The sequence below is a fragment of the Cyclopterus lumpus genome, chromosome 21 (genome assembly GCF_009769545.1).
Source record: "Cyclopterus lumpus isolate fCycLum1 chromosome 21, fCycLum1.pri, whole genome shotgun sequence".
NCBI lineage: Eukaryota > Metazoa > Chordata > Actinopteri > Perciformes > Cyclopteridae > Cyclopterus > Cyclopterus lumpus.
This window is the reverse complement of record NC_046986.1, coordinates 4,777,658-4,921,836: the sequence shown is the minus strand read 5'-3', so window position 1 is coordinate 4,921,836 and position 144,179 is coordinate 4,777,658. Positions and strand designations below refer to the sequence as shown.

The following is a 144,179-nucleotide window of genomic DNA, read 5'->3' as shown; positions in this document are numbered from 1 at the left end:
TCACTTTAATTCTTTTCACGGTATCGTTCCATGTTTGCGTCTTGTATTAACAGCTGGTGTGGGGTAAGGGAAGTGGCTGTTCCAGACCCTTTCCGGGAAAGTGGGGCCCTTGATGCTGCACAGATGAAACTAAGGACGAAGGGGAAAGTAAAAGGGGAAAAAAACGCTGCATTGTAAACACGAAGCGAAGACTTTGAGAGCTATGATTGATATCCATCACACTTTTTGTTCCCTAATTCGTCTTTGCAGAGGGTCTGAATGTGTGGTTCCCTCTATTACACTGCATGGAGCGCGACAGACAACAACTCAAACGCATCTAGGTCAACAGTCAAAAACAATACCAATGAGTCATCATTTCAGACTTTGTTTGGTAACTAGGCTACGGATTCATACTTTCTTTTTTTTTCCTTTCTCCATATTTCATGTTCAGCGACAACATCTATCCAGTCGGACTCAATGAAAGATAATCGCGCAGAAGATTTCAACTGCTTTCATCTTTGCGACCGACTACTTGAGACACTAATGTTTACCGTCCTTGTGATTCAACACATTCGCACGAGTCCAATTATTTCAGTCCCCGCTCGGATGGCGTGGGAGCAGGGACTGGGTGGAGAAGCGTGGATGTGCATCTCAAAGAGAAGCATCTCAGAGGATTTTCATTGATGCCGTTGTCGTTGCAGTTTTCGATGACGTGGATCGGGAACGTCACCCGACCCCACATTTACTCCCCGAAACCCTCCGATGACTACAGCCGAGAGTGAATGCAATCGCTTCCATCCGCTGCTGACGCGCACTGGACAACCTCGACTGCATTAGCAGCTCAAGCAAATGTTTAGTGGAATTTACTTACATCGAAAACCTTGCCCTCGATTCGAAAGCCTTTACGAAGCACGTAGGAAACCCATTTACATTCATGGGTACGCTGTATTTCATTTGAATGTTGTGATCTGCCAATAACATGCCATTAGCAGTTCTCCTTTTTCTTCTTTTAGTTTGCAATCTGCTTTTGTGCCTAGACTTCAAGAGCAAGGCCCCGTTCCATTCATCAATGTCAATACAGAATATGTAATGCAATAAAGGGTCAAATCAGTTGGACGCCCATAGCTATTGTGGACTTTTTTTAATATAGATGGGAGGAAGCTGGCTACTTTATACCCTACATGCCTGCTCCTGTTTACGGGTCAAAATAAAATGTCACCTGGGGAGCACTCCTTAGCCTGAACTCTTGACGCTACGCTGTACGTGTTCACAGTTTGTGTTCTCATTGTGAACGATGTATGAAGTCGTTAGTTGTTGGAAGGCAAAGTGCATTGACATTCATTTAAATGAAGGAACATGTCACACTGAAATCAATTTTCCTTCAAACTGTCCGACTGGAAACCTCAATAGGTCATGAACTGGCCTTTTTTGCTGAATCTACACCGGGAGGCTAATTAAAAGAGAACGAGCCTTGCGATATCACAAGGTACGGGGGTGGGAAGCAGAAAGGTTCTCCGGCTAATGTTCACCTTGTCACCGCGGAGCTGCACACTTTCTCTGCAGACAGCTCAAAAGGTCATGTTATGTCTGCTGTGGAATGAATATATTAACTTCTATTTTTTTGTGTTTCAATTGAACTGTTTCTGCAATTCACCTTTTATCTCCGTCCACCAGGAATCTGGAGAAAACTAATTACACTCCTCAGTGAAATCAGGCACAAAAAGGCTCAACAGTACTACATTTCTCAATTCTGATGTATTGGTATTCATTTTTTCTCCAAGCTCTATTCTATGTCATTAGCCATGGAGATGTGAAACCTGTTGCATATATCTGGTGAACAGTAGTTTCAGGAAGATGAATGTCCTTTTTTCTCTCCTTTCCTTCCTCTTTTTAACCATTGGTTGGAGTGACTCAACACTTTAAACAGTTAATGTTGCAATAAACTTTTTTTAGCTCAACAAAATGTAAACGGCAAACGGTTCTTGTACTCTAATTGGGACAATAATTTACTAAATGCAGATCATGCTGTATTGAAGTAGACGATCGGGACCATAAACTCATGAGTTTATGGTCCCGATTGGTGCGGAGGTAATGAATCATATGACATTCATATAGACTTCTATGCAATCCGACAGTCGCCCTTTGAAGGCCATTAAAAAGAACTCAAGACACTCCCACACTGGCTTCACCTGTCAGACATGGAGTTGAGGAGTGTTTGATAAACACTGTACACTGCCTGCTCAGCACCAACCAGCACAGAGAAAAAAGTTAGTGGTGCATTCAGCAGTTAAAGGGCCACATTACAGTCAGACTAAAACAGAGCTGTCAGCAGCTGTACGTTGTAACTCAACTGACTGGAAATTATGGGGCCGAAATAATTCAATTCAGTATATTTTGTATAGCCCAATATCACAAATGACAAATTTGCCTCAGAGGGCTTTACAATCTGTACACATACGATGAAATACTTATTAGCTCCATAGATATGAGATTTCCACCAAATATGTCTTTGCACTATTCCAAGGCGAGTGATTTAGTGAAGTAAAACAATACAAGCGGTCCAATCTTTTCTTACTGTAAAGTTAACCACAGCCCTGGAAAATACTTCAGCAGCGTCCAGGTTTCCTTTGGCATTCATTAGGAACATTTCCTACAAGGACAAAGGCAAACACAGAAAACCAATTTGGAAGGGTTTATTTTGAATTTCAATCCACCAAAGACAGTGAGGTCACTTGAGTTTATAAAACAATGTTCCTCAAACAATGTTTCTAAAACAAGATTGAGAGACAATTATGGATATAACGTTCCTAGCGTGAAGAAAACACTCCGAGAACATTGTGGATATAATGTTTCGAGAATGTCAGGACACTATGTTTTAACAATGTTCCTGAAAACGTCAGGATGAGAGTAGATATGAGAACAGAAGGTTTGAGAATGTTCAGAAAACTATGTTCCAAGAGCATTCGGGATACAATGCTGCGAGGAAGTGAGGAAAATCATTTTTCGGGGGAACATTCTAAAAATACAAAATTCCCGAGAACGTCCCCAAAGACCATGTTGCAAAATTGTTAGGAATATGAAGTTCTTTCTTTCTTTGATTTCTCCAGTGCATTCAACACCATCCAACCACTGCTGCTGAGTGGGTGGTGGGGGGGGAGAGACATGTCCACCGTCTCCTGGATCACTGGCTACCTGACACAGCGTGTCCGACCGGACAATATTCTGATACGGAGGTCAGTGGTTCTGGAGCCCCACAGGGAACTGTTCTGTCTCCCTTACTGTTCACTCTGTAACCCACTGACTTCCAGTACAACTCGGGGTCATGCCGTCTGCAGAAGTTCTCTGATGACTCTGCAGTAGGGTGTATTAAAGATGGACGGGAGGAGGAGTACAGGGGCAGTAGTGGATGACTTTGTGGAGCGGGCCGGTAGAAATCAGCTGCTTCTGAACATGGCCAAAACCAGAGAGATGGTGGACTTCAGGAGGAAGATGGCTAACAGTTCTGCGAGAGGATGTGGATATCTGGTACATCTGGTTACATCTGGTAATGTGCAGCCTAACCCTGGCCCTGAGCTGCAGTGTATTCAGACGCCAGCTGACTTCATATCCTTGCCCGGTCTACATATTATTCATTTAAATGTGCGAAGCTTGTTACCAAAAAAACCGGATATGATTAGAATATGTGTCAAATCAATAGATGCTGACATCATTGTCATATCAGAATCTCGGCTGACAAAATCAGTTATTGATGATGACATTAACATGGATGGTTACAATGTGTATCGTGCTGGCAAAGAAAGGTGGCGGAGTCAAGTCGGTTCCGTCTAAATCGATTTGAGAATTTCTGGCAGTGGATGTTTAAATTGCTAAGGGCCTATAACACCGTTGTTGGGTGTTATCGGCCTCCATCCGCTTCAAACGAGGCATTACAGTCACCGACACCTTCTATCCAGACTAAATGATGGTGACATTGTTTTAGTTGGAGATCTTAACTGGGACGGGCTTAAGCCTGTGTCTAAGGATTTTAAATCTGTTTGTGATTCTGTCAATCTTACCCGGTTAATAAATTCACCAACCGGATTTTAACCGGATAGAGCAAATCCCTGATGTGGAAACAGCCTGGTCTTTCTTTAATGATGGTTTTACACAAATCATAAAACCCCCCCCCCCCCCCCCCTTTCAGGAGATACAGAGTACAGACGTGATAATCCCTGGTTCTCCTCTGATCTAGCAGACAGTATTCATGAGCGAAACCTGGCTAACAGGTTCTGCCTTTGACTTGCTTGTGTTTAGGCAACTAAGAAACAAATCTGAATACTATTTGTCTGCTACTGCTGAAAATGTAAATGATCCGAGGAGATTTTGGAAAACTATAAAATCCCATCTCTCTGTGAGCAAGATCTGTCACTGTTCATGACAAAATGGAGATACTGAATTGTTTGAACAAACACTTGAACAAACACTGGCTCTCTGTTTGACTCTTGCTGTCCAAGGTCTGTGAAACCTTCTACTGGCGTTCCAATTTATACTGGCCAGCCTTTTAATTTTACCCCATTTCCTGTGCAGGAAGTTCATAAAGCCCTAAAAAGCCTAGATCATAGGAAACCTTCAGGGCCTGACTGTATAGACCCTTACTTTGGGAAAATGGCTGCTGATTTATTTCCAGAGCCACTTGCATATCTTTTTAATCTGACAGTGAAAAATAATGAAATACCAATTAAATGGAAATCCGCCACTGTTTAAAGGTGGTGACCCGGCTATTTTAAATAACTATAGGCCAATATCTAATTTATCTGTACTTTAAAATTCTTGTAGTTCTTCTGAGCAAACCACTTAAGGAGTTCTTATACACCAATGCCATTTTATCAACCTATCAGTCAGGCTTTAGGAAAAAACAGCACTACTACAGCTGCACTGAAAGCGGTAAATGACATTTCTGTTGCTCTTGGCAAGAAGCAACATTGTGCGTCACTGTTTATTGATCTGTCTGAAGTTTGACACAGTTGACCTTGATGTTTTAAGACTGAGGCTCCTCAGTTTAGGGCTCTCGGAACAAGCGTTCGCTTGGTTCACAAGCTACCTTGAGAATAGGTCTCAGTGCATCAGATATGAGGGTCTATCCTCTGATACTAATATATCACGGAAGGTGTGCCACAAGGCTCTGTATGAGGTCCACTTGTATTTACTGTTTATATAAATAATCTGGGCCAAAATGTGGTGTACGCTGTCAACTTTATGCTGATGACACTGTGATATATTGCTGTGCGATGATGTAAAAGTATGGAAAGCGCTGGCAGTGGAGTATAAGCGGTCCGTTATGTTTTTTCATGGAATCGCAAGACCTTTTTAATGTGATAACGTAGTTACAAATCCTGAAGGATAATCTGTAATATTCTAAAGGCCAGCTGGAACTGAAAGAGAACTGAAATTGACTATCTGTCCATATTACATTAATTTGGAGAGGTTATGATAAATAACGCCTGAGTTACAAATTCTGACCTTTTTGGTCGAGATGCCTCTTTTGAGCCCATTAGATATTTTTATTTTATTTTACATTAGATGGACGGAGAGCCAAAGTCAAGGTCCAAATGGTGTACGTGTACATTGACCAGACAGACACCCGGCTTACGCCCGGCATTAACATGCATGTCTTGAGTGATCGGATCACAAATGGCCAGCTCTATTTGCAAGAGTAAATTAGCACAAACCACTTGCCGAGATTGCCTGGGGGTGCATTCGACCACTTATCTTCTTTAGTGTAAATGCTAATGCGTACTGATGCGTCCCCGACAAGGACGTAACGGTAAAATACATCATCACAACCGAGGCTCTCCTTTTGTTCCTCCCTGTTCTCACCTCCTGTGATCAAATGAAATAAGCCTGCGTCGACCGTGGTGTCTGAAAATAGCAGAGAGACATATATTACGTTGTCTACGTCGTTTTGATTTGATTTGTTCTGTGTTTTGTGAGGTCACAGAGACCTTTGACCGCCAACATCTAATCAGTTCATCCTTGAGTCCCAGTGGAAGTCCGTGCCAAATTTGCCTAAATTTGCATTACGGTGTACCTGTGTTTTTTAAGAACGGGACACCCTTGACGTCACAGTGACCTTGACCTTCAACATCTAATCAGTTCATCCTTCAGTCCGGGTGGAGGTTTGTGCCAAGATTTAAAGAAGTTCCCTTCGGTTATTCCTCGGATTCGAAAACATAATGCCCTAAAAAGGGGTCAATGCGTTGGAAATTTCTGAAGGGAGGAAAGTGTCGAGCACAATTTGAGTGAAACCAAGTTGGCAGCGGTTCAGCTGGGAGTTCACACAAGTGAAGGACATTTGCTGTATTAAGAAACGCATCCCCCCCCCCCCCCCAAACTGTCAGCCCCCGACTGGCCATCGGGACCCGGCTAGCCTGATTGGACCAGAGTGCCGGGCCGGGTGTGTAGAATGACTCGCGGTAGCTGCAGTCACTCAGAACCGTGGACCCCCGCCGGCCCTCCCAGCTCACTTTACACCCGATTGGCCCGATCCCTGCATGTCATCGACTCGTGAAACCAAAGAGACACTCGGCTGTTTTGTATGTATTCAATTCAATTCAGTTTATTTTGTATAGCCCAATATCACAAATTACAAATTTGCCTCAGAGGGCTTTACAATCTGTACACATACGACATCCCTGACCTTTGACCTCACATCGGATCAGGAAAAACTCCCCAAAAATAACCTTTGACAGGGAAAAAAAAGTATGTAGATATTATGTGTGGAAGAAAAGAAAGAAGAAAAGTAGAAACTACGATGTGTTACTACCAGTAAACAGTAAACACGGTCTAACGTTGGGCGACATGTTTAAGAAAAGTCAAAACAAATTGCTTGTGTGGTTCTCCACAAGGGGGGCGGAACAGTAGGTTTAAAGACAATTCTGTGATAATATCACACTTTTGCATTAAAACGCTTGGCGCCCAGATGTTCCCCGGTAAATGATACCCAGGTCTGACATTTTAAACAGAGACTTTGGTGCATCCTCCAGATGGGAAAAGGATCAGAGGGGTGTAAAAATATCTTTTGAATGGCTGCGTATGAAATGTGTTCATTTCATACGCGCCGTCGCTCGGCTGCTCCGATGTGTTTACCCCTCTGGGATGTCTGCGTGAGAACTGGCGGTGGGCTCCCTGGTTCTCAAGAGATTCACGGCAGTTGGAGAGCAACGGGGCTGCGATCCTACCTCCTAGTCAAGGAAACATCCCAAGGATGTATTTTTACATCGGTGTATTCCTTTATACCCAGTAGTTTTCACACTGGGTTCGTCAGAATAACCTCAAATAAAAAAAAAAAATAGTTCCCGAGGTGCAGTCTGAAGTCGTGGCATATTTGAGCTCTTCTTGACAACTTCATGAAGAACGCAGTGATGGGCGGACAGATTATTTTTGGAATGAAAACACAGACTTGTGTATGTTAAGAGGGAAGTTCATTCGTCTCCCTTCCGAAATCCCAATCGGAGGCTAAAAGGGGTACATGGCTCTTCAAAGATGAAAAGACAATGCCCCCCCCCCCCCTAGAAGAATCCAGAGTATCTGCCACCAAAAAAAAAAACCAATTAAGATGAGCACCTAAATCGAGACGGGGAAAGAAATCTACATATATGAAGAGGGGGAAAAAAAGACGAAGAGGAAATCCCATTACAATGAGACCTGTCCACTTTCAGAGCATCCCCAGTCTAATAAGGCGGAGTCTTAGGATAACCATAAAACATCTTACAATCAGCAGTTACAATAATAATACTCATACAGTCCCTTTCCTAAAACATTCTTCATAATATCCCTTATTAATTATCATATATTTCTTATGTATTCATTATTTAGCCTGGTGGATATTTAAGCTTTCACACTGGGAACCATTTAGAAAGAAACATTCGAAATGTTCTCCTCTTCATCGAGCTCTGATGTGTGGTTCTGAATTCCTTTGGGGGGGGGGGGGGGTCAGCGTATATCTGGATGAGCATCACACGGACCTGTCAAGGGCCATCATCATCATCTCGTGAATGGAGACGCCAGCAGGTGTGAGTTTAGGAGAGGGGTTAACAAAAACAACCTTTGACCACCAACATCACAGCACTACTCCCCGTGAGGTTTTGAGCCATGAATCTTTGTACGATAGCTATTAATTAAAAGACTTGTTTCTTTTTTTTAATCTAGAAATGGCCCTTCTGAAACTCTCCGTGACTCTTGAGCTGAAAGGAAGTTTCAAGGTTGTCATGGAGGTCATTTCATCACCAAATAAAACCATGTAATAAAAGTAAAAAGATAAGATCCAATAGAGTGATACAGTGCATGACGGCAGGTACCCAACGCATTTGGGTTTGGACTCCTGGAAAAAAGCTCCTTTAGCTTGATGGGACTCTCTCGTGAATCTTAAAGAATGATTTCAATGAGCCATTTAAGAGCCAGATCTACCTCATAATTTACTTGTAATCTACTCTCCGGGTTCTGCACGAGGAGGCATGCTCAGGCTTCAACATCAAATCATGGCCATAGTCATTTATGCAAGACCGTATTTAAAAAAAAAAAAAGAAGGTCCGTTCAGGTCATGTTTACTCTCTCAGAAAGAGAGAGAGAGAGAGAGAGAGAGATGGAATCTACATAATAAATAAAGACCCCCTGCTACTTTTTTTTAACATCACACTTACTTCGACACTGACATTCTCAATGCACGAAAAAACAACATCAAAGCTCCAACTTTTTGCAGCCCCCCCCACCCCCCCTCCTCTCTATTTTTCTCTGCCACTTTATCACTCTCTGTCCTTTTTTATCACTCTCTGTCCTCAGAGTGCCCCGGTGGAATAATGCCTCACACTGAAGAAGCCACACAGCACTGTGGAGTTTTGGACCTTTCACCTGATGAAAAAACACTGAAACCACCGTATTATATTTAAAAAATAAAAAAAAACGAGACTGGTGCCAATAGCTGCCTGTTGTCATAGTAACGCGCGGCCCTTTCCGTCGTACAGCTTTTTTCCAGGTGCCCGGCATTCAGAACGAAAAAAAACGCGGAAAAACCCCCCCAAAAAATCCCAGAAACAATCAGCGCTGTGCTGAGAGTGATTTAGGGCCGTGTCATAATAATAATGATATATAATGACGGGCGTGTGTCTTACTGTCACTGCAGACTGTTGCTGTTGGGTCTCTGTTGTGCTTTACTCATCGACAGGCTGGTGGGAGCTCATCAGTGCTGCGTCTCCTGTGGGCGGGGAACAAAAAGACAAGCAAGAATCAAGACTTTGAATACGAGCAAAACGGTAGGATTTTACAACAACACATGTATTTTTTGTACAGCTTTTCACGACTATAACTCAAAAAGTTTGAGGCGGAATGAAAAATGTGTTTTTACTCAAGTTGTCCATTACTATAAACCATTCCTACTCATGTGGAGCTATTGGATTTTAGAGCACGGCGTCAGCGACGGAGATTTGCGAGCCGTCGGCGAATATTAATAGTTTAAAGAAAGCAAACAAACACGCTGATCAATCACTCTACAAAAAAAAAAAAAAGAAGAAAAGAAATCAATGAAATGCTTCTCTGGCGTATTTGAAATGAAAAACCGTACGACAGCTTGAGTGCTTGAGCTCCTTTTTCTTTATTTAGGCTGAAGTGTCACGTTTATTAACCCCACGGGACTCTTGGTTTAACTTTTTTTTTTAGAATTGAGAAAAAGTTCATTAAAGTTCTTTTTTTTAAACGGATGAAAGTGGTCGTTGTGTCATAAAGTTATGCGTCGCCTTGTAGAATTGAGAAGTTGATGAAGTTTATCGTGATCAATTTCCATTATTGGGATAATACGTGAATATTGTCAGGAGTGACTTCAAAGTGGCGTATGGGGGTTGCCGTTTGTAAAGTGGCGTATGGGGCGTTGCTGGTTGCCGTGGCGTATGGGGCGTTGCCGGTTGCCGTTTGTAAAGTGGCGTATGGGGCGTTGCCGGTTGCCGTTTGTAAAGTGGCGTATGGGGCGTTGCCGGTTGCCGTTTGTAAAGTGGCGTATGGGGCGTTGCCGGTTGCCGTTTGTAAAGTGGCGTATGGGGCGCTGCCGGTTGCCGTTTGTAAAGTGGCGTATGGGGCGTTGCCGGTTGCCGTTTGTAAAGTGGCGTATGGGGCGTTGCCGGTTGCCGTTTCTAAAGTGGCGTATGGGGCGTTGCAGGTTGCCGTTTGTAAAGTGGCGTATGGGGCGTTGCCGGTTGCCGTTTGTAAAGTGGCGTATGGGGCGTTGCCGGTTGCCGTTTGTAAAGTGGCGTATGGGGCGTTGCCGGTTGCCGTTTGTAAAGTGGCGTATGGGGCGCTGCCGGTTGCCGTTTGTAAAGTGGCGTATGGGGCGTTGCCGGTTGCCGTTTGTAAAGTGGCGTATGGGGCGTTGCCGGTTGCCGTTTCTAAAGTGGCGTATGGGGCGTTGCAGGTTGCCGTTTGTAAAGTGGCGTATGGGGCGTTGCCGGTTGCCGTTTGTAAAGTGGCGTATGGGACGTTGCCGGTTGCCGTTTGTAAAGTGGCGTATGGGGCGTTGCCGATTGCCGTTTGTAAACACAGCGTTTAAGAGAGTTTGAGTTACAGAGAGGAGGCGGGACCTGTTCGTGTGTTTTGATAAAGTCCTGCGCTCCTATTGGCTGGGGGGGGGGGGGGCAGCACCCACTGCCCAAGACTGACGCCCAGAAACCGACACGGCAACAGAAGGAAAGGGTGCAAACATCTAGCCTGAGACACACTTGTAGGGGGTCATAAGTCATGATTAAGAGGAAATATCTTAATAAGTGTTTTTAGGGAGAGAGTCCTCATGTAAGGAAGAACAGCATTGTTTCTTATTCTTTATAAAGAGTCTTGTAATCATCTTATTTAAGATTCGTTGTCTGTTTTCCACATAAACTGAAAAAGATGTGTAAATAAATAAAGAATATTTATGTCTGAACAAAATGTAACGTGAGGTAAAGTGATTGCTGTACGGTTTAGAAGCATTTTAAGAGCATATTTTAATGACTAATAGGACAGTATTGTTATTCAGAAACATATTCTTAATTCAGAAACGTAGCACAATGCCAACATTTCCTTTTTTTTCTGGCGACCGGGTTGTACTTTCTTTTTTTTTTTTAGTTAATCTGTTTCAAATTGAAACCTAAGAGACGGAGCCTGCTTTTTTAATTTTTATTTCTTGAGAATAATTTCCCTGCATAACTCAAATCCTTCGTGTCCCTATGATATAATTTCCGTGGCACGATGAGGGAACAACCCTCCGATGGGTGTCCTTCATCTTCACTCTCGGGGGGTTTCGACATCTCACGGTGCGTTACGGTGAATAATGTACAACAGATAAAGAAACCCTCTGTCACGTCTCGTCTGCCCTCCAGCCGAATGTGTGTTTAGGTTACGGATCCCGTGGAACAACGAGACTCATAAGGAAGGAAAAGCCTGGTCCGAGGCCCGTGGGCAGGCCACCCCGGCCTCCAATGAAGGGCCTCGGCTTAACGGCACGTTGGGGGAACATGTGAAAAGGAAAATGCCAGAAGATCACAGCCTCATTCAGCAGGAAATTAATTCACCCTGTTCCCCCTCGTTAGTGGAAGCCAATCACCCAAAAATCATGATTAAGCGACACGGGCAATGAGAAGCTTGAAGTCCCGAGGATGGGGGGGGTTACTCGTCAAGAAGGAGGGGGGTCTACTGGATTAATCTCCTTGAGCAAGTTTTTAACAGCTCGGTGTAAAGTCGACTGAAACAGACTCAAAAGGGGCGGAGTCACGAAGAACTCCTGAGCAAAGCGTGTAATGTCGATTTGAACCTAATATTAATAACTTAATTATGCAAGTTGTTTGATTGTTCACTGGATTTATCCTGCTGGGGGTTCTCACCCTTTTTGTGATTACAAATAAAAGAAATCCAAGGACCTTCTCAACTAGAGAGAGAAAAACTAAAACAGGGAAATAATTACAATAAAAAACAAATATTTCTGCCATCACGAATCTCCAAAATGTGACGTATTCAGCGACGTCCTTAAAGAGCTCAAGAGTTATGGAATTAGCCATGAAAAACCTTGTGAGATGTAATATAATACACCGTGGTCCACACATGCCTTTTTTTTCCTATTATCAATAAATGGTTTAAAATGTGTATATTATTGTTTTTTGTTGACTCGTGTTATTCGTCCGCGCCTCCAGATCCCGGCAATAAAATTGTTGCCCCGAGTAAAGTGTTCTCGGAAAAAAGATAAATAAACTTTCTAAAAATGAGAAAAAAAATCCATCGCCGGGGGTTTGAAGCTGTGAAGGCCGGCGTCCTTCAGAGGGAATGAATAAATGAAGCTCTATTGAAGGAACAAGGGGGAAAAAAACAGAAAATATGAGAGGGGAAAACTGTGTTTGTGCTCATGTCACACACACACACACACACACACACACACACACACACACACGCACGCTGCAGAGAGTTCTGATGCAGCAGAACTCCACTTGTGTGGAGTCCAGCAGTTTTTATTGTACAACCCGACCCAGCTCAAACAATAACTGATGCTCCATGTGAAGTTCGCCCATGGAGGACTTCCTGTCTCCGGGCGACCACTACCAGACTGTCACTCATTGATTAGGCACACGCCTCCTCAGCCCGACCACGAGGCAACCTAAATCCACTCAGAGCGCCCGGGATGCGATACTCCATGCGGGTGCTTAAACCACTGAAGGACTCGGGCTGTCCTTTGAGCTCCGGCTGGATTTAGAGCGTCTCCCCGAGGCAATCGAACCCCCGGGGAGAGTTTATCTTTCAGCCCGATTCCTACTCCCCTTTCCAGCGGATGGAAAACGTGAGCGTGCGATTTATCTCCAGTAGATTTAGATTGCTGCGATGTCGTCCCCAACCGGCCCCTGGATACTCTGGAGCATTTCCTTTGCAGCTCCCTCCTGGCCTAACAATTGGGACGTTATATATAGTGCCAATAAAGGTTGGTTGAATTACTAGTTGTCTCAGAGAAACCACGACAGGTGAGCTCCCTCAATAGCTGCATTGCAATATAATGCACAATTCACAAAAAGGTAGAAGATTCGATCGGGACCCCCAAACATCGTTAAAAAAAAAGGAAAACTTTCACCAAGCGAAGAGGCGGAAACTCAAGGACATTTCGTTGTCATTTTACCCAGCTCTTTATATGCATTTTCAGAAATTCCTAGGATTGTATCATGTATTATCACATATTTGGTGCTAGATTAATGATTTCAGAGCACTTGAAAAAGGATAGAAAACGGTCAGAAATCCGTCTAAAATACCACATTAGGACACCAAGAGGAACACCACTGAAAAAAGTCACGGTATCAAAAAAAAGCCTTTGACATTTGTGGATGCTCCTGTTAGATTGTGATTGCAGTGATGTCGTGTTTTCAAAGAATTGCTCTCATTACAACGAAATGCGTAGCCGGGGTACTATTTAGGAACCCCAGTGTGCACAAAGCCTTTTTAGAAATCGGCAGGAATAACACATTTTTACATTTGCTAAAAAAAAGCTGCGTGTGTTGTTGCCCCAAAAACTTTGGTGGGATTGGAATATCAAAGGGGTCCGTGAAGGGCATATAGAACATAACAAACATTTACTTCGCCCATTCAGGAGTCATAAAAAAAAAAAACTCCCGGGATTTGTGTGCTTAAAATGAAAGTAAAACAGGCACCGTTTCACATTCCATGCGAAGAAAAAAGAAAAATATATATATATATATATATATATTTCAGTTTATAGCTTCCATTATCTCACTCCCTCTGGAGGTGGTTTTAGGCCATGGACATATTCTATAATGACTGCAATTTGTGGGATGGAATTAATTGCTTCTATTTCTTTTGCACATTTTTGCAGAATCCTTTTTTTGTTTCCTGGAGTCAAAGAGCCGTTTTTTTTTTTTTTTGTTCGATTGTCCACCGAAAAGGACTCGTGAACCGCACGGCACCAGAGCTACCACGGACCCCACAGGGTACCCGGTCAAAGGGGAATGATTTACGGAGATGACATGGTTGTGCCCTCCGTATATATATATATATATATATATATATATATATATATATATTCCCACCCGGACCCTCTCCATTAAAAAGTCTCCTGCACTGAACTTTCCCTGGAGTGGCTTCCAGTCACACGAAAAAGAGAGGCGGCCCTCGCGCCAACTTGAAAGTTCAGCGCATGTGTGGGACGGCGGCCAAGACAATCTGCCAAGGGGGCGATCCTTCTTTGTCAGTGTACAGAGTGGCTGTGACGGGGGGGGGGGGGGGGGGGGGGGGTAGGCCTCGAGGGGAACTAAGCAAAGCAAACACAATCTTACAGCCTTCTTCCAGCTCATCTTGATAAAAAATAAGAAAAAAGAAGGGGGTCAGTCATAAATATTGCTCCAGTGTTGAACGAGTCATCAAGCTCTCACTTGGAAATAAATCCTCATCCCTTGCATATATATATATATATATATATATATATAAATATTGCACATATTGGATGCAAGCCTTTATCACGCTGCAGGTGGGCCGTAGCTACATAACTCACTTTGATATCCAGTATTCATCACGCTCCAGATAACCTTGCCCCGGTGTGTAAAGAACAGCTTGAAGAGTGTACAGTAGCTGAGAAATGGAACAGTACCGATGGTATTCCTGATCCCACCGTGAGCCCGGAGGTCTTATTGTTGTTTTTGTTTTGGCTAAAGCAAAAAGAAGGTTAAAAGCCTGAGAACTCGCCATCACTCAGGTTCCGTTAGTTTTTCCTTCTTCTCCAAGACTTAAGAACGTAAATCCATTTGCGTTGCCCGGAGTCTCTCGGTTTGTTCGTTTAGTTATTTTTCCACCAGATTATCTGTGAAATACTGTCCGTGACCAAAGTAAAAGTTATGTTTTTTGTTATGCAAGTTACCGTCACAATTCCTATTCGTCACTCGAGGGGAATCGGCCAATCGGGAACAGAGAGAGGACAAATGACGGGCGTGACACAAGGGTGGTGCTCCAGCGAGGTCGGTGTTGTTTTCAGGTCAATATGCGGGTCGCTGCCTTGCACGTGAACCTGGTCAAGACTCCACGAGCCACCCGAAGACAGACGAGATCCAACCACAGAAACCTACTTCGTTTCTACACTAAATATGATGTCACGCCCCAACCGTGGACTTCCCAGACCCTCGATATCCCATAATCCATTGTGGGCGGCACAGTTGTTTTAATGAATTCTGTGTTCCGTCACTTTCACCGAACAAAAAGGGAAAGAAAAGGAGAAAAATTGGGATTTTTCTGACGTTTCTGTACCTCTGGTTCTGACTCACGGAGGAAATCATCCTTCAGACGCTGACACGCGGGGGTGATTTCCATTAAACGGCAACATTTTTGCCGTAAATCTAGTGCCGCGTATTTTAATTTAGCCGCTCGGAAATATTTCAAAACCGTTATTGAGAGCAAACAAACCGCGAGAAATGAAGTCGACGAAGCCATCTGAGCAAAAATAAACAGGACGCGAGAACCTGTCGAGATCAAAGTGGTTTTTTTTTTTTTTTTTTTTAGGTAGCTTCGCCTGGAGACCTCACGCCCCCTCATTCCTGCACCTCATCTCTCAGCGAAGGAAATAAATAGTTTTGGAGCCACAAATGGAGATCATAGTGGATATTTCTGACTGTAAAGCGTTTCATTTCCTGCACTTTATGAACACAACATGAATAGCAGAGTAGATTAAAGCTCACTTTGTATTTCACATCAGAGGGAGAAGCAAAGGAAAAGGTTTGTTTTGTATTATTTAGAAGAATATACAAGAAACAAGATATTTCTTGTATATTTGACATGTTTCGACGTCCATAGGAATGCAGCCTGAGCCCAACGATAAGCGTTCATCGTTAACGTCGACACTTATTCGTCGGCTTGAAGGGCGGCGGTGGGGGAGGAGCCTGGGCCGAGCTTGAGTACCAGGCAAAGTGATTAGCATCCATCACTGTCAGGCTTCCTCCCAGACAGCGAGGGGGGCCGTGACGGATGAAGGAGGGGACAATCAGCGGAGGCTCGGCAGGAAAAGAAAGAGAGGAGGATGAGCTCAAAACAAATGACGACGTCGGGACATCGGCTTTGAAAGATAAAGAAAAGGGTCCAGATAAGGACAAAATAAAGAAGAAAATCAAAAAAGCGTGTGCTTTGTGAGGGTGACGGAGGTGTGTTGAGGGAACGTATGAGAACAATGTGAAATGCTAAATGTAACGTAAAGCGTCCTGAGTTATCTAAAAATAGGGCATTTGCACTATTTAGATGTCTCCTTTGGTCATTGGGAATTTTGTGACACATTTTCTTTGAGACAAGGGAAGTTTTTAAAGCAGGGTTTTGGTGTTTGACGACAGCATATTATTTATTTGTTTAAAAGACAACATTGCAGGAGCTGTGTTTGCTACCGTCGCCATTTTTTGTAAATCCAAAACCATCGATTCATGCGTTGGCTGCTATTCTTTTACATGCGCTTGTTGTCATTTTTTTGGTCCAGTGGAGTCCAGAAATTAAACCGTTGATGTAGTTTTTTAAATAGTGCCCTCTTGTATTCCTCTGTGGTGGATACGACATAATAAAAGGTACTTTAGAGAGTGCCTTCCACTGAAAACACGAGGGCAGAGCCCTTTAGAATGCATATGGGATGAAGAAAACATGATGCAGGGCCCTTCAAATGGGGAAAAAACATGATGCAGGGCCCTCCACAATGCCCTTCAAATGGGAAAAAAGCATGATGCAGGGCCTCTTTAAATTGTTGTCCTTCAATCAGAGGATCGGTGGTTCGATCCCCGGCTCCGCTAGACCATGCCGATGTGTCCTTGGGCAAGACGCTGAACTCCCGTAGCTGTGTGAATGTGTGTGAATGTTAGTTACTGCCGATGCACAGGTGTAACCGTAGCTCCTCACATCAGTGTGTGAATGGGTGAATGATGTCATTGGTGTCATTTTTTATTTAAAAAACCCTTTTTCCTTCCTTTTAGCATACTCAGAAATGCAAATGTAATCTCTAATGACCATCAGGGAGCAAAATAAAGTCCGATTGTGCAGACGTCTCACTTGACTCATTGCTACCTCAGTGATCGCTGGTTTCAAAGTGCTCACTTAGTACATTACAGATTGTACAGATCGTAAAGCCCCCAGCGAGGAGGCGAGTTTGCAACTTCTGATATACGACTTAAATGACATGGACTCGACTGTCCAGCCAGGCTTGCGTCAACAGTCCCCCAACCCCCCTCCCGGTCTTTTATCTCAGCTCGTGCACAAAGAGCTAACAACCAGTGCTGCTGAGAGTTCTGCAATTACACACTGGATTTCCTCTCTGGCCTCATTTTTTTTTTTTTTTTTGGCCACGCTTCCAGACGAGCCATCCAAGAAAACCACCAAGCGAGCTGGCGAGCTGGATAAAGCCAAGAAACAGCTGACGGAAAAACATTTCCCTGTTGGCCTGACGGGTACGAAGAATCCACAACAAGTGCAATGTTAAAGCGAAGACCACACGGAAGAGTGATCTGCGGCTTCCGGAGTGTCTTTAAGCTCTTTGTTTTTAGTTCATCGCCCTCCAAATGTACAGTTTTTGGCTCATTCACTGCAGCGGGCCGCCAGTACAATACTCAACACCGAGGGCCAGACGGACACAGTAAGCAACAGGGCTGGAGGGCGTTAGTGGAGACTTTTGCAGCTAGAAAAGCTCGATATTTCCTGAAAAGGAGTCGGTAGAGACAGACGGAGACGCTTGGAACCGTCAGGCGGAACCAAACGAGGCAACATGAGGCGCTCGTGTTGCTCCGTGTCTGTAAAACATGCAGAAAACTACAAAGAAGGGGAATACGTCCGTGTCCTGTGTACGCTTTTTTTATCGGGCCAAACAAATCTGTGACAATTCTGCGTCTGTCAAGTGAGGTCGTTTCTTCATATATTGCAAAATTCTAATCTTTTTTTTTGTTGTAGTTTACACGTTTATGCACGACAATCAAATAACACACGCTGTGTCGACGTTGTAAATCACATGTTAAGCGTTATCAATGTTCACATATTTTACATTCTCAATGTGCCACGGGATGACTAAACTATTGGTGTGGTTTACAGGTAGAGTACCATAACTTTCATGTTAAGTCTGTTTTGTTATCGCTTTTTAATGCTGAGGATTGATCTCATATTGTACACACAACTTATTGTTGGCTACCTCGTGGCTGCATGCTCACTCTTGAGACTTCTACTGACAAACAGGGTTTAAATAATTAAATCCTGCAGCTCTTCCAGACTTTCCAGATGTTGACCAAATTGATGAAAAGGCCAGAGACAGATGACACGGGTTTATTATTGGTGTCCGGCAAACAAAACCCCAATAATGTGGGAAAAAGTAACTTCTTTGAGACGGCTAAGTATATATATATATATATATATATATATATAGCCATCGTGATGAAGAAGCTTTCTGTTGTCGTCCACTCGGAGCAGCAACAACGACATCCCGACTGTGTTTCCACAGGGAGGCGGCGTCCTAACGAGCCTGAATAAATCTAATTAGTTTTAATGTGAATGATCTTTTACGGCGGACGCTTCCAGGCCGGTCGTGTAGAAAGAAAAATAAATAACGTACTTGAGAAGGATAAGTATTTACCCCACGGACTGCAGCCTTGGCAAAACAACGGCAAAAACATAAATAGACCAGCGAGGCCTGCGAGGATGAGATATGCAGTATACTGAGCAGAGGAATCAGCCTCCCGACTTAAGTGCTAAACAATAGCAATAAAACACGCATAACTCCTGCCAATTCATTAACAGAAAGAGGATAATGCAGTCACAAAAAAAAATGAATAAAAAAAATGCCAGCTGCGAAGCTCTGAAGCCTGCCCCCCCTGGACATTAATGGCACTCATCAAGAAAATAAAAGAGCCGTAAAAAATTTAAAAAGCGCCCACAAACGACTTCTCGAATTAACCAGGGGGCTTCTCTTTTTTTTTGTGATGAGTTGGATGAAGGAGACGTGAGTCGGCCAAATTGGAACGCTGACGGTGTTAAAAAGTCCGTCAGATTTGGTCGGCGGCGGATGAAATGCGGCCTTCCCACGGCGCCGCGCTCTGCCGGTAATGAGACCAAGAGACGCAGGGCAGCGCATGTTCTGACAAAATCTCTACATGGTTCGAGGGTAATGATCGCATAACTACAGTGTGATATGCAGAATATGTACACGCACTTTGATAGTGGACAAAAGGCGACCCGATGCATTAACGGGACGCGAGTCGGCCGACGCCATGTTGTGAGCCGCGCGCGGAGGCAACGAATTCAAAATGCAATTCAAATGTCTCTATTACAGCGATGTTAATTTTGCAGAAAAAACAGCCGGTGATGCGCAAGAGCAAATGCCAGTGAGAGTGACGACTGGTGTGTTCAACTGCATGCCAAATTAATCAGCGCACTACAAAGCCAAAAAGGTACCATGTGACTGGTTTGCAGCCAAGCAACGTGTTGGTTGCAAAAGAGTATTCCAATAGAGCATATAGTGGATAGTTTGGTAACATGACTAAAGGATGTATGTAAAGGGAAGGCACAAAGACTAACAGCTGTCTTTGTTTGACGTGGTTTCAATGGCTTCCATGGCGCCGCGTTGTATTCCAGCGAGCGTTTTCTTTTTCATTGAACGTTTGATCAAAGTGAAAGGGTGAAGTTTTGGCTTTCTTGTCTTGAGTGCATAGTTCATTCTGGACTACAGTGCGGGCGATCGGACAATAAGCTGCCACAGCACCGAGCTGCAGGAATACCAATGTACTCCCGAGCGAGCCAACAACACGCGGCTACCCCCCCATGTGGATTTGGACTTTTTGAAATCCTTTCTGAGCAGACAGAAGCGGCGTAGTGCAACAACTTGGACCTCCGCAACACGCTGAAAGGTCATCTCCTGTGAACGTCTGGCAGCCGAGAGAAGATAACCAGTGATTAAAAAAACATGGAAAAACCCGCAAACCGACTTAGCATTCGGCCCGTGTCTCGCAAAAAAGTTACCGCCGCTAAGAAATCTTGAAAGCTACGAGCTAATCGTGAGAAACCGCCGTGTTTTTCATCCCCCTTAGCGTACCCCTTACAAAGGGACAGAGGCCACATGCATCCGGAAATTAGATTGCAGAGAGACTTTCATTAATCAGAATGTATAATAACCATATCCATGCCTAGACAATGCCGAGCTATCCTCATTGACATGCTGCAGTGACCCAGCCTTCAATGACAACAAGGCCCATGCATTTGACAAAAGGTTCAATATTACAACGTGTTAACGCAAGCACCCGCTCCTCAAAAAATATGCAGTGGGATTGAAAACGGGACAAGAAAGCGCACGAATAGCTAAACGTCTTAAGAAAAGCGTGAATCCCGTCAATGTTTTCAGGGCATTACAGACACCGTATAATGAATTCACAGTGTGACAGAAACAGCTCCCAGCATGCAGTCAAAGGACGCCGGACGCATTAAATCAAATCAGCCGTTGTGATTTCTCCTCGATCACAGGAAGTCTGGCGTCACGGAGTGAAGGCAATAATGTAATGAGGCTGACGGGAGATTTCTCATCAGCACGCCGGCTCATTTGCCTCCGTTATCGGCTTCCCTCGTCTCAGTTGTGATTCACTTACAAGATTCGTATCTGACCCGGAGACGGTGAAAGGCCTTTTTTTTTTTCTGGGTGTCAAAGGTCTCAGCATTCCTGGCAACGTAACTGGAATATTGCCGCAACAAAAACTCTCAAGTGACATTCTTTCAATCGTCCGAATTGGCAGTTTAAAGGATACCCGAACTGGGGCCGGTTCCTCGTCGTATCCGTCACGATTGCAGGAATACGTCGATTTGCATACCGTGCGCCGGATGAATGGCTGAGTCCATTTCAAAGCAAGCGTTCCACCCCGAGAACAAGTACGGAGGTACGAAGATGCAACGACATGGCGCCAGGCGAGCTCTACAAACAGCAGAATTGCGATAATGGCAACCCTTCCGGAAAGATTAGTCTTTTCTCGATTATCTTAATTTATTCGCCTCGGCGTTAGAAAAAAAAATTAAATCAGGGTGCAGGGAAATAATGAAACGTGGGAAAGTAATTTATTTATTAATGTCTCCGGCTGAAAACGGCATCATCTACATAATCAGAGTGCGCTCGCCATTATATATGATTTCGTCACTTTGGTTTCGGGCAGATTGTACAAAAGAAAAAGAAAAAACGATGATTGCGACCGTCTTTTGACAGTTAATAAGTGAGTGATGACTCATTAATTAAAAAGCCAAAGGATTGGTAGATTAATCCTGAATAAAAACAAGTAATGTCCGCTGAACTGCAAATCAAGTCCCCTTGTTTCTAATTTACTAATCTACATCTCCTGGCCATCAGCGGACGGAGGTTAGCTCAGTAGTCATGGAGATTGTCCGGCTGATATTAATGTGGCTGAATGCTGCCAAGGTTATTAATGGACCTTCGAGTTCAACCGTATCTGAAATATCCTCAACAATTGACACGTAGTGAGGTATTCAGAGAAAAAGGCCGATCGCCACATTCTTTTTTTAGGCCAGTGTCGCGTTGGTTTCTTATTTACAGGTGAAAGAAGAAAACTACATGCCAGTACTAATAATTTATTTGCAATGAGTTCCTTGCAAAACGTTCCTCAGTTTGCTTTCTCAGCGTATTTCAACTTTGACCATTTACAGCCGGCCCCTGTGAATGAAGCGATTGCTCTCTTCCCGCTGTGTTTGTTGGCGACTCCGGTTTATGAGACGCATAACACTCGATAACGTATATCCCCCCCCCCCCCCCCCCCCCCCCCGACCTCGGGAGAAACGTTGCGTGACGAGTTGTCAAAACGGTACAGAAGTGCCATTTCCATTCTGAAATGTGGCGAAGAGCAAAGGGGGTAATATTACGGGCTGAACGTTTTTTATTAGGGCCTTGTTGGCTGATTCATTTCCTCTTGGCTCATTCAGCTTTTTAAAAGGGGAGCACTGCTATAAAAGAAAATAAATGTGTCCGGACATGAAAACGTCTTCAATAATTGGCTTGGGTTTCTTTTTGTCCCATTATGTTAGTGGACATGATTCTCTTGTATTACGTTATTCGCCGTCGGCGCCCTCTATGGGCTGCACTTTGTTTGTGCAACACGAGGTCAGCTCTTTACCGAACTAGACTGCGTTCTAAACTTACACTTTTCTTTATTTGGTCTGCAAAATGTCTCAGTTGCAATATTCCACGTCATCATATTGCTCGTTTTGTGCAACAAATGGTCGAGAAACCCAAAGAATATGTTTGCTGCGACATAAATAAAGAAACGCAAGAATGCTCGGCAATTACATTTCGGCAATTAATTTTCTATTGGTCAGCAGAATATTCAATTGGGATAAGGATGCACCCGTCTCATACGACGCACTGTAATGAGCCCCGATGCTGACGTACTCAAAAGGAAAATTATAACATTGTCGTGATGTAATCTTGTGAAACTTGAGGCGCATCGCATTTGCATAACCTAGTGGGAAATAGAAATGTACTACAAAATGGAATTAGGTAATGGGATTTGAGGAACTCCCGGAAATTGGTATTCATTGGTATTGACAACTTAATGTCTATATTAAAAGGTGTAGAATGGCTATCCTTTATGTTAATGTACCACTAATCAATAAACAGAAGAATTAATTCAGATTAATTTATACAGCTGTAATAACTGAACCTTGTACTGTGGGTTTTCTTGAAATAGAACTACTGTCCACACATCATTACGCTGCCTTCTGGGTTCGTTATGCGGGGCCTTTTAAAATTATTTATGAGGAATAAAGTGGCACAAAAGTGTTCTTTCCATCTCAAACATCGCAGCAGGGTGTAAAATACACCTTTTTAGCTCTTTAGCTGTGTCCACATACTTTCATCTTAATATTCTTCCCGGATGACACGTCACAAAAAGATCCATTAGTCACTCAGGAGTTGTTCGGTAGTTCGGAAGCTTCGTGGTTTCACCCCCCGACTGATTGAGTATGCCGAGCGGATTAATTAAAAAACAAAGGCCTTGACATCTGTTGTGAGTCAACTAAAATCCAACGCGAAGGAGTCGGTTTTGACGTGGACACGACGATGTTATTTTTGAGGTAACAGCCGCAGTCGTCCAGCCGGATCCGAGAGGCTTGTCTGGTGTTTCCGACCGAGGCGATCGGACAACAAACGGCTCGAGGTGGAAAGATGAACTTGTCGTTAATGGAGTTTTTTTTTCTTCCTTTCTTCTTCTCGCCGACACTGAGGGATGGCGAGGGCGGAGCGGACGGTAATGATGTTATCAGTCACTGTGTGATCTCGCTCGGGAGAGAGATGAAGTGCGCTGAAACACCCCTCCTGAGGTCAGGGCGGCGAGCGTACCGCGCGTGAGCGATGTCGACGTCGGAGAGGCGGCGCGTCCGTTTTCCCCCGAAACCAAAACCACCAAATATGTGCCGTGTGGGATTGTGGTGATGGTTCAATATGTCAATGTAATAATAATCACAATCTCTGTATTCTGCAAAGACTTTACGAGAGTTGTGGGATTTGATACAAACGAGCCAATGAGGTGTCGTTACCCTCACGGGCCTCGCCATATATATATATATATATACTGTATATGGCGAGGCCCGTCATGTGAACTTCGTTATTATCGTCTTAAATACATCGGGACGTCTCCAACACGTTTGCCGACATGATGCCAGAACCAACAGCAGGGTTTCCCCCTACGAGCATAAGGTACTAGTATAAGATACTAGTGTAAGACTCAGGAGCAGCTCATACACACACACACACACACACACACACACACAGACACACACACACACAGCCAAAGGGAACCAGGTAAAGATCGAATCTAATAGATGTTTGTTTTTCCCGGACAGCTTCCGAACAGCCTTAGGTGTGGTAATGATCTGGGCTAAGAGACCACTTTATTTATTATTTCGGTAGTGTGGTTGTATTTATATTTTTATGGATTTAAGTAGGTTTTTTTTCACATTTCAATTCCAATGTCTGAATATCCTTAAGAATTTTAAATGTATTAAAAAAGGGTGTTCTTACGTTATTATTCTACGACATAATAATGGTGTAAGCTGCATTCAAATGGAGTGATTACGTAAGCCCTACTAATATTAAAAAATCATGGTTTTAGTGAACAAATCGGTAACAATCTGTAACGATAAATTTACGATTGCAGCCGACCCCGATTTTTGCTCAATTCTCTACAAAAGGCAATAAAGACTTTTTCCGTGCCAATCCGCCGACGGATTAGTGGACGAGCCTCTCCCCCGGTAAACGTTAAGCCGTTGAGCTCCGCGAGCGGTCGCCGTTCAAGCCGTCGTCGGGTCACCTCCGTTGACACGCGACACGTGTCGAGATCTGCGGGACTCGGCTCAGCGTGGGGATCGATTGCGTTGAATCCTGCTCCAGGTAAACGTAACGCCGGTCTGTGTGTGTCCGGTGTTGAGCGTAATCTCCTCATCTATTCGACCCTCTGACCCTGTTGCATGCTAACCACCCCTCCTCCTTTTTGTTTTTTACGGGGTTGTGATTCTACGAAGTCGCAAACACACCACTGACAGGGCTCGTGATGATGTCCACTGAGGACGAACTCCTTCAGTCTGCTGAGAAATCACGTCAGAATCAATCAAGAGTGTAGATTCGCGGCGACGCGGTCGCAGTTCAAACTCTGCGTGGCGTTCCGTGCGTCGCTCTGTGACCAAGATGTAAAGAATTATAGGCTTGTAAGAGAAAGAAAAAAAGCTCCCTCCAAGGCAGCCCTCTACTTCCTGTTTACATCATCCAAAAAGCATATTTTCATTTCACGAGAAAAAGGCAAACATCCGAATGTTGTTTGTTTGTTTGTACTAAAGAGTACATAGTGGACGATCCCAAAGGCACAGGAAGTCTCAAAATGGCTCTCACGCTATATATATAACACTGACACTCACTCCATCCATTCAAATATATGTATACATATATATATAAAATTTATTTTAATTTTGGATCATCCTTTTTTTGTAGAAAAATATCTCCCGAGACCTAAAAAAAAATGTGACACACCGAAATGATGGCTGCAAACAACAATATATATATATATATATATATATATATATATATATATATATATAACACGTTCGTTCCAGATAAGGTGCGACAACGACAAAAAGCCAGAAGAAATATTGTATTTTTGTTGCAGCTTCTTAAGCATTCCCAACTTTTACAACATTAACACTATTGTCAGGAGGTCGCTTTTTAGTTTCCGTGCACCTGGACCGGTGGTATTCGGACATGAAAACGACAGCAGACTTATACAATCACACCGCTGGTATATCTCAAACTCACCCAACGCTGTAAAACACTTTTTTTTCCCATTACACTTAAACAACCTTTACTCAACTCACAAGATCACCTTTGCTCTCCTGCCAGGGCCGTGAAAAAGGGAGAAGAGAAAAACAAAAACACTATTTGCAGAAGCCTCAAGGCTAATCCACAACCGATATTCAGAGCATAAATCATGAGCCACTTGGAGAGAGCAGCAATTCAATTATTGCTGGGGGGGGGGGGGCTGCAAAACACCCGGAGATCGTCACGCCATCAAACCTGTTTAAATGGCAACCAGCAGGTTGGGGGAGGGGGGACTGGGAAACAATGGTCATATTGCTGACCCGAAAGACCTCTCTTTCACAACCAAAAAAAGGGGGAAAGAGGAAAAAATGATGAGAACCGTGGAACAGAAGAAAAAAAACAGAAGTACCACTCAGTCAGATGCTTATCCGTCATTAAAGCGAACGTCTGCATATATATATATATATATATATATCCATTACTTGAGTTATTAATAGCTCTCACAGCACACAATGGCACACAGTTATTGTGATAGTGTCGGTGCCTGTGAGGTTCCTACTGAAAAAACAATCTCCTGGGCGCGGATGTCTTGAGTGGAGATGAAAGGTGCATAATATTTAATGGATCCTTGTTCATTCTGGAGGCTGAGAGATTCACTCCGCCCCCCCCCCCCCCCCCCCCCCCCCCCCCCCCCCTACCACCACCACCCCTTGTATAATGACAGCAATGCTTTTAACATCCCCAAAGCCTCAGTCTCCATCACACACACACACACCCACAGCAAATATTAGCAAAACTCTTAAAAAAATTAGTGCCTTTCAGAAAAGATGTTTGACATTTGCTCACAACCCTAAGAATAGATGGTGGTCCGAGGTGCAGCAACTTAACTGGAGTCGCGTGCTCTCGTCGTCTACATTTGGATACTGACAGCGCACGTCTCATCGTGTGTGTGTGTGTGCGTGTGTGTGTGTGTGCGCGCGCCTCCATCATTAACAACAGTGCAACGACAGGCGCAACACATCAAAAGCTAAAAAAAAAAAAAAAACGCACACACACACACACGAAACCCCGTCAGTAGCCTCTGTCAACAGAAAGAGGCTCAAACCGTGGAAACGACACGCGGATGTCGGTCGTTGTGCGTTTTTCGCTTCAAAGTGGCAACAAAACAAACAACACACACACACACACACACACACACACACACAAAAACACCAAAGAAAGAAAGAAAAGAAGAGAAACTCGACGCTGGCTGAAAGAGTCCACCTTGCGCGGACCTGCGCAACAAAAGTTTCCCCCGTTGGGTCCGGAGTGTGTATTTAAATACGGACACACTCAGTGGGGGCACATTCCTGCACGAGACACACACCAACAAAAACACACGTTTATAAAGTAGTCCTTCCGCAGCAACGTCAACTTCGACTTTTGGTGGCCGGAAAAAAAAAGAAACCGTCTCGCGGAGGAGAACCGAAACAGCCAGTGAGGGAATCTCTGTTTCTGATAGCCAAGGGGAAGGGGGGGTTAAAGGGGGGCGACAACACACACGAGACCGCCTTTTACTTACACCGAAACGAGGAGAGGTCCCGAAAACAGTCCCGGAGTAGAAAAGAAAAAAGAAGAAAGAATTAAAAAAATAAAAATAAAAAATAGCCCCCAAGTGCTCGGCGCTGCACGGTCTCGAGCTCCACATCCAGCAGCCTCATTCCCTCATCTCCTCCCTCAGACCTCCGCTCCTCTACAGCTGCTGCCGGAGAAGTTTGCTGACGTCAACAAGCAACTCCCGTCTCTCAGTCCGCGGAGCAACTTGAATAATACATGCGGAGGGGGGGAGGGGGGAGGGGGGAGGGAGGCATGCGCCATACAAATAAATAGGGGGGGGGGGGGGGGGGGGCTGCCCTTTCACGACCATATCCATTAACGGAAACGAAGAAAAAGAAGAAGAAGACATGTTCCCCCTGCGTTGAAAAAAGATACAATGTATTAAACATTTGGAAATAGCTACTCATCAAGTAGAAGAAAAGGGTGAATAAAGTAGATATAATGTCTAAAACATTTGGAAATAGCTACTCATCAAGTAGAAGAAAAGGGTTAATAAAGTAAATATAATGTCTTAAACATTTGGAAATAGCTACTCATCAAGTAGAAGAAAAGGGTGAATAAAGTAGATATAATGTCTTAAACATTTGGAAATAGCTACTCATCAAGTAGAAGAAAAGGGTGAATAAAGTAGATATAATGTATTAAACATTTGGAAATAGCTACTCATCAAGTAGAAGAAAAGGGTGAATAAAGAAAAGGAAGTTCTAAAGGCAGCAGGTGCTCAGAGGGGTTTCTGCACTAGCATATTTTTGGGTACGAAAGGCAAAGACAGAGGAACAAACAGCCGGCAAAGAAAGTCATTTAAACACAGTGTTTAAGCCCAAAGTTGTATCAGCCTATTAGCTGACTTTGGTCTATTAAGTATAGTTTCCGCTGGTCGTTAACTTTTGCACAGTAATTGAGACCAATTGCTCATTAACGTTTGCTAGTTTACTGCTAGCTGGCTAACAAAAGTAAGCCAGTATTTCTTATCCCAAAACTTTAAGCTAATAGACTACTTATAGGGTTGGACTACTTTGCTTTTTCCCAAATTTTTTATAATAGAGGCAAGTAGTTATAGGTTATAGGATATTATCTTTTCTTTTATAGTGTTTTATGGGTTTTCCAAAATAAAGGGAAAGTTTCTAGGGACCCCAAAAGTAAAGTAGCCTATTTTTCACAACTTTTACACCGTTTGGTGGACTGCTTCCTAAATCCAAACTTCAACGTTTAGGAGCCGAGGAGTAATAAGGCCTCTATAGTCGCCATCTTTACAGCAGTGAAAGCTACTGCATGCGACACAAAGATTGGAGCCTAATCGTGCGGAAAGGGGTCGTGAATGTTGCGTTCAAATTAATGTGTTAAAAGCATTCTGCAGCATTTCCAATAATCAGGTCTAAAGTGATCGGAGGAGATGGCCCACATTGACTGGGGGGGGGATATGATCATGATTATGATGAAAGAACATTTCAAATTAGATATAGCCTTGAGTTAAGCCATTGCACACGGCAGAAGAGGGGCGGGCGCAGTGTGGAGCGTGTGTTCCCATTTTTGTTGTATTCTAGTGCCAAGTTCCTTTCTCCAAACAAAACTGGAGTTCCCCAATCAGTTAAAGTCATTGTGCGTTATGTAAATATCGTGTCTGTTACGGTTCAAACGGTTTATGGGGAAGATCACTGGGGGGGAAGTCAGCTGTATCTGTTAAAAAAAAACACACGGCTACTGTATCATTTTCAGTTTTTTTTTGTCTTTTTGTAGAATTTGAAAGACAATTCAGAGATATTAAAACATTTTTAAAAAATGACACTGTGGCAGACAGCAAGACTCTAAAATCCTCGTGGCCTTGTGTGGTTTACCCCATCGGTTCATTTTCCAGGAAGATACAGGAAGTACATGTTTTGAATGTCATACCGCCTTCAAGGGATCAGACACGTCGCCACTTTGGGGCTTAATGAAAACCATTATTTTGAAAGGGTCGTGACTATAAGTATCTGACTTTTCCTGGCAGCAAGTGGGGTGCTCTGGAATGATCTTGTTTTACTTCCTTCGCCCAGCTCATTAAACCCCCGTCTGTCCGTCCCCGCTCCCCGTGATCACCTCCTGTGTTTAAGTTACAGTCATTCGTACTTCCATATGTCCCCGTTTCTGTTGCAGTACTGTGAATTATTACTCAATCATTCCCAGGCTTACGGTGCTGATCAAATTCTTCTCCTGCGATGCCATCTTACATGACGTATATCCAGGTAAGTGACGAGAGCTGTGTCTTTTATCCCTTCACTGCCACGCGTTCAGCGGTTCCCTGAGGCAGCAACTCAACCCTGCAAAATCTGTTTTAATTGGCCGTGGAGCAAAATGGAGAGGACGAATATATATATATTTAATCAATTTATAATGTATACAAAAGTCCTAACTCATGACGTGACAAAAAAGTCGAGTCACTGCGGTTTCCCCTTCATCTCTGGTTACTTCTATAATATAATTTTACAGTAAAAAACTGTTTTATCAAATCACTTTGTGTTAACTGAAGCATTTGGCATCTCTAAATGTCACGCAAAGGTCACTCAGAGGAGGCTGTGCCTATATCTCTGCAGTGATTTAGCATGCCCAACTAAAACACCATTTATATATATATATATATATATATATATATATATATATATATATATAACTTATTACTTGATTTATGTCAGTATGATACAGCGGGGAGAATGCTTGATATCAATAATTCCAGGCTTCGAGGAAAGCAAAAAGACAACTTCACGCGAGGATAAGTGGCACGTCACGTCACTTTGAATTATATATCCACGTCTTTAAAGATTCAAAAGAAAATCAAAACAAATTCCAAATAGGTCAGTCTCTGTATCCGTCATAGCAGGGAGGTTGGCTTTTTTTTTCCACATGTTGGCTCTCGTTAAAAGCTTTTTGCAAGAAAATGACGTTTATTTTCATATCACCGCTGGTCTGGTTTACATTTTTTTTTTTCAGAGGATTATAAGAGCCTGACCTCAAAGGAGCCGGCAGACAGTCGCCTTCGGATGACTTTCACTCATCTACAGTTTGCTAAAAAAAAAAAAAAAAACGGTATCAATATCACAGGAGAATCACCTCAGGTGCTGTCACGGTATTTACAGTCTGTCCCTCTCTGGCCAACTTCAGAGACTCTTTTGATGACAGTGCAGATACAGCGTTGCCTCGGCTTTCAGGCCGGGGCCGACACCGTACTCCAAAATCATGATTAAAACCCTCCTTGATGATAACCTTCCCTCAGTAATGAGTATTCCTATCTTGTATTATTCCACCTGTTTAAATGTGGAAGCCCCCCTTCCTTCAGCTGCACAGTCTGAATTGTAATCCCCGGTGAAAACACAAATCAATCTGCTAGAAATTGCATGCTAATTTGTTTTGTCAAATGTGTCGTCTTGGAAACTTAATTACCGGGATTACGGTCTAAACCCAATCTAACTTTCCAGTTAGATTGGGTTTAGGCGACAAAATCACTCCAATGGAAACACCAAAAAATAACAACAAAGTAAATGACAAAGCCTATTTATTACCTTTTTGTTCTGTGCCAAAAACAATTAAAAAAACATTATTGAGCCACACTGCTGCTGAAAATAGTCCCTAACAAATGTGCTATTCATGACTTATCACAGCATTTTGTAAAATCTTTCAGTGTCCTTAAAAATCCTCCTAAAGAAGTGACCCTGCCCTCTGCCTGCATTTCCCTATTTGCTCAGTTTGGGACATTTCTGGGCGCCAACCTCTATAAATAAAGACCAGGGGTCAGATTGTTGGGACGGATTAACGAAAATGGTGGACACCACTATAGCAAAGCCAAACGCCGAGCTGACAAAGCTTGATCCAAAACGAGAGTGAATCTGGGGAGTAGGGGCAAACTTTGAATGTTGAATGTGCAACCGACAACTCCTACTTAAAAACGTGCATTATATCTACTGGCCAGCAGGGGGCAACTCCAATGTATACCTCAGTGAACGATGTAAATGCGAGTTTATGGTCTCAATCGCTAGTTTCAAGTCTTATTCAATACAGCATTATGTTGATTTAGTAAATGATGGTCCTATTTAGAGTAAAATAGACCTTAAAGCAGACTGTGGGGCTTTACTGTGATTGACAGGTCGCTGCTGCTACCAGACCATATACAGCATCTCTACGTCACTCCTCCGTATTCCAAATATGGTAACTTCAAGATGGCAACGGTCGTAATCCAAGATGGAGACGGACAAATCGACAAAGTTAAGGCTTCATAACGGCAGTCACCAAACCAATGGGTGACTCTACGTCCACTTCTTACATGCAGGACTTACAGACTTGCAGAAGGAACCAAAGGACTTGGGGTCCATTCGTTGCCTTTCACAGCGAAGGAAAGTCAGAATTTGATGAGACATGGCCAACGCCTAGTAAATTATGGTCTTTTTCTGGGATTTTTTTTAAATCCCATATTTGAAATAAACAAAACATATTCAGGCGACATTACTTGCATTCTGTGTTGCAAATTAGAATAATATAAATAACATTTCTGGGATAACAAACGTTAGTCCTTCTCAAGTGCCTTTGATCAAGATGCCTTTGATGAAAAAACAAATGAAACAAGATCATTGTTTTTATATACATATTACTGACTCTTTTCATATTACTGAAAAAAACCTCCTTTGTTGCCTGTAACAATATATAACAATATATTCCTGAAACAAAGGCAGGCAAAATACACAAGTACGTTACATATGTAAATGTAAGATCCGGTTCATTTGGCAGGTTGCACTGGTGGCAATGTTATACACTGATGTAGATATACTGATGTTGGAAAAAATAAATACAAAATTGCTCATGATTTACAGGGCAAAGCCTCATCCAGTTCCATCCAATTTGCTGTTCTTTCCGTCAGCTAGCTTCTCTGACTCAGTGCACGGAAAACAGAAAAATATGCTGCATTAAAGATGCTGTCTCCTCAGAGCCGGCTGATTCTAACCCTGCTGGTTGATTGTTTTTGACATGTTTTAATGTATAGTCAGCACCAAAAGCTATTTCCAAATAGTAAAGCCTCTCACCACCTCCGCCATGCAGATTACCTCCACTTCATTCTGTCATTTGGGATCCCATTCTCGGGGGGGTTCTCTTTTCAGAAAATACCCATCATCAACAAATCTATATCATCTAGGAGACGAGGCTGCGCAGCTAAAGGCGGATCTCCATATCCAACGTCGCTGCACTTTCCACGCTATCGGCAACCGAAACTTCAGTAATGATTCGACAGCTTTAACTCCACACAGACTCTATTTCTGTCTGGTTGACTTGAACCGAACTGACAACCGACTCGTGTGAACAATAGAATCACTAACGAGTCGAGTGCCCAATGGACTTGACGTGACTAATGTGTCACATGATGACAAAAGACAATGTGTCACATGACATCTATTGCTTCTGTCCATATGGGGGAGAGGGATCCTCCTCTGTTGCTCTCCTGAAGATTTCTTCCATTTTATTCCCCATGAAAGGTTATTTTTGGGAGTTTTTCCTGATCCGATGTGAGGTTCTGGGACAGGGTATGTGTACAGATTGTAAAGCCCTCTGAGGCAAATTTGTCATTTGTGATATTGGGCTATACAAAATAAACTGAATTGAATTTCACACAAGCCTCCTGTGTCGGTTCTACCAAAGGTACTTTATAACAAAGATGCTGCAGAACCAGTAACACCAACGGTTTGAAATGGTAATCCTCCCCCCCCCAACACCTCATTTGGAAGTATTGTTCATTTAGTGTGTACGGATGAAAGGAGATATATACGTACGTTTTTTTTCTTCTTTTATAACATAAAATATTTACACGGCTTAGCGTTCCAAAGAAAAATGCGTTCGCTAAGGTATTTCGCAAACATAATTGGGAATTGTCTGTCCGAAGAAAAATGCCACTTTAGTGTCAAAATGAAGATTTTTGGCTTGTTTAAGAAGTAGATCCAATGAGTTCACCCAGCGAAAACAATCGGCCTGCAATCTGTGTTCAGGTTCCCTTCTCCCATTGGAGTCAAGAGGCTCCCATTATAATACAGTCGAAGGCCATACAGTATAAGCAGTCACGCTCGACACACACATATGTGGTATTAACCCTTTAAAACGTGAAACAAAGAGTTGAATTATTGTGACGCCGTAGAGGTGCACCATGGCCACTCATTCTCTATTTTAATGCACGGGGTGTATTTCAAACCCAGCTGTCCTGTGATCCGCCGCGGGCATAATTGGATTTGAAATCCATACAGTGGCGTTGCGAGCTGGGGGTCGTTTCTAAAGCAATCCCTTTGCGAAGATGACAGTATCGATGTCACATGAGGCGGGCCATTAAAAAGCTGTGATGAGTCTTTATATCCCGCTTTGTGCGATGTTATTGTTATTGGCGCATGTGTGGTCATACTTTTCCAATTACTCGCCGCTCGCCGTTCTCTCACTGGGTGTCCAGGATCCCAGGCCAGAAAGGGGCGAGTTTGAGGGCGAATCCCAAATTGGTATATTAACCCATCTCAAAATGTGGTAATTAGTCAAAATGTGACTCTCAATATGAATGGATGTGTCCTTCGACGATACCTTTGCTGTGTGGAGCAGGCTGCAGGCGAGGTTTCACCTCCGCGTTGTACATTCGCTGATTGGAGTTGCTGTTTAAATTACAGCCGGTAATATTATTCTCTTTATGGAGCCAGACAAGAGCAGAGCTCCATGCCCAGCCGGGTGGCGAGATTGTAGGCGAAGGAACCGGCCTCTCATGAATCATTGAAGAATAGTGGAGGTTCAACACAGCGACAGCGGCTAAACCAGAACACGGAGGAGATTTTTGGTGGAAGCGAGACAGTAAATCAGGATATGCATCATATCATAAAGCCATCTGTTCAGCCGGCAGGCCTCTTGAATGTGTGTCACAATCAGCATTGTTTCGCGAACGCGTCGCTTTCGATGATGCAACGCCGTCATTGTGGTTAACCGGTCGTTGTTATCAGCTATTTTCACTTCTGTTTTTTCTCTGCCAACTGAAACGGGGCACGTGTTTCAGGGGACCGTTAAGACTGGCAACAACAACAAAAAGACGGCGTGTTTTTAGCCGTCTCAGGTGAGCGAAGTGAGGGTGTAAATTACGATTTATACAGAACTCATTTTTAACAGCACGTACGTCTTGAAGCGAATGTGTCACTTAAATGTTTACTAACAAAGTATTTCATATGCGACCCCTCCCCCCCTCCCATCCAAATGTTTTATGTTGCACATCGATATTGTGCAACTGCTGCAATATTAGACTTCTTCATGGGTGTGTTAGCAGAGTCACAGCACTCTGCTGAGGTGAAGGAAACACCACGGTCTGGTTTAGTACCTATCATGAATTTGTTCACTTTGTTTTCTCTACGAACTAATTTAAAACTGCCTCTGAACACACATACCTTTCAACTAATTGTTTTTCATTTTTAAAACAATATGCATTTAATCTAAAGTTTTTAACAGACAATCTAGAGTCAGAACTATTCATTTGCTAATGCATCACTAATTAGAATATGTGTGCCAGTCCCAGCTCATTACATGAAATGTAATGATCAGCTATGCCCACCACGAGTGCCATGGATTTGAGCACGTGGCAAACGTTCAGTTGTGAAATCTGTGTGCTTCAGTGGCCATGCTTCTCTCTTACCACAGCTCCAGCTCTTTCCCCGTGAGACACCTCGAGGCAAACGTACCTCATTATGTAAAGACATGGGAGCGTGGCAGTATGCTGATTTGGAATAGTGGGCACGCACCTGTCAATGTAGAATGATTCTGATTGACTTACCTGAGCGTGGGAGAAGAACAGAATTGGCCAAAGTGCATGTGTCAAGAATCTAACGGTAGTTTTGCGTGCAATAATAACATTTCTACGTGCATATTTGGCTGAATCCAATGCGCTTATTACCATTTAACCTAACTTTATTCTATCTTTATCCAAAGTACTGATGTCAAACTGTCAAAACTACGACCAGTGTTTGGGGAGAGGGATGGACTTTTATTGATTTTCTTCATTGTCAAAATGTGTTGGTCTGTTAGTCTATCTTGATTTCCTTTGGCGGAGTGACGCGTGTTGCACTGGTTGTGGTTTTTGCATCTTATCGAGGCGTTTCAGACAAGTTTGCAAGTTTCCCTGAATTAAATTAATCAAAGAGTACAGTGTAGCATTCAGGTACATGCCATTTGAACTGTATATTCCATGATTGATCTCAATTTGTATTTGTAAAAGATGAAGCCTCGTTGACCACCGACGTTAGTCACGGAGTTCCACAAGGTTCTGTGCTTGGGCCAATTATATTTAACTTATATATGCTTCTTTTAGGCAATATTATCAGGAAACACTCCATAAACTTTAATTGTTATGCAGATGACACTTAATTATATTGATTGATCAAGCCAGAAGAGACCAACCAGCTTGCTAAAATTCAAGCATGTCTTAGAGACAAAAAACTAGATGATCCGATGTGAGGTCCTGGGACAGGGATGTCGTATGTGTACAGATTGTAAAGCCCTCTGAGGCAAATTTGTAATTTGTGATATTGGGCTATACAAAATAAACTGAATTGAACTGAATTGAAATTGAATTGATGACCTGCAACTTCCTGATGTTAAACTCATACTAAACTGAAGTTATTTTACTCGGTCCAGAACACTATTTGGGAGACCACCAACTGGTGACAGTGATATGATGGTAAGTTGTGGCGTTGACTTGGCCAATGTTGGCTTGCTTTTCACAGATGAGGTAACATTCCCTACAAGTTAGCCTAGCTAACGTTAGCTAGAAAAATGTCCAAAATTGATCTAGTCAAATAAGCTTTGTATGCTGATCTGGACCTGAAGAACCTCAGCCAGGTAACATCTTACGGCGATAGTTTCCCAGAGGCAGCACTCCCAAGAGTTGAGCAAGTGGTTGCTGCCATTTGATGACAGAGCAACAGTGGCCGAGTTACAAAGCAAGCTCAAAAGTCTGGCACGACGGTGGGATATATTAGATTAGATTTTACTTTATTCATCCCCAGGGGTAAGTTTCTTGAAGCAGCAGCAGACATGTTTACAAATATACAATACATTAAAATAGCAGGGCATATTACATTTAAGAATTTAAATAATAAAGGAAATGAAAATGAAAGTGTATACAGTGTATCTAAAGTATAAAGTGAGAGCGGTGCAAGGTTTATTGATGTTCAATTTGAGGAGGATCTGGCCAGAGGTGATTCATTGTACAGTCTTATTGCAGTGGGCAGGAATGTTCTCCTGTATCTGTCATTGTGACAGCGGATCTGAAGCAGTCTGTTGGAGAACGTGCTCCGTAGGTGGTGGAGAGGGTGGTCCCGGTTATCCAATATGGACAATCATTTCTGTCCTCCTCTCCACCATCTGTTCCGGAAAGTCTTGTTTGCAGTCAATGATGGGCTGAAGGCGTCAGTATTTTGAGGAGTACACAACCAAGACAACAGAAAACACGGGCCGGAGGATGCTGAAGATGAGGCAGAGATGGTTTTACAAAAAGGGCTCATCTTGCAAGGACTGTCCAATCTGTTGCTACCGGGTTCTGAAGCAGTACGACCTCCTGACAGACGCATATCACCACATAGGCTTTGCATACAGGTTCCTGCTCACCCTCTGTCACACAGCGAGCATGCGAGCGAGCGAAGGCTCAGGAGCTCGCTCTCTCAACAGCACCTGGAGGCGTTTATGTTGATGGCTACTCAAGAGATGCTAAAAGATGCTGGACGGTGAGACAATCCTAGATGGTGTTGCGGAAAAGAGTGAGCTGCTACTGATATATTTTTTTTACTACCGTGTGACTATAATGCTCCTGGGCCGGCAGAGTTAGTTTAGTTCTGTTACTTAACTTATTGTTTTGTTATGCACCTTCAACACCTCTACATACACACACACCCATCATGCAACACCCCATCGTATGTTCTGTTCTGTTAATTTCTACAATATAGTTCATACTAATTCTACCCTCCAGTTTCTTTATTGTGTGGTCTTTTTCTGCTGATATTCATTCTTTAACGCTCTGTAATTATACGTATAAACCATCTGATATGAGCCAAGCATATTTATCTAGCAAACCTATACCTACCTTGGAGTGTTACAATAGCCAGTATCATTTTATTGCATGTGTCCATCCAGGCAAATTGGTGGATCCAAATGTTATTCAAAATAATGTGATTTCTTTGTAATATTAAGTGTAAGGGTATTTTTCCAAGTAGGCCACTGACTGGTCGACACGTGCGATCACGGGCTCATCTCATCAGATTTGCAACATGCAAGCTGATAAAAAGAAGAATGACCTAGTTTCCCCCCATACATCTCATACTGCAAATAAAAAAAAACTATGGTCCCCTGTGAATTCTGTGTATTAGATACATGATATATATTATTGATTTGAAACTGTGAGACAACCAAAAATATACAAACACACACACACACACACACACAAAACCCAAAAGAGATATGAGAGAAGCCATTTGGAATGAAGTGTGAAAGCTTAGCGTGATTGCAGCCTCGGGCAACGCGGACCCAGAGGGCGCATACAAGTAAATCAAATCCCCATTAGCATGTTGAAGAGTTCCCGTGTTGCAGATGTTATTACCCTCATTATCGGTCTCGCCGGTGGGACACATAAGAGAAGAAGCCAGGTGCTCGTGAGCCTTTACGTCCTGTCCGAGGCGACGGCTGAAGACAACGTATCGGATGCTTAAATAGCAATAACATAGCAAATAGCAAATAACAATGAAAATGTGACCGTCCAGCTTCCAAAACGGACAACGGCTAACAACTCCGTAACTCCAATTTAATTAAAACCAATTTTGACACACCTTTTAGCTTTTGTTTTCAACCATATCTGACAGGTTTGTGCCCGTCCTATGCTACTCCCATCACATTTGTCCACTGTCTTTAGTGGAGGTATGTGTACACCAGTGATTCTCAAATGGGGGTACGTGAAGGCACTCCAGGGGTTAGGTATAATAAAATAAAATAAAGTGTAAGTTCATAAACTGACGGCACAGCGCTTAGTATTACATCATTTTATCAACCAAAAATGCTGGTTAGAATGTACTTGGCTGAAAAAAAAAGGTTCCGCAGGGGGGTACCTCCCTGAAAAAAGGTTGAGAACCACCGTTCTACAGAAATGAATCATCATTACACATTCAGCAAAAGGCATCAGTCAAGCCATTTCTCACAGAGACCCTTTTTTTAGAACACCCATCCGTTTAATTTTAAATCGACTCTCTATAAAGACGGTGCCAATTTGTGTTCTTGTTATCAGAGGCCCGCAGGCCCGCGGTTCGCCGTCACTCAGCGAGATAATCCCTGGAAATAAAAGCCTGCACGTAATAAAACAAATCTAAGATCATCCCAAACATGCAATACATTTAGAGCGGGGAGGGGATTATGTCGCTGACTGAAAAACAGACCTGTAACGAGGACGTAATGCTGGAATGTCTAGTGGGAGCGAGGAGGAGACAACTGTTCAATCAAAACCCTGGCTTTGAGACTTATATGTTTTAATAGCTTATTATAACACAGGCTTATAAAAACACAAGATTTATTGTCTAACCTTTATAGTATTGTGTTAAGCCTTCATGCATTGTAGTGAAGATTGTGAATATATATTGTTAGCTTCCGTTAGCTCAATTGAGGTTTTTTTTCCTTCTTTTTTTAAGTTTGTTTTCCTCATTATATTGAAGGGAGGTCCATTATATAAGTATGTGGCTTCTTGACCAATCCTGTCAAACATCGTATTTTCTTCCTTATCCGGACACCCCATGTGTGTGTGCAAATAAAAAGTTATGACAAATAAAATACATGCACCACGGAGAAAACACCAGCGCTAGTATAAACAGCTTAATGCCACTAAGAAAAAAGGCTCACAAAGCTGTCACTGAATACATTGCTGTCTGCACATCCCTCTTTTATCATCACATTATGATAATAGGATGTTCTTTAAATCCTATTCAGTAGATTTCAGCCGTTGGGCCACTGTGCCTGCTGAATCAGGTGTTCTGGCGAGCGACTTATCGGCTAAAAGTGGGAGAGTTGCCTTTAGTAGAGGTGGATTAGAGCGGCGGATAAGAGGTGCTCGCTGTCATTTTGCTCCAGTGCATGTGCCAGCTCCTGTTCTTGATCCCGACGGCAACAGTGTGTGTGTGTGTGTGTGTATGTGTGTGTGTGTGTGTGTGTGTGTGTGCGATTCCACCCTCTGCCACCGCATATTTAAAGAGTTTGTTTTGAGAAACCTTTTTAGCTAGCAAGCTATTCTCCGGAGCACTGTGGTGATAGAATGAGCTAATTTCTGGAGTCTGCGATAATAGAAAAATAATGTGCGAGCCAAAAAAAACGTGCATTGTCAAGTGAAATCCTAAAAAAAAAAAAAAAAAACATAATCTGCTCCAGTTTCTTCTGAGTCAGCCCACAGTTTGATGTTGCTTCTTTTGATCATTCTGTGAAATGCTTTCGCTATTGTCAGATCAAATTAATTCGGCGTTACTAATAACTTAACATCGCTTCCCTGTCAATTTAAACCCGTTTCTAGGACAAACTGGAACAATGTAATGTATGGACATAAGAAGCTTCAAGATGGTGTTGGGGCTTCGCACAGCGAGACATGATATCAGCGGTGCTAATAAAGAAGTAATGTTATCAATGGTTATTAACAATAGACTTGCACAGTGTCTAGCATTTCGAGAAGCTATTATCATAAAGGAAAAGTAGTATTTATAATGTGTTTTAATGAGTGTATAATGACCTGAAACTCAGAATGATTTTGTTTCCCATAGCTTAGTTGAACAAATGAGAAAACCGTTCTCTGAGTACGAGTTTTATCACCCTTGAGTCCTGCTCGGGCCGCCCTTATAACAGCCATGCAACCATAGTTCTGCTCCCAATATAAACCAGTATTTCTCAAACTGGCGTAGTTGGATCCAGAGGGATACGCCTATAGTCATAGAATCTGGGGTTACAATAGGTAACTAACGTTCTTCATTGATTAGGATTTGGCCCGTAAGAGTGGTTACTGTTGGTTTAAAGGTAAAAGCTGAATGTATGCCCCACTTTGACAACAATGTGCGCAAGCAGCCAACGTACACCCGTTCTAAAATGTTAAGTGGGCTTGGACTGTGTCACGGTGAACAGCCGTGTCAGCCTTGTGTGGAAAAAAAATTGTCAGTGTCCAGGCAAACGGTTTGCCGTCCAGCACATTTAACATCGAGTAAATCGGGGACAACTCAGATGCATCTCGCAGATAGTAACATTTCGAGGGTTTAAGTACTTTTTTACCCACTGGGCCTCTCATTGGTTAGTTTAGGCAATATGCCCCTCCCTTCAACAACACAACATGCTACTGGCTATCTGCTCACGGGAGCCGAGGCTTCGATAAGGTAAACTTCCGCTAGCTTTTTCCCACTTCCGGTTTTCTCAATAAAAATGGTTCCGGCTGGAAACGGCTGTTTTTACGATCTCCAAGGGAAACCTACATTTAACTCCGCCTCCCATAATCAATACCTTTCATTCATACCTGAATCATCTTACAGTTATAATAAAAATAAACATACAGTTATAATGAACGTACACATACAGTGGCTTTCTTCTATGTTTTCTTAATACACTCTTCATAATATCCTTTATTAATTATCATATCTTTCTTATGTATTAATTTAAAACATAGACATTCTTTATATACAAGTAAAGATAAAAACCATTACAACTCTACACCGCCTAATGTACAACTTACTGAGACAAAGCACCGGGCCAAGACGGAGACCCACTTCTTCTGCATAGGTAAGACACTCCCCCCCCCCCCCCAAAAAACTGATTTATTGGCCATGGCGGAGCATGAACCTGGCCCGACGAGATAGCAGTGAGTGGGTTTCCACCTGCTGATGAAAGTGGATTTGCTCCAGCGGCGAGAGAGTGACTGGTGAAGTGAGAAGCTAAGCTAATCACTTCCTGGCTCTAGCTAACGGGTACACGTCTGAGAGGTACGATTATGTGGTTGTGGACTTATGCAGTAGGCTAAATGTAAGAGTGAAAAGGCAGTTATACCTTGCACCACGGATGCTCAAAAGTATGTTGCAGTCTTGTTGATTTCCTTGTTTCCTTGTTCCTTGTTTCCTTGTTGATTTCCTGTGACTGTGGTTGCCGGTTCATTACAAGCCTCCATCCATCCATTTTCAATACCGCTTATCCTCATTAGGGTCGCGGGGGCGCTGGAGCCTATCCCAGCTGACATAGGGCGAAGGCAGGGGACACCCTGGACAGGCCGCCAGTCCATCGAGGGCACATGTAGGGACATACAACCATTCACTCTCACATTCACACCTATGGGCAATTTAGAGATCAATTAACCTGCAGCATGTCTTTGGACTGTGGGAGGAAGCCGGAGAGCCCAGAGAGAACCCACGCTGCCACGGGGAGAACATGCAAACTCCACACAGAAGGACCGCTCCGACCGGGAATTGAACCCGCGGCCCTCTTGCTGTGAGGCGACAGTGCTAGCCACTACACCACCGTGCAGCCCATTACAAGCCTGTCTTGTGATATCCAGCAGTGAAATGTGTTTTTCCCCACCTTGATTCTCAGTGTGGTAACTGTGGATTCATGGCTGCTGGATAATAATTGCTGTGACCAACTGTCGGAGGCATCAAAATCAAACCTTGCAGAGGTTTAAAAACAACACAAAGTCCTACCTCTATTTCCACAGCCTTACAAACTGAGAGAACACACTGTGTAAAACTTGCGTGAATCAATTTTTTATCATGTTTTCTCCCCCCCCATAAACATCAGTCTAAAAGGTCTGGCTGCAAACTCAAAATGCTTCGAAGGGACTATGGGAACATTTCCAATTTTGCTTATTTTTTGCTTGAATGTGGAGAATGTATTGGACAAACTTTAATAGACTATTACTAACCACTCTAGCACTTTCCTCGACATGTGCATACTGTTATACCGTCCATTCTAAAGAATAAAGAACTCCACTGGGATCACCCCCAAGGGCATCATGGCCCGTTGCCTTATGACAGCCTATGAATTTCCACAGTACTGCTCAGTCCATAAATGTCCACTTAGTGTCATCCACGGCATCACTACCTACGGCAGTGACCATGACGCAAGCTGAATTATCTCAACTGTAATTCCACATGGCTTGATTTCACTAACAATGTCACACGTGATGCCCGGCAATGACCTTGGGGATGATTTATACCCATATACAGTCACAGGTCCATCAGTTAAACCAAGTCTCACTTGTCTCAGCTCAGCTGTGGCCTTCTTGCTTTTAAAATGTAATTGTTGAATCCATGCAGAGATACTTTATTCAGGACTGTGGCTCATTAACCAACGACTGGATGCAGAGAAATAGAAGATCAAAGGCCCCAAAGAGTTGACTTTTCATCATGGTAATGCTGAGTAGCTGCTACACATTTAATGTCCGTGTCTGTGTGTGTGTGTGTGTGTGTGTGTGTGTGTGTGCATCCGCAGGCTCTTGTATGTTTTATGTTGGCACTGAAATGCCTTAAATAAAATATAAGTGTAAGGTTTACAGTTGTAGGCAACCATAGAATCAATGATTTAGATACAACATTTAGCACTTAGCTCTAGGGTACAGAACCAAGGAGAGGTTTACATGTGTGTGTGTGTGTGTGTGTATGTGGTGGGGGGTTAGTGTAGCAGTTCCAATCTAACATAAATATTTTTTTCATTATGTAACTCATGTTTCAAGCTTGCATGCTGTTATTTTTATCCAGTTATTATCCAGTATGTCGTCCACTGTATTCCCAAAGTGTTTTGATATGTGCTTGTAACAAGGTTTGTGTTACCCGGTGAGTTTCTAAGAGTTTTATTCGTTTGAAAAAAAAGATTTGGACCTGAAAATTCAAGTTTTGGTCTTGAACTTTTACAAATTAGTAATGGACGTTGTTTTTTCGTTGACTTATCGTGTGCAAAAATATGATATTGCTTATGAATCTTAAAAGATATTCGTATTAGATACGTTTGCGTGACAATGCACAAGCACATTTATACATTTGTTTATATGTTTCTGCTGACTGTTAAAGAGAATGCATATCCGTGTGTGTGTGTGTGTGTGGGTGTTCCGTTTAAATTTGCATTTTGGCCGGAAATTATTGCATTCGTGAACCGGGGGGGTTGTTTCGAGCCTTAAATCTCTCTCAGTGGGCGATGATGATCGCCCGCACAAGATGGCACCCACATGCAGAGAACACATGGAATTGGAAATCCCATTAAAAATGGCCCAGCCGTAGCCTACCAGGATGAGGTGCAGTTGGAACAGTGAAGAGAAGGTGCAATGTGCATATGACTGCACAAATATTGCACCAAAAGAAAAAAACGCCAGCATCCACCTTCCCGCTTGTTGCCGGCTTTTTTCAGGTCCAAGTGGGAGCCAAAATGCAGGTGATCTGTTCGCCCATCATCACTGTGCTCCACGAACTGTCCCAACCAAAGGATCACAGCCAAGACTCACCCCTTGTAGTTATGGATTGCTTTGGGGTGATGCCGCTCGCTGTTTGGCTCGTGTTCTACGGTGTGTGCCGCATTGTCTGTATGATGGTGCTTTAAAATTCATTGGTTTCAAAATGCTACGATATGGGCTTCCTAGCTGCTACAATGCTGCCCCATTTTCCCAAGCTTCGCTTACATTAATTCCCTCAGCATGTAATGCCACGAGGCGATTACACAACGGTTAGAACATTAAATGAATAAATAATGATGGTTTTCTTGTGGGAGAGCTCCACAAAATCTACATCACGCTCACGTTGGACCAATCCGAGCCTTTTGCGTTTCTTCATGCAACTTGCTGACACGGTGCAACTTCAGCATTCATTTGGAGTTGTTGTTTTTTCCGTCCACCCAACGGGAACAATTTCAATATTCACTCTGCGATCTCAGTTTTGGTCTCCACCCACTCCGGAGGGGAACTATTTGGCTTTCAGCTGCTGATGTTCAGGCGCTGGTTCCTAACGTCAGTGGGACTAGCTGAGGGAGTGACACTACAGTGGGTGTAGCAGCGGCTTTCAAGGTTGATCTGAACAAACACACCAAAACAGCAAAGTTGCGTTCCCTAAAAGCCAGAACAATGTGCTGAAAGACAGCAAAACGCTCCGTAGAACTAAGAGGGAGCTACAGAGTCGAGAAAGTATTATCGTGGGTTCGTCGCCGCTTGTGACTCCTTTCACACGACAAATAGTTATTTGACAAATATTCATTAATGCAGCTTTAAGGTTCAGTATCTACAGTACTTAGATTATAAAAGTTGTGTTTATGGGTGATTACCACGCCATTTATATGAATGTTCATTCTCATACCGTCTCTGAAATGTTATGATGATTCCATTTATTCGGAATGTACTCGGAAACACATTAACGACTAAAATAAAGAAACTTCTGACGTGAATCGGAAATTAATTTAGTTAAGTTGGGTAGCATTTGCATCGAAATGCGGTGCGGTAAATTGAATGTGTCTAATTAATGGAAGAAGAAAGTGTCATGAAAATGAAAAGATTGTGTACAATAAAAGTACATTTTCTTCAATAAAATATAAATAAATAAATATATATCTAATGAGGAAAGGGTGACTGGCTGGCCTACAGAAACCTCTCCTGGTGAAACAGCAGAACCAGCTCTGTGCTTTACTTCAACAGCACATAAAGCTGGTTGGTAATATCATTAAAAAGCGTCTTTGTTATACTTGTTGACATTCTCATTACGTCCCAAAGGCAATCAACAAGCGACATGCTGCGACAAAAGAAAACCCCTCAGCAATCCGCCATCTTAACAGCTGTGAGTACAAGCATGTGTTGGCTGTTTATGTTTGTGATGATGATTTTTGGCCGTGGAGGGAGGCGGGCTGTCAGTGTTGGCGACTTTCTTGCTATATTTAGCTTTTTTTGGAGCTCGTGCTGCTAGCTACGTTTCTTGGAAAGAGTCTTTTTTTTCCGGTCGGAGAACTCTTTTAATCTAGCGTACTATTTTCTCAGGATTACCAAACCCAGTTTTGAAGAATATCCCCAAATCCACAATTCACACAACACCTATTTGGTCTTCACATTCCCCACAGAAGAAATGTTTTTTCCCGCTTAACCACAATGCAAATGATAAAAAGGCGCTGTGAGCAAAAATAAGTGGAAGCAATAGGAAGCAATGCTGTATTGAGAAGGATGTCATGGCGAGAGTTCTGTAAGGGCCTCAAGTATGGCTCATCCGTAAGAAGTGAAATTGTTTTCCAACACATTATTCGGAGTCTCAGTACCACTGCACAGTGGCGGTGCCAGCGCACATGCTGCCGACGGCCAATAGGAATTCATTACTTAGCTTAGCCATTGATTTCCCTCCTGCCTTGAAAGATGCGCCAGAGAAAATATGAACAGCTTTCAAGATTAATTGCCAATGTTCAGAGGGAACTTTGAAGGACATGTTATCACGACAACACCGGCAAATAACACTCTCCAACGCCGGCCTCCAATATGCCACTCTTCGGGTCTTTGTATATTTCAATGAAGCTGAAAGCAAATGTCAAGTGTTTTCGTCACCTTGATTGCAACAGCTGCGATAAATACCACGGGGGTTTCTACAAATCCAAAAAGAAAATTGCTCATGAATCGAGTGCAATTCTGCTATTTGAGAATCTATCCGCGCGCGCCAGCCGCAACTGTGAAATCTCTGAATACATCACAGCTTAATCAATCACACATTTGACAGAGTTCAGAGGAGCCGCTCGTGTCTTCAGTCATATAGCGTCGGCGAGAACCAACGTGGTCCACGTTAGCGCGCATCAGCGCCATCATGAGCAGGATTTTACAGCAGATTGGCTCATTAAGAGTAATCACATCTGATAAGGAATCAAAAAGGATATTTACGCAAGCCCATTAAGATTCCCTCTGGGGGGGACAGAAAGCAGATTTTCAATGAACCCCCGTTTACGGTCAGATCTGTTCGGCGTGCCCGTCGCCGCCGCCGTTAGAAACGTTTGACGGGTAAACGAAATCGGCACAATGAAATCACGTCATATACCTGTCACCCAGTTTATGAAGGGTGACGGAGCGCGGCAACATGTTTGTTTGGTACATATTAATTCAGGTCAATGAGCGTGTGACGTGTGTGTGTGTGTGTGTGTGTGTGTGTGTGTGTGCTGATTCATTCACTCGAGACGATTTAAAGCACTGTCAGCAGAGAGGAAGACCACAGTGGGGAAACTGAGCTATTTCCTTTGCCAAGTATTGTTGAAATATAGATGCTTCGAAAAGTGGGTTAAGAATAACAGCTTTGTTGGCCACACAACACACTGCTCGGCCTGATTTTCTTTCATATCAGTGACAACTTCATGACAGCTATTAAGGCCATAGCGAAGCCGGCCCAAGCTGTTCATTGTGGGTAGGAATGGCCGCCGGCAATATCACACCGGCCAGCAGAATCTCATCTTTTATTAAAGGGTAATAGGGTAATACAGTGGGGCGAAGAAGGCATCGATAGATATTTTTCAACACATTTCCTCACAGAGGGGTTCTTCGCCCTAAGGCTATGCCAACCCCTCCCACAAAAAGAAGTGGTGAACGAACACCTGCGCATGTGTGGTAAGCTGCTAAGTGGAATCTCTGTATATCACCATGGCTACCTAATTTCCCAGCCTCACTTAAGGGACCACTAAGGGCAAAAATCTGCTCTATGAACACTCCCTGGGTTGTTTCCTTTAAGTGCTGAGACCACTTCCTTTGGCCTAGGTGTCACAGACCGAAAGACAGAAAGAAAAGGACTAAGAGAGGCAGAGGAAACTAAAATAAACAAACAAACCTGCTAATGTCCAAAAGAATATGCGAGAATGTGTGGATCAGTGGAACGACCCACTAACGGAACAAAAGAGCGCTGGTTTGACTGCTTTCCTTCTCTCCGAAGCCAACCGGTCCGGTGGAGGGACGTGGTTTTGAGGCCAATATGGTTCGGCTGAACGAAGCAAATCAGCTCCCTCTCCACGCCTCAAGTGAGAAGAACAGAGCTTTTTATCAGTGTGCACGGCTGGAAACGATTCACAGGGCAAGCAAGGCCGCTCGTTAGATGCAGCTCATCGCTTGGCGAGACGTGATTAGTGCGCTTGATGTTCTGTATTCTTTTTTTCTTATTATTATATCTTAATCTTAAATCAAATTTTAAAAAAAAAGAAGAAACAAGCTAACAATGACTCGATGTCGCTACACTTCGTATCCACAGCCTGATGGTATCATTATTCCTCTGTGCCGGAGCACAAAAGAGACACATTAATGAGTCACACACGTCACACTGTAGTTTATTTTGAGTAGATTACAAGTAATGCCCTGTTTGCTCTTATTAATAATGAAAAAAACCAATGTATTCTTGTCCGATACATGTACAGACGTATGTCTTCAATATGAATGACTGCACTTTATCAGTATTGAGAGACAGACTGATGGCTTTGGTATTTTAATAGGGTTTGTAGTCAAGAAGAAATAACATAGAATATTACCAGCCTGATCCTTGATTATGTTATGTTGAATTATGTAACAGCTGAGACTTTGGAGTAACCAGCAATGGGCGTTAGCTAGATTTTCTAATCATCCAACCAAAAATGTTCCGCCATCACGGTCTTCACTATAGAGCTCTATCCAACGTACCTCGTGGTCTCATTCACCAGTGAGAACTCGACATTATCGTATCGCAAGCTAACGACGAACATGGCTTCTGTAAGTACTCACAGAGTCCTTGGGAAGAGTGCACGGGGTAGGTGGGCACACGGGCTGGGAGGCCTTCCTAGGGCCCATTTAAGTGATTGGATAGGCTTGTCAGAGCATTTAATTAATTGATTGCCGTCAGGATGTAAAGACTATTTCAAAAAAAAAAAAAATTTAAATAAAAGCTTCTAAATATATTGCCCGCCGTACCTTTTAGACTTACTGTGTGATCGTGTTTTGTTCTTTCTTTTTTTTGTGTACTATTACATTACAGCTAAGAAAACTTCAAATGTGAAGACGTGTGCAAAGGTGCTGAAAGGAAGTCAGTCTCCAGATGTATTCTTCTTTAATGTATTCTTCTTTTTATGGGGCATTCCAACCCAAGGGTAATAGTCAAAACTAGACTGCGGTCCAATGCACCTGATATCCTCCTATATGTATATACACAGTACACTATATATATAAAACAATGCCTACCTGCAGGCAGCCTGCAGAGCCAACATACTCCAACAGCATCTGGTAAGATATCTCTGCCAAGCCTTTTCTATTCTCTCCTACATCTCTATCTTGCCTTGGGCAGCGGGTAAGTTGGCGTACTGCACAGAAAGCCGGCGCATGTACGCAGTGACATCTCCTATTGTTCATCTCTGTCACAAGAGTGCATTGTACCCCGAGCAGACGGTGCAGGCATTGGAACGGTTCTGGGGAACCACTTGGGGCACACCCTAGTTCCTTCTGAGGGAACGAGGTCTGTACTCTTGTTGTTTCCCGACAAGCCAGAGACAGCTTAGACAGCTTGATATGCAAAGTATGAATAAGACAAGACTTGTATGAGACCCTTCAATGTTACCGTTTGTGGACCTCAAAGATAAGATAGACGGGATGTGCACTGGGCACTACGATGCCATGCAAAGGCAAAGACAAGTAACTTCCTTTTTGTGTGCTGTTAAAAGCTCAGGTTTGGATTTTAAAGAGACACACACACACAACACGAGCTGCAGAGATGTCATCATTCTTCTTTTATTTTTCAAAAACCACACAGTTGTGTGGTGCTTTTTACAAGATGAGTGTTGGATTAAAAACCTGGCCGGATATGGGCTTCTAGATTTAGACATGAAGGTAGACAAATGCAGATTACAACTTTCTGTTGTTTTTAAATCAATTTGTGGTCAAGGTTATGTGTGGAGAATGAATTACAAAATTGTTACTTGGATTTTAAAATGTCCAAACGTTGGCGCCCCCCAGTGGGAGTGCCCCCCCGAAAAATAGAAATCTACACCTGGTAGACTTATGGAATAATAATAATGACCTTTGTTTTTACCAATAACATCAAATAACTTTACAATTGTGATACTATATTCTCAGTAGTTTTTCCTCTCGTGTTTATGGAATAAATGCTATATTTTGCAAAGAAACAGAAACATGCTAAACTCAATAATCGTAGTGGCGATGGAGTGTGGTAGCAGAAAGGCAGTCAGGGATTTAAGACTCACTTGTGAAAAATGTGCCTTTTAAAATGTTATATAATTTTCATATTAATATATAAAAAATAAATAGAAATTCAACAGTAAAATGTGTAACACTAGTGTGTCGATGCCTATTCGACTCTCTAAACTCCACAACCTTAATGTCCACCTCGGCCTATTGCATCTTTCATCTTCCATCCCGCCCAATGCATTTATATTTTAGTAAATCTTGCTCGTATTATGAAGACATATATTGCACAGTGTTATTAATGCTGCTCTCTGATCAGTTGCCCCGTGTTTGATTCATGGCATTTCTTAAGTGCTTAATAGTTATACCGCGGCCATCTGAACGCTACGCACCAGTGCGCCGGCTCCAGAGCCATTAATGACCTAAGTCGTGTTCTGTCAGTCTCATTTTCAGCTGTCACTTTTTATAGTCAGTGAGAGTCGGCTGCCAGTGGGCCGGTTATTGACGATCCAGATTCCAGCCAAACATCCAGCAGGAGTCCTTGAGGACAGGACAGCTGCAAAGAGGCAGATTGTTCATTCATTCCTGCGGCGCTTTAACCTATTAAAATGGTTTATGTTCAGTGGAGAGAAGTGTAAGACAATATGAAGGAAGCATAGAGACCATATGCACAAAGGTGTCATGACATCAAGACATACACATTAAGAAATATGAATTGAATATAGAAGTGTAGTGGTTTTTTGTGCATGTAATAATATACAAATGATATGTATTGTTAAGGAGTGTAAGTGACATACATCTACATACACATTTTTTACTTCCTTTTTTCTATTGTTTCCTTATCTTTTTCTCATGGGTGTCATCGCTGTGGTAAGCACAATATATATACATATATTTTCTTATGTGTACTTTAATTGAGCAAATTGTCTTGACCTTAATCTGTTATCAAATGTATGGTCATCTTTGGAGGTCAAATTGTGAGGCCGAAACGGTGAGGGGGAGAGAGGGAGATAATTGTTTCACCAATTAAGCCTCAAACCATTTATCATACCGCGTGGATTAAAAGGAATGAGACTCCATCAAGGACGTGAACGATTATGATTATCAATCAAACGGGAGGTCCGAACTTTTCAAAGGAGCGCCCACACAGTGTGTCATCAGTGTGTTGTAATTCATGTCCTAATCCACAGGGTGAGATAGAGCGGTGGTGACCTGCAGGAGGTCTGCGTTTCATTTTTCATTTAGCAGTTTCATCATGTCCTCCTTCAGAGTTTTAGAATTTAATCGTCAAAGAAAGTGAGCTGGATATGAGTCACACCACTCTGTTGAAGGATAAAGCTGGGTGATTATCAATATAATATTCTTTTCGTCAGAAAATCTCATGAAAAGACCAAAAGCAGCAACTAACATTAACCAGTATTGCCTGTGTATCAAAAGCCCAATATTGGAGTTTAATTTGAATTAATTCCATATGAAGTAAATAGTCACTCTGCTGCTGAAAATAGTCCCCAACAAATACACCATTTACTCCTGTTTGAGAGTAAGGTTTGCTAAAAAATTACAGTGCCCTGCTGTTTTAGGAAATAACTGAGCCTCTTTTTTTGTATAAAGCAATATATTTTGCTAATTTTTAAAGATTGATGTCTCTAGCAGGAACAAAGGGGCTTTGGGTGACAGAGGGGGGTGGGTATAAATGTGGGAAAGTATTGCCAAGATTATTTGTTGACAATAAGAACAATATAGAATGAGTCCATGCTTATCTTCTAAAGCCGTGAAACACAACGCGGTTAAGATCTATGCATTTTTGGACCAGTGGTGAAATATATGAGATTTTTGGCTTAAACTTGAATCGGGTCTTTTCAGTCAGTTGCAGGAAAAGGAGATAAATCCAGAGTTTACTCAAGGCGTCAACAGAGTCAGGCCGCTACTTCCCCATCGTTCTTAATAACACACTCGCATATCTCTTCTGGGCGCTTCCTTAGCTAACGTTTTTCCCGAGGTCAAAGCACACCGTTCACACTGCTAACTGTTTGAGAGGTTAAGCAATGTAGATTTAACAGACTCCAAATTGTTCCAAATTACCGCCACATGCTCGAAGGAGAATGAAGCGGAATCGAAAGCGAAACAAGGCTTCGGGTAGACCGAGCGAGAGAGGGGCAGGTGTGCGTCGGCGGCTTGGTTCCCGTGAGGGGTTGTTAGCGCCGGCGTACAGTAAGACCTGACTCGGGGTTTAAACACCCAGCGGACCTTGTAAGGCTCACTGGTGTGGGAGCATGTGGGGTGCATACGGGATGTAATTGGAAAAAGCTTAGACGTACTCAACTAGCAGCTCAGGCTGAGTGGTCAGGCTCTGTGGGGATTGGCTGCTTGGGGAGGATTTACGTCCACATCCGTGAGCAGGTTACTCAATAATGAAGAATTTGTCTTTTTTCGAAGGCTCACCGATATGGAAGATAGAAAATGTGGAAAGCTAACAACCGCTTTTTCAAATTAAATCTGACAAGCACTCATTTAATCCATCGAAGCTGAATCGCCAGGTTGCCACATGATTCAAACTCAGGGACGATTGCTCCAGAGACAGACTATATACTCCTGTAGACTTCTGTGAGATTTACTCACTCCCATATTATCACTTTACTCTGTCACGTTGGTTTATTTGTGCACGGTGGAATTCAGTTTTAACAGAAGTCGACAATTCCAAAAGTGTGTTTTCTGTACCACTGCAGGAAGTAGCGTGTTCATTAACCATACCTTCCCCATTTGTCACTTATTTCCCTAAATCATGTGTAGAAAGAAATCATTTGAAAATGAAGAATCGACAATTTTCTCTATCAACACATGTTAACACAATTATAACATGCTGATGTTTAGAGGGGATCTTGTCACGCTCCCAATTTCTTGTCGGACGGCCTACATCAGCATGCTAGATGCTAGATTAGATCACGAGGTCCTTGGGAGACGTGGGCTTGGAACCAGGAATGCGTGTGAAGACTGTCGTGCCAAGCCATCTGGATGTTGAGACGCTGCTGCTCGCGGAGGCTCGGCTCAATACCACAACCAAGAGGGCAAAAAAGGTCCACGGGGAACCTTTGACCACATCCTCTGGGTCTTTGACATTTTATCGTTAAGATGACTGATTTACATTCGATATCACGCTTTTGCAAATGTACAGCATGGAGACACAGCGGACGGAAAACAAATGGGGCGGAAACCCCGCTTGCACTGTCGAATGGTTTCTCTGAAGATTGGGGGAAATGAAACTTCAGATGGAAAGTAGATAACGTGTCCTCCTCTCTCTGCTTTTGAGCTCGTTATTCGTAGCGATTCCAAAATATTTTCAATTGTTCTCCATATTTGCAGGATGAAAAAGTTGCACAGACAAATAATAGGAGAGCTCAGTTCTGATAGGACTTGTTCACTGTGTCTAAGTACAGAGGTATGTTTGCCGGGTCACCAGCCTTATGGTTTTTGTTTGATACAGATTTGTTCTTCTCTATTTCATTATAAGAAAGTACCTCTATTTGTAATACTAGCCGACAGAACCGCATGCATTCCAAAATGAAAACATAATGTAATAAGAAAAAAAAGGTGTATTTTTCAAGATGTCTGAGTGTAACTTGTTTACAAAAGCATTGGCCCACGACGAATACGTCGTGTGGATGCAGCCTCGCCGATCTATTGTGCGCTTTTTAATTTTTTCAGCAGCACACTGACATTTGAATGTGCAATCACTCAATTTCTGAGAAAGTGTTCGGCAGACGTGGAGAAAAAAAGAATATCACAGAGTTAGGGGTTTGGCACCGACGGCGGCAATAACGTTGATGTCACCGTCGGAGTAATTAGGAAATGTGGCTTTGTCGGCTCCAGGGTGCTCATCAACTACTGAGCGCAGAGGCAACCATCGCCACATGGAGGGCATATAAGAAAGACTATTTACATCTCTATTGTATCACGTACAAACAGGCAATAAACACTATGTCACCATTAAAGACTCAATGATTGAATTATTTACTATGGAAAAAAAGAGGACAAGCCCCAAATTTCTGTTATGTCTTATGGAAACCCAGACATAAGGTGCTTCCTTCTCTCCTCCCTAAAATGACCAATTAAATCAAAGTTCAAGCTCAAGAATCCAGTTTCAATTTTCTTAATCTTCACCACTTAATCAGTTTGAGCTAAATCAAGAACAAGAGGAACACACTTCGGCTACCCCGAGCCCCCAGGAAGAGTGCTGGGCTTGGAGGCAAATTGGAATTGCATCTCTCAAAAGTTGTACAAATGAACTAATAGCCAATTTCTGGTAGCCGATTGGTTTCTGAACCAATTTCAGCCAAGCCAAAGACCTTTGTTGCATGTCGAGCCCCATCTTTCTCTCACCTGCTCACCACAATAGTGTTTCATGAGTTAGTGTTTCATGATATACAACAAAACTATCACGAAGGCCTCTCTCTACCCCCCATCCCTGTCAAACTGTTTTACAAATAAATACAACCCAGCTGGGAAAAACACACATTTATTTCCCCTGAAATTCTACGGTTGTTTTCATTTACATTATGGCCTTCTTTAGGAGATGGAGTTGCATCCCTTGTCACCGTCATTTTTACGTGACAAGAGACGGTGGCAGAAATTCTATGCATTGGTCACGTGATGGCAACTAAATTGTCTCTATGACAAGCAAACAACTTCCCTTTTGAAGACCACAGAGTGCTGTACGAAGCCTCTGGACATAAGCTATCGTAGTTCATCACGTGTAGGCTTCATGTGGCTTTCGTTCGGTAACCGTCCTGTTCTTTGTCCCATCGAGCACGTCGAGGTCGTGCCCCTTCAGCACATTCCATCCCAAATCCCCGACAAAACCTCAAACGCCTTTTGTACAAAATACAATAGACATTTTTAACAAAGGAAGACATCCCACTCGCTTTTTCTTTCAATAATTTTACGGTTTTACATAATTAGTTGAGTTTGTTCTTTGAGCAAGAGGTCATTTCATTTTAAAGCCTCTTATTAGCCTTATGTCACCAGCCTATTTTAGTAAAGCTATGCAGTTTGTAAAAAATCAAAAAAACATTTACATAATTGTTTTTGTTGAAGTATTTGTTTGTTGTTTTATAATGTTACAACACACAATACACAATATTTACTACCTTTCATTATTTACATTTGGGCTTTCCATTCTTTTTTTCACTAATCTTGTTTTTTATTCTATTGCCTAAATATGCAAAATTCTGCCAGTACAGATCTTTTTAGCACACAGGTGTAACTAATGGCATTAACGACGGCTGCGTGTTCCCCTGAGAAGTGACAAGTGAGACAAAAGTTATTAGTTACACCTGTGTTTGACGAGTCAAAATCTGCACAAGTTCCAAATTGACAGCATTAAGCCGCCTAATATCTTTCCACAAAAAGCCGTAGTTTACCAACTACGGCTTCAGATCGGTCAATTGACGTTAAGTGCCTCTCTTTGACGTGATGGTTTACCATTTTACATCTTCCATTGTTAAATGAAAGATTTAGTAAATGCATCGACCTCGAGGTTAGACTCCCGACTTCGAGTTGCGTTCTATTTGACTTTTTCCTCGTATGAGGTCGGGACATTTGAGGATGTCTGATTTCTCTGGAACGCTGCATAGCAGGGAAGTCTAGCTGTGGTAACAGTTGTCAATCAACAGGTTGGACTCTGCAATCACTTCCAACAGTTAAAGCTGCACACATACAAAAAAAGTAGAAAAGTACATTCTGCCACAAAAATAAAGTGTTGAGCGCACGCCGCTCCTACCGGAGTCATGCATATGGAGCAGCCTTCCCATGCATACCGATGGTGTTCCTGCCTCAGGGGCCAGGATGAGTTCAGGGTAGTGCTGTAGATATGGGAAATCGATACGAGTGAGACGTCGACTCAAGCTGATGCGCTAGAAAGGTACCCATCTACTACATACTTAATGAAACCGTACGACCCTCGATGTGCACGTTACGTCTCACGGTTTCTAATTGTGTTCTCCGTAACTAAATATCGTTTTACATTTTTATCAATAAATAAATAGCGCCGTTTTCTTTTTCCTTTTTTGTAGTCGGCCTCCGTTTGAAAGGACAGTGCAAATATTCCGTGACCCGGGAGGTTTACATAGTGAAGAGTCCTTTCAACAGTTGCCATCAGCAGTCGTGTGTTATGGCAGGTAGCGAGCATGTACTTGTTATTCAAAGGAAGGACGCTATTGGACGCAGATGTGGAACCGTCCTGCGTCTTCCTGCCAAATCCAATACTCGGCGTGACACCAAAAGCAACAAAGGGCCCTTATTTTACTAACACACCCACCGCCATGTGGCGCAATGACATATTTCTGTTCAAAAGCTGGAATCGCTATTGCAATCAGTGTCCATTAACGTGTTGGATCTTTATTACGTTCTGGTCTGTGAGGATTTTAAATCGTGAAAACCATTACATCGTTGCAGAAGAAGAGCAACGAGATGATGTGATCAAAAGAGCAGCAGCCAACTGAAGGGAACCAATGTAGGAAACGTGATTGAAATATGGCATTTATGTTTTTTTCACAGTTTATTTTGAGGATGATTACAGATCTGATGGTCTCATCTGCCGCCGAGTTTAAGTTTTATGCCTGTTCCCATTGCAAGTCGTCTCATTTAGTTTCTATCGATACGCCACCTTTTCCAACTACGCCAAGGTTTTTTTATTTCAGACTTACGTTTTTCTCTTGTGCAAATTAAAAGAAAAAAAGGCTCATGAATACAGGAGGGTTGGAAATGCACACTTGATGAAATACATGAGTAAAGTGCCATAATTCTCATCCGACTACAGCTTCTAGTTCATCTCGTCATTTGTAATCACGGAGAGGACCGCACTGAAGAGCCGGTCTTTCCGTTGATGCATTATTCACACGCATGATGACATGATGACCACAGGTGGAGTTTATAATGTGTTACTGACTGGCGGTGAGGGATGGGGACGGCATCCTCGATGGACGGCATGCCCCCTGCGGCCTGATATTGCTCGGATGCTGTATTTCCTGGGTTCAATGGGGGAAGCAGAAGAAAACTATCTCATGTACTTTCGTAAGTGGTTATTTTGATGAACCTAATAGTGCTTTTGTGTTGTCTCTTTCTATTTTCTATTACCAGTCCTCTGATTACGAGACCATGAAGGGAAATCCTTGCAATTAGGGATCTTATTCGTACATTTAGGTGGATGTAATTCGTGCAAGTTCACGGAAGAACAACCGCTCTGAATTTCACAATCAGCGTGTTCTTTGTCCGGTTTGTGGCTCGTACAATTAAAGGATGATTCGGGCTCGTTTTCATTTTTATGCTTTGGCCATCATTTCGGTGTGCTGAACTTTAATCCTTAGGGATTAATTACTGATGCAGGAATGCTGGAACGTAGTGTCTCGATATTTCCCAAACCGTAACCATACCGTAGTCGACTAAATGCAAATAAAAATGTAAGCCCAACATGCAAAAACATCCATGTAAAACATCCAAAGCAAAGGCCCGGAAATACGTTGCAGCTGCTGAGAACGCGACACTTTGAGCGAGGAAAACCAGCGCGACGATCCCGGCCCCGGTGACGCAGCCCCATGTGCACGTATTCCCCAGAGTGCTCTTTAAGTGGTCGAGATTTAATGGGCTGTCAGACACATTAATTACACGCACTTCCCCACAAAATGTTTCAGCCCCTCCAGCCTCTCGGCATCTGGCTGGTAATGTGGGGGCGTGTGCAACCGAGCAGCTGAGAGACGCTGGTGTCAGAGGTGTGTGGAGGTTAACACAGACGTACTTGTACTGGCCCTTCATTAATCACTGAAAGGTCAGGCAGGGAAAGGCCAACCAGAGAAAAGGACTCCTGGCCTAACTTCAGGTGATCTGAATACCCATGAAGAGAGGAACCTCATCACTAGTAAAGTGCAATCAGACGGACGAACAATGTGATGTGTGTTTAATTATGCGAGAGCTTGTTTTAGTCTATGAGGGAGGCTCTCCTCACCGGGTACACAACAGCATCTGTCGGTGGTTCAAATGCTGAAGGTGACTTGTTTATCCAGACCTCTTGTGATCTGTGAGCGTCTGCTCTCATTAGATCGGCATGCAATGCACTTGTTTCATGTGCAAACGTCCCTGTCGGCATGTTCCCAAAACCTGTTGTTTTCTATGTAATCCCTCACGTCTCATTGCCGATACACATCTTGATGTTCATGTACAACTCACCATTATAGCCCATTAAATGTCCGTCACCAGTTGTTATCATTGTCATTCTCACGCTTCAGACAGGCCAAACTGCACCTACCTCTTTGTGAAAGTGAACAACACAAGGTTCACGTTGTCTAATTAGGTTGAAACAGCAAAGCTGAACTGGTTAGGCTAAGGAAACGAATACATCAGTCTCCTGGTCTCCATGAAAAGTCTTGTCCAACCCGCCATTCACCCCGCACTCCTTCACTTTGTCTCTTTTTACAGATAGATATCTATGCAAAGGCGTTCCAGAGACACACACAACAACAACACACAAACTAGAGGGTAGAAAGCAGCCCTATCCACGGGATTTTGAGCAAAGCCAAGCTCAAAACCTGAGATAACAGAGTTGTTGTGCAGAAAACTGCATCAAGCACGAAAAAATATCTTCTCAATACTTTGAGGGTATCTCGCGCCTTTGCTGATAACAGAAGGATTGGCCCCACTTTCATTCTGGTACGTGTTCTGTTTGCTAACGTTAGCTAGCGGGCTGCACGGCAGTGTGGCGGCTAGTGCTGTCGCCCGACAGCAAAAAGGGTTCGATTCCAGGGCTAGACGGGCCTTCCCCCGTGTCGGAGTGGGCTTTCTTTGGATTCTCCGGCTTCCTACCACAAGATAAACAAGCTTAGGTTTAATTGAAGACTCTCAATTACCATTGTGGATGTCTGTTTTTATACGTCAGCCCTGCGACAGTCTGGCTGAAATGCCACACCTGCGCGACCTTGAACAGGATGAGCAGTAAAAGATGATGGATGGATGGATGGAGCATTTGCGATCTAGCAAGTAATTACTACAGCCACTAGGTAGGTTCTAGAAGTCCTATCCTACAAATGTATTGCCGGTGTATATACACCTAATTTATTGTACATTGTGGTCAAAGAAGTAGTTCGTTCACCACTTTCGCGGTGCGTTGGGGTTATCGGGATCTTTTCCCTAACCTTGACCAAACAGTTTAATTGGTGGCTCTTTGTTAGATCGCACTGCCAAAAGGAGTTATTCTGTCCCTCAGGTTTGAGGCCCCGTTGGTCAGAGTATTGTAGGCGGCAGCAACGTGTGTTCATCCATCCAAACCATTCAAATGATTTAATAGATATAGGCACAGACGTGTTGTGCTTCAATTGGCCTCTCATAGACGCCCACTAGTCAAACAGCCTCATGAAAAGAGAAGCAACATGTCCGGATTCCTGAAAAAATACAGATTCAGTTGGGCAAAGAACTTTTGAAAGGAACCTTTGACATTTTAAATCATTTATTTTGTTACATTAAATGTTTTCCATTTGTCTGATTGCTATGGACTGACTTGTTCAACCTTATGGTAATAGCCTCGCATTCAAGTTGTTATTCATTATTTTGTCTCACAGTGACATTTTGAAATGAAATAAGAAAAAGGTTTTTTTTTTTTTCTTCTTATGTGAGCAGGCTACCAGCGGAGATATCGTCAAGGTGACGAGTGACAATGATGGAAGAGAATGTAGCCTGTGCTTATGAAGCCGCCTCCACGCTGCCCTGGGTTGGTGCTCAATAAAGCCACACTTTTGAAGTTAGTGTGTTTTTATTTAGGGATGTAATCAGCACATCTGCTCTGTTTCCTGGAAGAATCATTTCCCCAGTTAATACAATCGTGTTTTTTTCTAATAAACAGCAACCGTTTTTCTCTGCGGTTTAATTCAAACAAGAAACTATTCCCAAACTGAGCTTATCGCTAATCATGTTGGACAGATGATACTATCTCTCTCCGTTTGTGTGTCTCCCTGAGGCTGCTTTTTTTAAATGGCCTCTAACAACTGTTGAAGACATTAAACGGAAGGCTCAGGTGTCCGATGAGACATCCCATTCGAGGAGATGAATGGATTCCCACCACAAAGACGTTTATTTCTGTTGAATCGCATTATGGAATCGATGATCAGCTCAAGGACGAAGTGTGAGCTCGCGAGGTGCTGGGGTCACATCGGAAAATGACTCTTTCGATTCACCACCGGAGGTGACTGCAATTACTACCTCATTTTCTTTTGTTTGATGCATTTATGTTTTATATGAGGGGAATTTAAAAAAACACAATTGTTAGTGGAGATGATTCTGCAGTTCATTTTTTTTTTTTTTACGTCCATTTCCACCGCTGAGTGCATATGCAGGAAGTAGTGTGCTGAAACAAAGTCCACGTTGATTTATTTGACCCGAGTCAGTGTGGGCTGCTTGCTTTTCCTCCCACATGTTTCTAGGGCCGCTGGAGATTGTCGATAGTGGAGATGACGTCAGAGAAAGAAATAAACGGCTCAGGCGACTTCTCCTTTTCAAGCGACCGCCGCTCTTAAATAATAAATAAACGTGTAAACACAATTACTTTGGATGATAATCATCAATCTTCAAGGGAATCCTTGTCATTATGTCCAACAGTGTTTCTGCAGAGTTCCTGAAGTTGAATTCAAGACCTTTAAAGACCTTTTCAGAAAGTTAAATGTATACAACGTACTGTATACCTCTCCGGGGAGAGGGATCCTCCTCTGTTGCTCTCCTGAAGGTTTCTTCCCTTTTTTCCCTGTCAAAGGTTATTTTTGGGGAGTTTTTCCTGATCCGATGTGAGGTCCTGGGACAGGGATGTCGTATGTGTACAGATTGTAAAGCCCTCTGAGGCATATTTGTAATTTATGATATTGGGCTATACAAAATAAACTGAATTGAATTGAATTGTATGATACAGTACAGTCATAATGGCAAAAGTATGAAAATAGGAAGGAAAACCATTAGACAATATGGATATACATATTTTTTTAATACTTCTGGCCAGTAGTTAACAATTATCTAATTGGAATGGCATATAACTGAATATACGTTTGTAAATTTTTTCATTTGTAAAATAAGTAATTAATGGTGATGACCTAATTTAGCTCAGAAAATAGAATAAATGTCTCGTTAAAAGTACAAAGAATTGGCAAACTCAATGTATTGCTCTCAGTCGAGCACCATCCCACCATCCAGCAGGACATGTCATCAGCCACCCCCAAAGCAAAGAGGGCCACGCTACGTTTAGCCACACTGGATAGCAGCAACCACTGAATACATTCTCTTATATTTAAAAAACGTTGGGGAAAAAAAACCTCTCGCGAAGCGTTAATCACGGCCACATTTTCTATATGACGCAATCTTAAATTGGAAGAAAAAGCGCTATTTAAAAAGAAGCCGTCTTCCCCGGGCTGCCATGCGCAGAACATCTATAAACATAATCCCCAAGCTGCCTTCATGCTATTTAGTGCAGCTGATGCGCGTGAGAGACAGTGAGAATCTCATTACGCCACGTCAGGTGTCGTGAGTAACGACTCCTCGCCCGCTGACGCCGCAGAATCCATCGCCCGGCGACTCCAAAAAACGTGCTAGAGTTATAAAATTGATTCCTCAGCTTCAAGTTTGAAGGCGATCTCGCTTTAATTGAGTTGCCGGGCGACGCTTCGCGTAGTAGATATATTAAGTGCCGCGACAGATGAAGAGGACCGTCACAACCGGTCTCATTGGGACTCGTTGTTATTAGCAGTTATTGATCTACTGCTAATTTGCCCCTCGCTTATAGGAAATGCACCGTCGCCATTTTCTGTCTCTCTCTCTCTCTCTCTCTCTCTTGGAATAGATTTTTTTATGATCTGAAGGTGATATCATCATTCATAAACTGACACCTACAGTACACTCAGGTTTCTCGGTACTGGCTGTGCCATTCATCAAACAATGGACCTTGACTGTTTGAGAGGTAGCCTAAAGCAGACTTTTTGCTATCTGAAAAGACCAACGGCTAAATACACCAGCAGAAATATGAGCTGCAGCTCTGGATTGATAACTGTAGTTTACATTTTCAAACACAAAACGGATAAAATACAAAATATCACTAACGAGGCTAAAGCTACATTTAGGCAAAATGTCAGCATCCTTGCCAGTATATAGTTTATTATGATGAAGCCATGGAAATGACCAAGTAGCATTGTTCTTGTTTGGAACCTAGTTCGCACAAGTATGTATTTGATAGTATTAATTATACTGAAAATGCAAAAAACACACTGCTATTTCCTGGTTGGATGCCTTTTGGAAAACCCACTTTGGACCCTCAGTGTGGGTCGCCAAAACGTTCTCATTACCCACCTGGTTCCACTCCTAACTCGACCCCTCAGCATCCCTTTTTAAAGAACTTGGTACCCATTGGCATCACTTAAGTTTAGGCAATGGTTAGATATAGCAAAAATATCCAGGTTGGGTTGAAATAAGTTCAGTGTGAGTGTGTAGTGTTGGATGGTTTACGTTGGAGTTAGTTGGGCCTGGTTTGCCTCGTGCACATGGCTAAAGGGTGCTTTGTGCGACAGGTATAGAGGCACCAGCTTGAACATTAAAGGTCCCAACATACATAGAGATCTGGCCACAAGGGACCCGGATATTGATCGTTTTAAGATCACTTTGATTTAATTTGAGTTACACAACGGTTGATTGAGATTTGATAAAGGTCATACATGTTAGAAGCCATAGATTTCGACATTATTGCCAAGGCTTTGTGACCATACTACCTGGCTTGGAAAAGATTCTTTTTTTATTACCATAACACCTGATAGTGGGGTGACAAAAAGTCGTCCCGCGTATCCTGGCGCCGAGGGGCAAAATAAAGCATTTATGTGTTTGACCGGCTTCGAGGCAACGCTACACAGGGAGGGTTTGTTGTGTAAAAAAATATGCAAATGGTACACTCGTTGGCCTCGGACGTATATAGTATTTTAGCCGGGTATGCTAATGAATGAAGCTTTGCATTCAAGAGAATTAAACGCTATGACGGATCAATTAATATTTCACTCGAGAGTAAAACGATCCTCACAATAAGCCTCGAATTGATGAAAATTCTCTTTTGTCTTTGTCCTCAACCTGGTGTCAACCTGGCTGCCGGGGGAGAGCAGAAGGGGTTAATCCTCAGGCCCACTGGGAGAGGGTGAAGTGGGCACGAGCCAACACATCCTGGATGCCAACCACTGGGCCCCCGGAGCGACATTTCATCATCAGCCGACATCGGGCGCTGATCCCACCTGTGTTGGTGCGTGGGGGTAAAAGAGAGAGAGAGAGAGAGAGAGAGTGATGAAAGGGGAGTGCAGGGATTTCAATGTTTTGAAAAGATGAAAGAATGTTGCTTTTCAGTTAAAAGCGTTTGCAGAAAACCCCACTGATGGAGAAAATGTAAAACGATGTAAAGTGTCGCGTTGCATCGCGTCCTCACGTTGCTAAGAAATGTGAACACATGTGATAATGCAGGAAAACCCTGGCAGCTAATTAGCAGGAACAAAAAAAAAAGGCGTGACATTTTCTATTTACTTTTTAAAGCTTCAATCAGCTTCACATTTTCCACGGCTCTTTGATGTTAATACTTGACGGGCCTGGTGTGCTTCTCCCGTCATACTCGTACAAATGAAAACGTGCCGCTTTCCTTTGACTTAAAAGTATAAAATCGGTATGCAAATACAAACAAAAGGGATGCGTCACGTCGAGAGAAAAGAAGTGCATCACTCTGTTCCTCGCACGGCTGATTTCAGTGTGTGTTTGTTCGTGATTAAACTTTCTGAAGTGGATCGTTTTGGAAAACGCATTCCTTCAACAACCCTCTGTCTTCCCACAATGCAACACATGTCATGATGTCTCTATTCAGGGTTTCCCTTCCTGGGCTGTTTATTCTACGGGTTTGTACATTTAAAAGTATTTCCAATTCTTCATACCCGCGCTTCCTTTTGAGCCGAATCATTGGATTCAAAGAAATAATACATAATCATTTTCTAATTTTTTTATTAATAGTTATTTTTTTTGTTATTTTTAAACTTTTAAACCAGTTGTGTAACCCAGACATGCCGTAACTCCATTTAGCCAGAGGGGGCGCTGTCCAGGCCCCTGTGGTGCTGAATAGGTTATGGTCATTTATAATTGCAAAAGGCTGGGACTATGATTTGGTTATGGTCTGTTATCGAGCTCATGGAACTTGCATGCTGTTATTGCCCCCTAGCTACATGGAAGAAGTCCTTAGAGGCCTCGAGGGTTCTGACCCGCTGTCACATCGTCATGTATAGACATGTAGAGCCCTTTATGAACCCAGCATTAGATGCAGACTTTGCCCAAGGGAATTACCCACAATTCATAGCAATGTGACCAGTGTATTAAAGGATCCAAGGAAGTTCGATGTGGAGTGCACATTTAGTTCCATTTTAGATTAAGTTCATACCAGTAATAGTATATTTAATGTGCATCTGATCCCGTATCTGACCGGCTGATTATCGTTGCATGAAAGTGATTAAAAAGATTTCCCGGCGAGGCCTTGAATGGACCATTAGGTCTAATAAACAATATGATATGGGTGCTTCCCCGCGGATGGATTAGGTTAGTTACGGCGGCCATGTTCATGCTCAAACACAGTTTATCCTGTGACGCTGCATTGATTACGAGGGCTTCTTTTTTTTATTTTTATATCTCCTCCCGAGCGCCGCTCTGCCTCACTAATGCTCCCCGATGAGTTCTCGGCGCAGGAAGTGAGGAAGTGCGACCTCAAAATAGATCCCACAGCAGCTCGGCAGCTTTTCATCTGGTGGAAAAAGGATGAGGAAAAGGATGAGGAACGGGAGGAGGAGAAGGAGCTCAAAAGATGAGGGGGGGGGGATGTATTTACTCCATTAGTCATGTTGTTGGAGCCCGTGACAGGGAGCAAATGAGGGATGGAGTAGAGTATTGACAGCTCGCATACAGAGAGTCCCACCAGGACTCAGCCCCAGAACCACAGGGTTCACAGTGATCCCTCATAAGACCAGATGAGCGCTAGTAACAGCTGAGTCATGAATAAAACAATGAGACAAAATCATGCACGGATAATTTATTAACTGGAGATTTATTTTCGTCTTCACGTCTCTGTTTACATCACGTCTGTTATTGCCCCCCCCCCCGTCGAACCGTCTGATCTCGTAAGAATGTTTCCCCGTCACACTTTATTTGTGTTTATTTGATTTCCGTCTCCCGCAGGTGTGAACTGTACCTGCAGGAAGAAGCATTTATTATTATCTGTAGCATACCGTGGGATTACACCGTGTAGCTGCATCAGATTATTACTGGAGATTGAAGTGTGTTTTTATTGATTTGCTTTGTCTGCTGCACCTTTTGTCATAAAGAAACAGGAGAGAGAAGTATTAATCAAAAGGTTCCAGATGCATTGTCTCCCCTGGACCCCAATTTGTCCACGTTGAAGAACCCCGTTGACTGAAGGTCCTCATTTGACGTCTACGTAATCTATTGTTGTTATCTTTGACTCATTTTGACTAATACTCATTACCATCTATAAAACACAACTATCTGTGTTAATAAAGTTTTTTTAAAGTCGTTGTGTTTATTGAAGCCGTTTGTTTAAATGAGGATGTTGCACCTCACAGTTCTACTAAAGACACTTGTTGAGCCCACTTTATGTTTATGGATTGAGGTAATAAAAGAGTTAACAGACTCTCCTTTCAGTTACCTGGAGCTGACCATCCTTCTGGAAAAAAGACTGAGCTGCTGCGTCACACCTGCAGATTGGACCGTACCATTCTACTCCAGCCAGAGGGGTGTCCTCCATCTGCACCACAGAGGAGAGACTATGGACTGGCCAGCATCGCATACATGCTGCAGTTAGAAGATGGACGGAAGGTGTCTCTTGTTCAGGAGAGCCCCCTCGTTATGTTGTTATATACTAAGTTATGATTAGACTTTAGAGCAATAATGTTAAACGTATATAGAGTTATTCTAATGTGTCACTGTGGTCCGATTCCTTCCTAAAAACTGACTGCTAACTTACGTTTTCTCAGCATGTGGAGGCTAAAGATGGCAGAGAGATCAGTGATGCTGCAGATTGATTGATGCCTTCTGCAGGAGATTTGATCAATACATTTGTATCGATGACATATTTTATGTAAAACAAATAAATAAATTGAACAACGTGCGTTGACATTATTTTTCTACAGTTGACACGTCGGCTTATGCAACTTCAAATCCTCAGGAATAGAAATAACACTTTAAATAATGACCGTAAGACATATACTGCGTTTGAAAAACCCAACAGGAATCTTTGCGTTAATATTGTAAACGCATCAGTTCACACACACAATGTGTGGTCCCTAATATTAACATCTGTTTAAAGAGTGTACTCCACTATATATTTATTTCATATCGACGCTCTGAATTACAAACGTAGCCTCTTTAGGTATAAGACATGGGACATATTTTGCATCCCATACAGCAAGCGGGGAGTATTGAGTGTCCCTCTTACCAGCTCATTTAAGACACCTCTGAGTTTGGAGACTATACATAAAGTACATAAAGACAATACTGTTTATTGCTTACTGGTACTAAATTACGAGGTGTGATACACAGTTAATGGTGCAGCTTTAATTGAAGCCGTCCGTAGTTCAAATATATGCCATCATATGCATGAATGATATTTTACTTTTTATTCATGGTGTAAAATCTATCCAGCGGTCCATTTCACCTCCGAGCTTCGTGTCCTTGCAGACGTATAGGTGAGGCGGCCAAGGGGAAGATGATTAAAATGAGAGTTGGCTTTGCATTGCATGATGGGATTGCATCACTTCAGAGGAAGCAAAAGCGTTTATGGGGAGAATAGCTCGCAAAAAGGGAAAAATCACGGGGGCCATTTGTTCAAATCTGTTGAGTGCGCGGCCTCTAATTTTAGCCTGTGATGAGATTATTTTCAGTCCTCCGTGACTGAAACGTTCCCTCTCGCGTGAAACCAGAAGGACTTGCTGACGGGGAATCCCAATTTCAGCCGTTAGAAAGTCTTCAAGGTTTTTTTTATTTCACTGCATATCCATTTTCAAGGGAACATCTGCATTTTACAACGCGTTGTTTTTATAAGCTGTGTTCTTTGAATTGTCGGGATGCCGGCAGCGTGCACTCAACAGCTGTTGCGTATACCACAACAGGAAAATGGAGTAAGATGGAACATTTTTATTTGTTTTTTAAGTGATGTAGTTACTAATATCACAACCTGTGTTGCAGTCATTTTTACCTGCCAGAACAAAGTGAGTGAGAGATAATATAGCACCTTTCTTTGATAGTAATTTACATAAAAGTGACTGTCGCAGCTCTGCTCTGCACAAACTGGACGATGTGACAGGCAATTATGAGATATATGACCAAAAAAAACAAACATTCATGTCCGGTCCAAAATGTACCAAGAACAGAGACAATGATTGACTGCACATCTGCCTATTTTATGCAAAGACATATAAATGACATCAAAGTAAAGCAACACAACAATCAACGTGCTGGTAAAGAACATTCAGGGGAATCATTTGCAGACAATGAAGATGCATTGAAAGATAATTGCAAACGAAAAGCCATTGCATTGTTGTGGTCCATTGTGAGAACAAAGAAAATGTGGTATACATATACATAATCATCAAACCATTCAATGAGCGTGCAGGCATTGGCATTCATTATATTTCTTCACTCATCTATTCATCTTTTTTCATTTAGAGGGTATTTTACAAAACACAAAACATATTTCACAAAACACATTTCACAAAAAAAGGAAGTTTCATAAAAGATTTAAATTTTCCTAAAAGAGACATTTTACAGAAGACAACATATTGTTTCAGGTTCTTTTATTTTTAATGATAAAAAATAGGAGTTCACGCGGGTGATAATTGCTTCACTAACTTCTATTTTATATTGCAGTGAAAACACATCTTTCATTTTATTCAAGTTTCTCGCCAAAAAACACATTGTGATAAAGTTATTTTGTACCTTTTGTCAGGACTCAATGGAACCTCCACACGTTAGCCGGTAGCAACGTTAGCAACACCGGAGCTAACGTGTGGAGGTTTCATTGTATTAACTCCGGTGTTGCTAACGTTGCTACCGGCTAACGTGTGGAGGTTTCATTGTATTAACTCCGCTGTTGCTAACGTTGCTACCGGCTAACGTGTGGAGGTTCCATTGTTACCTACTCCTGCCGATTTCAACACGTTGCAGCAATATCAAGGATTTGCAAGTTCAATACTGTTTTTCGCATTTCTGTGCCAGATTTTATATAGATTTTTTTTACCATTTAACTCCTTATTTTGTATTTTAATTCATTGTTGTATTCTGTGCAGAAGGAAGACCTAGCAAAGTAAGATTTTCATTGTATGGCGTAACTGACTTGAAAGCATTAATGGTGATTTCCAGCATATTTTGAACAGATTATCGGCCGATAACGCTCCCAGTATGAAGGTTCCAACGTGTAATTAATCTGCGATTCACATGCATCGTTTTATTCAAGTTTCTCGCCAAAAACTATATTATTCCAGATTACTTTGGACACATCGTGATAACGTTATTGTGTACCTTTTGTCAGGACTCAATGGAACCTCCACACGTTAGCCGGTAGCAACGTTAGCTCCGGTGTTGCTAACGTTACTACCTACTCCTGCCGATTTCAACACGTTGCAGCGATATCAGGGATTTGCAAGTTCAATAATGTTCTCCCATTTCTGTGCCTTATTTTGTATAGATTTTTGTTTATTTTAATTTAAAGAGGACCTAGCAAAGTAAGATTTTCATTGTATGGAGTAAATGACTTGAAAGCATTAATGGTGATATTTCAACAGAGTATCGTCCGATAACGCTCACAGTATGATGGTTCCACCGTGTAATTAATCTACGATCCACATGCATGCCGTAGGGCGGGGGATTAGTACGGATCAGGGATCAACCGTGGGCCGTCGCGTCGCTACCGAGCTATCTGACACGTTTGGAGTGAGAAGGGCTTGGAGATGATCATTGTGTCTTCTGTGGTTGCAGAGAAATGGTCCATACACCTCTGAGGCTGAATCAGGTGTGCACAGAACCACGTAAACAAAACAAATCTTCCTTTGAGTAATCAACATTCGAGAGGATTCTTTCATCCACATTAGCTGAGGGATTGGTTTCCTCTGCACGTCACGTTGCATCCGCTCTAATAACAACAGAGTGAACATAATGTGTGTGTCAGTGTGTGTGTGTGTGTCTCTTTGTCTCAGTGTGTGTGTCTTTGTCTGAGTGTGTGTGTCAGTGTGTGTATCTCAGTGTTTGTCTCAGTGTGTGTGTCTCTTTGTCTCAGTGTGTGTGTCTTTGTCTGAGTGTGTGTGTCAGTGTGTGTATCTCAGTGTTTGTCTCAGTGTGTGTGTCTCTTTGTCTCAGTGTGTGTGTGTCAGTGTGTGTATCTCAGTGTGTGTGTCTCAGTGTGTGTGTCTCTTTGTCTTAGTGTGTGTGTCTTTGTCTCAGTGTGTGTGTGTCCAGTGTGTGTGTGTGTCAGCGTGTGTATCTCAGTGTGTTTGTCTCAGTGTGTGTGTGTTTCTTTGTCTCAGTGTGTGTGTGTCTCAGTGTGTGTGTCTCAGTGTGTGTGGGTCTCAGCGTGTTTGTCTCAGTGTGTGTGTCTCAGTGTGTGTGTCTCAGTGTGTGTCTCAGTGTGTGTGTCCAGTGTGTGTCTCAGTGTGTGTGTCCAGTGTGTGTCCAGTGTGTGTGTGTCAGCGTGTGTATCTCAGTGTGTTTGTCTCAGTGTGTGTGTGTCTCTTTGTCTCAGTGTGTGTGTGTCTCAGTGTGTGTGTCTCAGTGTGTGTGTCCAGTGTGTGTCCAGTGTGTGTGTGTCAGCGTGTGTATCTCAGTGTGTTTGTCTCAGTGTGTGTGTGTCTCTTTGTCTCAGTGTGTGTGTGTCTCAGTGTGTGTGTCTCAGTGTGTGTGTCCAGTGTGTGTCCAGTGTGTGTGTGTCAGCGTGTGTATCTCAGCGTGTTTGTCTCAGTGTGTGTGTCTCAGTGTGTGTGTCTCAGTGTGTGTCTCAGTGTGTGTGTCCAGTGTGTGTCTCAGTGTGTGTGTCCAGTGTGTGTCCAGTGTGTGTGTGTCAGCGTGTGTATCTCAGTGTGTTTGTCTCAGTGTGTGTGTGTCTCTTTGTCTCAGTGTGTGTGTGTCTCAGTGTGTGTGTCTCAGTGTGTGTGGGTCTCAGTGTGTTTGTCTCAGTGTGTGTGTGTCTCTTTGTCTCAGTGTGTGTGTGTCTCAGTGTGTGTGTCTCAGTGTGTGTGGGTCTCAGCGTGTTTGTCTCAGTGTGTGTGTCTCAGTGTGTGTGGGTCTCAGTGTGTTTGTCTCAGTGTGTGTGTGTCTCTTTGTCTCAGTGTGTGTGTGTCTCAGTGTGTGTGTCTCAGTGTGTGTGGGTCTCAGCGTGTTTGTCTCAGTGTGTGTGTCTCAGTGTGTGTCTCAGTGTGTGTCTCAGTGTGTGTGTCCAGTGTGTGTCTCAGTGTGTGTGTCCAGTTTGTGTATCGGGGGTGGGTGTGTAACTTCTTTCTGCCGGTGATGCGACCACCGAGCTTTCCGACTTTGCTTTTCAAAGAACGATCTCTTCACAGCGTCGTCTTGAAGCTTAGAATGAAGCGTCACATTGACCAACCTCACTTCACTTTATTACGTATGATTTTAAATGTCCCACGTTTTTTTATTTTTGCCCTACGACCGCAAATCAGTTACTCAAAACTCTGGATACGAGGACTTTAATTACAGATCTAATGCTTTACTGCTGTTTCTGTATGAATTGTGTGAGCCCTTAGGCTCTTTAGCATTAGCCTTGTATGTAAATCCATTTTAATCAAGTTCCAGTGGACTTTTCCTCCAATTCAACCTCTTCATGCTGAGCCAGATATGTATTCTCATCCTTCCTTTAACGATGCTTTGGCAAAATTGGCACATGGTGAAATGATTTAGTGGTTCTTGTGCCGTAGGAATACTTCTGCAAAGTCCATGTAGTACGAGAACTACTACTATAATATATAATATTATATATATATTTATATATATTATATATATCGATATACATATATATGTATATATACATAAATACATACACACCATCTAGTAGGTAGTGATGAAACATAGACGTGTACTAACCAATTAGCTCCTGGGTAACCTAAATGGCTAAAAAGTCATGAATAAACCTAATTCTAAATAAAGTAATTAGCTAAAGCATCCAGGTAAACGTAATGAGTTCAAAGTAATCGGCAGCATTAATATTACTGTGACAGTCGACGGCAGCGAGGATCCTCAAACTTAACGACGTTTTGATTTTCCTCGTTCTCACTTTTGCGTGACTTAAATGTTAAATCGTGCAGAAGAAAGAAGAAAAAAAAAATGTAATTAGCATGTGCTTATCCGTCAGCGTAATTGAATAAGCTACTGCCCGGCCTCGTGACATCGAGAGCGGCTTGTTATATATCGAGGAGCGTCGAATTGAACGTCGTAGATTTTCTTTTTTGTCTCACATATTCAACTGAGACTATATATATATATATATATATATATATATATATATATATATACTGTATTTATATAAGATATGTGGTGTTGTAGCTGTGAATCATACTCAAACCCACAGTATTTATGTATTTAAGCATCCGCTCTCTCATCCATAACCTGCATAGGACCATCCTTTGTGGAGCCGAACCTTCTCCTGACTCATTAAATAAATAATTAATCTGATGATTAGCTCGGCGTGTGGCGTAATGTAAATGGTCCGCTTCTTTGTTTGACTTAATAAAAGGAGCGCCGTATGGGCGTTGAACTTTTTCACCGACGTGCTATTTGAACACGATAAAGGCCTCCGACTCGAAAGCCCCCCCAAAAAAAAAAAATCTTCATTAACCCGTCTCGCTCGAATCATATATATATATATACATATATACACCATCTAGTAGGTAGTGATGAAGCATAGACGTGTACTAACCAATTAGCTCCTGGGTAACCTAATATATATATATATATATATATATGTATATATATATATAATATATATATGTATATATGTATATATACATAAATACATATATATATACACACACGTGTATATATGTATATATATATTACATTACATTATATGTATATATATATATATACATACGTATAAGTATATATATATATATATATACATATATACACCATCTAGTAGGTAGTGATGAAGCATAGACGTGTACTAACCAATTAGCTCCTGGGTAACCTAAATGGCTAAAAAGTCATGAATAAACCTAATTCTAAATAAAGTAATTAGCTAAAGCATCCAGGTAAACATAATGAGTTCAAAGTAATCGGTTGAGTTAACGAGCTGAAAGTACCAGATAGCAGTAATGAGATAACTATAGATAATAAATAAGTAAAGCTTCAGCTGCTGCCTCCATGTTGGAGAACCAACTTTTAAGTCCAAGTAATAAAAAGGCAATATCCACTTGTGTAGTATTTTGCAGACTCACCTGTATGCAGTGCTCTACCTTTTGACTCTAAATAACCCGTCTCGCTCGAATCACTCGTATTGATTTTGTCCCATTTGACTATTTTGAAACTTCTTTTCACTACGATTTGAGGGTTCATAATGGAGCTGAAGCACTGCGAGTGCTATCCGAGCCAAACGGGACAGAATGAAGTGGTCTTAAGCGGCTCAGCCCGAGTCTTTTGGGGAGAGGACAAAGAATGACGGCTTCAAACCACCAAAACCTGCAGACGCTCAGTGTGCACCTCTGATAGCTGCATGCATGGAATGAGGAAATGAGTCGTTACTGACTTAAAATCCCCCCAAAAAGTTGAAGGAACGGGCTAACTCTTTCACTACCTCACAAGCCCACACTACACATGTAGCAGTCTGCTGATCCTCCACCAGGGGGAGCTGTTTGCTCAGCGCCAGTCCAGTTTTTTCAAGCTAACCTGAAACCACCCTAAAGTTATAGCAGTGCCAGATGTGGACATGATGATGTCACCTCCTGAAGCCCCGGTTCTCACCCATTTCGACTTGACGAGCCACCTGCTGCCAAATCGCTTATATATCTATTTGAGAGTGATGTTTCCTTCTTAGATAGTTTGTTTTAATAGTCGCTTAAAGGGCCTGCTGGTGGTGGAGGTAGAAACTCTCAAAGCAACGATTAAAGAAAAGCTAGAAAAAGTTTTTAAAAAAACGTTTCCTTTCTAAAAACGTGATACTAATCTTGAGCCCCATCATATTTATCTTGTGACCCTTTGAGGGGCACCAAACCTCAGATTGGGAACCACTGTCCCGAGTGATACGATGGCAGCTGCGATTTTAACAGTGGAACCACCTGCAGGCAATGAATGTTACAGCTGCAGTATTTTCTTACCAGCTGAATTTTTATTAAATGCAAAATACCAAATTAAAATGTTCCTCTGCATTTCCAATACATAAAAAAAAAAAATCAAGGACCCCCCCCCCCAATTCATCTCTGAAGTTACCGACAAACGACGTCGTGTCATCTGCTTCTTCTCCTCCGAGACGTTCTTTCAAGAGAGAAATATTGAGGCTGCGACATCGTGGGAAAATCAGCACACAGGAAATTCCATCAAAGCTTTGACCATGTGACTTTGACTTTCTCTCCCTCAAGGACTTTCCATGAAGAAGGTGGGTGGGGGGGGGGGGGGGCACATTCACAACCACTGAACAGAGTGAGCAACAGTGCTGCCCTATGAGTCTCAGACGGGTGCATTCTTGTACACTGACATCCACACACACGTGCACCAATGTACAACCACACATGCACACACTGAGCGGGGGGGGGGGGGGGGGGGGGGGTGCACTGGTGCGGTACAAGTGAGTCAGGGCCATTACCGTGGCGTGTGTGGTTTAAAGAAACTCAAAAGTGAGTTTTATTATCCCCAAAACAGAAAATGTTATCCTATTTTTATATGCAAGCGTGGCCACGTTCAGACATGATTTAAGTTAGAGTGGCAAATAAAATAGCATCTGCACCTTCTCAGTCAGGCTATGAAGATAATCCAAAACAACCCGGTAGTGGAGCTTCACTGAGATTATATGATGGCTGAGTTATACTTTCATGAAACATATTAGAAAGAATGTCACTTGGGAACAAAACTCTGCTAACATTGACATATTATGGCCATGGTCCAACAATCAGCATCATTTGTAAGCCATGTTTCTTAAAGTTAAACATGTCAGTCCACATTTTCTCTCCTTTTATCTCCGTTTTGGTCTCCACCTCCAAATCCTGAAGCAAATTCCTGCCTCTCAAGCTAGCCTGCTAACTGTGCGTGTACGCCATATTCATACATATGTACCCTTTGCAAAAACTATATGTATCCATACTATCAAACTGTCAATGAGTGTGGCCATTAAAATTGAATTGCTTCTTGGGAAGGAGGTCGTTCACATGCAGACGGCCGCTGTGCTTTAAATCTATTTGAATGCAACGCCCCGGAGTTTTGTTCCTCCTCCGTGCAACAGAGATCCCGGCTCTGCTTCTGCAACACATCAACCTCTAATAACGCTGACGCACTCCTTATATTGGCCCCAATGCGTTGTTTACTCAGGGTGGGCTTACGCCATGTAACTGACTCATGCCGTTACGGACGTCTCCACCTAGACTACAATGTTTTATCTTTTTACTAGTGTATTTCAAAATCTTTATTTGCCAATTTCCTACTCTGCATCACGCCCGTAATGTTCCCCACGGTCACTCCTAGGAGCTCACCAGTATGACCAGTATGACCAATTTTCTGTTTATTTTGTATTGCCCAATATTACAAATTAGCCTCAGAAGGCTTTACAATCTGTACACATACGACATCCCTGACCTTTGACCTCACATCGGATCAGGAAAAGAAACTCCTCAAAAATAACCTTTCACAGGGAAAAAAGGGAAGAAACCTTCAGGGGAGCAACAGAGGAGGATCCCTCTCCCCGGATGGACAGATGCAATAGATGTCATGTGTACAGAATGAACAGAGTTACAGATTTACATAAACACATTACATGAATATGACAGAAATGTATGAATAATTCGTAGTAGGCATGGACCATGAGAGCAGTTGGGGGTTTCGGAGGCTGTCTGGATGACACCTCGGCAACCCGACACGGAGACAACACTAATGTGAACTTTTTAGTGTGGACATCCGATGTGTGATATCTTTCACTTTCTTTGAAAGCAGTCATAGAGTTCATACAATAGTTTGAAACAAGTACCGGACAACACTCTTGTTTGAGTACCTTTGAGTGTCCGTAACGGTATTCAAAGTAGAGGTGTTCATGTACATGTATTTCTTCCAGGTCTTTAGACTCGGATAAGGAAAAGAAGACAAAAGTCCACCCGAGTAGAGTGCCTTGCATGACATTCAAAAGCAAAGAATTTGTATTCCGGGCGGACCCCCAAACTGTGTATGAAACCTCCAGCCTCGGCCCAGCGCTGCCAACAGAGTGTGTTACTGAGCATCGTGAGGCATTTAACAACTATTACATCTCTGAAAGTCCGGGGTGAAACCTTTCTGTGCCAGCTCGAAGCTCAATTACAGAACGTGGTCTACCGGTGGAGCTGAAGAGGGGATTCACAACCTCTCCAAAAGGGCCACAACTCAGGTACACCTTTCCTGAATGAAACGGACAGCTGAGTTTTTGGGGCTTCAGAAGAAAAAAAACAATTATCATCACCGCGAGATGAATTAGAGAAAATTACAGTGTTGAGGGATTGGAGAGATGGAGAGAGAGAGAGAGAGAGAGAGAGAGAGAGAATATGACAACGTGCCATGAATAATAAAGAAGAAAAAAAATCCTCCTTGGTTTTCTCTTGTAATTCCTGGGTAAACAAGTCACGTGGTTATATAAAGTGTGTGTGTGTGTGTGTGTGTGTGTGTGTGTCCCTCCAGGAAATCACCGGTCATTTAAACGTGGAGGCGCCTGCAGACTGCCGTGTTATCAGGCGGAAGGACACGCCCACAAACGGTCACAACTTCCCCTCCGTCTGTTAGAAGCTCCTCCGCACGTTACACTCCGCGCGCGCCGGCCCCCTCGCGCACAGCAGCATGACTCTCTCCAACAAGTGGTGGATTTTGCTCTCCGTCGTGGCTCGTTTCGGGTCTTGCGCAGAGCACAAAGGTAAGAGGATTGAGCCGGGTGGACGTGTGTGTGTGTGCGTGTGTGTGTGTGCGTGTGTGCGTGTGTGGACACATACGTCATCGCGCGTAAAGTCGAAAAGTTTGTTTACATGTGTCCCGATGTCGGTTCATTCTGGTCCGTGTTTTCCTCGATGTAATATTGCAATATATTCGTATTTATAGTGTTTTTTTTTTAAATCACGTTTGCCTTTCAAAATTGAAGCAAAAACAACATCTCCAAAGACAATATGTGCGCCTCCAAAAATGACTCCTTAAACTTGCTGCCACTTGCAAAAGTAACAACTTTATTGTGCTAGTGTGGCTCACGGAGTGTCACACCTACACACACACACACACACACACACAATCCATAATCTGACACCACTGTTGACGTGCCTTTGTGTTGTTGTGAATATTGAGTGGAGAGAGGTGGAGTCGGGCCTCGTGGCCAAAGTCCTCACACCGCCGGCGGTCCTCACACCGCCAGCGGTCCTCACACCGCCAGCGGTCCTCACACCGCCGGCGGTCCTCACACAGTGGCCAGGACACACACTTGAACCCGCCGCGCACCTCCTCCTGCCCTGTCGTCGTGTTGCAACGGCCTTCCAGGCGGTAATGAGGCTGTTGGGATTGGATGACAGATTCCCAGCAAGCTGAGAAAGGTCTGATCCAGAGTGGAAGAGAAACTGCACTCCTCCATCATCATCCCCCCCCCCCCGGAGAGCAACTATGGAGCTGGGCCTTGCTTCACTAATTAAAAGTAATGCAGTTTACAGGAAAGTGCAGAAAGGTCATTCCCAGCGGTGGAAGGTCAGATGTGTCCGTCTGCAGTCCGGAGTGATGAACTTCACTGTGTGGCCTGTCTGCCTTTCCTTATCTGTCAGTGACATACTGCACAGCTGGTTTAATGCGTCATTTCCCTGAATGGGAAAAAACAACCTTTACAGCCTTAAGACCAGCGTGTGTGTGCAGCAGAGCATGAAGGCTGAGAGCCTCCTGATGGAAAGAAAAGGGGAAGATGTTCTCTTTAGAAACATTGTTCTTCTTGCTTGTCAAATACTCACACTCCCCAATGTCCAAGTACCTTTTCCTACATTTATGTAAAATCCCCATTTAGGTGTTTCAAAACCTATTTTAGTGATGGCATGTAAAGTCTACCTTTTCAAAGATTTGGATAGCCCTCCATGCTTGATTGAATCGGGGGTTATTGTAGTCTTCTTGTGCCTTTTTTTTCTTGTTACTTAAATCCAGAAACTTGACTTCTGCCATACTCCTCCTACCTGCTGCTCCGTTGCTATGGGCTCTCCCATGTGGCTTATTACTTAAACTGCCAGAGGGGGGGTAGACAAGAGGTCCGTTCCCAGGTATAGTGTCCTCTGCAAACCCATGACAGTTCATATAATTATGTCCAGAATATTAAAGTATCTACTCTACTACTAAAATAGCAGAAAGAACAATTGCCCCACAGTGATATACTATGAACACAAAGCCTTGATGGTACTTTTAAAGTGCCTTTTTTTTAAAAAAGAGATTGGAAGTAATGTGTTCGAAACACTTTGTTGTGGCTCGACTGTTCAACGAGGCGCTGCCGTCGTCGAGGTGGGAGGATATAAAAAGCACGTCATCTTCTCTGTTACTCAGTAAAAGATATGATCTAATTTTGAAGACATTCCTCAGCTGATAACAAACTTGACTGGACTTTGTATTTTTGCTTCAGGCTCAGAGCTAAAAAAAAATTGTGTGCTTATCCTTTACGGAACAGCAAATATTGTTTTTACTGCACCTTTTTAAAAGATAATTATGAATATTAAATGATGCTACCATTGAGTCAAGCATCACGTTTGGCATAATATGTATCTACATTTCTATAAAGCTTTATATAAAACAGGATTCATAACCTTTCCTCCAAGCGTTTAACACATGTCGTCTAAGAGAAGATCAGCTGATATTTATTGACTGTTTGCAAACAACTCATGTTTACTGTTTTAAACCTCAAAGCAAAAAAAAAAAGACAAATATGCAAAATGTGTTTTTTAAATATTCAAAACAAAAATTGGGCCTCCAGGCAATAAAAACAAAATGCAATCACACCTTTTCCTCCATCAGATATATGACAATACAAGCCATAGATAGACACAGAGAGGCCATCTGAGCTACTTGCAGGGGCCTCCTACAAGGTTTGGTCCATCAGGGAACATTAGCTTTTACTATTTGCATATCATGTCGGTGCTCTTAAGAGGTGAAACAATCAGGAGCCCCTTTGAAACTAAACATCAGTCTGAGTAGCTTCTCTAATCCTCTCACGGAGGAGTAAACATTGTGTCTCATTAATTTGTGGAGGGATTTAATTAGATGTTTGAAGTGGCCTTTTTCATCAGGGCGCCTCAGGCCATAGGATGAGAGGAAACCGTGATGCATGTGCCATCTTAATTAGCGTCGCAGCGAGGAGGAGACTTCAGAAAAGTGCTCGCCTAAACTGTCACCGAAAACTATTTGGAGTCCCATTTAGATGAACGCACCTCGAACTGGAAAGTGAAGCCACTTCTCTGCTCAGCCAATTAGGTGTTGGCTAATGTGTCCTGCCCTTACTAGTGCGTTTTCTTTTTATGAGAGAACGCCTGCTTCGTCCCAACATGAATCTCACCTTGAGGCTATTTCACTGCAGTGAAAGCAGCAGTTCTGTCAGGGGGGTGACAGCAGCATTATAATATGGACTATTAATAATCCAAATGGTATAAACATCTTTCTCTTTGTTTTCCATTTATATATAACGCATTAAATAATTTCTTGGTTGGGTTCTTAACTTGGACTTGTTCTCTAAAGACCTGATACTTGGACTTGTTCTCTAAAGACCTGGTACTTGACTTGGACTTGTTCTCTAAAGACCTGATACTTGACTTGGACTTGTTCTCTAAAGACCTGATACTTGACTTGGACATGCTCTCTGAAGAGCTGATACTTGACTTGGACTTGTTCTCTAAAGACTTGATACTTGACTTGGACTTGTTCTCTAAAGACCTGATACTTGACTTGGACTTGTTCTCTAAAGACTTGATACTTGGACTTGTTCTCTAAAGACGTGATACTTGACTTGGACTTGTTCTCTAAAGACTTGATACTTGGACTTGTTCTCTAAAGACTTGATACTTGGACTTGTTCTCTAAAGACCTGATACTTGACTTGGACTTGTTCTCTAAAGACCTGATACTTGACTTGGATTTGTTCTCTAAAGACCTGATACTTGACTTGGACTTGTTCTCTAAAGACTTGATACTTGACTTGGACTTGTTCTCTAAAGACCTGATACTTGACTTGGACTTGTTCTCTAAAGACTTGATACTTGACTTGGACTTGTTCTCTAAAGACCTGATACTTGACTTGGACTTGTTCTCTAAAGACTTGATACTTGACTTGGACTTGTTCTCTAAAGACCTGATACTTGACTTGGACTTGTTCTCTAAAGACTTGATACTTGACTTGGACTTGTTCTCTAAAGACTTGATACTTGACTTGGACATGCTCTCTGAAGAGCTGATACTTGGACTTGTTCTCTAAAGACTTGATACTTGACTTGGACTTGTTCTCTAAAGACCTGATACTTGGACTTGTTCTCTAAAGACTTGATACTTGACTTGGACTTGTTCTCTAAAGACCTGATACTTGACTTGGACTTGTTCTCTAAAGACCTGGTACTTGACTTGGACTTGTTCTCTAAAGACCTGATACTTGACTTGGACTTGTTCTCTAAAGACTTGATACTTGACTTGGACTTGTTCTCTAAAGACCTGATACTTGACTTGGATTTGTTCTCTAAAGACCTGATACTTGACTTGGACTTGTTCTCTAAAGACTTGATACTTGACTTGGACTTGTTCTCTAAAGACCTGATACTTGACTTGGATTTGTTCTCTAAAGACTTGATACTTGACTTGGACTTGTTCTCTAAAGATCTGATACTTGACTTGGACTTGTTCTCTAAAGACCTGATACTTGACTTGGACATACTTTCTGAAGAGCTAAGACTTGACTTGGACTTGTTCTCTAAAGACCTGATACTTGACTTGGACTTGTTCTCTAAAGACTTGATACTTGACTTGGACATGCTCTCTCAAGAACTAAGACTTGACTTGGACTTGTTCTCTAAAGACCTGATACTTGACTTGGACATACTTTCTGAAGAGCTAAGACTTGACTTGGACTTGTTCTCTAAAGACTTGATACTTGACTTGGACTTGTTCTCTAAAGACCTGATACTTGACTTGGACTTGTTCTCTAAAGACCTGATACTTGACTTGGACTTGTTCTCTAAAGACTTGATACTTGACTTGGACATGCTCTCTCAAGAACTAAGACTTGACTTGGACTTGTTATCTAAAGACTAGAAACTTGACCTGGACCTTTCCTCTCAACCCTTGAGACGTGACTCGGACTTGCCTCCTTTAGACCTAAGTTGTGACTTGGACTCTGAAAAACAACACGCCCTTCAATCTCTAAAGGGACCTCCTTGTGTATTTTGCTCATAAACCAAATAGTTGGAGCGCGTCCGTTTTGACAGATTTTAAGGAGCATTGCTTTTTATGTTGCTTTCACTTGGCAGCATGGATTAAATAAAGATGGCTGATTGTGGAAATGAGTTGTGTGAGTCATAACAACAGCAATACGTAATATATATGTAATCTGTGCTGCACCAAAGCACATCGTGTGACCATTAATGTGTCCTCAAAGTGTCTTTCCTAAGTATGTGACATTGTTTTGAAATGTATTGAATCCCATTGGCCCACCATTGACATTTCCAGTTGTGTCCCTGCACGGCATCACTGGAGGTCACTGTACTTCTCAGAGGTCAAGGGTTGAATTCCTCTACTGTGCTTCTCAGAGGTCAAGGGTTGAATTCCTCTTGTGTTGATGCCTCCAGCTAGTACACTGGCTGTCGGGTTATATCTTGTTTTTGTTGTCTCTGTCTTTGCCTCTCACTGTCTCAGCACATTACGGTGAGTATACATTGTATGTAGTTGATGCATAATACATACACTGGTCCTGTGTCTGAGTACCCCCCTTGAATAAGGATGCCCCGCAGCTGAGTGGGAGCCATACACTCATTACGACATCCACAATATGTAATCTATTTGACAGGGAACCACTAGTGACACTAGTTTGTTGTAGAATAAAAAATAGCCGTGCAGGGTAAAGCGTAATAAAACAAGGACGACGGTACAAATGCTGAGTTGGTGTAGTCTGAGCAGTTTTATGAAGGCTGCGCAGTAAACAATATGTAATAACACGACACGCAGCGTTCCCACGTGTGATTTATCAGATGCTTGACCGAAAGACAAGGAAAATTGGTTTTGAGCGTCTAACCTTTGAATCATTAGTATTGCACTCCCATATACTGTATAGTGGCCGACTACATTGCGATACGGTGAAGATATGTATTCCTGTGTGAGAAAAGGCCCGTCCTCTCGAGGTTGACACCGCAGTGGAGATGACGAATGCGCTCGGAGGAGCGTGAGCCACACTTTAATCTGCGGGTCCTGTGCCCTGCCGGCTGTATGAATTGGCAAAGGATACTTCCTCCGCCCTATATTTAGAGAGATGATACTGACTCATTGGTCATTTTTCCTAAGTCAGCTTTGCCTTTCGCAGCTTGAACTGAGGGAAGTCTGAGAGCAGACTCGTTTCTAAACGCCAACGACCGAGAAATCTCTTTGTCATGTTATTTTGTGATATGCGTGACCAAAATGGATACAAATTTGTTTTATCTTGTAGTATTAGTGTCATATATTGGTATTGTATTTATGTGCATGGGTAGAATCATTCAGCATTTCCATAACTAGCTTCCATTATTAGTAGCACATGGCAGGTCCTCTGTATTGAAAGTAGCATGGCATGGCCAACCTGACACATACCCACATCAGCTTTATTCTGATAAAAAATGCACCCATATATTAAGAACATTCCCCTCTTAGCAACATCTGTACAATATTTCCCAAATGCATGGTCTATAGAGCAGTTCCACACTTTCAGTTTTAACACTTTAGATCAGGGATTTGGGAGAGAGTTCATGTTTACTCATCTTTTTTGGACCGTTGGAATAACATTTAAGAAATTAGAAAAATTGGCATAGTTTTGCCTTTTTAAGGCCAGTTTATTCGGCTCCGTTCCATATCAACTGGAGCCATCTTGGTTGTTTTGGAAAACTGCCTTAACAGCGCTTGTCTTCATGGTCTTAATCTCCAACATGCCGCATGTTAGAGATTTAGTTGTGATTGGCCCGGCCTGCCTTAGGTCAATGGAAAGTCGTCCAAAGCAGAGGCACACATGTGCCAGAGCAAACAAGTTCCCTCTGAGATGAGCCTGGTTCCCAGGCCAGTCATCTTCAGTTTAAAATTGAAGGACTCCTGCAATGGCTCTGAAACTCCTTCCCTGCTCACTCATTGAATATTCCTTACATAAAGACACTTTATACTATTAAGAGAGCAGTAAATATGAATGTGGTCTCGGCGTATCCAATGTGAGAATTTGGGTTTTTGGTCAAAACAAGACTTTTCCAGACCATCTTATGGTTGGGGTAGTTAAAATGGACTCATGGTGGTGACTTCCATATTTTCTGGTTTTGGGTGATGCTGAATATTTGCAGACAGAGTAAGCCTTGTGTGTAAAGGTCCCTTGATCTTTCTGTGTGTGTTGTGTCTGTCAAGGCAGTGTGTGTAGAAAGGAGTCTACAGCTGGGCATGTATTATTAGTGGGTCTCTGTAGCTCACAGGAAGCTCTTGGATGTTAACGGATAATTGGATACATATTTCACATGATCGTCGGGGAGGTGAATGACACCAACACCGATTCCTAATTAGGGATGTAGCCCTGTCCCATGACTCACTCCCTTTTGGTCTGTGTAAAAAGAAAGTGGTATCTTTTACTGAGTCTCGGAAAATGTTTGCAACTGGCCATCAGCGGACCGTTAAGGCGATGCTAGCATTTCCTGTGAGTCGCACTGACGACAACGTTAAGCTTTATTTAAGGTTGAGAGTTCAGGAAGTGATGCATACTCACAGGATACTGAACATGTCAGAGATAGCAATTATTCTACACTAAGTCACTATAAGGAAATTATGTGCGGATGGATACCATACATGAAAACGGACATTTTATGTGATACTTAATGGTGTGCGATTGGCTTCGTGTTATTGCCTTGTTTTATCCGAAAATGTGTTTTTTGAAGGTCGGTCAGAAATTCAGGCCAATCCTTCTTGAAAAAAGAAAAGCCTAGCTTTCATCGTGAGAAGGTGTGGAGACTAATTTATAGCTTTGCACTCGACCATGGCAACTGGTGTCAGCGGAGTGAACAAAAGGTTGAAGGGAATAAAAGAAAGCGGTGAAGTCTGAACTTGTCGAGCTAGCTCTCGGATGAAAGAGGCATCAAGTCGTCTTCAACTCTGTGCCAGTTCAGACGAGGTGGGAGTGGACCATGGGCGTCTTGTTTTTCAACTGCTCTGTGTTGATTGCCATCGCGGTTGAGAGTCCCTTTGGCACTCCAAAGCTGCTCAGCAAAAAAAGTGTAGTTGAATTAATATCAACTTTTAAAGTGAAGATAGAGATACACGCCCCCAGCAAGACCTTTTTTAAACACATGCAACAGAGCGAAAGATAGCAGGAACAATCGCAACCGCATCAACAAGTTCTCTCTCTTCAGGCGAGACACGTTTATTTGTAGAGCACATTTCAACAACGAGGCAATTCAAAGTGCTTCACATAAAACCATTAAAAGCATCAAAACATAATGCAAAAGAAAACGAGATTTAAAAACAATTAAGAACATTCATTAAAACATTTACAACTGTCAAAAGGCAAGAAATAGAATACAAGTTGCAATGCAGTAGTGAGATGCAGAAATTGATGTGTATATATTCTTGAATCTTGTTCGATTAAAGGCGACAGCAGACAGAAGAGTCTTCAAGCTGGATTTAAAGGGGTTGAGGGTCTCAGCAGACCTGCAGCTTTCAAGTTTCCCACAATGCACAGGAGCAGATAGCGCAGCTGGCCAATGATTCAAGCGCAGCTGTGAGTCTAAGATTGTGTGACTCAACTCATATAGTGGTTGTATAAACTCTGACTGTGAGAAAGAAGCATTGAAAAGGTTGTTATTAGAAATGTGGTATTTGCAATTCCATTCTGATGTGTGTGTGTGTGTGTGTGACTATGAACTCGGGTAATACAAATACTGAATACTGATAAGAGCAGCATATGGCCATATCTGTGTTTCTTAGCGGAATATAGCGAAATATTAAAATATTCCACAGAAGTCCGATGTTTGGATGATCTGGACCACATACAGAATATGCTCAATAAAGTCTCCCTAAAATAGTGCTATGTGTAACTGGAAGATAATCCATATATATATATATATATATATATTCTTTTTTTATTTGTGAAAATTTACCAGATTAATTAGAAAACAAACCAAATATATTAATTAGCAGTTACGCTACACTGTGTTCTGCTTGTCTTTCCTGTTGAGACGGTTCCAATAAAGAGGCCGAACAACATTGAGAGACAACGGCTGCAATCTCGGTTGAACTTTGAGTGCCTTTCACGCGCAATAAATGTGCTCCTCGCTCGGCATTGAGATCCCATCCGCTGAAAGGGTTAAACCTCTCAGGAACGCACGCGTCCAAGCTGAACTTTCAGTTTCACTAAAGCTCACCAATTACCAAATGGAGAAGCGTCCCCCCCCCTTTTTTTTCTTTCTTTACGGTTTGAACAATAACCGGCACCGGAGAAGAGGAAGGCGTTATCGAGCCTCTCGTCTCATGCACAGTACGATCGGTCGCGGATGACATTCACAGACGGGGAACGAGCCACTTGCTCTCGCCCCATTGATTCATCTGCGTAGTCGGATCCACATCGAAGACGTCCACAGGCTGCAGCCCGGAGAGTCCTCCAAGGTTATTTCAATATCTAACAAAACAACGGCTTTATCGTCTGCGAGTTATTGAAGATGTGATTTAGAAAAAAAATTGTTTTAGCTAAATGGCAAAATTGGTCCAATACAAGAAGTTATTATTCCCATGTGGTAAAAAGCTCTCAGTGGTTGTTCAGAAACCTGCTCTGAGAAATGATTTACTGGCTAAAAGTGTTTTCTTCTTTTTTTTAAAAATATTTTCTCACAGCAAATGACATCGCCTCGTGGCAAACGACGCTCTGAACACATCGCAAAAGGTGGCTTAGCGTGGACGGGGAGTAGTTTGTATTCATGATATTGCAAATGGGATAACACAATATCACCGCAAATGCAAAGCGAGCAGCATGGATGTTTTTTTTTTTTAAATTCACGTTTCGATGAAACCCTGAAGAAAAAAACAATGAGATTTTCTGGCGGACAAAAACAATAACGTTGCGCCTTCCTCGTGCGTTATCGTCTTCTGTGGGTCAAACCTACGATAGCCAATATGAATGCATTCATGAATAAAAAGCTGGATTGTGCAGGTACGGAAAGAGATTAGAGCCACAGACATTCATATATACCTACTGGTAGTCGCGCATGAGACCAAACGATAATGTCTTCACTGCCACTTGAGAATGTCTTCATAGGCTCGTATACTTATTCCCTGTGGTGGTAATGCGTTAATGTTGTATATTTACCTAATTGGAGCTCATCAATACAAGTTTAGCCCAAAAGGACCATAAATAATGTCAGAATCATTTACATTGTGGACACCGTGGTATCAGTTTAACCTTAAGACCATTACTTTGTCTAACAGGCTCTCGCATCAGCTGAAATTAAAGATATATATATATATATATAAAAAAACATTTACATTAAATACACAGGGGCACGTACGTGGTTGCCAGTTAAATGTGTTTCGAGGCTTACAAAACTTATCTGGTGTTTAAGAGGAACCCGTGTGTTCCCACCTCATCTGATCTCGTGGAGAGATTCGGAGTGCGTGACCGTTCCGGTAGCTGCCGATGGCACCGCCGACAACCCGATACCTGCGATGCTTGGCTGGTCCCCCATTTTAGAGGCCTGTGTGTGTGTGTGTGTGTGTGTGTGTGTGTGAGACAGACAAATGGTGTGGTAGGCCAGATGCCAGTTCTTTAAATTCCTCCACTTTACGCTCTAATTACACATGCAGGTTCATCGGCACGCGAGATCGTCTTCCCCGTCTCTGGTTTTCCGATCTAAAACTGAGCGATGTCAATTCACAGGGAGCCTAAATTTAACATGTTTTAAAAGATCTAAAACGAGTTAAATAACCCGGTCCAGTTTGTGAGCAGCTGCCGGTTGTATTATTAAATTAAATACCCCCCAATATATATATATATATATATATATATATATATATATATATATATATATATATATATTCACAAGCAGAAGCTTCGTACGCGAGACAACACTAAAGACGCATTGCAGAAACCGTCGTAGATTTTGACTGCAGGCAAGTTGAACTTAAAGAAGTTGTTAATAAGTTCTGCCTCTCTTTTATTATACAGCCTTCCCCCCCGAGGGACTGGATCCCATCGGGGCTTTTCTCTCTACTTTCTTCCGCTTCTTGTATTTTATTCCTTTTTTTTTCGTGTCATTTAAAATGGATCTGGCTTTCGTTGGAACCAAATGTGCAAACTAATACTTTTACCAACACAATTTTGACATCTGCATCGTTAACAATTCTACTAGGAACATATATAATCTGGTGTGTTGAAGTTCACCTTTTTTTTTTTAAATCCTGATTTAATCCTCACACATTGCTACTTACCCCCATTTTTTTAAATATGGAGGGAGATTTTGATGTGACATTAGAGTTCTCTCAATTAAAGCCACGGTTGTTCTCGGCCTCTGTTTCACTGCCGGCAGTTACAGACATGTTAATGTGTTCACATTCAAATATGTCTTTGATTCACTTCCTCTCTTGGACATGTTCTATCGCCGGTTTGAACGCCTCCATTCTCATGACTCGCGTTACGATGAATAATTCACTGCGTGTTTTGCAATGGGGACTGCCTCAATTTGGCAGATGGCGCCTTTTGTATCTTCTACCCTTCAGGCTCGTGCAACTTATGGCAAACTTATGCCCACATCATTGCTCGCCATATGCTCCTTCTGGACGGAGAAGCGGCCACACACCATTTTTGCTCCGAGGCATGCTTGATTTTTATTAGATTTTCTTTATTTTACCAGTTAACCACGACCGGTTTAAGGATATATGTCACCAACCTGCAGTTCATCATATTCATCCGAGTGTTCGCATCGATTGGCTGAGAACCAGACGAGATGGACTCTAATTGGCATTGAGTGGGATTGTTCGGTTCATTGAGTGGATTTGGCGTAAATCCCCGACTGAGAAAAAAAAAAAGTCTGGTTCCCACTATTGTTATATTTAACGGCAGGTAGGGGGCTCAACTAGGATATTGCCAGGAAAAGATAATACCATTGCCGAGGGGGGAGAGCGTGTGGGGACTAAGCTGACATCGGACAAAAGTCAGTTGATTAAAACTAGCTGCTAGATAGAGGGGAGGGAGTGTAAGCCGTGAAAAGGCAGACGGAAAGCTTTGATTTTTGTGTTGTTTTTCTGTCCAGAGGCTCCCGTTTTTTTGTTTTTTTTGTAAGGGCGAGACAAAAAAAAAAAAAAAAAAAATCGTCAGACTGTGGGCGTAGATGGATGTTAAACCTGGCTCGTCGGAGACAAATGGGACTATCGAGTTACGGAGCGGCAATTAACTCCCTCATTGCGTCCCTCCTCCCTCAACACCTGCCATCCCAACACGCAGGCTCTAGATTAAAAAAAAGGCCGAGCTCTCAAAGGCCTTTTTTTTCTCGATTTTAATCAAGCAGGTTTCCCTGCAGCGTCACTAGAACCAGAATATTTTTCAGCAACGCCACATTCAACGTGTAAAGCGAAGCTTCTGTGGGCTTTTAAAAAAAAAAAAAAAAAAGACTTTGCATTGACATTGATCCTTCATGCAGAGGTCTTTTTCCTCTTGGGGCGTCTCCAACAACAATCAAACCGCCAATCCTGGCACAGTTGGTGCCGTGCTGTGTGTGTGTGTGTGTGTGTGTGTGTGTGTGCTGATCTATGCAGGACCAGGCCTGTCGCTGCCCAACCACGAATAGGTTCACTACTCCCTCAGCCTTCAGGGCATAGCCCCCCCCCGGGTCTGATTCCCAACCAAACACAACGTGAGCGCTCAAAAGATTTGACTGTTTGTCAAAATAGCAACCGATTCCCCCCCCCCCCCCCCCCCCTCCAGGAGGCAGGAACGTGTCCACGTTTCAGTGGGATGGATTCCTTTGATCCGCTATGGAAAGTGCTTGGGAAAAGGTGCTTGAAGCCCACTTTGATCTCCAAACATGAGGCACATGAAGATATTGCCCCCTCTTGTTTACATGCTTTTTTGTTTACATCGTAATGTAATCTATGTAATGGATATGTGTGTTTTGTTATATTCCAATGTCGGAAGAATCTTTCAGAATAAAGATTGTGATGCTTTTTCAATGGTGTTCTTACATCCTAATGCTATTATCATTATATCAGCGGCATAAAATTACAATAACATTGTTAATTGCAATTATTTCTGCGACCAAATGGCATCCAACAAGATTAGTTATTGTTATGGTCCAGTCCCCACACGGGGAGTCACTGCGATGAAAATGTTGATTATAACTTACAAATATAATTAACAAGCTGTCGGAAATGGGAATATTTCACTGGCTTTACTCTGCGGTATCTAATTAGCATAAATTATGTGTGCATAACAAAAACAACAAAGAAGAATGTATTGTCTCCTGGTGTCTATAGAGCTCGGTCAAAGATGGTCTTATTAAACTTTTACTTGTAACGGAGTAATTTTACAGCGTGGTATTGGTACTTTTACTTGTAACGGAGTAGTTTTACAGTGTGGTATTGGTACTTTTACTTGTAACGGAGTAGTTTTACAGCGTGGTATTGGTACTTTTACTTGTAACGGAGTAGTTTTACAGCGTGGTATTGGTACTTTTACTTGTAACGGAGTAGTTTTACAGTGTGGTACTTTTACTTGTAACGGAGTAGTTTTACAGTGTGGTACTTTTACTTGTAACGGAGTAGTTTTACAGCGTGGTATTGGTACTTTTACTTGTAACGGAGTAGTTTTACAGCGTGGTATTGGTACTTTTACTTGTAACGGAGTAGTTTTACAGCGTGGTATTGGTACTTTTACTTGTAACGGAGTAGTTTTACAGCGTGGTATTGGTACTTTTACTTGTAACGGAGTAGTTTTACAGTGTGGTATTGGTACTTTTACTTGTAACGGAGTAGTTTTACAGTGTGGTATTGGTACTTTTACTTGTAACGGAGTAGTTTTACAGTGTGGTATTGGTACTTTTACTTGTAACGGAGTAGTTTTACAGCGTGGTATTGGTACTTTTACTTGTAACGGAGTAGTTTTACAGTGTGGTATTGGTACTTTTACTTGTAACGGAGTAGTTTTACAGCGTGGTATTGGTACTTTTACTTGTAACGGAGTAGTTTTACAGCGTGGTATTGGTACTTTTACTTGTAACGGAGTAGTTTTACAGCATGGTATTGGTACTTTTACTTGTAACGGAGTAGTTTTACAGCGTGGTATTGGTACTTTTACTTGTAACGGAGTAGTTTTACAGCGTGGTATTGGTACTTTTACTTGTAACGGAGTAGTTTTACAGCGTGGTATTGGTACTTTTACTTGTAACGGAGTAGTTTTACAGCGTGGTATTGGTACTTTTACTTGTAACGGAGTAGTTTTACAGCGTGGTATTGGTACTTTTACTTGTAACGGAGTAGTTTTACAGTGTGGTATTGGTACTTTTACTTGTAAAGGAGTAGTTTTACAGTGTGGTACTTTTACTTGTAACGGAGTAGTTTTACAGTGTGGTACTTTTACTTGTAACGGAGTAGTTTTACAGCGTGGTATTGGTACTTTTACTTGTAACGGAGTAGTTTTACAGTGTGGTATTGGTACTTTTACTTGTAACGGAGTAGTTTTACAGCGTGGTATTGGTACTTTTACTTGTAACAGAGTAGTTTTACAGTGTGGTATTGGTACTTTTACTTGTAACGGAGTAGTTTTACAGCGTGGTATTGGTACTTTTACTTGTAACGGAGTAGTTTTCCAGCGTGGTATTGGTACTTTTACTTGTAACGGAGTAGTTTTACAGTGTGGTACTTTTACTTGTAACGGAGTAGTTTTACAGTGTGGTACTTTTACTTCTAACGGAGTAGTTTTACAGCGTGGTATTGGTACTTTTACTTGTAACGGAGTAGTTTTACAGCGTGGTATTGGTACTTTTACTTGTAACGGAGTAGTTTTACAGTGTGGTATTGGTACTTTTACTTGTAACGGAGTAGTTTTACAGTGTGGTATTGGTACTTTTACTTGTAACGGAGTAGTTTTACAGCGTGGTATTGGTACTTTTACTTGTAACGGAGTAGTTTTACAGCGTGGTATTGGTACTTTTACTTGTAACGGAGTAGTTTTACAGTGTGGTATTGGTACTTTTACTTGTAACGGAGTAGTTTTACAGTGTGGTATTGGTACTTTTACTTGTAACGGAGTAGTTTTACAGCGTGGTATTGGTACTTTTACTTGTAACGGAGTAGTTTTACAGCGTGGTATTGGTACTTTTACTTGTAACGGAGTAGTTTTACAGTGTGGTATTGGTACTTTTACTTGTAACGGAGTAGTTTTACAGCGTGGTATTGGTACTTTTACTTGTAACGGAGTAGTTTTACAGTGTGGTATTGGTACTTTTACTTGTAACGGAGTAGTTTTACAGTGTGGTATTGGTACTTTTACTTGTAACGGAGTAGTTTTACAGTGTGGTATTGGTACTTTTACTTGTAACGGAGTAGTTTTACAGCGTGGTATTGGTACTTTTACTTGTAACGGAGTAGTTTTACAGCGTGGTATTGGTACTTTTACTTGTAACGGAGTAGTTTTACAGCGTGGTATTGGTACTTTTACTTGTAACGGAGTAGTTTTACAGCGTGGTATTGGTACTTTTACTTGTAACGGATTCAACTAGGTCCTCCAACACTGCTCACTTTTGATACCGACTAATTTAAGGAGACATGAAGGCGTAGATTAACAGATAGGAACTGGCAGACAACATTAGGGCTATAAAAGAAGGCTATAAACCTATGAGTCAGCATTCTTTTAAAGTGATAAGCTCACTCTATAGCAACTCGATGTACTCGATGCAATTTCTCAATTCAAAGAGAGCACCTGCTGTTTTTACCATACAGATGTGTCTCGTCCTTGAATTTCATAAAAAAATACACTTCCATGAAGACACAAACCGAAATGTTGTGTTCTCGGGGCCATTACTGCAATACATTTGAAGCTACTTATATGAGAGAAACAGACGCACACACACACACACATCTTCAACGAGGGTAGCCTCATTTGTTCAGGGTTCAGCTGTAAACTCTCGGGCCGGGCCGTGACTCATCCTCAGCCCTTTGTCCGCTGGCCTCGGGGCACGGCTCCGATACGCAGCGGCAGTATTTCTTACACTGCGGGCCCATCAACTCTGATGCACCCTCTGTGGGTCTTTATCTACTCTGATGCACCCTCTGTGGGTCTTTATCTCCTCTGATGCACCCTTTGTTGATCTTTATCTACTCTGGTGCACCCTCTGTGGGTCTTTATCTACTCTGATGCATCCTCTTTGGGTCTTTATCTCCTCTGATGCACCCTTTGTTGGTCTTTATCTACTCTGATGCACCCTTTGTGGGTCTTTATCTACTCTGATGCACCCTCTGTGGGTCTTTATCTACTCTGGTGCACCCTCTGTGGGTCTTTATCTCCTCTGATGCACCCTCTTTGGGTCTTTATCTCCTCTGATGCACCCTTTGTTGGTCTTTATCTACTCTGATGCACCCTCTGTGGATCTTTATCGACTCTGATGCACCCTTTGTTGGTCTTTATCTACTCTGATGCACCCTCTTTGGGTCTTTATCGACTCTGATGCACCCTCTGTGGATCTTTATCTACTCTGATGCACCCTTTGTTGGTCTTCATCTACTCTGATGCACCCTCTTTGGGTCTTTATCTCCTCTGATGCACCCTCTTTGGGTCTTTATCTACTCTGATGCACCCTTTGTTGGTCTTTATCTACTCTGATGCACCCTCTGTGGATCTTTATCTACTCTGATGCACCCTTTGTTGGTCTTTATCTACTCTGATGCACCCTCTTTGGGTCTTTATCTCCTCTGATGCACCCTCTTTGGGTCTTTATCTACTCTGATGCACCCTCTGTGGATCTTTATCTACTCTGATGCACCCTTTGTTGGTCTTTATCTACTCTGATGCACCCTCTTTGGGTCTTTATCTACTCTGATGCACCCTCTTTGGGTCTTTATCTACTCTGATGCACCCTCTTTGGGTCTTTCTCTATTCTGATGCACCCTTTGTTGGTCTTTATCTACTCTGATGCACCCTTTGTTGGTCTTTATCTACTCTGATTCACCCTCTGTGGATCTTTATCTACTCTGATGCACCCTTTGTTGGTCTTTATCTACTCTGATGCACCCTCTTTGGGTCTTTATCTACTCTGATGCACCCTCTTTGGGTCTTTATCTACTCTGATTCACCCTCTGTGGATCTTTATCTACTCTGATGCACCCTTTGTTGATCTTTATCTACTCTGATGCACCCTCTTTGGGTCTTTATCTACTCTGATGCACCCTTTGTTGGTCTTTATCTCCTCTGATGCACCCTCTGTGGGTCTTTATCTACTCTGATGCACCCTTTGTTGGTCTTTATCTCCTCTGATGCACCCTCTGTGGATCTTTATCTACTCTGATGCACCCTTTGTTGGTCTTTATCTACTCTGATGCACCCTCTTTGGGTCTTTATCTACTCTGATGCACCCTCTTTGGGTCTTGATCTACTCTGATGCACCCTCTTTGGATCTTTATCTAATCTGGTGCATCCTCTTTGGGTCTTTATCTACTCTGATTCACCCTCTTTGGGTCTTTATCTACTCTGGTGCATCGTCTTTGGGTCTTTATCTACTCTGGTGCACCCTCTTTGGGTCTTTATCTACTCTGGTGCATCGTCTTTGGGTCTTTATCTACTCTGATGCACCCTCTTTGGGTCTTTATCTACTCTGGTGCACCCTCTTTGGGTCTTTCACCAGCGCACACTGACCAATGTTGCTGCGTGCCGACATCACTTCTATTTCTTAGAGTTTGCACCCATCGCTCCATGAACCATTTGTCCGAGTGAGTCACTGAAGACAATACCTGCTGCAGTGGTGACTAACTGTGAATGATACATACGTGCGTTCACTCTAGGTTAAGTATATAGAGCTCTAGGGAAGCGTGCTAGGAAACATTTCCAGCCAACAATACAGTTTTAAAGGCTTATTACCACATCAAGGTCTTCATTGAGTTGTGTTTTCAGATTTTGTAACTTTAAACATGGGAGCCAAATGAGTTTCTCTTGGATTTGCTTGGTTCTGCACACATATTTATACATATATAAATACCCCATTTAACAGTGTCACGCTATTTACATACAAGTTTGGACCATTACAAAATGTATTTATTTGTTTGACCTTTTCTTTGGTTTAGAATTTCAACAATAATAAGAGAAGGGGGATCATATTGTTCTGCAATTATTCCACCGTATGTATATGTATATATATATATATATATATATATATATATATATATATATATATATATATATATAGCACCTAATCAGACACAACGACTACCTAAATACTGTAGGGAGCCAGCCATCTGTGAATTACTGAATTGTATCACAGAAATTATGTTTTGTACTTTTTGATAATGAGTACATGTTAGAATTAAGTATTATTGTCACTTACTTTCTTCTTAATCGCGTTTATTTTCGCTACGGTCTCTGAACACGGCTTTTGTTTCAACTGAATCAGTTTTATGGATACCTTTCTTCATTTCCAACAATTTCCTCCTCAATCAAACCGCATGGGGAAAATGATGAGAAGGATCCCCGTAGAAAGCCTATGAATCGTCTCTCCTGGAGTGTAAAGTCATATACAGTCACCACTGGGAGCCGTCAACACCGTGGCGTGCGCTCTCACTGGTTCTTTTGTTTTCTGCTGAGTCATCAATAATGGGGCTGCGTTTATTTGTTGTTTTTCTGCTCCGCGGCTTTAAAAAAAATGTTTGTCTTTTTGCCTAAAGTCCCGAGAAACCCTCGGGGGGCGCAGGATAATAATCTTCTGGTGTATTTAAAAACAAGCCGGGACTGGGCCTCGAACCGACTCAACCTGCCCACCTCTGGCATTGCGGAGGCTCTTGGCACGGTGCGTGTTGAGCAACATTTAGATCTTTATCCAAACGTGTGAGTGTGTGTGTGTGTGTAAACCATCCCGTCAGCGAGACTCAGGAGGACTCTACAGCTGCCAATGGATCTAAAACCTGCCTCCCTTTTTTCAGCGTGGTCTCTATTCACGGAGCCGGGCTGAGTTGTCGGTTGGGTTCCCGAGGCTTTTGGTGATGCATATCACGGGACTTTATTTATTTACCTTCTGTTCAACAACATGGAGGATTCCTGATGACAGATTCTGAGCTTTTGCACGGATTTGTGGACCGCTCCGAAAAAAACATTTCCATTCAGAGCCGTTGAAAAGCGTGTGGAGAAAAAAAAAATCGATTTTTCATTTTTAACCCAGTTTGATATTTGTCTAGTCTGCAAAATCCATTATCCACCATAAAAGCTCATATGAAATGAATCATAAAAAACAAATACCCAAAGTCATCTTCTATCCAATGTTTTTCCTGCATGAGTGGGATCAGTTCTGCATGTATTGCAAGACTCAGTTCATGCTGTTTATTTCCTTTGTTTAATATTCATTAAATATTAATATTCCACACCGTGTGGCCTATCGCACTTCTAACTGTGTGTTATGAAGCCAATAATCGCTGACAAACCAATACATGTTAAATATTGAAATGACTTGCAGCTTACTAAAGCAGCTCAAATGTTACATTTAGTATAAAACTGCAGAGATTCTGTTTTAATAGATTTTCTTTTTAAATTAAAAATACTAATTCATTCCAGACGTTTCTTGTTTGCCCCGATCGATATTCCTGGTGTTTTTTTTTTTTCTCACATTATTAGCCTATATAACAACAATGACAATAAAAACCTCTTTATCTTTATCAATCGTCCTCACTGGGCAATGTATACGATTGCCAGTGTGGTACCAACGTATTTGAATGTGTACTGTCAAAGAAGTGCTTTGGGCCCACTGCATGTTCATCTATTGTGAGCAGAAGTCTGTATTCTATCTTAAAAAATGGACATGAAAAGAAGTACTTTTGTGGGTGGACGTTCGCAGGCGTTGTTCTTCAAGGACCAATTCTAGTTTCCTTTCAGAGAAAATGTTTTAGTTTGGCTCTCCAACATGTTATTTGGACGGGTTCCTTTCAGACCGCCTGACAATGCCTCCGTCTGGATGTTGGACATGAGCGATTGAAGATCATGCTGCTTATTGTACTTTTGGTCCGTCTCAGACGATCAATAGGAGGAAGGTGTCTTCCGGAGTTACTCTATTTACAAAAGAGCAGTCGGCACCATGTTTGTACTCCTTTTTATCCCAATAAAAATAAACACTTCTGATAGCTTGAGGCGCCCAAATGACAAAGAAGAGAGCCACACAATCTCAATGTTCGTGTAACGTGTGTTTTAATGAGGTTCAGCAGTGCAGCGCTATGCTCACATATGCTCACGAGGTCTAAATGGGATCGGCTACAAGACGGGAGACCTGTGTAATTTCTCCACTGCCAGATGGCCCTATTTTCTGCTGCTTATCCGAAACCTTATTTAAAAGTCTCTGCAGGGAACCCGAGCTCCCACACGCAATCGCAATACCACAGGTCAGGTGGAAGGAAGGAGATTGGGAGTATTTGATTGGTGTCCCAAAACCCCGGTTATGAATTTTAAAATTGGAGTTGTCGTTGCCTCGCCCGGCGGAGGGACTGATTGTTTACTGCTGTGCCGATCGTCGTACCTCGAAATATTTCCAGAAAGAAATATATATAGTTGGACGAGAATTAAACGACCTACGAAACCAGACTTAATCATATGTGATCAGTTTAGTGTTTTTTTTTTTTAATCAAAAGCCCAAAACCTCGATTCAAAAACACCAAAGGTCTCCAGCCATGCTATCCAACTTTATTTGAGGTATTTAAGAAAAGTTTGTTTCCATCCACCAGAGACCACTTACGAGTTCATTTTTTTTTTAACCTTTTTAAAAAGTTCAGCTTGCGGTGTATTTTTCATAAACTGCTAAATATCAACATCGCTACCAACGTTTTAATAAAACAGCATTGGTCATGCTATGCACGCTACAGCTAAGGATGATATAGGAATGTCCTTCATTTTGCATTATTTTCTCAAAACCAAATTATTGGCGAAATTTAAATCTGTACCCGATTTATGGCGCAACTTTGCTCAAGTTTCAATATTTCAACACACGCAGACAAGTCGCCTGGTTTAAAAAAGACTTTGTTTGTAATCATGCAGGCGTGAAAAAATAAAGACTTTTTTATGTTTGGTCTGAACACGCACGGCATTGCGGTTCATCTTTTAGGCTTTTAAGTGTCGACCCTCGTAACATCGCCGAAGGGAAAGTTAAAGCTCAAAGTCAATAGGATTCATCCTCTGAGGAACACGCATGTCAGCACACGACCCCTCCACGGCAATCCATGCCGCGCTCGTTGAGACATTTCAGTCTGAGCTAAAGCTTAAAGCGGCGTATTGCTTGAACTCATAACCTCTGTGCTTTATATAGTAAAACAATTCAGTTTTTGGCAAAGCTGCAAATCCCTTTTGGGGCAGATTTATTCTTTTCTCTGTGGGTTTTGAAGCTCGACAGGCCGGCGGACCAGAGATTTAAAATCTCTGTTCCGTTTCCCCAGCAGCACGCCGAGATCGTGATTTGACATCGGCAACGGTGGTTAGTAGGGCTCTAATGTGGACGGCATCTCTTTGCCCCGGATCGGACCAGGCTAGCTTTTATGAACAATGATGACGGCAGAGAAGTGAGCCGATTCCGAGCTAATGCTGGATAACGGTACGCCTTTCTTTGTCCAGCAGAATGTTCTGCAGTGATTTAGGTTCCTTTGGTTCCTTAGTCTCAGTACAACAACAAAAACACGCCCGTGGGCTTGTGTCTACAGCACAAGTTATATTTTGAGTTATTAAAAGAAGAAAAAAAAAGTATCGAAGCGTCTCTCCTGCAATATTTAATGATTTAATTAGTCTAAATGTGAAGTGAGGTCACACAGCGCACGCTTTGCCGTTAACAATCTGTCTCCATCTGCCACCGAGCGTCTATAAACAGGAAGCTGTCCAACCACACACACTGAAGTCTTTTGGAAATTATACTTTACCTTATCTTGAAGCCCGAGGTTAGAGTTTGATGTTGTGACCCAATCTCCACACACACACACACACACACACACACAACTCCTTTTCACAGAGCTCCAGTGTACTAAGCCTTTGTCTTTTCTATCCCACCTCGACAGTTGTTCAACCCGAGCTCTTCATCTTCAACGAGCTGTGCGCCCTGAAGGACGATTCAGGGCCTTGCAAGGCCATCAAGGACCGGTTCTTCTTCAACGTCGACACGGGCGTCTGCGAGCCGTTCGAATATGGAGGCTGCGCCGGAAACGCCAATAACTTCGAGACCATGGAGGAATGCGAGGAGACGTGCGTCGTCTCAGGTGGGTGCGACAGCGTACGACTCCTTCATCAAAGTCGGTCGACGACCTCCGTCCGAGGTCAGCGACGGCGAAGACAGACCCCGACATTATTGATACAAACGGGAATATTTCTGCACAATCGCAGACGTATTATAGCATTGCATTGTTGGCAAATTAAGAGTTTTGTTTTTCCCCATTTAGATTTTATTGCCACCTCGGGCATGACATCCTATTACAAAGTAATTTTCTTGGTATGTGGCTAAAGTGGAACATTGCCAGACACGTTCATTGTGAACAGTTTTCCTCGAGCCATCTGGTTAATGAAGAATATGGGCACATTTGAGAGAGGCAGCCGGTTTTCTATTATTCATAAGTTACACTTACTAAACGGATGATGAATTGAAGTTGAATTAATTGAATATAACACGTAATGCCCTGATCGAGTTTTGTGTCCTGTGATCCCAATCCAACTCATTTAATATTGAATATACAGAGTTCTGATCACATTTTTCAATTTCCCTTGATATAACAGCAGCACAGTGCACTATTCGACTACATTACAGTTATTACATCAATCCAATGTATATGCCTGGCAATTAAATAGCTCTGTATTGCATTATGACAAACAAATGCTTACATCCAACTTCCTTTTTTTAGTCTTTCAAATATATCAGTATAATTAACAAACCTTGCCTGTAATCTTTTTGGCCGTGTCGAGAGCATCTCGAAATATTAATATAGAAATATCCGCGGTAACGAGCACAAGGTCAATTTGCGGTTTCACACAGGACACAAACAGCGGTCTCCTGGGTGAAAGTCCTGTGTTTGTTTGACCCAAACACCAGCTGCCCGTTCTTGTTGGACTTAGTTGTTGTTATATCACGTAACTTTAAACAACACGTCTTTGACATTCAACATATCCACGGATTACAGAAATGCCGTTTCCCTACCGACTGCGCCGTATTTAAAACGTATATAATTTGTGTCACCTTCGCAATCGAGATTGTATGAAAATAAAACATTTTTGGAGGAGCGTGTTGCCTGTAAACCCACAAAGGAATCTATGTTGCTGTAAGGAGAACACTAGTAAGGTAATAACATGTCATCCACTCGTCTTTAGGTACCATGTAACGGAGCAGAAAACATTCTTATGACGTTATAGTAGATGAGAGTTATAAGTGCTAAACAATTGCATCGACCAGGGAGGACTAAGAACCCATTATGAAGTGCACGTGATCAACACAATACGTATCTGTAGTGTGTGTGTGTGTGTGCATCCAATACATGTCTTTGTTAGTCCGAGTCCTATCTGAGTCCCTTTGTGCTGCCTGTTTGTAGAAAAGGGTGTTTTATGGATCAAATAGGGTGAAAAAAGGTGTAGAGTTCTAGAAATAATGTGGGTGAAAACATCCAGATTTGTATGACGCGGGCGCAAGACACGTTCTTTTTTTCTTTTTTTTTTGAGTCTGCATAAAAACATGAATAACTTAACTCGACCTTCGCCTTCATGCAGAGCACAGCTGGGCTCAAAGCGCGTTGAGTGGCCGACTTGAGGTGAATGGATGCACGGACACAAAAGCTCAATCCTGGACTGCACACAACACGGAGTGTAGATAACGGTGCGAGAGAGCCTGACGGTGACGGAAAGTAGAGGGTTTAAGGTCGCTGTCTGAATACGACCGAGCAGACGGAAAGTAGAGGGTTTAAGGTCCCTGTCTGAATACGACCGAGCGGACAGAAAGTAGAGGGTTTAAGGTCGCTGTCTGAATACGACCGAGCGGACAGAAAGTAGAGGGTTTAAGGTCGCTGTCTGAATACGACCGAGCGGACGGAAAGTAGAGGGTTTAAGGTCGCTGTCTGAATACGACCGAGCAGACGGAAAGTAGAGGGTTTAAGGTCCCTGTCTGAATACGACCGAGCGGACGGAAAGTAGAGGGTTTAAGGTCGCTGTCTGAATACGACCGAGCAGACGGAAAGTAGAGGGTTTAAGGTCGCTGTCTGAATACGACCGAGTGGACGGAAAGTAGAGGGTTTAAGGTCGCTGTCTGAATACGACCGAGCGGACGGAAAGTAGAGGGTTTAAGGTCGCTGTCTGAATACGACCGAGCAGACGGAAAGTAGAGGGTTTAAGGTCGCTGTCTGAATACGACCGATCGGACGGAAAGTAGAGGGTTTAAGGTCGCTGTCTGAATACGACCGATCGGACGGAAAGTAGAGGGTTTAAGGTCGCTGTCTGAATACGACCAAGAGGACGGAAAGTAGAGGGTTTAAGGTCGCTGTCTGAATACGACCGAGTGGACGGAAAGTAGAGGGTTTAAGGTCGCTGTCTGAATACGACCAAGAGGACGGAAAGTAGAGGGTTTAAGGTCGCTGTCTGAATACGACCGAGTGGACGGAAAGTAGAGGGTTTAAGGTCGCTGTCTGAATACGACCAAGAGGACGGAAAGTAGAGGGTTTAAGGTCCCTGTCTGAATACGACCGAGCAGACGGAAAGTAGAGGGTTTAAGGTCGCTGTCTGAATACGACCGAGCGGACAGAAAGTAGAGGGTTTAAGGTCGCTGTCTATATACGACCGAGTGGACGGAAAGTAGAGGGTTTAAGGTCGCTGTCTGAATACGACCGAGCGGACGGAAAGTAGAGGGTTTAAGGTCGCTGTCTGAATACGACCGAGCAGACGGAAAGTAGAGGGTTTAAGGTCCCTGTCTATATACGACCGAGTGGACGGAAAGTAGAGGGTTTAAGGTCCCTGTCTGAATACGACCGAGCAGACGGAAAGTAGAGGGTTTAAGGTCGCTGTCTGAATACGACCGAGCGGACAGAAAGTAGAGGGTTTAAGGTCGCTGTCTATATACGACCGAGTGGACGGAAAGTAGAGGGTTTAAGGTCGCTGTCTGAATACGACCGAGCGGACGGAAAGTAGAGGGTTTAAGGTCGCTGTCTGAATACGACCAAGAGGACGGAAACTAGAGGGTTTAAGGTCGCTGTCTGAATACGACCGAGTGGACGGAAAGTTGCTGAGACAGAAGGCGCTCGTTGGTCTTCGCTGCACCTTCGCTAATCAATTGTTGGTTGGCGATACCTGCTAGTGCAATCTTCGCAGTGCGGGGGGGGGGGGGGTGACATTGTGTGGCTCGCCGCCCTGCACTTAGCTTTTGTGAAACGCGATCGATGGAGACACAATTAGACCTTTTCACCCGTGGGAGTTCAATTTATCCACAGCCACAAGACAAGACGCTTTTTTTGGGGGGGGGTTCAAAGGCACCTCCTCGGGTTGCTGCTGAGTTGTGAGCGTGAAACGCTTCGTCCACAAAAGGAAACGCCTTTCTCTCTTATTCAACAGCTCTGTGTAAGTGTGTAATGATATCTGTCAGGTAAAAACAATACGCCTTTGATACTCAAGCTACGTGAAATACGCCCAGAAGCCCCAAGTATTGAGACGGCGTGTTATTTCTCCGGCGTGACAATAAATAACCTTCACCTTTCGCTTTCATTGCGTGCCGTGAGACACGTGGGAGGACCGTGAATGGACGTGCATCTTGCAGGCATTGCCAGACGGCAGTGGTTTGCCTGTATTTTGTGTCCCGTCATCGGTCTCCACCCAAACAAACACGGCCTGTAAAGACGGATCTGGGAGGCGTGGAGTTTCTGGCTCCAGCTGAGGTGATATTAAATAAATATGAAGGTGACTGGCAGATATTAAAAGCTCGTCTGGGTGTACAGTCTTTTTGATCATAAAAAATAAAATAAAAAACTGCATTAAACTAAGAGCTATAAAACTTGCATTTGTTTCAATGGCCTTTTTTAAAGGGCAGTTTGCAGGAAAGCATAACACCTCGGAGCGGTCGCTTTTATCTAAATTGAACGCGCCTCCATGTGTGTATCCACTCTTTACTGGGCTCGCTGGAGACTTTGTCTCCACGACCAAAGTCAAGACTAGAACATCCAGGTTTTTATGGGATTCTGATGACGATCAGTGGCGGTAAGACACAAAAGACGAGAAGACTGCGAGCCGTCAAACGTTGATGTTTCGGCATTGAACCGGCGGCTCACAGCGGGCGGTGCAAACAGCGCCAACAGATTTGGCCACCCATGTTTTTGCAACTTATTGGATGGTCATGTGATGCAGACCATCACATGACCATCCAACTGATTCACCTCTTTTAGTAAACGCACTTTGCTTTCTTTTTGTTGAGTATAATTGACACGTCTTCCCAGAGTCGCATGGTTTATCATTGCCTATTGGTACTCGAGTACATGAACGTTGGGTCTCTCATCAGTATGCAGTGTTGACGCAGCTGTATCGTAAAAATAAACACATTTGATTGAGATTGCTGCAAAAAAAAAAAAATTAGTCATTAGTGAGAATATTGGTTCGCCTTGAGTTCAGTGCAGTGAAATGAATGTCACACTGATCTCGCCCCGGCTTATTAAGTCTAATTAATTTGTAGGTTAATTAAACATTTCGACTAAATTTTCAGTAATTGAGACTGACTTTTTGAAACTTTTCCTGTACAATATGTTGATTATCTTTTTGATAAACAGTAAATGCATTCACCTCCTATGAATTACTAACACTACATTTCCTGCAGTCTGGTGATTTTAAAAAACCAATGTGTGGTGGAAATGTCACTTTATTTTTGGAAAGGAAAAACACAAAGTTCAGGCGCCAGGTGACCATTCAAAACATGACATTATAATGTAATAAAATGCAGCGAGGCTCGCTTTCAGACGTGTGTTCTCCTCTCAGCTCTGCCGAGTCAAACCTCATGTCGGCATGAGTTATTATTCATCAAGTTCAGTACACACTTCTTCTAAGTTCACGTCAATGACACGTAAAGTAATTCATTTATTAACCGCTGGACTTAAATGACTCATTTCAGGAAGAATTCTCCTCCATGTTCAAAATGTGTGTGTTTTGAGGAAAAAAGTAATGTTACAAGGAAGTTATTATCTTTAAGACGTGTAATGTTTATTATAATATTCATGCTGGCAGCAACATTGATAGCTCATAACCTGTCATCAAGTAAATAAGGCTTTTTGTGTTGACAGTTGTTGTGCTTCAATGCACTGTAGATCTTAGATGAGCTCCGTGACCTTCTTCTCTCCCCGTTGACCTGCTGGAGATTCCCCGTCAGAAACAATGTTATTTCAACCTTTTTGCTCTCTTTTGATTGGCTCCACAACCACCTGGAGAACCGCTGGCTTCATGTACAGTTTGGGGGGCTTTGGGATGTGAAAGAAATAAGCTGTTTGAAGTATAACCGTCCTCAGAGCTAAGCCTTTAACACGGGCCTTTAACACTCTGCTACGTTGATGCTTTGATCCCGCTGTGTTTACGTAGCACTGTGCAATAAAGCAGCCGAAAGAGTGTTTTTTTATTTTTTTTATGATTATTATTTATATATGCGTAGGCTGATTTTGCTGCTGAGGACATTGTTTTTCTCTGTGATTGGATTACGTCTGTCTCCATCCAGTGGCAAATGTTATTTTTACGCCCGGGTTAATTTATTTAGCCTAAATATTGATTACATTAGAGATTATCTTTTATCTTTTCTATCTATCTATTTTTTCCTGGCCAATATTGCGTCAGCACTTTTTAGATGCAGAAGCTATGCAAATATTTATAAAATGTGTTGAACAAAAAAAACTGAAGGAAGAAACTCAAACCGTGATGAATCAATTGGGCGAGTGAAGGGATTTGGGGGGGGGGGGGGGGGGGGGGGGTGCATTCTCAACATTGTTAGTTTGCAATAGATCCGTGGTATTTTTATTCAGTTCATGGGAAATATTGGTAACCTTTTTGACTTCCTTATTCAGCGTTCAGATGTACTTAGATCCACCCTTTCCTGTCACTTCTGGTGGCCAAAAACCAAGATGTCGACGGCCAAAATGCCAAAGTCGAGGCTTCAAAACCCGCAATCCATAAACTAATGGAGCATTCTACTACTCTATATGCACTCTGCATCATTTTTAGACACATCTCTCCAAATGCAGCCTGGCATATTTGGTACTTTTTGGAAACTTTTAGTTTCTCGTATTTAAAATGCAGTTTTGTGGATTTGATCAAAGTTTTGGGTTCACAGCATGAGGTTGCACTGACTAAGGTTTTCAGAGGTTTTCTTATTTATTCATCGGCTCAACAATCTTTGGATTGCACACTTGTGGAAAGAAATGCCTCATTTTAAATGTGATGTAATCGTGTATTACATTAACAAACCTTCCACATCACGGACATTTAAGGAATCGTCTAAGTATCAGAGATACAACTTGATGAATGCATCATTATCCATCTGTGTGGGTGCATACACTACCCAGTACACTTGCTAGTCACACCTTGTCATGGTTGATAATAACAATAAAGTCAGTTTGAAACCGAAAGTGATGCATCTCACACTAGTTCCTGTTCCAGACACAAATCAGGCATGAGGCTGTCACGAGCGTCAACACGTTTCTTTAAGGGTTTCGTAACGGCTTATTCAAAGAAAGGGTGGTTGGGAAAAAAAAGAAAAACGTGTTCTGCGCGGCGGCAGATGTTGTTGACATTTAAAGTTACAGTTTTCAGATTAAAGAGAATCTGTAAAAAGTTTGTATGACAGATTTGTAGTACAAATCATTTCCAAAAAACCCATAAAAAGCTTGGCAAATAATAAGAATTTCTATCGAGGAAACCGACATGCACTATTACAATAACCTTGCGTCAACTTTACACAAACGCACGATGCAAAATTTAGATGAACATCAAAGCTGCTCTACTCCGAGACCCCGAGGGTTATAATATATGCAACGAGCGTTGAGAAGTGAACACGGGGAGTTGGAGCTAAGGTAAGATACAAAAAGGATAAAGCAGAGAAGAAAAGGCTCGACGGAGGAGGTGATGCGGTTCACTGGGGAACGCGAGCGACTTCTTGCTGTGAGTGTTTAATTTTCAGCCTGCAAAGGAAGATTCAATTCAGTTCAGTTTATTTTGTATAGCCCAATATCACAAATTACAAATTTGCCTCAGAGGGCTTTACAATCTGTACACATATAACATCCCTGACCTTTGACCTCGCATCGGATCAGGAAAAACTCCCCAAAAATAACCTTTGACAGGGAAAAAAGGGGAAGATTGAACTGTTACTCTGACAGGAAGTGGGCCAGCTGTGACCCAGAGGCTAGTGATTGCAAACTGTTGACATTCATATTTCAGTCATTGGAGCTTTATGTCCACAACAGAAATGACACCGGTCCATGCCGAGGCACTTGAAGCAAGCTGAATCGACTATGTACACAAATAAATTGAACATATTAACTATTAATATTGAGCAAAAGGACTCAATAACGAAAAGGAATATGTTCTTTGTTTCTAACAATTGTGCTATATCCCTCTCTCTTTCTTTCCTAGATGACAAGAACCCGTGCCACCTAGCCGAAGCTCCTGGTCCCTGTCGAGGGCTGTTGACGCGCTACTTCTTCGACAGCAACACTCAGCGTTGCATGCACTTCTTTTACGGCGGCTGCTTCGGCAACGCCAACAATTTCAGGAGCATGTCGGAGTGCCAGGCGAAATGTCAGAGCCCAGGTAGGCCGGGTTGAACTGTTCTCCTCTTCCAATAAAGACCGGGCAAACAACCAAAGCCGTCCAGACAGCCGCTTGGTTCGGTTGCATTTCACAACCCCCTAATTGAGACTGCTAGTGTTCAGCAGCTGCGAATGCTCCCAAGATGTCTTCATTTGGTGGGAAATGGACTGTATCTGTAAAGAAAAGAAAAGAAATGTGTTCTAAGGGCGCTCAGCTGTCAGTTGTTACAGAAATCATTACTTTTTCTGCCACCTCCCAGCAGTACGTGAGGTGTACAGCTCTGGGTTCACGGACGGTCAAGGCACAAGCGATGCAAACTCGTCTCTGGAGCGGTTACGTAACCAAAAGAGTTCTACCTCCCAGAAAATTAACTTTGGGTTGAATTTTAGCTGAACATTAAAACCCATCTCACCTTGATTTTTGCATTTAAATTGTTTTAAAACGACCCGAGCGCACCAAATTATGCTCGACTTTAGAGATTGAAGTTGTCAAAGAAAAATAATGGGACCTGCTCGACCGTCACAATGTGACAGCCCGTGTACTGAAAATCAATTGAAAAAGCTTTCTTTTCTTTCTTCTTTTTTAATGGATAACAATTTGAGAGAGGACTCCTGTCTGGCTTCATTAGTGATTGCAGACCAACACCATTTCTGGTCTGATACTAATGAAATTAAATGTACTTGAATTATGATTGATTGCTGAGATTTAACGCAATCTGTTCTAAATATAGGCATTCATTCATTGGATTTATGTTTGGTAGCCGTGGAGACGCACCGTCTCAATTGGTACTTTTTCCTTTTTTGTCGATATAGAAAAGCCCACGAAGGCACCAGAAGTCCACACCCGGTCTGCCAGAAGATTCGCTGTTGTGCAGCCAACCATGTTAAATGGTAAGACTAAATACATCACTCTGGAAGTATAACGTGCTTACGTTTTTTTTTGCTTGTTGTAATAATCTAAAAAAAAAAGTAACCGGTAAGGCATTACTTATAATTCCATCAACTCCATATCACTGTAACACTATTATGTGTAATTCAGGTTTGAATTGTGTGCTTCCACATAGAATGTGCAGCTCAAATTCATCTGTAAAAGAATAGTTCAATATTCGGGGGAAGTTGGACGCCAGTCTCAGCATGGGGTAAAGACTGGCATGGGGAAACAGAGTCTTTATGCTAAGCTAAGCTAAGCTACTAACCCCCCCCCCCCCCCCCCCACAGTTCTAGTTCTAGTCCTTAAGACATGAGAGTCTTGGCGATCCTCTAGTTTCCATCTGGGGAAAGAAAGCCATTGAGCACATTTCCCCAAAACAAAATAACTGATCTCTTGATGTGTTTTTTTGCTATTAGGGGAATTGAGTGAACCTCAAGGGCAAGCGAATCACACTAATGAAGAGCCAACAGGTAATAAAGGATGAATCCAAATGTGAATATTATGGTTAATGGAACCGTCCCCTGACATGGTCGGGGGCATGCGTTTTCAAGCTAGCTTACGGCTAACGGCGGTATCGCTACGTAGCTAGCCGTGGCGGTTGATGCAAACGTTTGCTAAGAACATCAGAGATTAGCCGATTACACTTTTTTTAGTCCAGTGCTCTTGACCGGTGAAGGAAAATATATATATCTTTCTTTTCCCCCTTCAAGATGAGAAAAAACAAGTTTTCTCTCACTGTGTATTCGCGGACCCCGAGGCCCAAAGCCAGAGCGCGGCGTTCAATTCATTACAGAAATCCCAGTGCACCAGACATTTGGGATAGATTAAATTGCGTTAGTCGTAATTGCATCAATCATCCTGCCTCGAGCGTATAGCAACCGGCGCAGGCTGACTTCTTGAGTTGTGCCTCAACCTCATTGTGAGCAAATCCCGTGTGACGATAACTTAACCGTAAATAAAATGAAATAAAAACTCACGGTGCGACGACGCATTGGGGGGCAGACGGCTTGCAAAATTGCTCCTGCCGCGCAAAGTAAAGGGCGTAACCGAGTGCATCGGTGTCGCCCTCCCACAGCCCGTGTGTCGTTCCCATTTACTAATGTTCTGTGTATTAGGATTAAGGGGAGCATACATCATGGTGGTCGCGTTCCAAGGCTCTGCTGTGCCACAGCAGGAGGCCCTGGCCTGCTTCCCTTCAGCTCATCCATTTTTTTTTGTAAATCCAATTTCCCTCTTGTCAGAAAACGTTGAGAGGAAAAGATTCAGGGTGACTTCGACGGCACCGCCTCCTTATCAATCTATTTTTATTTAGTTCTTGCGACGAGATCACATAAATGGTCACTCAGAAACAAATGCAGGCATGAAGGAAAAGCCCCTTACAGTAACAACGAGTTATTCAGATCTTAAATCAGACCGATTTAGAGGATAATCTTTTGGTAATGATTCATGTCAGCATTTATGACGTTTGTGTTTTTACTACTGCATTTATACGGAGGCTTTGGATTTTTCAAAGTCATAAAAGCTGCATTATGGAATTGGCATTCAACTTGAGTACGTGGTGTCATTCTGCCAAGCATATGTTGCAATGGGGAAAACAAAGACTGACATCTAGTGGTTGTACGGTGAAGTACACTTTGAGTGTCAGTGGGAGAAGTTGTGCAAATTAAATGAATTGATTCGGCGATGCAATGTGGGCCACACGGGGAAATACAACTTTACTTATTTAAGCTTGCAGTTCTCTCTCTCTCACCTGAATTTAGCATTTTATTCCAAAAATAATACATACTGGGCTTCGCAGTGCTGTGACTGGACCACAGAATGGGGCTATCTTTTGGGGTTCGTCAGTGTGTCTATGTTTTTTTTTTCTGTTAGTTCAGGTTTGAGCACAAATGCACAAAATGTTTAGTAAAACATTATTAAATAATTAGTTTTATTCTAATTTTAAGAATTCTTAAACTGAATCAAAGAGCAAATACAAGGGGATTTATTCTTATATTTCATACGTCATACTGTCTAATGATGGTAATTGTATCAATACTTTCAAAAGATTTTAATCCAGTCAATAGTTTCCCAGTTGAACCCCCAACAAATGAAGTCGTAATGACCCGATGTTGGACTTGTTGAAGTCGCCGTGGTGTTCGTGGAAACCAACGTCCTCCAGTTGAGGCAAAGACCACTCGCGGTTGCTGTAAATCCCGTAATCAAGCTGAAGGGGATCCGGGAGATCCAAGTACATCATGACATAACATTTGATGGATGATATTCAAGATGATTTTGGACCCTGAGTTGGTTGAAAATGAAAGTAACTGTCAGTCATGGCCCTCAATGTACTCTCTGATTCTTCCTTCCTGATCCACAGCCTTGAGCCCCTGGGAGCTGTGCTTCACCCCCGTGGACAGGGGCACATGTCACGGTGCAGAGAAGAGGTTCGCGTTCAACCCCAAGACCAAGAGATGCCAGGCGTTCCACTACAGCGGCTGCGGGGGGAACGACAACAACTTCACGGGGCGGAAAGAATGCATCGCCAAGTGCATCAGGAGAAGAAAGGGTATGATTATTATATCCCTTCTTCTCAAAAGAATATGTCGAATTCACGTCTTGCACGTGTATCGTCTGGAAGCATTTTAAGTACAGGTTTCTCATTATGAAATACTCCCAATATTTCACGATGAACTTACTGGTTGTATAATGTGTTGCAGGGAAGGGGATGATCCGAATAAAGAAGAGAAACAGAAACATCCTCACCGGCCGCTCGGCCTGAACTCTGCGTCTCATCCTGCACTATCGTGGAGCCACCTTTTTTTATTTATGTCCATCCATTTGTTGTGACTGGATGCAAATTATCATCCATGTCCACATCATTATTTCAATATATTTTTACCAAAAAAAAGATCTCCACACCGACGCTACTTTTGCTTTTTGTATAAACAATATATTATGCATTTCTTTAATTTTTACAGTTTCGGGGGCTCTGTTATCATCCCGCTGATATATATAAATACTTTACTGTAACAGTTGATGGGCAATATTTCTGTCGAATAACAACCTTGCTGTTGCTCCACTTTTGTGAATCAATGTGAACAGCAGCATCATCAGATTAAACCGGTGGCGACCCTGATCACCACATTACTCCAGATGACCACGTCTTCACAGCTATAAATCAATGTGAACGAGGAAAACGACGTGTTCTGTTTTTGTCGGATTAAACGTGAACGTTTTAATTTTTTTTCTTCTTTTTTTTAATCATTTGTATGCGGTTCAGTAAATCACTGTTGCCGTCCTGCTGGCGTTGTTGGTAAGGAGAACCAGAGAGGGGCAGTGTTGTGTAAAGTAAGTTTTTTTTTTTTTTTTTTGAAAGAGTACAGTAATCTCTTTTCTTTTATCGTTTTATGAACATGGCTGTAAAGAATGGGACTGTACGAGTTTATGGAATAAACGTTGATCTTTTTTTCTCCCTTCCGCTTCTTTGACTGATTTATTTCCCAGATATGTATGTAAGTACACACGTTTAACATTGCAACAACAACACATATTGAAATAGTAAGTTAACATACAGTATATCCCATAACTTCTTCATATTTCTATTCCTTAGAACGCCTTTTATACAATGTATAGAAATGACACTTTGTCTTCAATAACTGTTAACACTTTAAATTCTGAGCAAAACAATGTGATCTTTCTTAATGATTGGTGTGTTTTAAAAAGAATAAAAACTATGATTCTGCAATTATTATTATTATTATTATTATTATTATTATTAGAACGAGTACAAGGATACACTGAAGAGTAAATGTAAATGTTCAAATGAAACCTGATCTCGTCGACCTCCCTGCTGGGCAGCAGTTACCACTGAGGTCACATCCTGGGTTTTTATTTTGTGAGGCACATACAAGCAACACTTCTTTATTTTAAAAAGCTGATTATAGCTTTATGTTGTATAGTTGTTTTTTGTACTTGTGCAATGTTCCTATCATCAATCTCCCAGACAATTATTCACTTCTATCTATTGCACATTGTCCCATTATTTGTGGGGGTAGCAGTGCAATTCATGAATGGCATAATAACACTAAGGGATAAACACCATGCGGTGCCCAGTGCATTTGAGGGGTTAATTACGCACATTAATATAGGCCGATTCCAATATGTAATCCATGCGCGCAGCTGCTCTCTGTGTCGGATCTCGCTGCTGCTCCCAGGTCCTCGGCTGCGGGCTCCGGTGTGATGTAACAGGAAGTAGTGGGTTGCCTTCCAACGTCAACCTGACAGCCGCTCACTGAGCGCCGGAGATCCGCAGCGGTTGGTGCTCTGCGCCGAAGACGCAGATCCTTTTTTGAGAGATCCTCTATTCCGGCTCGGAACCACCGACCCTCCCCCCCTCGCCAGCCTCCCACCCACCTATACCCACCTATACCCACCTACCTGCTGCTGCTGTCGGATTCTTTTCTCTTCTCTGGTAGGACGCGCCGTAACGGGACTGTGACATTGTGTGCGTGCGATGCGTTCACGTGCATGTTTTCTGGGCAGTTTGAGCGGATTTAACGCGCGGTTGAACGGTGCAACGTGTTAACCGCGCTCTGTGCGTGCGCGTGCGTGCGTGCGTGTGTATCGAGGTCATCTTAACTGTGCATCTGCACTGGATTGAGGCTCCAGAGTTCGAGGATCCATATTGGAAACACCGGAGGAGCGGTGCGTTTGTTGGGGGGGGGGGATCGGTGACCCGGGTCCGGTTGAGCTGCGTGTGATACGGATGAACGTGAGAGTGGAACAGCGGTATTCATTGTGTGGGGCTCGTGCACGATCACGTATACATATAATGCATAGCGCTCATAACATATTCTGACACACCTGTATCTGCTTTACGGAGCTTTTTTTAAATAAAAAAAAATATATATATTTATTATTTAAAAAAAGCTCCATAAAGCAGATACAGGTGTGTCAGAATATTTTTTATATAGAGTGTTTTATATAGAGGGTTTACGCACGCGGACACTGTACCCTGCAGGAGCTTATTTATGGAAACACGTGCATTATGTTTAAAGGGAATTAAAGTATGCAGCATATACTAACAGCTCTGATTTGATTCACAGTGTTAATGAACTCAAGTTTGAACATCCACTTGCATGCATCATGTCTGCCACATTGCTCCTGTGCATTGTGCTGGACTTGGCATCCATTCAGTAGATTAAGTAATCAATATTAGGTGACGACACACACACACACACACACACACACACACACACACACACACACACACACGCGCGCAGGCTTTTCAGATTGTTTGAACTGGAATGCGATGGTGATTCAACTCCATTCATCGGCATGGTGCTTTGATGTCAGCGGTGGCCACTGGTTGCTAAATCATATGCACGGTTACATAAGCAGCAGATTTGGACATGCTGGAAGTTTGTGGGCTGGACAGCAAAGACAATAAAGAAAAGGATGGTGGTGGTGGTGTGTAGGAGGAGGATGACGGTGGTCACCACTGTGCTGATGAAAGATGCACTGGACTCACTACACAAGGGAGGTGGTAGAGCATGAAGGAGCAGAAGCAGATTGGTTGTTCACAGCCAAGTTTGTGGACACAGTGAAGTTTTTTTTTTTTTCTGTCAAAAGGTCAAATATGATACTGGTGCAAGCTGACTTGCAGACTTCTCGTGGTTTTTTTGCAACAGCACAAGTTGGGCAGTGTTCCCAGATGAGGATGTTGGATTGAGCGCTTCTGTGTTAATGAATGGTGGTAAATGCGTTTTGCCTTGAAAAGTTTAATGTTTCAAAGTGTTTCCATGTTAATGTTTTGATTTAAATTGTGATCGGTGCACGCAAGTACTCTCAAGTGACTTTGGCAGATTAATTTTGCGCTTGTGTGGAAAACCCGTCACTCATGTTAAGAAGCAGTCTAACCAGTGGCTTGAATAAATAAAACTATCCAGCTATTCACAAACAAAAAATTAGACTAATATTACAAGGAAAGTCTGAACAAAATTTGCACGACCCCTCCGATTTATCTCAGTCGTAGATGACTACGCGTTAGGAACCGCTATACAGCTTCATAGAAGTAAAAAAAATCCTGTATAAATTATTACGCTTGATTGTAATTCATAAGCTGTTGAAGGACGCCCGTGTTCGGAGAAAGCCAGAAACGTAGCCGAGTAAAAACGGGCCATTTTAATTCACTGTCCATGCCAGTCAGGACACTTTGGACAGCCGCCAGTTGGCCTCTTCGCTCTGAAGTCCTCCAATCGCCTTGCCCTACGCTAAAATACATGAGCTCATTGTGCAGTGAGAAGGTCATGCAACCCAACAGACTCAACCCCCCAAAAACCATTGTGCTGTGCATTTACTGCCCGGGTCCAGAAAACGGCTATTAAAAAGTAGTCGAGACAAAAGGTCCCGGCTGCATAGCTCCCAAAGCCCTCCGCCATCTCCGTGGTACGGTGGCTCTCCTCCATAAAGCAATGGCATGTGTGAGGTTGTGCCAGTGGAATCTCATTCACACTGACAATGTCAGAGTAGCTGTGTGTGTGGGGGGGACATTGGGCTTGAATTTAGGATACCTTGAAGAGATTGCAATGTGTGTTTAACCGACACTGCTATGACGGGGGGTCCGCCCTTCCCACAAACACTGCTTGGCAGCCGACTCCGATGTGAGTGCAAGGGCCGCTCGATTCCCCAGTCGCAAGAGTAATGACGGTTCTCCTAAAACCTCACCCCTCATAAATCATCGAGGCACACTAGACTTCCGCAGCCTTCATCTTATTGATTTACCTCGTGTTCCCGGCGGACTCTGTCGGGATCTCTCTCATATGTGTGATTCTGTATCCTTCCAGCGTCTTTTATTGTCCCTCCAAACTTCTTCAAGTTGATTGTGGGGTTTCTTTTCAGCCTGGATCAAATCAGCAGTACGCATTATATGTTGTTTTTTTTTTGCTTCCCTGTCTGCTTACCCCAGGCTGAAGATATATCATATTACACAAAAGCACACTGATGCACTGATGCACATATGCACCGGTCTCCGAGCGCTCTCCTCGTGTTCTGGATTCAGTTTCGGGGATCTGAAACCTTTTGAGGTAATTTTTTTTCCGCTCATACATTATGAAGGGTCTTCCTTTTTTTCTTCTTCTTTTCTCTCCAGTTTAATTTCAGCACACAAAGTGCCCGATGAGAACTGTTATGCACCAATGTCTTCAGAAGCAGCACCGGGGGAGCTTTGTCTGTGTTGGCAGTGTGAGTCGCAGTGCTTTGTGGAGGTCAGAGGAAAGAGGCTGCATGGTTTCTAAGGGTGTATCGCGTTTGTGTGAGGTAAACAGTCAGTGACACGGGCTTCCTGATTTACCGGCCGTCAGGGGGCTTCTGGCATATACAGAATGGAGGAAACGGTTTCTGGGAAGCTCTGTGTGTCCCTCAGTTTGTCTTCCAGTGGTGAACTTTGCATTGTTGTCGCGTTCTTTCTGCCAGGAAAGGTACCGAGGAGTATTCAAAAACTAGCGATGAACCTCTTCCCTTGCCTGTGTTTTCTGCTGCTATGTGCGAACATCGGAAGTGGACATTTCTGTTGGATCTCTCCAATTAGCTATGACTTAGTCACATTTTCCCAGGAGAGTATTAGCAATGTCAAATTTGGGGCTGCCCTAAGCTGTGCCAGAAACCTAGCAGTCGATTGGTTTTCAAGGTTTCTAGAAATCCCAAATGAGTTTAAAACCACAGTGTATTATAGTCCATGCACTGGTCATTATCACAACTCATATGACTTGTTATTTTAGTGAAACCAAAAACCTCAAGTACAAGTTATTTTTGGAGATTCACAAGCTTGTAAGACAATGTCAAATTTGTTTTCCAGTACGATGTCATTGCACTTTACTGGACGCATTGCTGAAGGAAGAGAAGGGGCCTGAGAAAAAAGTCAGTTAATTGGTTTTGGAGTCATATTGTTGGCACACGGTGGATTCGCAATAATCAACAATGTTCCTACAGAAGCCAGTTGTTTCGGTCAGTTGTCCGCCTCACGCCCGTCTAATGGAAACATCCGCTCTTATCTCTAGCTCACCTGATTACTCGGGCTTTGAAACAGTCTCTTTTTGTGGCTTTTGTGGAGCTCCTCTTTAGTAACTGACAAGAAAATACAAATAAATAGGTAATACATATAAAGAAAAAGGGAATGACTGATTATATTTTTTGTTGGACTATACTTACTCGTACATCAGTTTTTATATTCATTAATCGTAATGCTGTTTCATACTCTTACCTCACCACAAACCTCAATCGGCCTTGTTTCATTGGCTATGAAGAAGCAAGTGTTTTTGTAACACAAACCCAAGGCATACAGGGCAACTTGAGCCTGTTGGTACTGACGGGAGTAGCTCCCCCGGAGGTCAAATCTAGGGCCCACAGCAAGCACATGGAGGATATTCCTCGGGGCCGTCTTAAAACTGTGTGAATTTGACCGAGGTCCAAAGTTATTTTTGTCATGGGAATACCAGAAGGGAACCACACACACACACACACAGCCCCTCACTGTTAAAAATGCTAAAAGAGGTTTAATTATACTTTGCCACAAAACTCTTTTAAAGCATAAAAATTGTTTTGTTTTACTCCCACTGCTTCTCCTTGTTCTTGTTTGTGTGTTAACAAAGTATTCCACATATGGGAATGTTCACATGCATAGAATGACCCTTAACATATGGAGGATTAGTGGCCAGTTTCCAGCTTGCATAGAGATCCCAAAGGGCATATTTCTGGGTTTATAACGTTCCCACGCGCTGATATTGACCTGAAACACTGTTGATGAAACCCACGGATATAAGGAACCATTTCTTCACCCCAAATGCAACATGCAAACACCCATTTAAAGGGTCTATGCACGAGATCGGGAGCATTTCGGTTGCCTCTCCGTGGCTCCCAACATTGCGACGGTTGAGCCAACGTTTCTCGGCTAACGGCGCCGACGGCTGCAACAGTGCTGTCAGAGCTAACGGTGTTCACATGAGGAGGGGATTTGAGGGTGGGCGCTACGCTTACGTGGCGCTCAACGGCAGTTATCAGTTGTAACAGCTGTATGAGCACAGTGCAGAGCGGCGGCCATGGGCCAGCCAGTGGGGCACGCTCACGTGCACTAAAAAGCACGAGCGGCCGTCTCGGATTACAACGAACACTGAGGCAGAGGGACTTCACTCTCTGCTCAGGTAGACGCTACTCAACTATATCTTTTTATCGCAAATGGTCGTATCAGAGCTCGGAATATCAAATTCCCAGGGCCTGAAAATACCCCTTTGGCTGTACGCCAGTTTAATGACTACTAATTGCTGCAACACAACTCTAAAATCTGTCAGCAGCGATAACCAGTTAGGATGTATAAATATCTCACAGATAGGAACAGAAAAACCAAGACAGCAGAAAGTGTTGTGTAAAGCCGTCAGCCTGTCGGTGCACTTAAAGCACTCTACAAAGAAAATCTAGTGACCTGTGAAAATGTGGCTCCATGTAAGTGGAAAGAATCGGTGGAATTAGCCACACTTTCCCACCAGACGGTACGAATATGCCTTGGGGGTGGAAAAAGCGAGCACATGCTCAGCAGGCTAGGCTATTTTAAACACAGCCTAGAAGCCCTATAGCTGCATCAAAAACATTTGCATTAACACCAAGGAGAATATCTAGCAACTCTGCAGGTGAAATGCACTATGGAGCCCGGTTTATTTTTAACCAGTGTATTTTAATCGAGTCATTTGTAGTATTTTTTCCTTTGCGTTAGAGGCCTGTGGAATAGGATCCTCTTTCTATGGGAAGAACTCTAGTACTCTTAACCTCCTTTTAAACGAAACCCAAGACAACCGGGCCTGTCAAATAATGACGGCACGGTGTTGAATGGTATTCAGATTCGCAGAGGAAATGCAACGTTATCTTTTCAGCATCTAATGGGATGCCTGTCAGAAGCGTGCTCAGCTATTGTGTCTTGGTAATACAGTTTCTTGCTGAAGGTTAGATGAGAAGATCCAGTTGTACCTGTTGGTGAGCTTTACACAGCCGTACACACAATGTAAAACAAATATTCCATAACAAGCTAAACTCTTGCATTTAAAGTGTTGCCTGAGTAAAAGTACACACATATCATGTACTGACAGATAACTAACTGATTTAGTGTTGTATCTAGTCCAATTGGAGCTTTTGTTCACTGCTTTATAGTCCAGTGGTTCCCGACCAGAGGGTCAGGCCCCTTCTCAAGAATCACATCTGAAATACATCTGAGGGTTCCAGAGATGATTAATGGGGTAGAAAAAAAAGCTTTCTCTGCATTCACTTTGACAGATTTTTCATCCTTGCTTGTTTTTTCCTGACAGTTTTTCCTCTATGAACCTCAAACTGTTAATTTGATCAAACCATCAAATAGTATCATCGACTTTCAAGTAGCACAACAGGAAAATACTCAAGGAAGCGGTGCCTCAACGTGCCTTGAACTTAAGTCCAATGTCAGTGTCCTCGGCATCATTCCACCACTGGAGACAGATTAGCCGTTTCCCACTAATTTCCTGCCATGCTAAGCAGCTGTTAGCTTTATTTGACTCCACCGGGAAGGGGTGAATTCACAAAGACTGGATTGCCTCCACAATTAATTGAGCACCGCTTGCAACCGCTACACAAAAAATATTGCTCAAAGTAGTAATATCAAAAGTTAAAATGTAGCCTTTGTTGGTGAATTTGCCCCTGGTGGTATCAATCATATCATTTAACTCTCAGCAAGAAAGCTAATTAGTTTATTTCCCATAAAGAGAGTATTTAAAAGTTACTTGCATGAAAGATGAATGAACAGGATTAAGCCCATAGTTTGGCTTTATCGGGACTCCTTTAGAGTAGTTTGGATAAAGGAACAATCGTGAGTCGCAGGAGGTGTTCTGTTAATATATCTTCAGCTTTGAAGGCGTCGTTTGTGATGTTATGCAGTCATCCTGACACGATAGCAGCGCATCTATCCGTATCAGTGCTCTTTGATAACGCTGCTGTGTTTAGCAGTTTTTTACTCTTCCCCACACTGGATATTTTTGTGACTCATGTTGCCGACTGCAGAAGTCAGGCACTGAGTATTTGGCATCGTTGGGACTTTGTTAGCCTCTCCATGATGTTTTCAACACTCCCATTAAACCGGCAGACCTCTTTTTAAAGCTCACACATACTCGACATCTAGCACAGTGTGACTCACCTGTGTTACAGCCTCTTTTATGGATGCTTGAGAGTGAAGCTTTGTGATATTTTTGGCCATCTTAAACATTCTCTGTGGGGGTAATAAAGACGTCAAATCATACTGTCTAGAACGTGCATGACACTTTGTACTCATGTTTAATAAGAGTACTACTTAGAGCAGCCATTTCCCCTCTTTTGTTTTTTTTTGTTTTTGCAGTATTGCCCTAATTTCTACCAAACTTGGCAGGAACGCTTCATAGACTAAGCTCTCTCTCTCTCTGTAAAATGTTGCCAAAATATGTAATAATTGGCTGATATAAATTAGTGAAATTTCATGAAACTTCACAACAGTGAAGTTTCTCTGGGAGAAACATATTCAGATTAATTGGGTCAAAATGTGACCAGACGACAATAGTTTCAAAGCTGCAATAATAGACGTATTTATATTGACCGTGACTCAAATGAGGTGTCATGTGAAAGCAGTCACTGGTATTAATCATTAATTATCAACCAACGGTTCCTGTCGGTTTTGCAGAATGTTTTAGAGTCTTTCAGCTCAATGAATGTTTTGAGTCTCCGGCAGCGGGCGGGTTCATATTAGAAGAAGATGAAAGCTCGGTGCGTCCCGTAGAGACTCTTAAGTTCGCCTTGTGCGTTTGTATCGAAACGCCAAAGGGCTGCCCAGGCGTTGCCATTCGACCCCCCCGTGAGTGACACCACGCTGAATAATTGGTTTATAAAAGGGACTCCCACACAGTGGCTATCTGTCGTGCTATAAAAAGAACACATTGTTCTGCACCGGCGCTGAACATTGGCCTTTGGGAGATGATTGTGTGTGACAGAACCTTTGAATATTCATAATTCCTTCGGGATACTGCGCTGCATCAGCTGTCCTTCACTGTAACCGTACTGCCTCCAGGGTCTTGAACGACCAATGTGATTGGTTGCTAACATCTGACATCATCCGATAGTATTTAGCACCGGCAGTGAGCCCTCTACTTTTCGTACTCCCCGTGAACTACATATCAGAAAGCAGTTGTTTCCTCCCTTTCGGCACCGTGGTCGTATAAGTAGATCCATGTGCTCGCCCCGGAGAACGCGGGCATGCCGGTGACGAGGGCGCCAAAGCAATAAGGTGAACGCTCCGGCATCCGGGTTTGTTGTCGGAGCTAGAACGCCATCCCCCCTCTCGCCGCGTTAATGCAAACAATATTGCGTGCATCAGTCGGGGCGGGTGAACTGAGAGTTAAAGGAGGTCTGTTTATGAAACAAAGAGGTCTCCTCCCTCACATCTGTGTGGGATTGTTATTGTTTTCTCCCTGACATCTGGCGGTGCCCTCGGCAACATGGAGGTCCTAGCTTTTGGTAAGATCAGTGGCTCGGATGTTTAACTCTAAATGTGACTCTTTGTTTTTGTATTATTTACATTTTCAGCTGATCCCATGGGAATTGTCCAATATAGCAACGTTGGATTTGTCTCTTTTTCGTCTATTACAGTTCAGTAATGCATCATTTATTTTCAGGGAATAATTAGCTACGATACAGATCCTTTTTAAATGATGTGTGAACTTAATAAACACATAGATTGTCATTAATGTATGAGAGCAAATCTAAACTGTAGCATTGGTAAAAGCCTTTAATATAAAGTACAGCAAAGCCGGTTCTTAAATTAATGTTACATTAAAAACAGAATTTATTAATAACAGGACATCTCACAAATGGCCGAGAAAGTATAGTTTGTGAACACTCTCCTTTGACCAAAAGCAGAAATGTTCTATTCTTGAATAGTAATCATTTATAAAGCCTGTGATAAAGAAAAAAAGACAACAAATTGTTGAAGATAATTGTTAATACAATGCACGAGACAAGTTATAGTAACATAACATGGCATAACACTATATCGTTGAATTCTGACACTGCTGTAAACCCAAAATATAGGGGTCCAAAAGGGTTGGGGTTAGTGAGGGGGCCCACAGACGCCCACATGTTGGGTGGCTATATTTGGTCTTGTTGATTTAAGACAGGAAGTTCTCAGAGGGGACCGTGTTTCCACGACAAAAAGAAAAGCTTCTCCTCGCGTTGCTTGTAATTAGGTGCCCGGTAGCTACTGAAGACGGCTCTGGGATTTGCCGATTAATCATCGGCTCTCATTGTGCTCACAAAATGACAGAAAACCCAGCGGGAGACCAAACTGAACCCATTCCTTCCTCCCTGTCCATGTGGAGACTTCCTTGTCAGGATCACTCAAAGATATGTGGGTCATTTTTGAGAAACAAACAAGATTAAATACAGGTAAACTATGATAATAATATGATGAATAATACATGGGCCAAGATATTATTCCTCTTTCATTCATTCACCAGCTGTAGACTTCAGGTACTGGATATTTATATATTATATCGGCTGAACAACTCAGTGTGAGGGGCTCTCACTTTTCTTTTTTTTGAGGCAGATACTGGTGTTGGCATTTGGGAGTTTTCGGGAGTTTTTCTACATGAACAGAAAGATTTCTTCGATTCATTATCGGGAATGAAAGGAAAAACCGCAATACCACAGGATAGTTGGATTAGGCTCTGTGTCCAAAGTAACCCAATTCAATCTTTCCATATTGCCCAATTATACAGTTGATGTTTGTAAATCTTCACAAAGGAATACAGATATTAACTGTCTTTTGATTTCGGCTTTTAGAACTACAAATAATATATGCTATATTTATATGCTTATACAAATCTAACTGTGCTTGGCACATGAACCAGAACTTGCACCGTTTCTCACAATGATGCAAGACTGCAGGTCAATTGAAATCGCTACCATTTTCCCCGTGTTGGCTATTTTCTTGTTCACACATGACAAGATACTTATTCCAGTGACCAGTTGTGTGTTTTGGCTTTCAGAGACCGATAACAGAATCAAGCCCACATTGCAGTGCAGCAGAGCCGTGTTTATTTGTGCCTTCTCACCAGATGCTGCTCCATGCATCGGAAAGCCGGCTGGCTGGATCAGTTGGAATTGTCTTAAGCCTGTTTCCAGCTATAGAATAGTAACGCGTTATTGCCCCTCACCATCCTAATGGTCATCCGAATGCCACTGAGTGGAACTCAGGAGTATGAGGCATCAAACCTGTGAGGGCAGAAGGATGTTTACCGTCTCTGCGGGGACGGCGGGGAGTCCATAAGTACCGGCCAAGCTCTGGCACCGGGACGACAACAGCTGTTCCGGCGTGGACTGTTTTTCCAGGTATTTTCTCTGCATGCTGGCAGATGTAGGTGATGTCAGCTCTTGTGCAAAGAGTACATGACTAACCACTTCTGCGAAACACTCTCGAGGCACTACATATAATTGCGGACCACCCACAGCTCGCACTGGGGCGCGGTTGGATGGAGTTGACCCAAACGGATCAATAATCAAGTGGTGTGCCTCTGTAGAGGTTTGCTCTCTTAGCTTTGAGCTGGAATTAGCAAGGTTTTCGTGAAGCATATGTTTCTTTCTTCTTTTTTTCAGGTTTTTTTTGGCTTTCTGGACCGTCATTCATTCATCTGTTCATTCATTTCTTTATTTTTACTCCAAACCATTGCTACCGATGTCCTACTGTGCATCTACATCGTGGTAGAAAACGGTTACGAGTGACATTTTGATCTCCATTAGCTTGTGTGTGTGACTATAGCTAAAGTCAAAATCGATGAGTTTGTAGGTGAGAAACAACTCGGGGTATTAAAATAGTATTTGACGTCAGACTACCGGAGAACATAATTGTCAATCAGAAGGTCTTTGATATTGATCTGCAGCCAGCCAGTACTCCCTCTCAGGAGTTCGGCAACGCTCTCCAGAAGCCGCGGAAAGTCTAGGGCGACATTTAGCACAGACGTGTGCTCAATGTACCGTTTGTTTGAAGTCTAGCTTCTGTTCTGGACCCTGAGAAAAACCGCGATAATGTTTTGGATTGCAGCGAACGCAGAATGACTCCGACTCCTGAAAGAGAAGCCGAAGAAGTCTCGCGTCGGTCTATAACCATTACCTTATTGCGTAGGATTCTGGTGATGTCGTGAGCTCAGGGCGTGGTTTGAGTTTGAAGGGTTTGAAAGTGCCGGACCTTTTTGCCAAACAGATTCCATTGAAGGATTCAAATGATTCCTTGTAACAAAGCATCCAAACCGTATATTAATCCAGCTTTGAGGTAAGGGAAACGTTATGGTTGTGTTAGATTACGGCTCGTTGTGACTGGGACATTCCACTGCTTCCTGTACTGGAAATGAAAGCTGCTTGTGCACATAATGTATATTCTATACTGGGGGCATACCAGTCTGTTATAACCAGAATCAGTTGGTTTGAAGAACCAACAATAGCTTTTTGAAAAGGGGTTTCTTAAAGAATTGAAACAGAATAATGGGTCTTTGTTTGGGTAAAGGGTATTTGAGACCTGATGTGATAGTTAATGATGATATAGATCTTCTATATTGGCTGTTCAATGCCTCCTATTCCTAAACATCCATCATAAGCAAGGATTTTAGGGCAGAAATGAACTAAATGGTATGCTCGAAATTTCCACCATGACCATTATCACCTTTTAGTATTAGTTAAATGTATATGAACAAAAGGTAATAGCCCAAAATATTTTTTAAATTTTTTAAATGGAACACAACTAGCTATAATCAGCCATTGGTGAAGCATTCTGCAACGAGCGCTCAGCGCTGCCATCAAGACATATCCTCTGTATCAGTCTGCTAATGTATGAATAACAGCCTCTGCCAAGAAACAGCTGGGGAACTTGGCAAAGCCCAGTTGTGTGTGTGTGTGTGTGTGTGTGTGACAGAGCAGCTGATCTTTTCCCGGCTGTTTCTAATCACCATAATGTTTTATAAGCCCCGCCTCTTCCTCTCCCCGGGGTAATGCCGTTTTAACTCTGAGGAGGCACTGGGCTGCGGGGAGACTTGTAAGAATCAACTGGGTCAATTCTCTCAGCGATGTGCTGCCCGACGACCCCCCCCACGCCTCCTTTGTCAGTGTGTTGCAAGACTATACTCGATGTGATTTGGCAACCAGCTATAAGCAAAGTTGAAGCTCCATTAATATTGCGTACTAAGCACCATTTAAAAGTATTTATTTCAAATACTTCTATTAAAAATAAGTTTTGTGAACGTGGTACGTTTCTGCAAAACCTCTGGATTTGTTGAACGTGACATTTTCAGAACCAAAAATGTGTTTTCCTGAATGCTATTAGCTTTCATAAACACCCAATGCCACAGGGTTAACGTTGTGGAACCATTGGTTAGGTTTAGGCAACCAAACTAAGGGTAAAGTGATAGTGTGGGTGTTGTAGCGTGCATTAATACCTACAGTAGACTAGTTAAAGAAGCAGATAGGAGCAGTAATGTAATGCTGTGGACGAGGCCAACCTACAAGGTTGGTGTACTTTATATTTACAATATTTTGCTGATCGCTGTCTACTGACTATGGATCAGTGCAGATTCATTAGTTGTATAGTTTATAGAGGCAAAACCTCACTATGTCCATACACAGTTTTAATACATTAACTGTATTGGTCACACAGGGTTATAACAACAGACTGCACAATGGGATAAAAAAAGACATTTTGCATTTTCCTTCTTTTTTTTTTTTTTTTCGGACACCAAACATAACGCACAAAAACAACTTTATTTATGTTTGTATGCTTCGGCCCTGCATCTTGTGAACGCCTCCCCTCCCCTCTTCAATGCATTTGTCTAATTTCCTGTTGCTGCTCCATTCAACCAAATTTAATTAGACTTGCGATAAGTCATGACCTTTTGGCGTATGAAAGACGTTATTGAATTTCCCTTCTGAAAGAGATGTAATCCATGTACCTACATGTGTATCATCCTGGCTTTCAGGTTCTCTCTCCGGCTCCCATCCAATGAACCTGTGATTTGTATCAGCATAGAACTCCTGATTTGTGCTGCGATACATTTATGGCAACAAAATCTGAACAAAGAGAGCGGGTGCATTTGCAGACCTCTTGGAGAGTTGCACTTTAGCTGTAGCGGGGCTTAAAGCATCAGATCTGGACGACCTGGGGGAAGTGTTTTCCACCTGAACGTTGGCAGCAGCCGTCACATGAAATCCCCGAGGCCCAAAGCAGCTTTGATGAGACACCGGCTTCCTCTTTTAAAACAAACATAAAGTAACACACACACACACACACACACAGTAACCGATGATGCCACATTTGAGAGTCGATGATAGGGGTCCAAAAGGAAGACGTGGGGCTCTCCAAACAGCAGGCGGTGAGCGTTTGTGTCGTCTCAGCTGTGCCTTCCACGAGGGGACCTTTCTGAGATCGATGGGATTCTTCTGTTGGGATCATTTCAACGGTGTGTTGCGTCAGCTGTGTTGTCCGATCGCCAAGCCCAAAATACAGACTTAACATGGACAGTCTGTAAAGGGGGTGCACACGCGTGTTACATTTGTTGATGTACGGATGATGACGGATCGTACATTTTGTTGTGTTCCTTCCAAAACCTCCGTTGGCTCACCGGTTTCCGAAAATAAATCGAGTTTAAAATCTCCCACAAAGCCCTCCATAACACCATAACATCGCCCCCTCATCCCTCACTGACTTCCTACTCATACTCCAGCCTGCAACCTCAGATTCTCACCCATCTCAACCGTCCAAGCCCTGGACCTTCTCCAGTGCCCCCCCCCCCCCCCCCCCCCTTGACACCTTAGACATTCTCCATTCTCCCCCCACCTGTTCAAACATGCTTTTAATCTGCTTTTAGTCTCCTCTTTCATCATTGTAGTGGCTTTCACACCGTTGTCTGTCGGTCCCCTGAGCGCGCTCTTGCAGGACTAAATGTTCAGCGCTTGAACAAAGATGATTTATAGGCCCCCCCTAAAAGAAAAAATAGGTCTTGGTGTTGTTCTGCTCAGAATGGATTTTTCTTTTCTTTTTTTGTTTGAACTTTATTTGTACTGGACATTTTAGGAATGACGGGATGTGGCAAATAACTTTATCTCCATTTAAAAATAGTAAGAGTCAGGGTATGCCAGGTGTACCAACATCTCTCTTTCTCTCTCTCTCTATCTATCTATCTATCTATCTATCTATCTATCTATCTATCTATCTATCTATCTATCTATCTATCTATCTATCTATCTATCTATCTATCTATCTATATATATATATATATATATATATATATATATATATATATATATATATAAGAACGGCCCAGAAACAGCAATCTGTGTATGTTGAAAATAAGTTGTGTGTGTGGGAAGGGTGGTCCTACTGGGTCCTACTGGGTTCCACATGCGAAGGCAAATACAGAAGCAACATTTCAGTGGATTAGAACCACTGGGTGTGACACTTCTCAACAGTAGGCGAGATAAGGAGTGTTATCAAGTGGCCTTTTTTGTTTTTTTGCTTTAATAACAATGTTATTCTCCGTTCCAGATCTGCGGCTGTTAAATCATCGTTTGACATGGCCAAAAGGAAGATGGATACCCTTGTGTGGAGCGGGATGGTGGCACTCATCCTGCTGTGTAATCTGACCAAGGTAGGGCAGCCGGCATGCAATCAGGCAAATACTGAGAACTGACTCCGTGTACTCCATTTATTAAATGTACGCGTTTGAAATGCATCTCACGTGTCGATGTTTTTCATACATTCGCTTATCGCCTGAAGGTAAAACAGACACCTGGACAGACAACTCAGCATTAATGTTACAGCTGCGAACGGAGACGTATCCGCTCCTGTAGCTCGTCTTGCCCTCTGTTGATTACGGTGAAAGGGATTGCTGTAAACGTTTTGTACACATATTTGCATCTAAAGAAATTGTTTCACGTTTTAATTTTAACAAAGCATTTGTTTCAACAAAACCGTTTTTTTCAGTCCTTTTTTAAAAAGCATTGAAACAGTAAGTTAGATTTTAATATGATAAATACAAGAAACGGCAATAATATTAAATAATGACACATTTGAGACGTTTAGTCATACCACAAATCTGTTGCAACACTTGGTAGTAGAAATGTTATAGATTATGTTCTTGTAGGGTCTGTATTTCTGAAAAGAATGGGATACTATTCAACCGTGGCTTATTTTTAAACTTATTTATGTCAGTTTCAGTTCACGTCGGGGGTTTTGTGAAGGATTTAAAAAAAAGTTGCTTCAGTATCTGCCGTGTGATTTTAAACAAGCTGCACATATCTGTTTGGCAATACTTCTGCAAAGATGTCATATTTTCCGTGGAGCGCAAAATGGATTAAATGGAAAGCTTGTGTATGTTGGACTTTCCTTCCCTGGCGTTCCCGAGTAGGATATAATGGACTGTCCCAGAATCAGAATACACAGACCAAATTGGGTCCAGACATATGCTCGCACGCAAAAAAAAAAGACTTCCTGAAGGAATCTCAGCGGTCGATGACTTTGAAATATAATATTTCTCTCAAACGTCCTTTTGATTAAAATCCAAAAACCTGGAAAAAAGACGCATTCGACCGTGTCTTCCGTTTCCAGGTGTTTGTGGAGGCGAGCCTGGAGGTGAATGAAACCCAGCAGCAGCATCCCACCAACGTCTACCACGAGATCAAAATCACCAGGAACAAGATCATCACGGCGCAGTTCGAGTGCTATCAAAAGATAATGAAGGACGATCCCGAAGGACGGCAAGGTAGCTCGTCATGGTTCAGGAATTGGAATACACTGGTCTACTACACTGGTAGTAGGACTACATCCATGAGACTGGATAATAGTAGATAATAGTAATAATATCTCTGTGCTAAATAATTAGTAAAACAATTATTCCATACTTATATTTACTGATTTTTATTTATTTTTTCTGTGGTTTTTAGAGCCCATGTGTAATCGCACCTGGGATGGCTGGCTGTGTTGGGACGACACCGATGCCGGGGTGAACTCCGAGCAGCACTGCCCCGACTACTTCCATGATTTTGATCCTTCAGGTAAAGAATCGGTGCCTTTTTACAAGTACCTCTAAAAGGTGCGTTTTCACCCCAAAGGATGTTTGGTTATTTAGTATCGCGCTTCCATAAAGTCGGGGGTCCTCACAAAGACCGTTCAATTAAATAATAGTCCAATTATATATATTATGACTTTTACTTTGGATAAAGTTCCAAAAACTGCAATATCCATAAAACGTTGCGAAAGGATCGGTTAGGTTGAAGCAAAATGACTCGTTTAAGGTTAGAAAACAAAAGAAAACTTACGTTGTTTGGTTGCGTGTCCAAGGAGACCTTCTTCTTGACTCAGGCCTAGGAACCAAAATATCCTCTAAGAAGCCGCCTACATGATTGTAGTACATCACAGCTGTCGGGGCGGCTCGTCTTCTCACCTTTTGCGTCATTACCCACCTCCAGAGATCGTCACAAAGATCTGCACCGACAGCGGCCAATGGTTCCTTCACCCGGAGAGCAACCGGACGTGGACCAACTTCACCCGCTGCAATGAGCACACCAATGAAGGCCGAGTGGTAGGTTCACTTCCTGAATCGGCACCAAATGCATGTAGAATAAAGAGCATTCCTCTTCCTGGATCTGTGGACAGTTGCTGGTAGATATGACGCGACGAAAGGATAGCGAGAGGTCACCAATTTCCATATCGCATGCAAAATCTCACGCATGTCCCCCGTGATAACTCTTATTATGCTCCGGTGACCACGAATACCCGTAGTAAAAAAAATCTGTCAGTAAACTATTGATGTAATGAACTCAAATCCTGGTTTAACACGATTGTAGCGTCGTCCTCACATAAGTGACCGTAGGAGTAAAAGGATGCGAGTCCTCTTCAGGAGCACATTAGTATCGCCTCACAACATGCGATGTCATTAGGAGATCCGGATAATCTAATCTGAGTCCCATTTTTCTTTTCTCCATCCAGACTGCGATGAATCTCTTCTACTTAGCTCTCATAGGACACGGCCTGTCGCTGACCTCCCTCTTCGTCTCCCTGGGGATATTCTTCCATTTCAAGTGAGTCGACAGAAAACCTCGTCTTCGGCGTCCCGATCCGACTGCACGTTGAACGAACGGCGCCGGGATTTAACGTGGCCTTTTTCCGTCTCCGTTGCAGGAGTTTAAGTTGCCAAAGGATCACGCTTCACAAAAACCTCTTCTTCTCCTTCGTCCTGAACTCTGTGATCACCATCATTTGGTTGACGGCGGTGGCAAACAACCAGGAGCTGGTGCAGAGGAATCCAGTGAGTTTGATCTATTTTAGTTTATTTAATTTCCCCACGTGAAGCAGCCACATTGATCACGTATATGCGTGTTCTCCCCTCCTCAGACCAGCTGTAAGGTGTCCCAGTTCATTCACCTGTACCTGTTTGGCTGCAATTACTTCTGGATGCTGTGCGAGGGGATCTACCTGCACACGCTCATCGTGGTGGCGGTGTTTGCTGAGAAGCAGCACCTGATGTGGTACTATCTCTTAGGCTGGGGTAAGTCGGGAGAAGGTGTCAATGCCCATCATATTTTACCGGGTTAAATCAGAGTCTCTTAATTCTAGTTTATTAAAACAGAGAAAACCAGGATTTATTTACCTTCTTCTCATGGCTGAGCTGTAAACAAGACATAGTAAAATAAAACAATCTACGGAAGACTTAAAGGGCCAGTGTGTCGCATTTTGGGGGCTCTATTAGCAGAAATTGAATATTAATTTACTTCTAACTGTGTATTTGTTCATGTTTAATCACCCAAAACTTTTTTGTTATTGTTATCTTTTTGGCAGGCTTTCCTCTCATTCCAGCTTCCATTCATGCCTTTGCTCGAAGCTACTACTACAACGACAAGTAAGCGTTCAAGTGCATTCTCCATTACGGTTAATAGTATAGCTCATAATAATAGAAGTCGTTAAAAAAAATAGACTAAAGTGAGACAATTATTAAAGTGATTAAAAATCCTTAAAATGAGGGATTTCGACGGATTTGGGCAACGTGATATCACAGTAATAATCATGTTATATTCTGTATATATGAAAAAAGATTGTTTGATGTTTACCTGCACCTTGCGACAATGCAATGAATCGTTCAGCCTCGCTGAAAGCTTCTTTAATCAATCCCTCCGCTAAGCTGTGGATGCTAATTCATTTCTCATTAAACGCATTGATCTGCACCGCGGGGTCGGCCGCCACGTCCCGTAAACGTATCTCTCTCTGTTGTCGCCCTCTTCTCGGCTGCAGCTGTTGGATCAGCTCCAAGACGTCGCTGCTCTACATCATCCACGGTCCCATCTGCGCCGCTCTTTTGGTAAGAAGCGTCCGTCTGTCCCAAAGCAATGTCAATAAAAGTATTTATTTCATAATTCTCTTGCTTAACTGTTATTATTGCGCAACGAACAACAAAAAATGGTGCGTTTGCCTTCTTCTGAGTGGACACTGTTGGGGGTCTGAAGCCAGGACATGTTTTGTGTTTTTTTTGTAGCATGCATAATTGCCTTTTATCTTGCGAAATCCTTGCGTCTGCCATCCCACTGGTCCCCGGGCCTGCGTTGCATTCCAGGAATTCACCTAATCATCACAGCCGGGCATGCTTCAGAGAAAGATGGTCCCCTGAGCGCGCTCTTGCAGGACTAAATGTTCAGCGCTTGAACAAAGATGATTTATAGGCCCCCCCTAAAAGAAAAAAATAGGTCTTGGTGTTGTTCTGCTCAGAATGGATTTTTCTTTTCTTTTTTTGTTTGAACTTTATTTGTACTGGACATTTTAGGAATGACGGGATGTGGCAAATAACTTTGTCTCCATTTAAAAATAGTAAGAGTCAGGGTATGCTAGGTGTACCAACATCTCTCTTTCTCTCTCTCTCTCTCTCTCTCTCTCTCTCTCTCTCTCTCTCTCTATATATATATATATATATATATATATATATATATATATATATATATATATATATTATTGCACTGCATTGTCTGAAGTCATGAAGCTTATTTCTACTTTTCTTATATGTTAAGGTCTGTAGAGGGTGAATTTAAACTCCATCTTGAGTAAGTCTTCACCCAGCTGAAGCCAGCTAACAGCTGATTTACCGATGCCCTCTCTGCTACTATCACCCCTAGGTCAATTTGTTCTTTCTGCTTAACATTGTGCGAGTGCTCATCACCAAACTGAAGGTGACCCACCAAGCGGAGTCCAGTCTCTACATGAAAGCCGTGAGGGCCACCCTCATCCTGGTGCCCCTTCTGGGAATCCAGTACGTCCTGCTCCCCTACAAGCCAGAGGGACGGGTGTCCTCCGAGATCTACGACTACATCATGCACATCCTGATGCATTACCAGGTGAGACGGTGTGCCAGTGTGAAGGTGTGACTCCTCCAGACGCCGGGATGGGTTTCAGTTGTGGCCAAGCTTCCTCGAACATTTCTATTTTTTATAAACTCATAAACGGATGTGCATTATCTTTATAACACGCTGTACATTTTTAGAACGCTCTTCAAAGAGTTTACAGTCTGCACTGTTTACGAAGCCCTGTTGTCCTTGTAACACATGTTCTATTTGTTATGAAACGTGGGTTGCATGTTAATGGCTCCTTGCTCCGATGCCGGAGACATTTATGTTACTAATATGAACTGTTGCCTGGACATAAACCCCGTCTTTAACTTGGCCTCTGACCAGGCTTTGTTTATGTTGTAGCGCAGGGGAAGAACAGCAGGAAGGAAGGCATGAATTATCTGTGAGGGGGATGATGGGCTGGATGTTTGGTGAGGTGTTATCTGATCATCCTGAGCCGTCCCAGCCGTGGGCAGTGTGGGAAGAGCGTGTTGAGCAACAGGCTGAATCGGCTCTCGAAAATTCATTCAGTTCAATCGTATCGGTTACGCCGCATCGCTAAAAATACCAACTACAAACAAGTGACTGTTGATGCTTAAGACCAGTTATTTTGGTAATTATCAATCTCGCTTCTTCATGTGTTTTCGTTTTCTGTATTTCAGGGTCTGCTGGTGGCCACCATCTTCTGCTTTTTCAACGGAGAAGTAAGATTTGGCTATCCTTTTCACTGTGTGTGTGTGTGTGTGTGTGTGTGTGTGTGTGTGTGTGTGTGTGTGTATATCCACACTTCCTCTTCGTAATGAAGGATAGAGGAGGCAGCTTCCTCTGTATGACCCTGTGAGCAGGATGGTGGATAAGTGGAATGTCTTGATAAGCTCAGTCCTCCAAGGCTTTGCCGTGGACTAAAGATTGATTACTGTTGGCAAACAGCCGGAGGATTGTACACTGATTGCTATCAATTATTCAGCTGATTGATCTGCGTGCAAAATAACTTGTCTTTCCCTGAAGTGAATGTCTTACAAGAGCCACTGAATCGCGTTAATAAGGTTAACACATAGCGGAGCTTTACAGCTGTCTCGTATGATTTGTATATAAACCTGGGCTTAGCATACAGGGTAAATTATGTCTCATGTATGTGCAATCAGTACCGAGCTAGTATTTAGCCAAGTTTGTGGTTTGTGGTGGTTAGCAAACCTGGCTAGCTTACTATGACAACAACACTAGTCACTGTGCCTGGCTGTTAACTAATAAGCACACATTTACTTACATGTTGTGTTTGTGGACTATTAAGCTGAAGAGCTGTAGCTTGTTAATTAGTCAGTTAAATGTTTTTTGTTTGTTTCCACCAAGTCAAGTTAGCTGTTAACCCTTGCTTCCATGTTTTATGCTAGGCTAACCCTGTATCAGACGTAAGCACAGAGCTTGGCGTGGCATTCACTGGCACCTGAGAGTCATTTAAATGTAGGGATCAATCATTTAAAGGAAACGTTTAACAATTTGGGAAATCCACTTAGTTTGAGATTGAGATGAGCTAAGATGCTAAGCTAGGCTAATTATCTCCACGCAATACACATCAATAAAACTTGTGTTGATCTTTTCTAACTCTTGAAGAGAATGCAAACACGTATGTGTATTTCCCCTAAATGTTTCACTTGCATAAAGCGTGTCTTAACTAACGATTCATGTTCCGTTAACGTGCGATATGTGATTTCTCTGGTTAGGTCCAAGCGGTTCTGAGGAGGAACTGGAACCAGTATCACATCCAGTTCGGAAGCAGCGTAGGAAACCACTCGGATGCCCTGCGCTCGGCCTCCTACACGGCTTCCTCCATCACGGAGGTGCAGGGTTGCTACAGCATCGACGGCCACACAGAACACATGAACGGCAAAGGCTGCCACGAGTCCGACGCCTCGATTTTAAAGTCCGACAACCCGTTCGCCTGACCGCAGCGCTCCTCCCGGCGCCCCCTGCCCACCCTCATTCCCCCCACCTTTTAAAAACTGCAGCATGTTTGGGGCGCAGTGTCAAACAGGTGAAACTCGCCTCTTCTTTTAGATACGTGGGAAGCAATGAGTGAGGAAATGGATTGTGTACCCTGGATCTCAACCACATTGAAGGAAACCTCTCTGTCACACCGACACAGAGCCTTTTAACAGTACTGTACGGTGAGCTCGATACAAATATTCCTGCGCTGCGTTTTGTCTACAATTTGACACTGAACTACTTCACTTGACCTAAGATGCATTCTGATAATCACAATGTTGTTGCAAACCTTTCTGCCTAACAAAAAAACGTTTTTAAATGGATGAATATTAACTGCTTGACTATCCTTTTTAGGGGTCATGTTGTGCACAAAAAAAAAGCCTTTGGTTACACTGTACATTTTTTGACATGGTTAGTGCCAAACCGAGAAATCCTTGCTTGCTTCATTTATTTTCATTGTTTATTTTTCAAAAACAGAATTAGAACGAAGATAGGACGTCTAACAGGTGCATAATAATATATCACGGCTATATTATACCTTTCACATGTTAAAACATAATTTATCTGAACGTATAATTGTTTATTGAATGAAAAAAGTAATAAATACCATACAGTATTTATTGAAGTTTCAAAATTAGTCAAATATGACTCGCTGCCAGCTTCATGTAAATGTGCTATGTATTTCTTGTTTGTTTCAGTGTATGTTTCTACGTGTGCAGTTAATGCAGATGATTTACGGAATCATACCGTTAGCTTGCAAGCTTAATTTTTTTAGAAATGTTATCATGCTCATGTTTCAGCGTGTTTGAGTGATCCTTGGTGACCTGTGCATCCTGTAAACCACATGATAGGTTGTAATTTAACTTGCTGACGCAATATTATCACCAGCAAAGCCATCTTTAAATCATGTACTCCAATATCCACCAATCACACTTGAATGTAACAGTGAAGTTAGCAGACTTGGCACTCAACAGACACGTATCACATTCCCCTTCACTGCTCTCTAAAGCCTTACTCCTCTGAGATTCTTTTGATATAACCACCCGATAAGCATTACCATGTGTTCAGACCGAAAACAGCACCATGTTCAAAATGCAGGTAATGAAATATGATCCAGCAATACCAGTTTGAGTGATACACCTATGACTTTTGAAGGATATGTTTGGATTTTCCAGGTCCTTTTTAATACAATACTCATATACTATTTAAAGAGTTATTGGCTGCTTAATTATTTCCCTCCATCATAGTGAAACTACATCGTAAGGACAGAATCCACAGTCCTTGGGAGGAGAAAAAACTAGAAAAGAAGTTTGGCCCATGCTAATGTTGTTAATCAAATCAAGTGAGTAACGTTACTTAGTGCGGACATTGCATGACAAATAATATACCGTTTGGGCTAAAATAACTTTGAAAGTAATGTTACCTAGTGGGGACGTTAGGTGACAAATAAGACACCGTTTGGGCTAAAATAACTTTGGAGTTAACGTTACCTAGTGCGGACGTTAGGTGACAAATAAGACACCGTTTGGGCTAAAATAACTTTGAAAGTAACGTTACCTAGTGCGGACGTTACGTGACAAATAAGACACCGTTTGGGCTAAAATAACTTTGGAATTAACGTTACCTAGTGCGGACGTTACGTGACAAATAAGACACCGTTTGGGCTAAAATAACTTTGAAAGTAACGTTACCTAGTGCGGACGTTAGGTGACAAATAAGACACCGTTTGGGCTAAAATAACTTTGGAGTTAACGTTACCTAGTGCGGACGTTACCTGACAAATAAGACACCGTTTGGGCTAAAATAACTTTGGAATTAACGTTACCTAGTGCGGACGTTACGTGACAAATAAGACACCGTTTGGGCTAAAATAACTTTGAAAGTAACGTTACCTAGTGCAGACGTTAGGTGACAAATAAGACACCGTTTGGGCTAAAATAACTTTGGAGTTAACGTTACCTAGTGCGGACGTTACGTGACAAATAAGACACCGTTTGGGCTAAAATAACTTTGGAGTTAACGTTACCTAGTGCGGACGTTACGTGACAAATAAGACACCGTTTGGACTAAAATAACTTTGAAAGTAACGTTACCTAGTGCGGACGTTAGGTGACAAATAAGACACCGTTTGGGCTAAAATAACTTTGAAAGTAACGTTACCTAGTGCGGACGTTACGTGACAAATAAGACACCGTTTGGGCTAAAATAACTTTGGAGTTAACGTTACCTAGTGCGGACGTTACGTGACAAATAAGACACCATTTGGGCTAAAATAACTTTGGAGTTAACGTTACCTAGTGCGGACGTTAGGTGACAAATAAGACACCGTTTGGGCTAAAATAACTTTGGAATTAACGTTACCTAGTGTGGACGTTACGTGACAAATAAGACACCGTTTGGGCTAAAATAACTTTGAAAGTAACGTTACCTTGTGCGGACGTTACGTGACAAATAAGACACCGTTTAGGCTAAAATAACTTTGAAGGTAACGTTACCTAGTGTGGACGTTACGTGACAAATAAGACACCGTTTGGGCTAAAATAACTTTGGAGTTAACGTTACCTAGTGCGGACGTTACGTGACAAATAAGACACCGTTTGGGCTAAAATAACTTTGAAAGTAACGTTACCTTGTGCGGACGTTACGTGACAAATAAGACACCGTTTGGGCTAAAATAACTTTGAAAGTAACGTTACCTAGTGCGGACGTTACGTGACAAATAAGACACCGTTTGGGCTAAAATAACTTTGGAATTAACGTTACCTAGTGCGGACGTTACGTGACAAATAAGACACCGTTTGGGCTAAAATAACTTTGGAATTAACGTTACCTAGTGCGGACGTTACGTGACAAATAAGACACCGTTTGGGCTAAAATAACTTTGGAGTTAACGTTACCTAGTGCGGACGTTACGTGACAAATAAGACACCGTTTGGGCTAAAATAACTTTGGAGTTAACGTTACCTAGTGCGGACGTTACGTGACAAATAAGACACCGTTTGGGCTAAAATAACTTTGGAATTAACGTTACCTAGTGCGGACATTACGTGACAAATAAGACACCGTTTGGGCTAAAATAACTTTGAAAGTAACGTTACCTAGTGTGGACGTTACGTGACAAATAAGACACCGTTTGGGCTAAAATAACTTTGGAATTAACGTTACCTAGTGCGGACGCTACCGACGCAAACTGTACATTACATCACCTGTCCTGGCTCACAATACAAATTGATTACGCGGATTACTTTTGACTGTACGACAACAGCCGTACACGGCATGCGAGTATTGTGTTGAGATAGATTTGAGAAAATCCAAACCCGTCCTTCGGGACTTATGAAACACCAAGACACCAGGGAGTCGTAACACCATGAGGAAATATTCTGCAACTGTGAGTTGCAGACCGTGGTGAAAATACTTGTATCCTCCGTCTCCTCGGATTGTGAGGTGGACATTCCTGAAATGCATTTGCACCTGTTTGGTGGGCCAGATGCAGTGTGTCTCCAGATGTTGCTGGATTTTATTTCAGCGAAATTTGAGTCAGGATTTGACTTTTTTTTTCGGCAGGGCGAGTTGACCTCGTTAGAATAAACGAGGGAGATGCGTTTTTTTTTATAGCGCTAATGTCAGTCTGAACACACGCCTTATTCAGAGGTGATGATATTATCAGGTCTCACAAGAAACTGTGCAAAAAAAATAGTTCTGCAAGAAACATTCTTTGTAAAGCATTTAGCTGAAGTGTGTAATCCGATGTAATATTTTCGTTGTAATTCTAGCGTGTCTGAGAAGAGGGGAAGTTGAACATATGTGTGTGTGTGTGTATTCATGATTTATATATACAGTATTTATGAGTACCTTTTATAGTCTGACGCATATTCAACCACGAAGCGACCGTCTTTATGTGACTGCGTGTGGGACGTTGATACAGAAGTTGTTTTGTTCTACTTATTTTTTTAAAAAGGGAGGGTGTGAAATAGCTTGCAACAAGCTACTCTGTCTGCCCCGCCCATACTTTTTTTTTTTTTGCCAATCATCTGTCACCGTTTTCCTTTTTTGCCTGTATTTGAAAGTGAAGAAAGAAAAGAAAAAAGTATCACTGCCTGTCTTGTGTGAGTTGTTGGTGCCATATTTACCGGAACATATTTACCTAAAACAAACAAATCGGCGATTCCGATAAGCGAGGACCCACATTCACCGTTCCAAAGGGCGTGTTTTCTTTACTCTTTCAAAGAGTATATTGAAAACAAAACACAATTTTCCACATTTTTCTATTTTTTATTTTTCCAAATCAGATATTTTTTTCTTTTGTAATATTTTCATTCTTTCGTTAACACGACCGTGACGGTTTTACACCATTTGAGTCCACACTTTTAACAGGTAAAGATGAAAGCACAGGAGTCTAGTCTCAATATTCTCAGCAACAAGTCGTCATCACACATACAGTTTGTACTTTTTTTTAATGTCAGATCTGCGGGACAGTTTCTCCGTTTAATCGTAAAGACGGATATCGCGTGTTGGCCGTCACAGAGCTCTGATTTGCAAGCAAGCGATTTGTTGTACGATGAAGTCTTCGTGAGTCGAGTCGTTTATTGTGAAGCGATGCATCGCAATCTTTTATGAAGCCGCGGCGATTTCATCACAACTATGGAAAAAAGCCAGCGGCTTCTGGCAAATGTGTGAACTCATTTGTGGTATTTTTGGTTGTGTACAGTATTTTCATGTACGATATTGGAGTTTCCCTGTGACACTTTGGTGACACGTTGTAAAAGTACGACGAAAGCATCGAATTTTACTGTACTGTAACTTTGTAGTTCTGCCACATTGACTCCTCACTGTTTGAATGTAACTGGTTGTTTTATGTATATATAAATATACGTTTATATATATATATATATTTAAACATGTGTATATATATATAAACGTGTTTATATATATACGTTTATATACATATACATACATTTATATATATATTTAAATGATATATATATACACACGTTTAAAAAATATATATATAAACGTATGTATATTGTAAACGTATATGTTTATATATATATATACACATACATTTATATATATACATGTATACACGTTTAAATATTTACATATACATACGTTTAAAATATATATATATACATATATGTATGTATAAGTACAATGTGTCTTTTTTTATTATTTCACTGATTTAGACAATGTTGCTATCTTGTGTGTATCTGCATACTAATACAGTATAGCACAGCACCAGCTGTCAACTCCAGTCGTTGTTGTTGTTTGTTTGTCTTAATTGGGAGACTTTACTGCACACTATTGCTCTTCGCACATTCTGTCATACGTTGCTATATTTTTATTTTGGGGTTCAGTGTGAACGTCTCCTCCGTACACTTTTTCGCTTTCTGAATCCTCAATTATATGTTGAGGGAAATGTATTTTCTCTCCCGGATTAATGGAGTCGCAGTTTTGAACACGCGGTGTAACGTTTGAAGAAAAACTACTTAGCATGTTAATACGCGTATGCACACAGATGGTAGGGGGTGGAATGAAGCGGTTAAAAAGCAAGTATCTACGGCTTGAGACAATGTTGACTTTTGGTTTCCTCCTGGGTGACCTTCCCATCCAACCTTTACTCCGTTCCTACCCAGACTATGAATTTAAACGTATTTGTGAAAAGGCCGATGTTGAAAACAATCCTAATGCCAGAGAAAAAAACTCTCCAATAAATAATTGACAATACGGTGTCATTGTATGGGAACGTCGTGGTTTTTGTTTGCAAACCAGACTGGAAGGTCGGTCCAGCCCACGTTGATCCATCTTTAAAACATGTCATCGTCATCGTATCTTCATAAGTGACAACCAAGGGTGCACAGCTGCTTTACATCTCAGCAGTTAATGAAATGCACACCTTTTTTAATGTCTGGTGAGGACATTAAAAAGTCCTGTCCCTCCTCAATCTTCAACCGCCCAAGCAAATCCATTCAGCAGAGTATTCAAGCGTTTTTAATATCCTTTGAGTTTGTCTCACCGACCGCGTACAATACGAGTTTAGTGTCAAATCTTAAGAACACAATGTAACCAAATTGACACCTCTCTGTAATGAGAAACATCTGCTCCACTGGTGGAAACATCCCCACAGCGACCGTCAAAGGGAACAAACAAGCTTCTTTTCATACTCCCGATCCCTTTGGTGGAGAGTAGTTTGAGGAAAGACTGTTCAAATAAGATGTGATAACGGAGGATTATGACTGGCACCTTTTTTACATGTATAGATGGTGTAGCGCCCAATCATTAGAGAAGCAACCATAACGTGTATATTCATATTTAAGTCGTACATGATTAAGCTTTACTTAGAAGTAACATATTTATATATATATATATATATATATATATATATATAGAGAGAGTACATATATATAGTATCACTCAATATTGCAGCGACCTCACAGAGTGTTCGAAAAGGTATCTATAGAAGTTGTTGAATATACTATATATATATAATATATGTTATATTTAGTGGAAATGTGTCTCTGATGCCTCGTTTATTGTCCCGTTTGATTTAGCTCTCCTTATTTTGACTTTGAGGAGGTTAAAACAAATCATTGGCCAGGGTACAGGTGACAAATACAAAGTGTTTGTCATGTCTGCTCATATGTGCATCATGACACCGTTCTCATATGGCAATATTCAATGAATGAATTAAAGTTAGACTCAATGAATTTCCTCCAGGAGGAGATTAATTTTATTTCGTAGTGAAACACGGGCAAAAAATACAATGTTTTCAACTCATGGGGTTGACCATCAGTGGTGATTTGTGTATACTTTGCTTTATATTGTGACATATCTTTTACTTTTGGAGCTAACAATAGTGAGAATGTCACTCTAATACGCCTGTCGAGTGCCATAACCTCACTGCATGTCCTCCCACTGGACATTAATTTGGAAATAATATCACACATTTAAAAGCAAGGCAGTGTGGGACTTTTTTTTATTGGTACATTTAAATACATCATCGGGGGCTGTTGATGTAATAAATTAAACGCTGTTCCAGGAGGATGCATTATTAATTTTCAAAAAGACTGCCCCCCCAGATGGCATATTTATGGTGTTATATTATTCATGAAATGATAAGACGGGTAAAACGCAGCAGAGGCTGTTCGATTATGCACGAGTGGCATATTTTGTCATTGCGCGATATTACCAAAAACACCCTCCGGTCTCCGGAAACGGTTCATAAAATAGAACCCTAATGATTTGTTGTCGCTGTCTTTCTTTATTTCCTTCTTTTCTTTTCCAGCACCTGCTTCAAAACAAAAGAAGTCCAGTAGCGCGGCGGACAATTCCCCGTTGAATGCCGAGGCGTCGCTCTGTGTTCGTACAGTCATGGGTTCAAAAGTTCAGCCCTGTGGAACCACCAGCCCCCCCCCCCCCTCCGTATCCCATTTTATCCAATTAAAACTCCTCGTACTACTCGTTTTCTTCCGCTCCGCGGCCTCCATCCAGTCTTAGCTGACATACCAAAATTCCTTATGACCCTCATCCACATTTTTTCAGGACCTTTTTAGATCCGAACCCCACCAACGAGTCACCTGAGCAAAAAAAAATAAATGTTTGAGGCGCACATTTTTTTCTGTAATTCAATTTGAACAAACATTTCCTGTCTTTTTTCCCTCCTGCTGGCTGGTGGCTTGTCAACCCCCCACCCCACCCCCCACCCCCCCTTTCCGTGACCTGGATCTGTAAGGCTGCACACACCACTGGCTGGTAGCTGGTAAAAGGGAAAGGCTGCTTTAGGGCGCTGTCGCCTGCACTCAGCCTCAAATGCAGTGATACATGTGTACACTACGCAGCATGGAGGGAGGGGGGGGGGGGCTCCTACATTGTTCTCTCTGTTACACTTTTTGACTGGAGCGAGAGAGTTTTTTTCATTTTCACGCACAGATATGAATGCGTGTAAAGACGGGGATTAGAGCATCAGGAGTTAAACGACAGTTTAAAAAAGAAAAAAGAATGTGCACCTTTTATCAAAACATACTCCTGTTCACATGCACCCTCTCCATCCAAGGACACATGAAAGGTCACCCATTTATCTTTGGTCTTGACTTTATTCAGTTGACCTCGTGCTATATTACCATAACTTTATCATCATCATCGTCATCGCAGCATGTAGGTTGTGGTTTGTTTAGTAATCAAATGACACCCTTTGGATAAAAGGATGTAAGATGTAAGGATGTTTTTCAGACGCATCATTAAAAAAGGCTTTAATCGATATCTTTAAAGTGACGATGTAATTGGTATTTCAGACCTGAAAGTCCCGGCAGTCTGTTAATCGGCAGCACACGGCCTTTATTCTTACTGGACGCATGTTGAAATAGATACAAAATATTTTTTTAAATATATATAATTTATGTCTGATATTATGCAGACTTGGACCCATCATATTCTTGCAATGTGTTGTTACATTTCTGTGTCTCGGAGCAGACAAAAGACTGATCACATTAAACCTTCGAGCTTCATCTGATCCTCCGTCAAAAGGAGTCAAGCAAATGAGACGTACAGCAAAAGAGGAGTCGTCTCCCTCGACCCATCCCCCCCCCCCCCCCCCGCCCCCCCCCTCACTCCCACAGGGACGATATCGATGTATTAAATATACAGCATGAGCGTGAAAAGTAGTGGTGGATGCTTACTGGCCTTATACTGAATTCAAACTTAAATTATCAATGAGTGAAGACGGATAAAAGACTGAGACATGAATTCAGTGACCGGCTCTGGGTAAAGTTAAGATTTGTCCCAGTACCTCCAAAAGCAAAATGCACTGCAGCCACAAGAGCTGCTGCGTTCCTCACATTGCTCGGTGGCCGCGTCATTGCATGAGCTTCTCATTGAAGACCTAGTAGTTCTCTCCTTTTAATTCAATTCACTTTATTTTGTATAGCCCCAAAAATCACAAATTACAAATTTGCCTCGGAGGGCTTTTTTTTACAATCTTGCACGCATACGACGACGTCCCTCACATCAGGAAAACAACCTTCCACGTAGGAGTGCAATGGTAAGACGGGTTTAAGTAAGCCGTCACTGAAAAGGCTCCACAGGATGAGAGGGCGCTATCTAATCGACACCCCCCCCCCCCCCCCCCCCCCATCCCGGCAGCAGAGGAAACAGAGGCCTTCAGCTCCATGATAAAACCTTCTCCCCGTGCAGACAGCCTGACGTTGTGTACATGAGGGAGAAAAAGGCCAACGTCACTGGAAAGATGTAGAGCGAGATTGTTTACCTTTGGGGAATCTCGGAAAGGACTTACGAGACGGTTTTTAAAGAGAGTGTTACTCAACCCCGGGGCGGGGAAGAAAAACGAGACTTAACTGTTGGATACACTTCTTGATGAAGATGATCTGGTCGTGCGGTCGCTCAGAGGAGAGTTTTCATTTCATGTCGAGATAACAACTGGCCTCATTTGTGAAGCTTTCGGACGCTCAGATTTGGTTTCAGCTTGGGTACACACACAAATTAAGAACTTGTATTCAAAAACATTTAGTAGCTGTTCTTAAAACACAGTTTAAGACTCCCAAACATCCAATCCGTTCCATTCCGGGCCGGGCCGGTGGTTACGGTGTATAACCCGTCTGGCCCTCCCCATCGGCAGACAGAGCCACACCACTCGACTGCCTCCTAGATTATTATTATTATTATTATTATCAACCACGCATCTTTCTTTCCATCCTTCCGTTCATCCGTTGAGATTTTTTCCAGTCACTTATCCTGCTCGGGGTCATATACATATATATATATATATATATATATATATATATATATATATATATATACACATGCCCTATATGTATATGTATATATATGTATATATATGCCCTATATGTATATACTTATATATGTATATACATATACATATATGTGTGTGTATATATATATATATACACATATATATCTATATGTATATATATACATATAGGCATATATACATGTGTGTATATATATATACACACATATATATATATGCATATATACATGTTTATATATGTATATATATATATATGTGTTTACATGCTAATTTAAGAAATATATATCCATAGCTTGGTTTTTGCCACACTAAGGATGAGGCTCAAAGGCTTGTGTAGATTCACCATTTGGATCCAGACAATTATATTGCCATACAATTTTGGAAAGACACCTCTGGTTCAGCTGTTGCGTTTCATTCTTGTCTTGCCATTTGATTCGCTGAGAGATTTCCAATTTGTTTCCAATGCACTATACTTATATACTTATACTTATCAGAATCAGAAATACTTAATTGGTCATTTTGATAGAAAACGAGTAAGAGTCACTGCAACTCTGCAAAAAAAAAAAGAAGAAAAATGCACACTCGGGCTGTTGCAAACTATTTGCGTTCATGTTAATTTGTTGATGTTGTGTACAGTTCATGTTCATGTTGATGATTCTTCCTGTTGTGAAATGTAATAATAATGTGTCAGGAAATTGAGCCCGACGCTACCTGACCCTCACAAACTTCTTTTTATACTACACACTTCCCGACTGGGGGGGGGGGGGGGGGGCTCCTTGGGGTTCACAGCATGGACAGGTGCAGATATCTGAGAGTCTCGCTGTTGCTTCTCTCCCCCCTGTGTGACTGTAAGTGGCGGGTGAGGGGTTCACCGAGACGTCCCGTTTTCTTGGGAAACACCCAAAGGGGGCTTTAGGCTTACAGGATGTGAAATGTTGTTGTTGGGTGTGTTGTTTTTTCCCCCCAGTCGAACGGAATTTAATTGAGTCAATGATGATTAAAATAATACACAGAGTAATGAACATTTAGAGGAGGGAATGATGTTGTTGTTTTTTTATGTTTGGTTAATTCTATCATACGTTCCAGAGAGAGATGCGGGTGGAGTTTTTAAATGCTCCTACAGCTCTGCTGGCAGGAAGCTGGAGCCGGCTAATGTGACCCTGTAGATAACGGAGACCAGTGAGGGAGGAAGACAACACATTCTCCCTCCCAGTTCGTCAAATCCCAGCGCTTTGTCAGTGGCCCTAAGCTTCAACCTACGAGTCTCTATAGGGACCCTCGAGGGTCAGTTCTGGACGTGTCAGGGACTGTAACTGAACATAATTACTTAACTTTAGTTGTACAATATTGCACTACACAAACTATGTGAAAGAACGTGAAGGCCGTGGGTGGGTAGTTTTATTATTCATTATTATAACTTTTCTTTTTTTGCTTTGCCTTTTTGTTATTACTTTTATTTATTTCTTTACTTTTTGTTTTTTTCTGTTTTACTTTCCTGTTTTCTTCTTTACCGTTGTAAACTGACTAATACACAAAAAAATTAAAATACTTCCCTGTATGTCATATTGTGCATTATCATCAATAAAGTATCTATTTAAAAAAATAAATCCAGACAATTTTCCCAGTTGACTGACCTTTCCAAGCGTCCCAGGTGCACGACGCCGTATGTCAACTAAAACCACGGCTGACTGACAGACTGATGTTTCTTTGTCAAGTGTACACACACCATTGAAATCTCAGCAGTACACACCCTCCACATTATGTTTTTGTTGTCATTTCAATGGTTTTCCAAAAGACATGTTGATATACTTTACATGGATGGTTTAGTAGGGGCCGTTGTTGTGCTTCTTCTTCTTCTTCTTCTTCTTCTTCGAGAAGTCGGGGTAGATGGATTTGCCCCAAGGTTAGAAGTGGGATCACCTACTTTAAATATAGCGTCCCATTGTAATTCAAGAGGTCGGACATTTCCAAACGCAGCGGGGTGATAAGAGTTTTGGGTCAGAACGCTGCGGCGGCGGTCGTTCACGGACTAATAAACCTGCTCTTAAACTCACCGATTGCATTACAATCTGCCAGAAAGTGAGTGCATACAAAGTCATTGCCTCGATTTGGGATTTAAACTTTTATTTGTCTTAAAATGAAGCTGTGGCTCAGAGTGTAGAGGGGGGTCGTCAGGTTGTCCTCGAGGGGAAACATACCGGCCCCCAAAACGCTCCCTGAGACTGTACCATCAGTGCATGAAGGAGCATTTAAATTAGATCCTGATACCGTGTTAATGGGGTAAATGTACAAAGAGCAGAAAGTCCATTCAACCATTTACTAAAATAAGGAAAGATTGTGTTAAATATCTACGGATGAGTGGGGTGGGCTCCATATATCCACCCCAGCTCTGGAGTATCAGCGGTATAAAAAAAAGAAAGCTATTTGGCAGCTGACGTCGGGGAGTGTGATGACAGGTGTGTAGTAACAGTGGCACGTACGCTGCAGAAAGTGAGAATAGAAGGGTGTGTGTAACGAGAGCCATGTGTGTGTGTGTGTGTGTGTTTATATGTTCATCTTTCTGTCTTTGAATGCGTGTGCATCGTAGTACACGTTCCCCCTTTGAGAAGTAGCCGTGCCCTATATTGGAAGTTATATTCATTCTTTAATATCGTGGAACTTTTTGCATTCGTGTTTGTGCGTTATGTGTCCATGGCGACGGATACACACACACACACACACACACACACACACACGCACACACACTCCCCCCGCGCGCCGCAAACGATCATACTTCCTGTGCCCTTGGATTTGACACCAGGAGGCTTTAGAGATTTAATGCCTTGCTAAATCTGTTCGCCTGGAACTCGGAAGAGATCAGGAGTTCAGCTCACACCCGCGCGGCCGCAGCGACGCTTCCAATCCTGAATTGGGAAAAAAAGAAATCGTGCCGAATCACAAGTCGTTTCAATTAGTACAAGTTCTGAAAAGTAAATGTACGAGTAGTACAAGATCTTAAACAAGTGCATGTATACGATGGATTGTTTTTAATTGAGTTGCATGCATTTGTTTTCTCCTCAGGAAGAATTGCAATAACTTCGGTGATATCCCGACTTTTCATCTAAGCGCCATCGTTTTCTTTTAATAATTGCCTTTTTGCTTTCTTACTTTTTGCACTCGGTTATTAAAAAAAAAGAAACGACATTTCCGTCCGCTGTGCTTTGTGTTTACTGCTAATGAGCGAATGATAGCCGTGTTGTTTAATTCAAGAGTATGACCCTCGGCAATGGATTGCAATTATCTGCATGGGGATATACCCACACACTGCTTGTTTGTTCTTTTCATTCCACTGTATGAAGGTCTACCCACACACACCCACACACACACACACACACACACACACACACACACTGCTGGTGTTTCCATACATTATTTATGCATAGAATTGAAACATTGTTTGTTAAACATAATAATTCGATTTCACCTTCATTGACCTTTTTTATTTCCACGTCTAATTCATGCAGAAGCTTTGGCAACGCATGCGCTTCCTGTTCCATCCTCTGAGCCGGAGCTGTTGATGT

General features: G+C 42.4%; 3 protein-coding genes across 10 annotated transcripts in view; 2 read left to right on the top strand and 1 right to left on the bottom strand.

Annotated features, from left to right (window-relative positions):
* Positions 1–27,124, bottom strand: part of gulp1a (GULP PTB domain containing engulfment adaptor 1a) — a 52,323-nt gene extending 25,199 nt beyond the window's left edge. Inside the window, exons 1-2 of one of the 5 annotated variants that reach the window (XM_034561185.1) lie at positions 26,871–27,124; positions 9,126–9,208 (exon numbers count right to left, since the gene is read on the bottom strand). The gene's annotated coding sequence lies outside the window, so the exon portion shown is untranslated. Of the gene's footprint in view, positions 1–9,125; positions 9,209–26,689; positions 26,769–26,870 lie in introns of those variants that run through there. The other 4 variants (XM_034561181.1, XM_034561180.1, XM_034561184.1 and 1 more) reach the window with 4 other exon arrangements.
* Positions 27,125–74,957: 47,833 nt separating this feature from the next.
* Positions 74,958–108,890, top strand: tfpia (tissue factor pathway inhibitor a). Of its 2 annotated transcripts, XM_034561667.1 has the most exons (7): positions 74,958–75,222; positions 96,764–96,961; positions 104,325–104,501; positions 105,314–105,391; positions 105,848–105,901; positions 107,791–107,979; positions 108,131–108,890. In XM_034561667.1, exons 1-7 carry the CDS (start codon positions 75,150–75,152, stop codon positions 108,190–108,192), a joined length of 831 nt encoding a protein of 276 aa, XP_034417558.1. In that variant the 5' UTR covers positions 74,958–75,149; the 3' UTR covers positions 108,193–108,890. The 2 variants fall into 2 exon arrangements, with proteins under 2 accessions (XP_034417558.1, XP_034417559.1); XM_034561668.1 differs by lacking the exon at positions 105,848–105,901 and having other exon boundaries at positions 75,061–75,222.
* A 914-nt stretch (positions 108,891–109,804) lies between these two features.
* Positions 109,805–135,730, top strand: LOC117750892 (calcitonin gene-related peptide type 1 receptor). Of its 3 annotated transcripts, none has more exons than XM_034562325.1 (13): positions 109,805–109,884; positions 124,033–124,135; positions 125,095–125,248; positions 125,430–125,540; positions 125,955–126,067; positions 126,475–126,566; positions 126,667–126,793; positions 126,880–127,033; positions 127,324–127,384; positions 127,774–127,840; positions 128,646–128,864; positions 129,518–129,559; positions 130,577–135,730. In XM_034562325.1, the coding sequence occupies exons 2-13, from the start codon at positions 124,061–124,063 to the stop codon at positions 130,796–130,798; spliced, it is 1,437 nt and encodes a 478-aa protein (XP_034418216.1). In that variant the 5' UTR covers positions 109,805–109,884; positions 124,033–124,060; the 3' UTR covers positions 130,799–135,730. The 3 variants fall into 3 exon arrangements, with proteins under 3 accessions (XP_034418216.1, XP_034418217.1, XP_034418219.1); XM_034562326.1 differs by lacking the exon at positions 109,805–109,884 and adding an exon at positions 110,046–110,117; XM_034562328.1 differs by lacking the exon at positions 109,805–109,884 and adding an exon at positions 119,762–119,837.
* The last annotated feature ends 8,449 nt before the right edge of the window (positions 135,731–144,179 follow it).

What these genes read in the sequence shown, in the direction of transcription:
- tfpia (XM_034561667.1), top strand. Translation starts at nt 75,150, where the DNA reads ATGACTCTCTCCAACAAGTGGTGGATTTTGCTCTCCGTCGTGGCTCGT. An exon ending in GTCTTGCGCAGAGCACAAAG is followed by an intron (nt 75,223 to 96,763) that starts GTAAGAGGATTG and finishes CCACCTCGACAG; the next exon opens with TTGTTCAACCCGAGCTCTTC. An exon ending in CACTAATGAAGAGCCAACAG is followed by an intron (nt 105,902 to 107,790) that starts GTAATAAAGGAT and finishes CCTGATCCACAG; the next exon opens with CCTTGAGCCCCTGGGAGCTG.
- LOC117750892 (XM_034562325.1), top strand. Translation starts at nt 124,061, where the DNA reads ATGGCCAAAAGGAAGATGGATACCCTTGTGTGGAGCGGGATGGTGGCA. An exon ending in GGGATATTCTTCCATTTCAA is followed by an intron (nt 126,567 to 126,666) that starts GTGAGTCGACAG and finishes TCTCCGTTGCAG; the next exon opens with GAGTTTAAGTTGCCAAAGGA. An exon ending in AGCTGGTGCAGAGGAATCCA is followed by an intron (nt 126,794 to 126,879) that starts GTGAGTTTGATC and finishes TCCCCTCCTCAG; the next exon opens with ACCAGCTGTAAGGTGTCCCA.